The sequence below is a fragment of the Dromiciops gliroides genome, chromosome 3 (genome assembly GCF_019393635.1).
Source record: "Dromiciops gliroides isolate mDroGli1 chromosome 3, mDroGli1.pri, whole genome shotgun sequence".
In the NCBI taxonomy this organism is placed as follows: Eukaryota; Metazoa; Chordata; class Mammalia; order Microbiotheria; family Microbiotheriidae; genus Dromiciops; species Dromiciops gliroides.
In genome coordinates, this window is record NC_057863.1 from 657044104 (window position 1) to 657171045 (window position 126942).

At 58.1% G+C, this 126942-nt stretch overlaps 18 protein-coding genes and 5 non-coding genes across 39 annotated transcripts in view; 6 read left to right on the forward strand and 17 right to left on the reverse strand.

Moving 5' to 3' along the window:
- Positions 1-5447, reverse strand: part of CPT1C (carnitine palmitoyltransferase 1C) — a 9333-nt gene extending 3886 nt beyond the window's left edge. The window contains exons 1-13 of one of the 2 annotated variants that reach the window (XM_043996959.1): positions 5387-5447; positions 4582-4725; positions 4148-4287; positions 3755-3929; positions 3489-3590; positions 2822-2959; positions 2660-2737; positions 1861-1968; positions 1680-1764; positions 1090-1297; positions 820-1008; positions 393-498; positions 68-184 (exon numbers count right to left, since the gene is read on the reverse strand). In XM_043996959.1, coding sequence (XP_043852894.1) covers positions 68-184; positions 393-498; positions 820-1008; positions 1090-1297; positions 1680-1764; positions 1861-1968; positions 2660-2737; positions 2822-2959; positions 3489-3590; positions 3755-3929; positions 4148-4287; positions 4582-4719 — 1584 coding nt within the window. In that variant the 5' untranslated portion in view covers positions 4720-4725; positions 5387-5447. Of the gene's footprint in view, positions 1-67; positions 185-392; positions 499-819; positions 1009-1089; positions 1298-1679; positions 1765-1860; positions 1969-2659; positions 2738-2821; positions 2960-3488; positions 3591-3754; positions 3930-4147; positions 4288-4581; positions 4918-5386 lie in introns of those variants that run through there. The other variant, XM_043996960.1, reaches the window with a different exon arrangement.
- Positions 5448-6709: 1262 nt separating this feature from the next.
- On the reverse strand, positions 6710-12006 carry PRMT1 (protein arginine methyltransferase 1). Of its 2 annotated transcripts, XM_043992955.1 has the most exons (11): positions 11933-12006; positions 10906-10959; positions 9809-9910; positions 9397-9552; positions 9257-9320; positions 9040-9182; positions 8470-8557; positions 8270-8385; positions 7884-8034; positions 7338-7459; positions 6710-7033 (listed from the first exon to the last, which is right to left on the reverse strand). In XM_043992955.1, the coding sequence occupies exons 1-11, from the start codon at positions 11969-11971 to the stop codon at positions 6950-6952; spliced, it is 1119 nt and encodes a 372-aa protein (XP_043848890.1). In that variant the 5' UTR covers positions 11972-12006; the 3' UTR covers positions 6710-6949. The 2 variants fall into 2 exon arrangements, with proteins under 2 accessions (XP_043848890.1, XP_043848891.1); XM_043992956.1 differs by lacking the exons at positions 10906-10959; positions 11933-12006 and adding an exon at positions 10116-10235.
- A 428-nt stretch (positions 12007-12434) lies between these two features.
- On the forward strand, positions 12435-15884 carry IRF3 (interferon regulatory factor 3). 5 transcript variants are annotated; one of them, XM_043992954.1, is made up of 8 exons: positions 12436-13555; positions 13630-13898; positions 14078-14278; positions 14387-14450; positions 14535-14630; positions 14728-15111; positions 15199-15317; positions 15576-15884. In XM_043992954.1, the coding sequence occupies exons 2-8, from the start codon at positions 13686-13688 to the stop codon at positions 15759-15761; spliced, it is 1263 nt and encodes a 420-aa protein (XP_043848889.1). In that variant the 5' UTR covers positions 12436-13555; positions 13630-13685; the 3' UTR covers positions 15762-15884. The 5 variants fall into 5 exon arrangements, with proteins under 5 accessions (XP_043848885.1, XP_043848887.1, XP_043848886.1 ...); XM_043992950.1 differs by having other exon boundaries at positions 12435-13555; positions 14387-14630; XM_043992952.1 differs by having other exon boundaries at positions 12435-13555; positions 13641-13898; positions 14387-14630.
- Positions 15885-16258: 374 nt separating this feature from the next.
- Positions 16259-22466, reverse strand: SCAF1 (SR-related CTD associated factor 1). The gene is given in 11 exon segments (XM_043993160.1): positions 16259-16671; positions 16761-16889; positions 17845-18075; positions 18158-18240; positions 18437-20994; positions 20996-21173; positions 21279-21400; positions 21485-21585; positions 21710-21804; positions 21939-21996; positions 22084-22466. Coding segments are annotated over 11 exon segments (3936 nt in total). The 5' UTR covers positions 22273-22466; the 3' UTR covers positions 16259-16479.
- Positions 22467-25306: 2840 nt separating this feature from the next.
- On the forward strand, positions 25307-27619 carry RRAS (RAS related). The gene is given in 7 exon segments (XM_043993161.1): positions 25307-25375; positions 25378-25581; positions 26186-26273; positions 26387-26489; positions 26733-26841; positions 26934-27052; positions 27251-27619. Coding segments are annotated over 7 exon segments (783 nt in total). The 3' UTR covers positions 27342-27619.
- A 676-nt stretch (positions 27620-28295) lies between these two features.
- On the reverse strand, positions 28296-39618 carry PRR12 (proline rich 12). The gene is made up of 14 exons (XM_043993159.1): positions 39470-39618; positions 37813-37925; positions 37090-37251; positions 33671-36996; positions 32983-33568; positions 32007-32374; positions 31204-31320; positions 30914-31047; positions 30244-30758; positions 29908-30033; positions 29708-29805; positions 29427-29597; positions 29231-29326; positions 28296-29073 (listed from the first exon to the last, which is right to left on the reverse strand). The coding sequence occupies exons 1-14, from the start codon at positions 39553-39555 to the stop codon at positions 28921-28923; spliced, it is 6051 nt and encodes a 2016-aa protein (XP_043849094.1). The 5' UTR covers positions 39556-39618; the 3' UTR covers positions 28296-28920.
- A 1021-nt stretch (positions 39619-40639) lies between these two features.
- On the reverse strand, positions 40640-45541 carry PRRG2 (proline rich and Gla domain 2). The gene is made up of 7 exons (XM_043991036.1): positions 45315-45541; positions 44605-44704; positions 44025-44236; positions 43241-43286; positions 41849-41990; positions 41359-41481; positions 40640-41208 (listed from the first exon to the last, which is right to left on the reverse strand). Exons 1-7 carry the CDS (start codon positions 45519-45521, stop codon positions 41190-41192), a joined length of 849 nt encoding a protein of 282 aa, XP_043846971.1. The 5' UTR covers positions 45522-45541; the 3' UTR covers positions 40640-41189.
- A 369-nt stretch (positions 45542-45910) lies between these two features.
- Positions 45911-52230, forward strand: LOC122745634 (nitric oxide synthase interacting protein). Of its 2 annotated transcripts, none has more exons than XM_043991034.1 (9): positions 45911-46062; positions 49378-49448; positions 49611-49716; positions 50347-50428; positions 50544-50697; positions 50792-50922; positions 51070-51257; positions 51339-51447; positions 51529-52230. In XM_043991034.1, exons 2-9 carry the CDS (start codon positions 49379-49381, stop codon positions 51598-51600), a joined length of 912 nt encoding a protein of 303 aa, XP_043846969.1. In that variant the 5' UTR covers positions 45911-46062; position 49378; the 3' UTR covers positions 51601-52230. The 2 variants fall into 2 exon arrangements, with proteins under 2 accessions (XP_043846969.1, XP_043846970.1); XM_043991035.1 differs by having other exon boundaries at positions 45949-46062; positions 49358-49448.
- An 18-nt stretch (positions 52231-52248) lies between these two features.
- On the reverse strand, positions 52249-57382 carry RCN3 (reticulocalbin 3). 2 transcript variants are annotated; one of them, XM_043991033.1, is made up of 7 exons: positions 56899-57382; positions 54823-55066; positions 54259-54461; positions 53314-53486; positions 52950-53010; positions 52656-52858; positions 52249-52580 (listed from the first exon to the last, which is right to left on the reverse strand). In XM_043991033.1, the coding sequence occupies exons 2-7, from the start codon at positions 55062-55064 to the stop codon at positions 52473-52475; spliced, it is 990 nt and encodes a 329-aa protein (XP_043846968.1). In that variant the 5' UTR covers positions 55065-55066; positions 56899-57382; the 3' UTR covers positions 52249-52472. The 2 variants fall into 2 exon arrangements, with proteins under 2 accessions (XP_043846968.1, XP_043846967.1); XM_043991032.1 differs by lacking the exon at positions 56899-57382 and having other exon boundaries at positions 54823-56892.
- Positions 57383-57515: 133 nt separating this feature from the next.
- FCGRT (Fc fragment of IgG receptor and transporter) lies at positions 57516-62939 on the reverse strand. Of its 5 annotated transcripts, none has more exons than XM_043991031.1 (7): positions 62806-62939; positions 60056-60145; positions 59610-59855; positions 59250-59525; positions 58195-58473; positions 57961-58086; positions 57516-57812 (listed from the first exon to the last, which is right to left on the reverse strand). In XM_043991031.1, exons 2-7 carry the CDS (start codon positions 60135-60137, stop codon positions 57727-57729), a joined length of 1095 nt encoding a protein of 364 aa, XP_043846966.1. In that variant the 5' UTR covers positions 60138-60145; positions 62806-62939; the 3' UTR covers positions 57516-57726. The 5 variants fall into 5 exon arrangements, with proteins under 5 accessions (XP_043846966.1, XP_043846965.1, XP_043846964.1 ...); XM_043991030.1 differs by lacking the exon at positions 62806-62939 and adding an exon at positions 60749-60809; XM_043991029.1 differs by lacking the exon at positions 62806-62939 and adding an exon at positions 60710-60783.
- On the forward strand, positions 59867-61657 carry LOC122745636 (vegetative cell wall protein gp1-like). The gene is made up of 2 exons (XM_043991037.1): positions 59867-61309; positions 61502-61657. The coding sequence occupies exon 1, from the start codon at positions 60312-60314 to the stop codon at positions 60843-60845; it is 534 nt and encodes a 177-aa protein (XP_043846972.1). The 5' UTR covers positions 59867-60311; the 3' UTR covers positions 60846-61309; positions 61502-61657.
- An 8668-nt stretch (positions 62940-71607) lies between the features above and the next one.
- Positions 71608-74049, reverse strand: RPS11 (ribosomal protein S11). The gene is made up of 5 exons (XM_043999207.1): positions 73891-74049; positions 73144-73275; positions 72982-73057; positions 72769-72898; positions 71608-71786 (listed from the first exon to the last, which is right to left on the reverse strand). Exons 1-5 carry the CDS (start codon positions 73903-73905, stop codon positions 71663-71665), a joined length of 477 nt encoding a protein of 158 aa, XP_043855142.1. The 5' UTR covers positions 73906-74049; the 3' UTR covers positions 71608-71662.
- Positions 74050-81462: 7413 nt separating this feature from the next.
- On the reverse strand, positions 81463-83729 carry RPL13A (ribosomal protein L13a). Its single transcript, XM_043998967.1, has 8 exons — positions 83613-83729; positions 83307-83379; positions 83019-83084; positions 82701-82802; positions 82407-82492; positions 82093-82152; positions 81777-81899; positions 81463-81582 (listed from the first exon to the last, which is right to left on the reverse strand). The coding sequence occupies exons 1-8, from the start codon at positions 83625-83627 to the stop codon at positions 81496-81498; spliced, it is 612 nt and encodes a 203-aa protein (XP_043854902.1). The 5' UTR covers positions 83628-83729; the 3' UTR covers positions 81463-81495.
- Positions 81648-81733, reverse strand: LOC122752364. Its single transcript, XR_006356116.1, has one exon. It is a non-coding gene; the product is annotated as a small nucleolar RNA SNORD35 (small nucleolar RNA).
- On the reverse strand, positions 82299-82372 carry LOC122752354. Its single transcript, XR_006356108.1, has one exon. It is a non-coding gene; the product is annotated as a small nucleolar RNA SNORD34 (small nucleolar RNA).
- On the reverse strand, positions 82563-82648 carry LOC122752353. The gene has a single exon (XR_006356107.1). It is a non-coding gene; the product is annotated as a small nucleolar RNA Z195/SNORD33/SNORD32 family (small nucleolar RNA).
- Positions 82888-82978, reverse strand: LOC122752365. Its single transcript, XR_006356117.1, has one exon. It is a non-coding gene; the product is annotated as a small nucleolar RNA SNORD35 (small nucleolar RNA).
- LOC122752352 lies at positions 83164-83246 on the reverse strand. Its single transcript, XR_006356106.1, has one exon. It is a non-coding gene; the product is annotated as a small nucleolar RNA Z195/SNORD33/SNORD32 family (small nucleolar RNA).
- Positions 83730-84603: 874 nt separating the features above from the next.
- On the reverse strand, positions 84604-88049 carry FLT3LG (fms related receptor tyrosine kinase 3 ligand). 3 transcript variants are annotated; one of them, XM_043996142.1, is made up of 8 exons: positions 87496-88049; positions 87033-87093; positions 86400-86522; positions 85966-86019; positions 85693-85836; positions 85314-85452; positions 84995-85203; positions 84604-84896 (listed from the first exon to the last, which is right to left on the reverse strand). In XM_043996142.1, exons 2-8 carry the CDS (start codon positions 87057-87059, stop codon positions 84849-84851), a joined length of 744 nt encoding a protein of 247 aa, XP_043852077.1. In that variant the 5' UTR covers positions 87060-87093; positions 87496-88049; the 3' UTR covers positions 84604-84848. The 3 variants fall into 3 exon arrangements, with proteins under 3 accessions (XP_043852077.1, XP_043852078.1, XP_043852076.1); XM_043996143.1 differs by lacking the exon at positions 87496-88049 and having other exon boundaries at positions 87033-87158; XM_043996141.1 differs by lacking the exons at positions 87033-87093; positions 87496-88049 and having other exon boundaries at positions 86400-87013.
- Positions 88050-90008: 1959 nt separating this feature from the next.
- ALDH16A1 (aldehyde dehydrogenase 16 family member A1) lies at positions 90009-97413 on the reverse strand. Its single transcript, XM_043995993.1, has 17 exons — positions 97266-97413; positions 95919-96021; positions 95607-95733; positions 95222-95400; positions 95048-95125; positions 93298-93479; positions 93038-93190; positions 92692-92877; positions 92486-92581; positions 92208-92344; positions 91811-91916; positions 91588-91721; positions 91297-91464; positions 91010-91214; positions 90732-90917; positions 90506-90628; positions 90009-90274 (listed from the first exon to the last, which is right to left on the reverse strand). The coding sequence occupies exons 4-17, from the start codon at positions 95385-95387 to the stop codon at positions 90110-90112; spliced, it is 2085 nt and encodes a 694-aa protein (XP_043851928.1). The 5' UTR covers positions 95388-95400; positions 95607-95733; positions 95919-96021; positions 97266-97413; the 3' UTR covers positions 90009-90109.
- Positions 97366-100651, forward strand: PIH1D1 (PIH1 domain containing 1). Of its 2 annotated transcripts, none has more exons than XM_043995994.1 (10): positions 97366-97585; positions 98152-98336; positions 98420-98486; positions 98754-98933; positions 99263-99324; positions 99461-99542; positions 99640-99745; positions 100012-100093; positions 100294-100437; positions 100531-100651. In XM_043995994.1, exons 1-10 carry the CDS (start codon positions 97366-97368, stop codon positions 100576-100578), a joined length of 1176 nt encoding a protein of 391 aa, XP_043851929.1. In that variant the 3' UTR covers positions 100579-100651. The 2 variants fall into 2 exon arrangements, with proteins under 2 accessions (XP_043851929.1, XP_043851930.1); XM_043995995.1 differs by having other exon boundaries at positions 97545-97676.
- Positions 100652-114730: 14079 nt separating this feature from the next.
- TULP2 (TUB like protein 2) lies at positions 114731-119810 on the reverse strand. Its single transcript, XM_043997105.1, has 14 exons — positions 119671-119810; positions 119351-119399; positions 119045-119171; positions 118817-118954; positions 118419-118535; positions 118199-118294; positions 117998-118108; positions 117474-117601; positions 116614-116907; positions 116074-116186; positions 115763-115877; positions 115582-115680; positions 115200-115371; positions 114731-114864 (listed from the first exon to the last, which is right to left on the reverse strand). The coding sequence occupies exons 1-14, from the start codon at positions 119703-119705 to the stop codon at positions 114731-114733; spliced, it is 1728 nt and encodes a 575-aa protein (XP_043853040.1). The 5' UTR covers positions 119706-119810.
- A 1199-nt stretch (positions 119811-121009) lies between these two features.
- Positions 121010-124905, forward strand: NUCB1 (nucleobindin 1). 2 transcript variants are annotated; one of them, XM_043999013.1, is made up of 13 exons: positions 121010-121170; positions 121509-121659; positions 122170-122277; positions 122379-122511; positions 122600-122703; positions 122961-123146; positions 123318-123408; positions 123557-123615; positions 123710-123802; positions 123895-123990; positions 124210-124380; positions 124478-124571; positions 124777-124905. In XM_043999013.1, exons 2-13 carry the CDS (start codon positions 121522-121524, stop codon positions 124860-124862), a joined length of 1359 nt encoding a protein of 452 aa, XP_043854948.1. In that variant the 5' UTR covers positions 121010-121170; positions 121509-121521; the 3' UTR covers positions 124863-124905. The 2 variants fall into 2 exon arrangements, with proteins under 2 accessions (XP_043854948.1, XP_043854949.1); XM_043999014.1 differs by having other exon boundaries at positions 121013-121170; positions 121514-121659.
- Positions 124906-126942: the final 2037 nt, after the last annotated feature.

The window sequence follows — 126942 nt, forward strand, 5'->3', positions numbered from 1 at the left end:
GCCAGGCCAGAGACGCAGACCAGCAGAGAGAAGACGCCTGTGGGCGGGGTGCCAGCCTGGCTCTCACCTCCTCGGGCACAGCCCACAGAAGCCGCTCAGGCGGTCCCACCGTGGGGCTGGGGGTCCCCCTGCAGTGCCCATCAGCCGTGTAGCCAAGCTCAAAGCACTCGGCAGCCAATACAGCCTGGGAGGAAGAAGAGAGAAGCTCGTCAGGATCCCAGCTTAGGTCGGCCTTCCCTAGGACCCCGGCCCCTCGCCCCCAGGCTGCCCTCAGGGACTGGCCCCCACAGAGACTGGGCTCCGAGGGGCCTCTCTGGGACGTCTGATGGGGGACAGCCATCTCCAGGAAGCTTCTCGGGGTCTTGGGAGTTTCTGGGGCACAGCAACCATGCCTCCCACAGGTGCGAAGGGACAGGGGTGTCGGCCCAGGCGTGCTCCACGTTCAGCCCCATGCGTCCATTGGCAAAGACCACGAGGTTCAGAGATTTGTCCAACCACCTGTGGGGCGGCAGCAGGAGAGGCCTGGCAGGGAGGTCTTTGCCGAGGCCGGGGAAGTGGTGGGGCTGGGGGCCTGACGCCTGCCGGGAAGGAGGAAGAGGAGGTCCTGGGGGTCTGGGAGGGGTATGAGGCCTGGCAGACAGGAAGTACTAGGAGATGCGGACTGGGGTGGGGGTGGGGGACCCTGGGGGAGGGTAGGAAACCTGGGGCATCTGGGAAGGGGTATGTGGACTGGGATGGGGAGGGAAACCAAGCCTGGATGGGCATGAGGATGAAGGGGATGGACTCAGGCCTGGCCAGGGGCTGGGGCACAGGGCTCACCTGCTGTGGCCAGTTCCCACCAGCAAGGAGCGTGCTAGCTCATCCAGCAGCACCTCAGGGGGTGTATTGGAGGACCCCGGGGTCTCCTCCAGGCACACGAAGAAGGCGGCATTTTCCACCATCTCCAGAGCAGCCCGTGTGCTCCTGTCCCCGGCCTGCAGGGAGGCCCGAGCCTGAGCCCACAGGGCCCTGGCAGGCCAGGGGCTGGGGTCAGGGCGGGGCCAGACCCCCTGACCCTGTGGCCCTCAGCCCTGCGGGAGCCCTGCTCACCTGGGGGCAGCCGTCAGAACGGCCAGATGCTCTTCCAGGGGCCTGGCAGGAGTCGTGTCATCTAGGATGCGCTGAAACTTCTGTTCCAGGACACGGGGGCTCAGCAGGCGGCCCCCAGGCCCCCCATGGGTTCCCAGTCGGAAGAAGCGGCCCTGGTGCAGGACGGCCACATGGCGGCTGCGGCTATCCCTGACATGACACAGCTGGTCTGGGGAGGAGGTCATTGGTGCCCAGGGTCAGAGGGCAACATCAGGGAATTGGACAGTCAAATGCTCCAAAGGATTATGAAAATCAGCATCGACAGGAGACCTTTTACAAGTCACAAAGGGTTTAACCAGCAAATGGGAGCACTGGAATCTCTCATTGCTGATGTTACAGAGAAGGAACCGAGGGTCCTAGAAAGCAGGCCCCTGGCACAAGGCCCAGTAGCCAGCAGGTGCTAAAAAAATGCTTGCTAACTGATTCCCCAGGAGCACACTGCTTGTAAACACCAGGTAGGACTTCCTAACTCCAAACGTAGCACTCTCTCCATTAGGCTAGAAGGGCAGGGGGCACTGGGCTTGGGGACCGGAGGTCACAGTATTCCCTACCTCTGGAGACCCCCGGGACCCGAGTGGTGTTGAACATTTGCCGGTACTGGGCTGAGCACAGGGGGCGCATCCCCAGCACTGTTGCCTAGACCAGAGGAGGGGGGAAGCCGTATGAAAAGGGAGCTCGCCCAGCTTCTGAGTCATTCCTGGGCTGGGCTGGAGCCCCCTCCCAGCCTCTTACAGGCTCAATCTCCCCGCGGCTAAGCTGCTCCCGGAATCTCATCATGGCATACACAGCGTTACCAGCTCGCGCAGCCTGCAGAGGCGTAGGGGCCTTGGAGAGGAAGTCCTGTGGGAGAAGGTGAGGCAGGCTGCAGCAGGCATGCCTAGGACACCCTCTCTCTTCCATGTCCTGGCTTCCTTTAAGACTCAACTAGGGGGGGGCAGCTAGGTGACACAGTGGATAGAGCACCGGCCCTGGAGTCAGGAGGACCTAAGTTCAAATCCAGCCTCAGACACTTAACACTTACTAGCTGTGTGATCCTGGGCAAGTCACTTAACCCCAATTGCTTCACTAAAAAAAAAAAAAGACTCAACTAGGGGCAGCTGGGTGGTGTAGTAGATAGAGCACCGGCCCTGGATTCAGGAAGACCTGAGTTCAAATCCAGCCTGAGACACATCACTTACTAGCTGTGTGACCCTAGGCAAGTCACTTAACCCCAATTGCCCTGCCAAAAAAAAAAAAAAAAAGATTCAACTAGCCCGTCCCTTGTGCAGGAGGATATTCCCAGGCCCCCTTAGCCCAGAGACTCCCTCAGAGACCACCTAGAACTACAGTTGTCTCAACCTCATCTTCTGCGTTAAAACAAAAGTTCTGTGAGGGCAGGGCCCCCATTCTTGCCTTTCTTTGTATCCCCAGAAGCTGGAGTGGAACCTCTTAAAAGATGCTTGCAAACTGACGTAGCAAACAGAACCTGGGCTTGGTCACCAGTCACTTGGCCAGGGATAGGAAAGTCAGCGGCTAGGAGGAGGGGGCTCACCAGGATGTAGAAGTTGCTGTTGCCCAGTAGGGGGCTTCGGGAGCGCAGGTAGATGTACTCTTCCCACCAGTCACTCACCTGGGAAAGGGAAAGCCGGATCAGCCAGTGTCCCGGCCCCCAGAGCCATGGGGACACACGGGGGTACAGAAACACGGCACTCACATAGTTGGCTGAGCACCAGGCCTTGAGGCCCAGAAGAGCTTGCAGCCGGGGGGCCTCCGTGTGTAGGAATGTCTGGGCCTGGCTGCTCAGGTCCCGAAAATCCTTGTCAGACAGCAGTGGCCGCACAGACTCCAGGTACTGGGGTATATATGCCACCCTGGTCATCTGACACTGTGGCTCTAAGGGCCCAAGCCCTTGGGTCCCTGACTCCCTGGGTCCCCAAGTCCCCATGCCCCTGGTTCCCCATAACTGACTCCCTGGGTCCCCAAGTCTGCCTACCCATGGGTCCCCATAACTGACTCCCTGGGTCCCCAAGTCCCCCCACCCATGGGTCCCCATAACTGACTCCCTGGGTCCCCAAGTCCCCCTACCCATGGGTCCCCATAACTGACTCTCTCAGTCCCCAAGTCCTCACATCCCCGGGTCCCCACACCCCTTGTTCCCCATATCTGACTCCCTGGGTCCCCAAGTCCCCACACCCATGGGTCCCCATAACTGACTCTCTCAGTCCCCAAGTCCTCACATCCCCGGGTCCCCACACCCCTTGTTCCCCATATCTGACTCCCTGGGTCCCCAAGTCCCCACACCCATGGGTCCCCATACCCCTGACTCTTAGGGTCTCTGATTCTTGAGTATCGGGGATGGGTCTCAGGTCTGCTCTGCCCACCTTGGCCACAGTACCCTCTGCAGAGGGCAGGGGTAGGCAGGGAAGGGAACGTTGGTATGTGTAGAGTGTCGGGCCACGGCCGGAGAAGATCCTGACCAGAGCCTGGAGGGGGCAGGAAGCACCGGGCCCTGACCCAGACCCTTCCCCCTTCCTTCAGGTCCCCCACCCCCACCAAGACAAAGCAGAGACAGAGACAGAGAAAAACGGACACAAAGACCGACGGGGGTGGCCAGGGTTGGAAAGCCGGGCCCCAAGGCTCTTCATACCAGCCAGGAGCGCGTGGGCAAGGACAGGGTCCCACGAGTCTCACTCAGCCAGCCCTGGTAACGGAGGAGGAGCCGCAGTACCACATGCAGGGTCAGCAGCAAGGCCATCCAGAGGCCCCCGGCGAAGATGGTGGCCGCCAGAGCCCCCTGGAAGCCTGGGAGCCAGCGCACACCCCTGAGGAGAGGGGACCAGGCTGGGGCTCAGCCCCGAGGCCACAGACGCGATGGCCAGGATTCTGAGCTTAGGAGTGGGTAGATCACCCCCACCCCAGCCCGCAGCCTTGCCTGGGCCCTGCCCAGAGGAAGGTCAGTGCTTAGAGCTCTACAGAGAAACTAGGGGTAGGGGGTAGTGAAACCTGGGCCTGGCGGGGCCTGAGCCCTGGGGAGCCTCACCAGTCTGGGAGGCTGGCCTTGATCCAGTCCACCAGCCCCAAAGAGGGGTCCAGCTGCATGAACCGTGAGCCCTGGATAGCGGCGAGGAGGAAGAAGCCACTGGCAAGGCCAGCCGGGCAAGCTCCGCATAGGACGTCGTCCTGCCGGGACAGAAGCCGCGGGCTGGCTCCCCGGGACTCCCGGAGATGGCCAGTGGGGTTTCTCACAAGTGGCTTTGAGGGGGCAACTAGGGGTTCCCCAAAGGGAGCTACGACCCAAGAGACCCCTAAAAAGCCTGGCTGTTGGCCCCTGGAAGAAGGGCGGGCATGGGCAGGCTGGTGCACACGGGTGCTGGGGAGCTGAAGTGCGCAGGTTGGCCGGCAGGATGGTGATGGGGGCGGAGGGGGCGGGGGGGATAGGCAGGACAGCTGGTAGGGCCGCTGCCCTCCCCTTACCCTGCACCGGGCCAGGCTCCGCTTCCAGGAGCGCAGCCCAGCAAGACCGACTTCCTTCAAGGCTGGATTCCACCACTGTCCTGGAGTCCCCTGGCCGAGGTCTAGGCGGAAGGCCGCTGCCTGACGGGCCTCGGCCATGGTGCCCTGGGACCCAGGGAGAGAGACCACGCGTTGGCCCTCATCCCCCACCACAGCCCCTAGGACCTTTGACTACAACTCCCATGAGGCTGTGGGGACCTCAAAAGGCTGCCCGTCACCAGGCTACTGCAGAGCCTGCAGGGAGCTGTAGTTTGGGGCCGCCAAAAGGGGCTGGATCAGCACCCCAAGTGCCTCCCCCCCCCCAGTTCAGGGAATAGAGAAAGGGCAGCCCTGGACCCCACCCCATGCTGATGCCAGTTAACTATTTAGCAGCTTCAGGAAACCAAGGGGTGGGGCTGGGGGGGTCAGCTAGAAAAAGGGTCGCACCCATCTTGATAGCATTGAACTGGTTAAGTGGGGAGGGGGAACAGAAAATAGTGCAGGCTTGTTCACCACGCATACTCAGAAGCCTGAACTGCTGAGAGCCCGTGGAGGAGGGGCAGGCATCCCAGTGATGGAGATCCCCCCGTGTACCGTCCCCCCCCCCAACTAGCACCTACAGATCCAGAACCCCAAACCCGGAACTTTAGGCGCCGCCGATGTCTGCCCCTCCCAAGCCACAGCCCACCTTGGGGTCTCCCCTCCAATTCCCCCTCCACCCCCCAGAACCCGAGCATCCCTTCCTCCAGCTTCTGGTCCCCAGCTACCCTTTCGACTCGCTACTCACTGCGCTTGGAGATCTCCGACAGGAAAGGACCCCCCCCCTCTTGCCGATGGAACCCCGAGCTCTCCCCCCGCCCCCGCCCCCTTTCCTTCTGCGCCTGCGCCCCGATATCCTCTTCCCCCTTCCTCACGTCACGCACAAGGGGATGCGCCTTTCTCCAGCCCCCGTAGACTCCCCGCGCATGTGCGTGCCCTGTCTCTCCCAATCCAGCCCCCCCACCCCCCACCCCAGGTGCATCGTCCTTGCAGTGAGGGATGGAGGCACTGACACGGACACGCTGAATATGGACTTTATTCGCTGCCCATCTCAGGGGTCCGGGGGTCGCGGTCAGTGGGAAGGCTCCCTGAAGGGGGCGCCCCGCCAGTGCACAAGCGCTGCCGGTCGACCAGGTGCCCAGCAGGCAACCACCGATGGGCGCGCGGGGTGGGGGAAGGGGTCCCCCCTCCCCCATCTACATCTCGGGATCCTCCCTGTGCTCCCCCCCACCTTGCAGCTTGGAGTAACCAGGATCTCACCGGGGGTCGCCAGGACCCAGAAGAGAAGGGCGAGACCCTGAGCTGCCTGGGTGGGAGGTTCCATCCACAGGGACGGAGAGGCCTCACAGGTGTTACTCTCCCCGCAGCCGGGAAACCCTGCCCCATCCCCTGAAGAATCCACAGGGGGAGGGCAGGGGAACAGTGAGACAGGAGGAGATAGGCCGCCCATTTGGGGGCAACTGAGGCAGTATTTGGACAGGCCCCCTCTCAACTCCCTACTGAGGCCTGCTAGTCTGTGGCTTAGTAGAGCCCCAGCCCTGGACTGAGGACGATGTGGGTTAAAATGCTGGCCTCAACAGCTGTGTGACCCTGGACAAGTCACCTCACCCCGTTTGCCTCAGTTTCCTCACCTATAAAATGGGGTGAAGGAAACAGCAAACGACTCCAGTATCTGGCAAGAAAACCCCAAATGGAGTCAGTTGGACATAGCTCACAAGAGAAGCCATTTGTGGGGTGGTCTGAGACCCTTTTGTGAACATAAACCTGGGCTGTCACTGGGGGCAGTGAGTGTAGAAGAGCTCCCTTGGGGGAGGGAGGTTGGGGAGACCGCAGGGCTTCTGGACTGATGACAGGCTCTTCCTGGCTGGCTGGGACAAAGCCCCTGAAAGCATGGGGCTGGTCAGCGCGGACTGAGGCCCGTGTCCCCAGATGCCACACAATTGGCACACGCCGGCGAGGATGACCCAGAGGGAAGGAGGTTCTAACCTTGGAGCTCCTGATGGGTGACAAGGAGGACCCCAGAGATGTGGCCCAACCCTCCCCATGCCCGGCCCAAGCTCTGCTGCCCAGGTCCCAGCTGACGGTTTATTGTCATGAATGCAACCATATAAAAACATAAGTTATGAAAAACACAGTCACGATGTCACCCCTGGGCTCCTCACTCACCCATGGGAGGGAGCAGGGCATGGGCGTGGGGGTAGAGGACAGAGTACAGGGAAGGGGCTGGGGCCCCCGGGGTGAGGGCCGGCTCCTGGGGTGGGGTGGGCCGACCAGCTTGGGCAGGGGCCCATGGGAACGGCCTGGGGCCGGCTCAGCGCATCCGGTAGTCAGTGGAGCAGGAGAGCTCACACAATTGCCCTTTGAAGTCCAGGTCGATGGTGAAGTCGAGGTCTCGCTACAGGGGGAACATGGAAGTGTGAAGAAGGGGGAGCCCCCAATCACCAACCCCGCCCCCATCCCAGGAAACGGGGGCTCAGAAGCCTCACACACCTGAGTCAAGAGACCTGAATTCCAATCCTGCCCTGGCCTCCATGGCACATACAGCCCCAGACCGTTCTCCCAACTGCCCCTGGCCTGCTGCCTGTTCATAGAATGGGGGGAGCCAAGTACCCAAACCCAGGACTTTTGTTCCTCCCTTCCAACGTTCCACTGTGGGCTGGCCCCTGCTAGGCTCTAAAACTCTCCCACTCCCTGCTTACATTGTTCTTGGCGTTGGGCCGCATGCCAATGGTGCCAAAGATCTCCTCGCCTGTCTTCACCGTGAGGTAATCCTCCATGTAGAAGACAGTTTGCTTCCAGTGTGTGTAAGGGGACTCAGGACCTGGGCAAGGGGGGACGAAGCAGGAGGTCAGAGAGGCCGTGTTCACCCTCCCACGGGTCCCTAGCCGGCCTAGCCCAGTCATCCATTCCTCCCATAAAGGACGCCGGCTGGCCCAATATGGCCAGTCCTCAAGGTGCCCCTTCCAAAAGGATTCCCAGACTGTCTCTAGCCCCCAATTCTGGGGCCCACAGCTTGGAATTCAGGACACCACCTGCCCAACAGACTTTCCTGGGCCACTGGGTGGGGTCTCAGACCCCAGGCTGTAGCATGTCTGGGTCCTGGAGCTCACCAAGGATAGCAGATACCAATTCTCACTTGAGTGACCTTGAGAAGGCCGGTGCCCTCCTCTCTCGGGGTCTGGCCTCAGTGTCCCCCATCGGGAGGACTGGCTCTGGCTCCCTCCCCCCCCCCCACCCCGGCTCACTTGTGGAGAAGCCCGTGCGCTTGTGGCACCGGGTGAACTCAATGTTGAAGTAGGCGACCAGAGCATGGACATAGTCGTTCCTCTTCACTTGCAGACAGAAAGGAGAGGTGAAGGTAAGGTCGTCCACGCGCACTGTGTAAATGTCCACCTCCTGCCGAGGGACAGAACTTTAGGTCGTGATCTCCCAGCTCCCCCTTGTTCCCAGGCCCAGAGAGACGCCGAGCAGCCCAGATGCCCGCACTAGCCCACAAGGCCCGCACACGGCAGGCCGCTTGAGCTGGGAGATGCTGGAGCCGACTTCAGAGCCTGGCTCACAGCTCACTGACAGCCCCCAGCCCCGGCCGATGCCCGCGCCCCGCCACCCGCCCCCCCCGCCCCCCGCGCACCTTGATGAGGCAGGCGTTGGTCACCAGCTGCTTGGGGTCTACCACGTCCACGAGAGGCTCCTTGATGGCGACGTCCTTGATACATGACATGTCAAAGCCGTAGACATTCTCCCACCCTGAAAGATGCAGAGAGTCGTGCCCGCCCCAGAGCGCCCCCTCCCAGGCCTCCCCCTAGCTCCCCACCCACGCGCCACACTCACAGTGAATCTTGTAGTCCTTGTATTGCCGGTCCTCAATGGCAGTCACGTACAGTGTGGCGCGGTCAGGGAAGATGAGCCCATCAGGGGCCTGTGGGGAGAGGGGTCCAGGTAATGAGGAAGAAGCAGCAGGGTCCCTGGGATGGGGGGGGGGGGCATGAAGGGGGAAGGGGAGTGGGAGGTGGGTCCCCAGGATAGGGGGGATGGGGAGTGGGAGGTGGGTCCTCGGGATGGGGGGGATGGAGGGGGGAAGGAGAGTGGGAGGTGGGTCCCCGGGATGGGGGGGATGGAGGGGGGAAGGAGAGTGGGAGGTGGATCCCCGGGATGGGGGGGGGGAGGGGAGTGGGAGGTGGGTCCCCGGGATGGGGGGGATGGAGGGGGGAAGGAGAGTGGGAGGTGGGTCCCCGGGATGGGGGGGGGGAAGGAGAGTGGGAGGTGGATCCCTGGGATGGGGGGGGGAGGGGAGTGGGAGGTGGGTCCCCGGGATGGGGGGGATGGAGGGGGGAAGGAGAGTGGGAGGTGGGTCCCTGGGATGGGGGGGGGGGGTAGTGGAACAGGGTCAGGGGGCCTCACCAGCCACTTGTCCCGGGCATGGAGGACAGTGTTGAGCATGGACTCGTAGAAGAGGCAGTATCCCATCCACTCGCTGATGATCACGTCTACCTTATCCACAGGAAGCTCCACCTCCTCCACCTTCCCTTTGATGATGGTCACCACTGTGCACAGGGTCAGGGCTCAGCACCTGGGTCAGCCAGGCAGCCCTCCCCGCCCCCCAGGCCCGGCGGCTCACCGTGGTCAAGCTTGTTGGCCTTGACGATCTTGACGGCGTAGTCGGAGATGCTGGAGCACTCGATCTAGTTGGGAAGGGGTGGGGTCAGCGGCGGTCTCAGCCTCCCCACCCCCCGCCTGCCCACTGGCTCCCTGACTCACCCCGATGACCTTCCGGGCCCCGGCCTTGGCAGCAAACATGCAGAGGATGCCGGTGCCCGAGCCCACGTCCAGCACCACCTTGTCCTTGAACAGGTGCCGGTTATGGAACATGGAATTACGGTAAGTGAGCGTCCGTACCTCGTCCTTGAGCATCTCCTGTGAGCGCAAGGGACACAGAGGGAGAAAGGAGATGGAATCTGGGGCTAGCCGGGAGCCTCTCTCCGGGGGGCCTGGGGACCACAGGGACTCCCCCCCACCCAGAGCCCCAACAGTGCCCAGGGCCTGCCTTGAGAGGGCAGCAGAGAGCAGAAGGCTCGCACATGCTCAGAGGCCTCCAGGGTGAGGGAGAGGGGGCTGGGGAGATCCCCACTGCACTTGTACAGGGCCTGCCACACGGGGGAGCCCCCCTCACCTCGTGGATGCCAAAGTGGGCATAGGAGTCGAAATAATAATCCTTGGACGTCATGTCTTCCGCATTGGGCTTCTCACTGCTCTCGGGCTGTGCGCAGGACACCTGGGTTGGGACAAGGGGGTCACTTTTTGGGGGAGGGGTGCCACTATCCCAATATTCATTCTTTCCTACAAGAGTCCTCAAGGGACCCCCCCCCAACACAGCTCCAGGGGCTGTTTCCCTCCCCCATGCCAAGCCTTTGAAAGCTCCCATCTTCATCCCACCCCTACAATCCCTGTCTCAGTTTCCCCCCAGAGGCCCCTGATACCTCATCGGCGCCTACTCTCCAATCTCTAGCTCAGCCCACAGCCGGGGGTTGGGGGGGAACACTGGGTAACACTTGGGGTCTGGGAATGGGGGAGTGGAGCGGATTTGGAAAAAGGGGCTGCTGGAGGCAGAGTTAAGGAAGATTTTTGCCTGGGCTTTGAGAGGAATTATCATAGAGGAAGATGGCATTCCTAAGCAAGAGGGTGAGCCTTCCATCAGACCCTGCTATACCAGGGTGATTAGAGACGTCCTGGCGGCACTGCCCCCCTTTAAAGAGGGCCTGGGTGACAGCAGAACCAAGGGAGTCATGTTCCCAAGGTCACATCAGCCCCACTTGACAAGAGTCAAAGCCGGGCTAAGCCCAGCCTTTATTTAGAGGGGCCGGCCTGAGGCCAGAGTCTGGAGGGGGTAGCCTCAGCTGTGCTGCATCCCCCTCATCTCTCCTGGGAGAAAGACAAGGATCGTTCTCCTAACCGCAGGCCAGGCCCAGCAAGTGGACGGTCACCCAGTCCCTTTGGGGACTAGAGGAAAATCCTCTCAGGGCACTCACAGTTGAGCCTAAAGATGGGATCAGAGCCAATCTTGCACCTGCCTCATTTTAGGGCTCAGAAAGGGGAAGAGCCGGTGACCACACAACCACGGACCTGCCTCACGGACCAGAGAGAACACTTAAAGACTTCATGGTCCAGAGGGGAAACTGAGGCATGGAGAAAAGTGACTTTCCCCAAGGTCACAATGAAAGGGGGAGCAGGGATGGGGAAGGGTGGGGAGGCTCACAAAAGGATATTTACTTCTTCAAGTGGAGGCTGGAGGCTCATCCCATTAGCCAAGGTGGCCACAAAACTCTAGGAGAGAGTAACAGGGAGAGACGGTTAGCTCCCGGGGGGGGGCCAGGCTCAGGGACTCTGGGGGACAAGTGGGGAGGGGTGGGGGGAGAGGGGTCCCCCCCAGCCCCAGCTGCGGCTGCGGAAAACTCGGCCAGAAGCCCTTGAGCAACGCTGACTGCCTGGGGCCTTCCCGCTACTCCATCCCGGCCCCCCGCCCCCCAGCAGACGGACGCAGACAGCTGCGAGGCAGCCCCCCCCCCACCCCCTCGGGCGGGCGCCTGCGCAGACCCGGCCACCAGGAATAGCCTGTCCTGGGGGCCTTGACCTCAACGCGTCCCCCGGCGGCCCCTGGCACCACCCCCTCCCCAAAGCTTCCAGGGCCCGGGCCAGGGCAGACCCAAGGCCTGCGCCTCCCTGCCTGAGGGATGCTCCCCGTTCCGCCCCCCCACCCCATGTAAGACCCTCGGCCCCCCCCCCTTCTCTTCTGCGCTCGGAGATCTCGATTCCCCCGCCCCTCCCTCGAGGCTCCGAGGGGGTCCCGCCGCCCCCCTCCTCTGGGAAGCCCAGCGCTCCTTTGTTCTCCTGGGGCCACGGTTCGAGGCCCCCAGGTCCGCCGACGGGGGCCACGTGGGGCACGGGGGGAAGGAAGTGGCGCTGGGACCGGAAGTGGCGCCCGGTCCCCCCGAGCCCCACGTGGTACCCCCACCCCCACTTCACCCCCCAGGCGCCTAGAGAAATCTCCCCTGTACCCCGATCCTCAACGCGCTTGGAGATCCGCGACTAAGTGCCGACGTTGGGGGGGGGGAGCCCTCAGCGCGCGGGGATTCCATTCCATCCCATCCCATCCCCTCCTGCCGCCGTCGCCGCCGCCTCCACGCCGCCCTCCCGGATTGCCCCAGCAGCCCCCGACGCCGCTCGCGGACGCCTGCGAGGAAGCCGCTAGCTACTGCAGCTGACGCCGCCGCCGCCGCCGCCGCCCGGCCCCACTCACCTCCATGATGCAGTTCGTGGCCTCGGCTGCCGCCGCCATCTTCTCTCCCCCCGACTCGCCCCCCGCCCGCGACTCCCCCGGGGCCTCCTTTTAGCGGGCGCACCGCCCCCTGCCCAGCGCAGATACCACCTCTCGCGCACTCTCATTGGGCGATTAACCCGCCCATCTTTAGGTTTAGCGTTATCATTGGTGGTAAGTAACGCCAGCTCCGCCCCCTCCTCCCCTTCCCGGCGGACCCCGCGCAGTCCGAGCCATCCATCTCACCGTCGCCCCGCCCCACCGCGCTGATGTGCTCATTGGTGGGCCCGCGGCACTGCGCATGCCTTCCCCCGCGCATCCCGGAGTAACCTCTCTGATTGGCCAGAAGCTACTAAAGGCGGCGGGGTGGGAGCGATCCGAAAAACCGAGGCAACCCATTGGTTTCGACTAGACAGTAGGAGGCGGTCGTGCTCCAAGGCCTCTGACCGCCGGGACTCCGCCCAGGACACGCCCCCTGTCAATCAACCCCGGGAGAGTACCCAGTTCACGCACTAGCCCCACCCATTGGCCCCGCCCAGGCCAATCAGAGTCCGGAACGAATTCCCGGGCCGCTGGGTAGTGCTGTTCCCCAGCCGCTCAACTCCGCCTTGGAGAACCGAGATCGGGGCGGGTTTTGGGGGAGACCAGAATAGCTCCGCCACGAGATAGGCCTCAAAGGGGACAGAAACCCCAAGGAGGCTAGAAACGTGAAGAGAGAGAAGGGAAAGAAAAGAGGAACCTGGGGAGGAGGGAACGGTGGCGGTATACAGAGACCCCAGAAGCAGAGACGGAGAGCAGAGACCTGGAGAGAGACAGAAGGGAGCGGGGGAATAGAGATACGGGGACTCAGAGGCCCGGAAAACGGGGGGCGCTCAGAGCCCGGCAGAGACCCCGGCCCGAAGGGGGCTGGAGTAAGCCCGAGGCACAGAAAGACATGGAGAAAAGGGAGGGGAGAGCCGAAGGCCGGAGGGAGATACCAAGACTGTCCAACACCCCCCCCCCCCACTGCTCCCGATTTGGGCCCCAGGACCCCTTCCTCCTGGGCCCGGCTCGGGAAGGCACCTGGAACAGGTTCTCGCGGAAGTACACTACATGAGTATGCTCCCGCTGAATGCCAGCCTCGGGCCCAGACCGTGGACTCCGAAAGCCTAGGTTTTGGAAGGAAGGAATTGGGGGGCGGGGCGTGTCTCCCCGTCTAACGTATCGGACAAAAAACTACAACCCTCACCAAGCACTAGGGCCTCCGCTTCGAGAAGCAAGCTTCCCGGCGTGCAAAGGCCGATGGGAAATGTAGTTTTCCGAGTCCGTTGTTGCCAGGGGCGGAGCCTCTCGGAATTTACCTCTCCATGCACACGTCTCCACCCCAAATTTTCTAACCAAGTTGCTCCCTAGGTTGAGGCCCTAAACCCTAATCCGATGCGCTGTGCCAAGGGCGGGGCAACATTTGCATACCGGCGCTCCCGGCTCGCCTGCGAGTTGGGTGGACTCTTGGGGCAGTGGGGGGGAGTTGTCCTATGGACTCTGCTGACCGCTAGAAGGGTCCAGAGCTACAGCCAAGTGGGAAGGAGGGACCCCAGGTGCCCGAGTACCCCAGCCCGGAATTAGGTAACGCGGAAGAACTGGGACTGAGGGGGAGTCAACCTGTTGTTGGGCGGTGGCTTCAGTTTCCTGACCTACAGAATGGGCCCAGGGATCTCCACTTCCTGCGACTCGCTCACAGTGCCCCTTCCTCCCGATGCCGCGCACCCCAGCTCCCCCGCCCACCACCCAACCACCCAGCCGGGTCATGGCCAAGAGCAAGCCGCTGATCCTGCCCTGGCTGCGGGAGCAGCTGGACTCCGGGCTTCTGGGCGCGCACTGGCTCAATGAGGAGCGCACCCTCTTCTTCATCCCCTGGAAACACGGGCTCCGCGAGGACCTGCAGGAGGAGGATTTCCGCATCTTCCAGGTGCGAGACCCCTGCGGGGTGCAGGGGCGTGGGCCGGCCTCTGCTGGGGGGGGGACCCTGCCTCCCTTGGGGTGGCGGGCGTGGCGCACGCGGGCAGAGTCCCAGGGAGGGAGGGAGGGAGGGAGCCCCAGGAAGCGCTGGACTTTGTCACGGGTGCCATGCCGGCCTGGGCCTGGCAGGCATGGGCGGTGGCCAGCCGCAGCTATCGGCCTGGCATCGATGTGCCCGACCCGGCCACGTGGAAGCGGAATTTTCGGGCAGCCTTGGACCGCAAGAGGAACCTGCGAGTGGTCAGCAACCACAGCCGGGACCGGCACAACCCGCACAAGATCTACGAGTTCTTGCCGGGGGATGGGGAGGGCGGCAGCCCCGAGGACCAGGTGAGGGCCGTCCTTATCCAGCTGCGCTGTGGGGTCGAGGTGGGGGTGGCAGCCCGGGGCCCAGCCGGGGGCTCCCCGTGGTGCCACCTCTGTGCCCCCCCTCCTCAGGAGGACCCTTTCCAGGACCTGATGAAGACCCTGACGCTGCAGCCGCCGCCTGACTTCCAAGAGGGTAGGCCCCAGTGGAGGCCGCAGCCTTGCCCCAGGCATGAAGGCGCTCACCCCATGCCAACCGTCTCCCTTGGTTGTCCTCCAGCATTCAGCCCCAACTCTGTTCTGGAGCAACCTCCGCAGACACCAGAACCAGCCCTGTCCAGCAACCCCCTGATGCCACTTTTTGCCAGCGACCTCCGTGAGTACAGCAGGGAAGCCGGCTCCCTGGGTCCTGGGGCAGGGAGGTGGGGCCTGTGGGGTGCCTGCCGCCTTCACTTCTGCCCATCTGTCCCCAGCATCCGAGTATGAGGTGACAGCCTTCTACCGGGGCCGCCAAGTCTTCCAGAAATGCCTTTCTTGCCTCAGAGGCCTCAGGTTGGTAGGACCGGGCCCTGAGGCCGAGGCCTGCACAGAGCTGGAGGGAACGCCACTGGGCCTGCCTGAGCCCAGCAGTCACCTCTCTGACAGGAGGGTAGCACATTACATCAGCAGGGTGCTGGGCAGCCTGGGGGCTGGGCTAGCCCTGTGGACCTCCCAGACTGAATTGAGGGTACAGCGCCTGGGCCACTGCGGGGCCTATTGGGCTCTGGGTGGGCAGGCATCCCCTGGGGCCACAGGCAGGGAAGTGACCAAGAACAGAGATGGCCAGCAAGTCTTCCACAGTCCACGGTTCATCAACGGTAAGGCAGGGGAGGACAGGGCTGGGGCAGGGCAGGCTGGGCCAGGCCCAGCCGCCCCGTCCTAAACACCCTCTCTCATGTACTCAGACCTTATCGCCTTCCTGGACGGCAGTCACCGCTCACCACAGTACACTCTCTGGTTCTGCCTAGGAGAACCTTGGCCCACAGAGTCACAGCCATGGACCAAGAAGCTTGTCATGGTCAAGGTGCCCCAACAGGCCCAGAGGTGGATGCCCAGGTTCTAGGGATGGCCCTCTTGCCACTAGCTGGCGAAGGCCCAGAGATGGGGAATCTAGCTTTAAACCGGGTCTCTGTTACTTAGTGACATCAAAGACCTTGCTCTGTGCCCAGGCCTTGCCAGCCATGGGGCTGAGCCCTAATGACCCCCCAGAGAAGCTAGTGACCATTTCCTCCCGCTGGGGGGAGGCTGTGGCCTGGGGTCCTAGCCACTCTCTCCTCTCTAGGTGGTGCCTACAGCACTGAGGGCACTCCATGAGATGGCCCAGGCAGGGGGAGCGTCCTCACTGCAGGAGGAGGTGGACCTGCACATCTCGAGCAGCCTCTCTCTCTCGCTGGCCCCCGCCCGCCTGCATGGCTACCTGCAGGAGCTGGCCCACAGCATGCAGTGGGAGTCTGGGGCTCCCTGCTGAGCCAGCCCGGTCTGAGGCCTGGCCACAGGCCTGGCTCCAGTCTCAGGGACCCCAGCACAAACCACCCGCACCTCTTTCTCTGAGCATGTGCCTTCCCTGCAAAATAAAAGATCTGACACCGTGTCTCTTCGGTTGCTGTGTGACCTCAGCCAAGTCTTTAGCCTTCACCTATGCCTGTAGCTCATGCCTCCCTTTCCATTCTGAGCCTCGGGGTGTCCCTCGCCTTTGAGTGGCCACTGAGGGCCGGGAGGAGGGGCACGGAAGGATGCCTGGGTGCCCCTCCAAAAGCTGAGCTTTGTCATCTAACTGGGAGCTGCCTCCGTATCCCCGTGTGCCGTGACCATACACACCCACAGCCCCAGGGGAAAAGAGGGTTTTCTCTCCTCCCTGCACAGGCCCATGTTCTGTGGGGAGCAGGGTTCCTATTGCAGCCCGCAGTACCTCCCCCACTCCCTGTATGACCCCCCCAGAAAAAGAAGAGGCCAGAGGCAAAGGTGGAGGGTGTAACATTTCATGAAATCCTTAACTAGGGCTGGAGAGAAGAGGGCACAAGGAGGGAGGAAAAAGTGGGCCTGGGGAGGGTGGGGGGGGAGGTGAGGAGGAGTCGAGCTGAGCCAGGCGGCTCCCCTCCCCCGTCGTCCCCCAATCCCACAAAGCCGCGGCCATGGGGGGAAAGGAGGAGAGACATAAATATGTCAGGGGCCCAGACGGGCAGGGCTCAGAGCGGGGGCACGGGCAGGACTGGGCCACACTTGTCAGGAGGCGCCGGCTCCTTGGACTGCCGAGAGGGTCCCGACGGGTCACCGGGCTTGCGGCCGTGCTTGCGGAAGTAGCGGTAGCGCTGGACGTAAGCCCGGACCAAGTTGCTCACCTTCACGGGGTTGATTTCCCCACTCTTGCTGTGGCAGATCTGGTAGTGGGGAGATCACAATAAGTGCCGGGTGAGCCCCATGTCCGGTGAGCCAGCCAGCCGCCCCCTCCAGGCCTCCCCAGCCCCACCTTGTGTACAGCCTTCCTCAGGATGTCCTTGTACTCTTCCTTGGTGATGTCCTTCTTCTGGTAGTAGGGCTTAATGGCCAGCTTCACCTCCTCCACTGCCCGCTCCTGCGTGTGCAGCTTCTTTAGGTACTAGGAGACACAGACAGGCCGGGCTTGTGCACTGCCCAGGGCCCAGCCCCTGCCGGCCCATCAGCCTCCTCTCCCTGCTCCTCTGCTGCCTCGGATGCCGTGGGCCCGCTCCTCCTCTGCTTCCCGGCCGGATCCCCCTCCGGGGCACAGCCCCTAACCACCGGTGGCTCTCGGGGCCTGTCCTGGCCCTCTGCTCTTCTCCCTCCCACCCCCTCCTGGGCTCTGCTCAGCTCCCATGGTTCAGCAGAGCTCTGTGCTCTGCCTCAAAGTCTGCTGCTCTCTCTCCAAGGCCAAGTACCCGACTGACTCTCAAACCTCTCAAACAGTCGCCACCGTAGACCCAGTACATCCTCTTCTCCTCAGCCCAGCTCTGCCGGCTGTGGGGGACAGCCACCCCCCAGGACCTCCTGGACTCCTCTCCCTCTCTCGCCCCCACAATATGGTGCCAAGGCCTGTCCATTTCAGCCCCTTTTCTTCTGCCCCCGCGCCCGCCCTGGTGCAGACCCTCCTCACCTCCCTCCTGGCCTATGGCGACAGCTGCTTGGGGGGTGGGGGGTGGGGTGGCTTTCTCAGGCCTCTCCCCAGCCCAGTCCATCCTCCACATCAAGCACAAACCCAACTATGTGCTGCTCCTCCATCACCTGCAGCAGCTCCCTAGTGCTCCAGGATCAAATCCAGAATCCTGCCCCCTCCTCCTCTCTCCAGGCCTCTTCCGCCGCCGCCCCAGGATGCTCCACGTCCAGGATCGGGGCATGCTCTCTGGCCGTGCCCGTGCCTGGATGCTCCCCCTCCACCAATCCAACCACTGCCCCCCCGGGACCCTTTAAGCCCCTGCTTCAAGGCCACCTTCTATAGGAAGACTGCCTGCTGCCCACCCTCCCTGGCAGGACTAAATCTCGCTAAGCGTAGGCCAGAGAGGCCCCACCGGGCTCTCTGGCCTCCCCACGGCACTCACTTTGTCAGTGTCCATCCGCCCATCGGAGCTGCTGCTGCCTTCCCTTCGGTCAGGGCCCCCAGCCAGGCCTCCGGGTGAAGGGGGTGAGGAGCTGCAGCCGCCCAGGGGAAGTCCCATGCTGCCCCCACCGTGAAGCAGGTAGCTGGATGGCCCGGGGGGGAGCCCCAGCACAGTCCCACCTGGGGCCTGAGCCCCACCCAGGGCCGAGGGTGGCTTTGCATGGCCAAGGATCTGTGGGGAGAAGGGACGTGAAGGTAGATGCTCGGCAGCCCCGGGCCCCCCAGCTGCTCTCGGCCCCTGGCGGGTCCCCCACCTGGTTGGTGGCCTGGATCAGCTCCTGGGCTTTGGCGCGGCTGGCCAGGTTGGCCTCCTCCATCTTGAAGAGCAGAGCAGTCACTAGGAAGGCAGGAAGAGCAGGGAGAGGTCAGAGGCAGCCCAGCCCAAGTCCTCTGAGTCTGTGATCAGCCCTTGTCTCCCCCCCAAGTCTGTTCCTACTCTGGCCCAGTCTCTTTTGACTGCAACCCTAGGCCCTTCCCTCCCTGCTGCCCCCCCCAACCCCCCCCCACTCCCCTCCAAATTAGCCCTGACTCACAGGCCAACACACCGCTGGTGGCACAATCTACCCCGGCTGGCAAATTCCAAGGGATGGGGGGAGGCGGGGCGGGGGGCTGGGGGGCTCGGGCCGGAGGCCCATCCTCGGGGGCAGCCTCGGCGGTGCTGACACCCCCTCCCCCTCCCACTCCCGCTCCTGCTCCGCCCCCAGAGGCTGTGGTGGTGCCAGGCTGCTCCTCTTCCTCCTCTTCCTCCTCTTCCTCCTCTTCCTCCCCGTCTTCCCGGTCCCCTCGGCCTCGCCCCCGGCTTCCGGCCCTGGCTGGCTCCTCGGGCAAAAAGGACACATCGGGTGTCTTGCAGCTGCTGTCCACAGTCTGAGAGTCAGGCGTGAGGGCTGGGGGCGGCGGGGCTGCTTTCGGGGTAGGGGGACTGGGGGGCTTGCCCGGGGCCCGTTCTTCCCCTGACCAAGACGTCTCCTCGGCTCCCTTGGGTCCGGCCTGGCTACAGCTGTCTGCCTTGGACTTCTTCAGGGTTGTCCCAGCACTGCTTCCGCCAGCCTTCTTCTTCTTGGTCTTGGTGCCTTTCGTCTTCACCTTTGACCCTTTAACCTTTTTGAGGCCAGCCTTAGTCTTGATTTTGGCCTTCTTGAGCTTGGGGCCTCCCGGGGCCACCCCTTTGCCAGGCTCACCCGACGCCTTCTCCTCAGCCTTCAAGAAGGGAGAGCGGCTCTCCCGGTCTCGGCTAAACTTGACCCCTATGGAGCTGGGGGCTGTTGCCGTGGCCACCTCCTTGGCAGAGGTTGTGCTGCTGACCCCCTCTCGGATCAGGACCGCCACCTTGGACTGAAGCTTGACCTTGCGCCCACTGCCCCCGCTGGCAGTCTTGGGGGCCGCTTCTTTGCCCGAGGATGGCCGGGCCTTCTTGGACCCTTTGTCCCGCTCGCGTTCCGGCCCCTCCGAGGAGGCCGCCTTCTTCCTCCCCTTCTCGCGGGGGGCCAGGGCTGTTGACCGCTTGCGTTCCTTCTCGCTAGACCCCTTCCCTCCCCCACCCCCCCTCTCCTCACAGCTCAGCCCTTCTGAGTCATAGAGAACCTCCCGCTTGGGCAAAGGCGAGGCTGGGGCAGGGCCGCTCCCAGCCACAGAGGCGGAGCGGGACCCGGGCTTCTCGGCCCTCCCCACCGTGATGGTCCGCTTGATGGAAAACAGGTCATGGTCCGTGAGGTCCTGAATGGATGGGGGCACAGCACCCCGTCGCCGGCTCTCCCTCTCCGTCCCAGCCACCGAGACCTTTTCAGGGTCTCCCCCACCCCGTTTCTCGCCCCGAGACCGAGACCGCTTCTTCTTCTTCTTGCTGCTGCCTTCACTACGATGCTTGGTCCGGTGCCGCTCCCGCCTGGAGGATGAGGAAGCTGGAGGGGGCGAAGCAGACGACCTTCGCCTCCGCCTCCTGCGCTTCTCTCGGGACCGGGACCGACGTCCCCCTCTCCTCCTCTCGGAGCTCGGTGACCAGGAGGATCGTGGCCGTGGGGAGCGGGAGCGGGACCGGCGCCGCGAGGACCGAGAGCTGGGCTTGTGGTCCCGTGACCGGTGCTTCTTGGGGTCCCAGGCTACAGGGGCTGGCGGGCTGGGTGGGGCCGGGGGGGCTGGCGTCTCCTTGGCCTCACGCTTGTGATCCCGCTTAGACTTCTTCCTAGGTGGCTGGGGAGGTGCAGCGGGGGCCACGGCCGGGGAGGGAGACCGCTGCCGATAGCGCTCGCGGCGCTGGGTCAGGATCTTGCGCCGGAGATCTAGGCCGGTCCAGCGGGGGTCAGAGGACGTCGCAGGAGGCGCGGCGGGCACAGGGTCACCCAGGTCCACCTGCAGGGCCCCCTCCCCATCAGACTCGGCGTGCAGAGACAGAAAGTCATCACCCTCGGGACCCCGAGCTGGCGGAGGGGGCAGTGGCACGGCCGGGGCCGTGGTGGCAGCACTGGCTGAAGCGGGGGCAGGCCGGGGCGCTCGGCCCCCGGCTCCACGAAATAGGGCCACGGGGGCAAAGCGCAGCTCCTCCTCTGGCTGCACGATCTCTCCTTCCTCGATTTCAGAGTCCAGAGGCGGGGCAGCCGCAGGGAAGGGGGCCCCGGTGGTCACCACCTCCAGGGACACCTTGCCCTCCCCTCTTGAAGCCTCCGCCTCAGCCCCCACTACAAAGACCCGGCGTCGTGGGGGGCCACCCTCCACCCGGGTTGAGTCGGCCTGGGGTGGGGACCCAGAGCCTGTTGGGGGTGGAGGCTCTGGCCCAGGGCTCTCCCCACTGGGGAAATCCTGACTCAGACTGTTATCGTCATAGATGCCGGCCAGAGTCTCAGAAATTCGACTGATACTGTGTGAAAGGCCTTCCTCATCCTCCTCCTCTTCTTCCTCCTCTTCCTCCTCCTCCTCCTCCTCCTCCTCCTCCTCCTCCTCCTCTTCCCCAGGGGATGGTGTGCCCCCTGAGGAGCTTGGGTTGGAACCCGTGGGCTCAAAGGGGTCATATTTCTGCTCGGGCGCAGGCGGTGGAGAATAGGCCTCATCCGTGGGGTGGAAGGGGTCATAGATGTCAAAGCGAGGAGCTGCCGGAGGGGGGGGGCGGGGGTGGGGGTGAGGACGATGAGGACCGTGGGGAAGACGAGGGAGAGGAGGAGGTAGAGGAGGGGGCTGGTGGAGGGGCTGGCCCTCCATCTCCTGTGCCCATGGTCAGCAGCGGGAGGCGGGACGAGGCGCTGGTGGGGCCCAGGAAGCCAGGCTGCATCAGAGACCCTGTGGGAGAGGGAGGGAAGAGGCGCCGTGAGGAAGAAGACAGGCCTCTGTCTCTCCCGAGCAGCCCTGCCCCCCCCTTTGCCCCCGGCTCCCCATCCTGTTTACCTGGCTTGCTGATCCGCCAGGCCCGGCTGCTGTTCAGTGGGTGGGAGATGGGCAGAGAGAGGGGAGCCCCGTCTCCCAGATGGACCTCCGCCACCAGCTCCAGCATCGCAGCGGGCTCCTCCCTGTAGGGCCGGACAGGCATAAGTCAAAGGTCGAGCTCTCCCCTATACCCCCAGCTGCCCCCTTCCCTGCAGTTACACACTCACTCCACAGCTGGGAGGTCCAACCGGCCTGGGATCCAGGAGTCCGGGGGCTCAAGCACCCCCAGGAGCCCAGCCAGGAAGCTGCGGGCTGCAAGGTCCACCACCTGGAAGCAAGCCGTCCAACTCATCAAGGAGCAGCCTCAGGGCTCTGAGCCCCGCAGGGAGACACCCCCATCCCCAGCCCTGAGCACCCCACTAGGGAACCACCCCCCCAGCCTCGAAATTCACCGCAGCTGCATCTGTCCCGCCTGCTCCCCGGAGGCAGATCTCAGCTCTAGGGCTCCGGCAGCGTTTCCTTCGGGGACCCCGAGCTCGAGGAACATCTGGGAGGAAAAGAAGGAGTCAGGGCCAGGAGAATGCAGGAGGGGCCCTCAGAGGGAGCCTGAGAGGCCAGGGCAAGGGCCGGCCTGGGAAGGGACAGGGAGGCACCCGAGCCACACCCCCAAACGCTCCCTACCTTTCTCGCTGGTCAGCTCCCCCTGCAGTGAACCCCCTACTGCCTGCTGCAGGGCCCGCTGGGAAATGGGAGAGAAGAGAGGCACTCAGAAGGCTGGGCCCACACATGCTCTGCCCAGGGCCCCAGCCACCCTTACCCCACTCACCAGGATGATGGCTGAGGGGAAGGGGGCGGGGCTGGGGGCCAGAGCAGGCTCTCTGTCAGGCAGGCCAGGGACCTCCCGCCTCTCCTCACGAGGCTCCTCTGCCGAGGCGCCTCTTGGCTCTTCTTCATCTGCCATGGTCACCTGCAGAAAGGAGGGGCAAGCATGCAGGACAGTCCCCCGGGATAGCATAGCCTTTCCCCTGCCCCCCGTCTCTCCAGCCAGGCCCACCAGGTGAGCCGCCAACACCCGGGGCTCCCTCTGGGCACAAGAGAAGGTCCCTCAGCCCCAAGGTGCCCCTCATGTCTTACTCCTAGCATCCCTTCCCCCTCTTGACATCTGGGCCCCAGAGGGCCTAATAACCTCCAATGACCCAAACAGCTGCCTCCAGCCACCAGCTGCCCCTCCTGATGCCAAAAGCCCACCCCCAGCCCCAGACAGCTTCCAGCCCCCCGTGGCTTTCTTGTGCCTCCTCAAACCTCTGATCTCCACATCCTCAGACTCAAACTCCAGACCACCCCGAACTGCCTCAGAGGCCCCCCTCAATCCCCTCCATCCAACTTCACCCTGCGTCCCCCCTTTCCATTTATAAGTTCTACAATGTAAAAGCCCGACATTCCCCTAGAGGCCCCCCCCCTACAGAAACCCCATCCAGGCCCACCCTGAGCTGCGGTTCTGAGGTGCAACCAGCCCTAATCTGAAGGGTGACTCTGAAACCTCCGGCCTTCGTCTAGCCTTCATTTGCTCCCCTGTCCTTTGGGGCTTGTTGCTGTTGTTGGGGGGGCGGGGGAAGATCTTTCTTAAAAACCCTCTCGGCAATTGCCCTTCTGTCTCTTTCTCCAGCTGGTCAAGGATAGGAAGGACCGCAAGGAGGCTTATTTGGTCCTGCTGCTCCAGCCCCTACCCCAAGGAGATTCGGGCCTTCTCCTCTAGCCCCCTGTGACCAGAGCTCTCCACCCCTCGGCCCCTCACCCTGGGTTCCAGGATCCCCACTCCCCCCTCCTCTGAGGCCTGCAGACATGCTCCTTCTCCCGACATCTGCAGGGCTCCCCGTGCCTGCTGCCATCTTCAGCGTCAGACCCCCTCCTGTGACCCACCCCCTTCCCCACAGATGTGGCAGCCCACGAGCCCCCAGACCTTTGGAAAAGAATGCCTCTGGCCCAACAGATGCTGCTTCGGGATTCTCTTCTCTGGGGCAGGCAGCCCCCCAGCCCCTTCCCCCTACAGCGGCCTGCAGCTACAACCCCAGGCCGCGGGGGTCGCAAATTCGCAAATGCTCCTCTCTGGGACCCTCCCCAAACCCTGCCTGCAGCCCCACCCCCAAGCGCCCCAGGGCCCGGACACCCCAGCGGACCCTGCCCCTGCAGGCGCCCGCCCCGCCTCCAAGTCTGCCTCTGCAGGTCCGCACGGACACGGTGGGGGGGGCTCCCTAGGATCCTGGGGGTCCTCCCAGGCCCCCTTTATTTAGGACGGCAGTGCCAGGGCCGGAGCGCCTCAGGAGCGCCGACGGCTCCGCTTGCAGATGAGGAAGGAGGCTGTCCGCGCACGGTCTGGGGTGACCGCCTGCGATCGCCGGACGCTGCCCAGCCCGGCCCCTGCGCGACCCCTCCCGGGAGACCCCCCCTCCCCGGCCGCGCCCCGGCCGTGTCTACTCCGCCATCCTCTGGCAGCCGGCCCCGAGCCCCCCCCCCCCCCCCCCCGGTCTCCAGCAGGAGGAGGCGGCGGCGCTCCGCTCGGGGGCCTGGGCCGGGCCGGGCCGGGCGGCCATCTTACCCCGGCGGCGGCGGCGGCGGTGGCGGCGGCGGCGGCGGCCTGGGCCTCAGCGCTCCCCTCCCGGCCCCGACCGTCCCTCCGCCCGTCCCTCCGTCCCCCAGTCTGTCCGTCTCTCACCCGCGCGCCGCCGCTCCTCCTCCTCCGCCGCCTCCTCCTCCTCCTCCTCCTCCGCCTCCGCCTCCTCCTAGCTCCGCGGCCTCCTCTCTCTCCTCTCGTCTCGATCTCCTCTCCCTCTCTCCTCCGGCTGCGGCTCAGGGGCCCCGGCGCGGGCGGGGCAAGGCGGGGTGGGGCGGGGTCGGGCGCGCGCCGCCGCGAGGCACGCCGGAAGATGCAGTCCGACGGAAGCGTCGCCCGCCCACGGCAGCCGGCCGGGGAACTGCGCTTCCCGGTGGGCAGCGCGATAGCGCGCGGGTCCCGCCGGGAGGCGTAGTTCTTTGGCGCGCGGAAGCGGGGGAAGGCCGGGCCAAGCTAGAGAGGGAGGAAGAGAGGAAGGAAGGTGGGGCTGACAGTGTTTCAGCCCCGCCACCACCCCCGTCCCAATCAGACCCCACAGTGCTTTGCGCGAGGCCGGAAGGAAAAGGGCTGCACAAAGGCCTTCGGGAGTTGTAGTCGGGCGAGGTGGCGGGGTAGCGGGACCAGAGCGCATCGTCTCACCCAACCTTGGCTCCTACCCTCTCCTCAGGGACCCGTGCACCCCATCCTAGAGGATTTGGGTTTGAATATGGCCCTTATGGTAGATGGCATAAAAGGATGAAAGGAACAAGTATTTACTAGACGGTTTAAAAATATAACATTTGACGCGCTGAACTGGCGACTCTGGGCTAGCCCCTCGCCCTCCCTCTCTGGGCCTCCGTTTCTTATTTATGCAGTAAGATAAGGGAGCTAGGGAAGAATTGGAATATTTGGACGGGGAGAGGCTTGGCCCAGCCCCATACCTCTTGGACCCAGGCGCCCCTTCCTCCAGTCTCTACCCTCCGGGCTCATGAGTTTGGAATGCGATGACTTCATGACCCTGCCTAGAGCAAGCGCCCCTCATTAGCATAAACCCGCCTCCCGGCACCCCGATCTGAACGAAGCCCGGGCTATATTAGTATAGCCCCGTCCCCTGGGCCCGGTCAGTTCCATGAGCCTCTACTTAGCTTGGCCCGGAGGGGCCAGAAGGGAACCGTCATTTGCATGGCCCCGCTCCCACCGGCAGGACACCGCCCCGACCCTGACTAATACAGGTTCCTCGTTAGCACAGCCCCGCCCAAGCCAGGAAATTCCACGAGCTCATTAACATAGCGCTGAGCCTCCTATCTCCCATTGGCGGACGGCATAGGCTTCGCTCCGCCTCCCAGATCCTGGACGTTCCACCTGAAACCTTATTAGCTTAGCCCCGAGCGCCCTCCCGGGTTCATTACCATGGCCCCGCCCCAGTATTAGCTTGGCTCCTCCCCGTGTCCTCATTAGCATGGCCCCGCCCCAGCCGGGCCGGGCCGGGCACCTCCCTGGGCCCCGAGGCGGCGGCGGCGGCGGCGGCGGCGGCGACAGCTGGAGGCACTGGCTAGCGACATGAGCGGGGTGGCAGCAGCGGCAGCGGCCGGAGCAGGAGCCGGGCAGGGGCGCGGGCGAGGCCGTCCAGGGGCAGCCCTCTCGGCCTCGGTCCCAGCCGGGGAGACGCACAAGCTGGTGGTCGTGGGAGGCGGCGGCGTGGGCAAGAGCGCGCTCACTATCCAGTTCATCCAGGTAGCGGAGGGCGCCTCCCGGGGCACCACCCGGGGCGACCAAGGCCCCTGCTCCAGGTCCCCCGGGAGCTCCGCCTCCAGGGCTGTGCTCACCTCCTCCACACGTGCCACACAAACCACTCTCCCTGCCCGGGGTCCCTTCCTCTGCCTTTCTCACTGCCGCCGTCCCTGCCACCATCCAGCCCCGACCCTGCCATCCCCCAGCTCAGGCCCCACAATCATCCCCACCCCAGCCCCGGCCCGTTCCTGGCCTTGGCCTTGGCCCTGGCCTGGGGGGGAGGGGAGGAGGCCCCGGGCAGGAAGGGCGGGAGCTGGAGGTGGGAGGGCTCCCCCTTTCCGGGCAGGGCAGACAGCGGGATCTGGCCGCATCCCAGGCTGGGGAGGGAGGGACCGGACCAGCCAGAGCCTTGTGTAGGAGAGACAGACGGGGCGGACACGGTAGAGGGCGAGAGAGAGCCACACTCCAAGTGGGTCGGGGGCGAGGAGGAGAGGGGATCCCGCGCCGTGCCAGGCCGAGGGGGGAGAGCCTCGAACCCAAGAGGAGAGAATGCTGGGGCAGGCGCCGGGGTCGCCCTGGGTCTGACTCCCCACCCCCTCGCTGGCAGTCCTACTTCGTGTCTGACTATGACCCGACCATCGAAGACTCGTACACCAAGCTGTGCAGTGTGGATGGGACCCCGGCCCGGCTGGACAGTGAGGGGGAGGATTATCGGGGAGGGGGGCGGTGAGGAAGAGGTGCGGCTGGTGGGGTGGGGGAGCTGGAAGGAAGGTAGAGGGCCCCCCAATCCCTTTTTGCCCCTCCCCAGTCCTGGACACCGCCGGGCAAGAGGAGTTTGGGGCCATGAGGGAGCAGTACATGAGAGCCGGCCACGGCTTCCTGCTGGTATACGCTATCAATGACCGGCAGAGGTGAGCTACCTAGCTGCCGCACCCCCAAAGGCCGTGCATGAGACAAATATCCGGGCTAGCCTGGGTGCTTGCAGAGGAGAGGGCCAGCTCTGGAACCTGAAGGAGGGTAGTTCGGGCTAGCCTTGGCACCTGCAGATTGAGAGCTGGTCTTGGTGGTTGGCAGGACCTCTGAAACAGCAGGGGGTGGGCAGGGGGCCCAGCCTAACTCCCCTTCCTGGCTCCCCTGTCTGCCTTCTGCCTCAGCTTTAACGAAGTAGGCAAGCTGCATACTCAGATCCTCCGAGTCAAGGACAGAGATGATTTCCCCATCGTGCTGGTGGGCAACAAGGCCGATCTGGAGACCCAGAGACAGGTCAGACCCCGGAGGGGGCAGGGAAGAGCAGGCCCCTCCCTCCCACTGGCCCAGGAGGCCCCTGCTCAGCCCCCTCCTCCCTACTGGCCCAGGTACCCCGCTCAGAGGCCTCTGCCTTCTGCACCTCCCGCCACATAGCCTATTTCGAAGCATCGGCCAAACTTCGGCTCAACGTGGATGAAGCCTTTGAACAGCTGGTTCGAGCTGTCCGGTGAGAATTGGCCCCAGCACCCCTCCCCCCGCCTAGTGAACAGATAGCAGGGGTCCCCATCTCTTAGCAGCCTAGGCAAGTCTGCCTCTCTGAGCCCCCGGCACCCCTCCCAGTCAAGCTAGAGAACCCCCAACACCCCAGCCCAGCCCCACCTGCAGGCAGTCAGCCTCAGCTCTGGCATTGCTTCCCCCTTTACAGGAAGTACCAGGAGCAGGAGCTGCCCCCCAGCCCCCCCACGCCCCCACGAAAGAAGGCTGGCAGTGGCAACTGCCCTTGTCTTCTGCTCTAACTCTTCTGGCCTGGGAATGGAGCTATACCTCAGGAGATGGCTGGCTCTGCACCCACCCCACTGTCCGGGGCCCTCCCCCAAATGGGGCATGGATGGACCATGGGGTGGGAGCAGTGCACGACCCACCCCACCCTGCCCAGTTACACTACACCAACCAGGTCCCTGGGATGGGGCCACCAGTGCCTTCTTCACAGAGCAACTCCCTCCCCTCTCCCTCAAAATCACAACTGTATAGACCCTGACACCCCATTTCTCAATAAACATCACTGCCAAGACCAGACAGAGCATCGAGTAGTTCCTGGGGAAGGGACCCACCACCAAGTTTAGTACAGGCCCAATGCTGGGGTGCACAACTGGCTGAACTTTCTAGCTCCTATTGCCCTGGGAAGCACCCCCTGAGCCTGGCCCCTACTCTGGGGGAAGCTGGTCACTTCCTGCCCCACTGAGGGGAGGGGGGGGGTGTGGAGGCCTGGGCCACCACCTGCCCACTTTTTTTTTTTAATTTTTTTGGTAGGGCAATGAGGGTTAAGTGACTTGCTCAGGGTCACGCAGCTAGTGTTAAGTGTCTGAGGCCAGATTTAACTCAGGTCCTCCTGAATCCAGGGCAGGTGCTTTATCCACTGCACCACCTAGCTGCCCCCAACCTGCCCACCCTCTCCTTTGCTTAGGGCTTATTGCATTTCATTCCTCCCTGAGAGGAAGGATGGAGCCTGTGGCCTCCTCAGGCTTGCCAGGGGTTCAGGCTAGCCCCAACAAGTGATCACCCATATTCCTTTGGAAGTCTCCTGTGACGGGAAGCTCATTCCCATCAGCCTGAGGACTGCTCCCATTTCTACAGGATCGCAGGAAGTGCGCCCCTCTCCGAAATGTGCTAAGAACTCTTTCCTATGTTGTCCCCCCCACCACCACCACCACCACCGCAGCGCAGTACAGAGGCACACGAGGGCCAACCCATGCAAATAAAGTGGTTGCTGTTTGGGAGCCTGGCTGCTTCTGTGTACACAGTGTATACAAGGTGAATTGTATAGAAGCCCGAGAGAAAGACAGAGCGAGAGACGACAGGGTAGAGGGAGGGGTTGGAAGCGGGGGACAGACGGATAAAAAATAGAACCACATTCAGACGACACTCAGAAACTGGAGCGAGGTGGGCCGGGGTTGGGCCAGGGACCAGACACAAAGCGCTGGACGTAGAAAAGGAGGGGGGACCAGAGCGGAGCCCCCTTCTCTGCCCCCTCTGCTAAGTCCCTCCCCAAAGGTATGTACAATAAATAAGATTAAAAATAATTAACGAGCTGAGATCCCCTGCCCCACCCGCCACAGCCTCGAAGAAAAGGTCTTGGTTGGAAGTGGGAGCACTCCCTGGACCCCCCCCCCATACATAGACTTTTCCTATACATTATGTACATGGGGGGAGGGCAGAGGAGGGGAGGGCAAAGGAGGGAGGGTACTAAATAGACATTTATACATATATATATAAATAATTTCTCTGTACAGTGAAAGGGGGCGGGGGTGGGGAGGGGCTACAACCCAGCAGGGCAAGTCAGTGACCCTGACTCAAGACAGTCACGGGCCCCCAGGGTCACACACAGCGGCCTTGGGCCTGAGCCTGGGCCTGGGCCAAGAGATCACTGAAGGAGTCAAACAGCTGCTCCAGCCAGGGCTGATTTCTCATACACTGCTGAACCACCTCTTCCTGCCCCAGGTCATCGGCACCTCCCTCGATGGCCAGCGTCTGGAGGGGGGGAGAGTAAAGAGGCTGAGCTGGGGGGAGCTCCGGGCAGGGGGTTGCCAGGAGGGAGGGAGGGGGACAGGAGGGGGAAGGCCACAGGGAGCTAAGAGGCGGTGGCCTCAAAGGGAAGGAGTGGGAGAAAGAAGGGCCGGAGAGCTACCTGGTCCCTGCAGCGGAGGAAGGTGTGGTACTTGTAGTGGTGGAGAGCATGATAGAGCGTGTAAAAGCTTGACTTGTCCAGCTCCACCTTGAACTCCTAGGACAGGAAGAGGGCCCAGGGAGCCCAGGTCTGAGTGCCAAAGGAGGCCTGGCTGGCCGCCTTCAGCCCCCTGTACCCAGGGCTCCAGGAGACATACCTGCGCTCGGGCCACGCTCCTCTTCAGCTTGCTCAGGGTCTTCCGGTTATATGGGTCCCCCGCAGGCCGAAGCCGCACAGCACCAGAGCCCGTCCCAGGGGCCCCCTCTGCTCCCCCAGTCCCAGTACTGCCACGTTCCACCTGCAGCTGGGGGAAGGTGTGCAGGGCATCCTAGGAGGAGAGCTGTGTCAGAGGGCACCCTGGGCCACCAGCACCAGGCCTCTGAACCCTGACCCCAATGGGGGGCACCCTGGGCCACCAGCACCACCCCCTTCAGGCACCTGCAGGGCTGGGCTCAGGGAAAGGCGCTTGAGAACTTTTTTCTTGTGCTCATTGAGGATTCCATCAATCTTTCTCATTGGGGGCAGGTACAGCTCATCTGAGGAAAGACAGACATCAGGCCCCCAAGCATCCTGACCCTCGGCCCTTGGGCCTGCGGCCAGGCCCTGTCCCCGGCAGCTATGGGGCCCTGTCCACTCACCATGTGTGTCCTCCAGGGCCTGGATCATGTCGGGGTCCAGGGCTGTGCTCACCAGCATCTCCACGTAGCTGCGGTACATCTCTCTCATGGCCCGGGTCTTCAACAGCCGCCCAGGGGCCGCCCGCTCTGGCAGGAAAGGACAGCTCCTTCTACCGCCTGTCCCCTCCTCTGACCATGCTAACTAAGCTCGCTAACCTCGATGACCCCGACGCCCTCCCCCCATCTCTGGCCAACCCCACTCCTTACTAATTGCTAGGCCACCCCACCACACACACACACCCATGCCGGCCGTGCCAAGGCAGGCCCCTTGCTCAGGGACCTTGGCCTGGCCCTCACCATCCTCACTGGGGGGCCCGGGGGAAGACTCTGACTCGGAGGAGCTGCCTCTGGTCGCTGCCGAACGTTCGGTCGCCTCCTTCAACCACTTCTTCCTCTTTTTCGGGGGAGGCTCGGCCTTCACCTTGGCTGGACGGGCCTTTGGCGGGCGTGGAGGCCTGGCTGGGGCTGCCTCGGCTGCAGGTGGGGCAGGGCGGGGGCCTCGCTCCCCTCGAGTGGCCCGCTCCTTGTCGGGAGGGCCAGCTGCAGGAGATGGTTTCTCTGAGGTTGGCTCTGGGGATTTCTCCGGGGTCTTCTCGGGGGCCTTCTCGGGGGGCTTCTCGGGGGTCTTCTCGGGGGCCTTCTCGGGGGGCTTCTCGGGGGCCTTCTCGGGAGGCTTCTCAGGGGGCTTCTCAGGGGCTTTCTCGGGGGGCTCTGGCTTTGAAGGGGGAGCTAGGGGCTTGGGAAGGGACCCCCCAGCCCCAGGGGCTGCTGTCCCAGAGGGCGCTGGAGCAGCCTTTGGTTGTCCCGGACGCCTGAGCGAAAAGAGAGGCAAAAATCAGATTCCTTCCTCTTTTGACTGGGCCTCAGCTTCCTCATGCTTTAGACCCCTTGGCTGTCTCCTTCCAGGGTCCCGCTGTCCCAATCCCCTCTATCCAAATGCTTCCTCCATGGCCCTGCCCTGGAGTACCTGACAGGCCCTGGGGGCCGATGCCACGGCTTCCGGGCACAGACTCTCACGTAATCCTTCTTGTTCACGTTCTCCAGAAACTTCACATACAGACGCTGGTATCGGTTCTTGGCATCCCCAAAATAACCCAAGTACTGGGGTGGGGGTGGGGGACACAGAAGGAAGAGTTAGGCCCCACTCCAATGTGATTTCCACAGGCCTCTCCCAAGCTCTCTCTAGGGCCCCACACTCCTTGTATGCCACCCCCCCCCCCCGGAAGCTGAGCCCAGCACGCTCCCAAGCAGGTTTACATTGCTAGTAGCGCAGAACTGCCTCTGTCCGTCCTTGATTTCTGGGGTGAACTTCTGGAGGAGGGCCTTCTGAACCCTCCAGATGGGGGGCGGCTCCCGGCCCGTCTGCAGGGCCAGCTGCAAGGAGGGAGGGGCCCATGTCAAACAAGGTGGGCCTCACCCCCTTCCCAGGCTCAGATGAGCTCCCCCTACTTCAGGCTCCTCAGCCTGGTGCCCCAGCGCACCAAGTGAGGCCACTGCACCAGGCTCGGCTCCTCAGGACAGCGGCCCGGGGATCAATCCTCCCCAGAGCTGAGGGCCGGAGCTAGCGGGCACTCCAGGGCCAGGTGCTTTTCAAGTGCCTTAACAGCTTCCTCCTGCCAACGCCTAAGGGCACAGGCCCACCCAGTACATAAAGGGCAGAGGCAACCATGGTCCCAGGGCCACAGCCCCTTCCCCTGTGTGGGCCTCAGTCCTCCTGTGGCCAAAAGGAGAGGGCAAGGCAGCCTCCTCCCAACCTCCTCTGGACACTCCTTCAGGAGCCCAAACGGGGAGGCCCAGCTCCTGCATCTGCTCAGCCATCCCTCTGCTGGGATGAGGCATCCCGGGCCCAGAGCCTGACCTCAGCCTTCCACCCCCAGCGTGGCACCTCAGACACAAAAACCTGGAAGCCGCCCCAGCTCACCAGAGCCAAGGCCTTGCCCCCATCGGACAAGAAACCAAGGCTCCAAAGAAAAGGACGCTGGGCAAGGGCCCAGCAGTGGCCAGTGAGGCCATAAGGCTGAGCTGGGTCTCCTGCTTCTACCACCACTTCCTCCACTCACCTTGAGGGCTGGGATGTCCTCTGCCCGGATGACAAACTCGTCCCTCTCTCGGAAGATGCCCTCGCCTCCACTCTCCCCCGCCTCATCGTCTGTCTCCCCACACACAGCCGCAGTCTCCTGCTTCTTGGCTAAGTGCAAGGGCCGGGCATCGGGGGGCTCGGGCTCCTCGGGGGATGGGGCTGGCACCGGGGCCGGGGCTGGCACCTCTGGTGGAGGGATCATCGCCATTGGCACAGGAGGCATGGCAGGGGGCGGAGGGGGTGGGGAAGAGGTGGGGTCTGGGGGTACCAAGGGTGGGGGGGAAGGGGGGGAGGGAGGAGAAGATGGAGCAGGTGATGGGGGCGGCTTCTCTTCCAGGATGGGGGCCTCTGAGGGAACAAGGACAGATGGTGGCACTGAGTCAACCTAGAGATGCCTCAGAACCTGGGGTTCCAGCCCCACATCCCTGCCCCTCCCCAGCAACCCTGCACACTCAGACTCTAAGCTTTGCTTTTTCCCATGGTCCCCTCCTTTTTATCCCCCCACCCCCACCCCCCATGGAAGGAAGGAAGGAGACAGACATTTATTCAATGAATACTAGGTGCCAGGCACTGGGCTAAGCACTTTACAAACATCACATTTGATCCTCACAACAACCCTGGGAGGTAGGTGCTATCATGATCCCTATTTCACAGTTGAGGAAACTAAGGCAGAAACCTGAGCTCCTGAGCAAGCAGTTAAGGGACTGCCCAGAGTCAGAATGAGGGCAGATTTGAACTCGGGCCCAGTGCTCTATCCTAGCTGCTACTGATGGGCCCAGAGTGCCCTCCAAGTGCCTCAGCTCTGGGCCTTAGAGGCCCCTGAGGACCCCCCCCATCCCCTGCAGCTCCAGGCCCTCCTCCCCTCAAGAGATGGGTCCTCAGCAGCCTGGGCCCTGGCAGGGCTAGCCTCTGGGCCCACTCCGCCCTCCACCGCACTCCCTGATGAGGGGCCTCACCAGGGCTGGAGGCTGCGGCCGGGCCCGCAGCTGGGCCAGAGTCTTTGGGGGCGGGCGGATCGTCCAGGGCCGAGATGGCCGAGGAGATGCTCTCCTGCAGGTCCCGGTTCTTGGCCACCGAGTCCTCCTCGTCGGAGGAGAAGGAGGGCAGGGTCTCCAGGTTCCGCTTCAGCTCCTCGTCCAATCGCTTGCAGGGCGAGGGGCAGCCGAGGCCCAGGCCATCGCTCTCTGCGGCCTCCAGGGCCCCCCCGAGGCCAAAGGCGGGGGCTGGGGGTGGGGGTGGAGGTGGGGGGGCCACTGCAGGGGAAGGCCCCAGAGTCCGGGCAGGGCCAGCCTTGGAAGGGCTTGGGGGCGGCCCAGAGCCTGAGGGCAGCTGCTGCCGCTTGCCGGATTTGAGGAAGTCCAGGAAAGAGGCCATGAAGCCTGACTTCATCTCTGGCTGCTTCTCTTCCACCTCCTTGATCTTTGCCTGGATCTTCTCACGGGTCTGACTGGAGTCCAGGCCACCTTCCACAGGGCCGGCAGAAGCCGGCTCCCCCGCCACAGGGCCACCGGTCTCACCCACTTTGGGCACGGCCAGCTTGATCTGAAAGAGATGCGGAGTTACGGCCAGTCCCCATCTCCCTAGTGGCCCAAGCCACCCCCACCCCAGCCATGCCCCAGGGAGGGAGGCACCAGCCGCCTTCACCTTGAGTGGCTTCAGGGGCTCCAGCCCTTCTGCACCGGGCTCATCCGCCTTCCGGCCCCGGCCCCGGCCCCGGCCCCGTGGCTTCCTGGCTCCATCAGTCTGGGGACCAGGGGCACGGGGACCCAGCGGGGGCCCCGGAGGAGGTTCGGCCAAGGGCCGGATGCGGGGCCTTCCCCGGGGCCGAGGCGGGCCATCCCGTTTGGCTTTCGTGGGCTTCCTTCCCCGGCGCCGGGGCCCCGTGGGGCCAGGGGCCGGCGGGCAGAAGTCAATGTCCCCCAAGGGTGAGAGGGCCGGGCGCGAGCGGCAGCTGGACACCAGGTCCGGCAGCAGGTCGGGGAGGCGGCGGGAGTTGAGGCGGATATCAGCGGGCACGTCGGCCTTGTCCTCATCAGCCTCAAACTCGTACTCCTGGGCATAGAGCTTCTTGGGGGCCTGGAAGGGGGGGTCCCGCCGCCGCAGCAGGTGGAAGGATGAAGTCTTCAGCAGCTTCTTGGGCTTGGAGGAGCAGAAGATGGGGGAGGTGAGGCCGCCCTTGGGCTCTGGTGGGGGCGGGGGCGGGGGCGGGGGTGGCCCAGCCTGGATCAGGCCCAAGGGCTCCGTGTTCACCGTGGATGGCAGCTCGGCGGGGGGCTTGCCAGGGTCCAACCCCAGGCCGGACTCGGGGCCCCCACTCGTTGGCCCGCCAGGGCAGTAGGGGCCATAAGGATCATAAGCTGCAGGGCCTGGGGGGGCGGCTCCCCCGCTGCCGCCCTTGGGGTCGGCCTCGTCCTCAGGGGGCCCAGCCTTGGTATAGTCATCACTGGTCCCTCCACCGAACATCTCCTCCATGGTGGGGAAGAAGCTCCGTTCCTCATCCTGCAGCAGCGAATCAGGGAAGCAGATAGACGTCAAGGGCACAAAGCGGGGCGCCTTGGGCCCCTGTGGGCTGGGGCTCCGGTAGGCTCCGGCCGGGTCCTTGGCCTCCCCCGGCTGAGGGCCGCCCGCCTCGCTGGGGGGCGGAGGCAGGGGCTCCAGCGCACCCAGCAGGTCCTGCATGGCCCCAGGAGCCTCCAGACCCTCGTCTGCACGCAGTCGGGGACTGGGGGAAGCTTCGAGGCCGGGAGGCCCCCGAAGGTGGGCCTCGAGTTGGAGGGGTCCAGTGTCCCTCGGGCTGGGCTCCAGGAGATGCACACCCACCTTGCGGGGTGGGGGGGCAGGGGGCGGAGCTGGGGGGCTGGGTGCATGGCTCAGCACCGAAGGCAGGAGCTGGGGTGGGGGTGGAGGAGGAGGTGGGGGCAGCACGAGAGGGAGCTCAGGGCCCCCCTCCAACAGCAGGTTGTGGTGGGAGGGAGGCGGCGGGGCTGGAGCAGGTGGAGGTGGAGTCTTCTGCAGGTAGGCCCCCAGGTCCTTGGCCCCTGCCCCATAGTGGACAACCGAGGTGGCCAGGGCTTCTGGGGTACCCCCTCCCCGCTCGCTGCTGGCAGACTTCTTCTTGTCCTTCAGCCGCCCCAGCCCTAGCTCCAGCGTGGCCCCGTCATCTAGGCTGGCGCTGGTGCGAATCACACTCTGCAGGTGGTAGCGCTGCTGTTCCTCCTTGGCGAGGTCATAGGCCGCTGCTGTGGCCTTGGGTCCACTCCCGCTGCCAGGCCCCTCACTGCCCCTCTGCTCCTCACACTCACCCACCAGCCCGTCTGGACCTGAGCCCCGGGGTGGGCTGGGAGCCTGCAGCAAGTGCTGGATGAGGAAGTCCTCATCCTCGGTCCGCTGCCCTGCCCCCCCGCTCCCCGGCCCCCCCAGCAGCTCCCCATCTCCCTTGCCCTTATAGCCCCCAGCTCCCCCGGGCCCCGGGTAGCCACCGCCCCCACCAGGGGGACCCAGGAAGGTCGGAGAGGCCAACACTGAACTCAGATACTTTCCTGGGGCCCCAGGGCTGGCCACCCCTGGGGGCCGCCCTCCTCCAGAGGCCGGTGGGGACTGCAAGGGCCGGATGATGTGGGAGGGACTGGCTTCCCCAGCACCACCGCCACCTAAGGAGGCTGGCGTGTGGCCCCAGGCCCCGCCATGGCCCGAGAGGGCTGGGGAATGGCCGGTACTATAACTGAGTGAGGGGCTGGCTGTGGGCAGGCCCTGGGAGTGGGGGGCAGGCCCAGGGTAGCCCTCACTCTGCACTCCATACGGAAGGCTTTGGAGCTGGTCAGGGGAGTAGCTTTGGCAGGTGCTCAGGCTGGGCGGAGGCTGCTGGGGGGGCCCACCAGGCTGGGCCTGCGGAGGCCCTGCTGTATAGGCAGGCCCCTTGCTCAGGTCCTGGGCCTGGCTGGCACCAAAACCCTGACTGTAGGCCTGCTGGGGCCCCAGCAGGCCCTGGGGCTGGCCTGGGGAGTAAGCTTGGCCTCCACCACTGCCTGCCCCACTGGGCTTCCCAGTCCCAGTAGCATATCCCCCGCCCCCCAGGCTCTGGCACTTCGGTGTGGCTGTGGAGCGGGATGGGGGGGGCCGCGCCGTGCCTGCCCCATAACCCCCCTTGGCTGCCTTGTAACCAGGTGACTGAATGATGGGGCGGTAGCCACCCCCCGCTGTGCCAGCCCCCTGGCCCCCGGTCCCTGGCCCAGCTTCTGGGCCTGCCGCCCGGCCCCCAGCCCCTGTGCCCCCCGCACCAGCCCCCTGCCCCCCCTTAGCTGCCTCGCCAGCTCCGGGAGAAGGCTCCCCACCTAAAGGACTACAGGCCAGGCTGGCCCGGTGGCCCATGGCGGGGGGTGGGTAGCTGCTGCCACAGCTCAGGTAGTGCTGGAGAGAGTGGGCGGGCGGGGGTGGGGGAGGCGGGGGTGGGGGCTGGGTACTGGCAGGCCTCTGGTAGTGCTTGATGACGCTGTCCTGTCGGGGCAAGGCCCGCTCAGGCGGGGGCCCTGGGGGAGCAGCCCCTGAGAAGTTGTACAGCTGCGGAGATGACTGCTCTGAGGAGGAGGTCAGGAGGTTAAACTGAGTGGGGAGATGGCGGGGAGGGGGGGGAGGCTCAGGAGGACCAGTGCGGTAGGGAGGCGTCTGAGCAGGACCCAGGCTGGCAGGCCCCAGGACGCCGCCCCCCGCCAGCCTCTCGAAGCCCAAGGAGGAGGGCACGGTTGGGGCCTGGGAGGGCTTCAGGTGCAAGACATCATGAGGCGACAGGAGCCCATTGGCTGGTGGGCTGAAGGGCGGGTCCTGGAGGCTGAGGGAAGATGGCACCGGGAAGGGGCGGCCCCCGAACGAGGCTGGGTGCTGGTAGGCAGACAGCGCCGAGGAGGATGGGAACGTCCCCGAGCCGGGCAGGGCCCCCGAGATGAACAGCTCCGTGGGGCCGGGTGTGTGCATGGCTAGGGAGAGGGGTCACTGGGTTAGGCAGGGAAGCGGGCACCCCCTCGAGCTCAGGCTTGCCATACCCCTGCCACCCTGGAAGGCTGGGCTACCTGTCTGCCAGGATGGACTTCGGAACTGGGACAGGAGAGAGGAAGCGGACGGGCCTGGCTGGGGAGCCCGGGACTCCAGGGCAGAGATCAGATTCATGACTGAGGCATCTGGGCCAGCAGAACCAGCATGGTGGAGGCCTGTATCAAACAAGCCAGAGAGCCCTGGGGAGGCAGAGACAGGAGGGTGAAGAGGGCCTTCAAAGCAAAGCCTGGGACAGAAGACAGCCCAACCTGGCCCCTGCCGCCAAAGGAAGGGGAAGGAGAGGGGGAAGCACGCCCCGGACTGCAGGGGGCGTGGCCTGAGAGCAGGGGGTGTGGCCGGCTAAGGGAGGAAGAGGCAGGAAGGAGGCTGGGGATCTGCACAGGAGGATAAGGAAGAAAGGAACCTGAAGGAGGGAGAGCCTCAGTGAAAGCCCACCAGAGACTGACTTTCTAATGAGAAGATCCAGTGGGAGCCACAGGGAGAGCAGAAGGGAGCAGTAAGGGAGGAGCGCACAATCAGATTCTGGAGGTCAGAGAGACCTTGGGGAGCACACTTTGCAGAGGAAGGAAATCGAGCCCAGAACAGGTCACACAGAGTATCAAAGCCACAACCGAATCTCAGTCCGGGGCTGAGGCTAGCAATCTAGCTTGCTGGTCCCCATCAGAGAGCGCAGGCTTGGGAGAGAGGTCAAGGAAATGCAAGCAGGGGAAACAGGGCTATGGGCAGGGAGAGGGCCCTACCTGCAGGGTGATGATTGGTGGCATACCCCTGAAGCGGGTGAGGGGCTGCATAAGCCTGGCGGTGTAAGATGTCTGTCTCCGGGTGGGAAGTCCGGGAGCCGCCATATACCAAGCTAGGGAGGGGGAAAGAGGCAGGAAGGTTATCCTGGGCATCACAGGCCAGGCCAGCCTGATCCCACCCCCTCAGGGGCCAAGGACTGCTGCCTTCTCTCTCTGGGGGTGGGAAATTCCCAGGTTGGAAACCAGCAGGAGCACGGCAAAGAGGAGGACCCAGGGTCCCGAGCCTCTGCATACACAATGACCCCACTGTCACACAGAGGCGGGAATCAAGGGGCCCCAGAAAGCCCCCAGCAGCCCAGAGCTCAGGCCCCATGGGACCACAAAGACCCTCCCAGGCTGCTCTACAAGCTATGGACACCCAGAGACCCAAGGAAGTGAGAGATCCGAAGGGCACCAAACAGATGGCCCAGCTGGGCCCATCTCTAAGTAAACACACCCGTGCATGCCAGCTCTCCCAGAGAAGCTGAGCTGCTCAGACGAGGCATAGCTATCTCAAGCAGCTAGGCCCCATCCACGGGGAGGGGGGGGGGAGACCTGTAACCGTCACCAAGCACAGCCCCTTGCCAACGCTCGGCCCCAAAGGGGGAACCCCATTCAAACAGTGATCCCAGCAGGCAGCAGGGATAGAATGTGGAAATCCGCTCACAGAGCTCAGGGCTCAGCCCCAGGTAAAGGTCAAGCTGAGGTAGCAGACAGACACAAAGCCCTCCTGCCCAGGGACACATGGAGGGTGGCCAGAGGCAGAGAGCAACATGTGGCCCCCACAGGCCCACTGGGCAAAGCATCTGGGAGAAGCCCCTGAAGGGGCCTCCTGGGCCAGACCAGACAGGAAGATGAGGGGAAGGTGTGCAAAGGCTGGGAGCATGCACACTTGTAAACAGAGTGAGGCTCCTCGCACAAGGAAATGCCAGCTAGGACAGCATGAGTAAACATAGCCCAGGTCCTGGGCCCTGGCAACCCTAAAGCCAACCTGCCAGGGTGTGAATATGTGGGGGTGTTTGGGGGGATGCCTGACCCCCCCATTGTCCAGGCTTTTCAGCTGGGGGGACGGAGGGAAGAATGGGGGTGTGTGTCCAAAGACCTGCCAGCCCACTCTGTGCTCACCCTTCCTGGTCTTCAAGGGGGGGGCTGGGTTGCCCCATCCCACCCGATGGGGATGGGGGTGGGGGGTGCCTCGAGCATTGGCCGAACAATAGGACTGAGGCGAGGGAGCAGGAGGGGGCCCGAGCAGACCTTGGGGTCGGCACTCCCTCTCTTTCACTGAAGGAGGGGGGAGGCCTCCGTCCCCCCTTTTTTTGCATTCCAGCGCGACCCGAAGTGGGGGCACGGAGAGAGGAGGGAAGGGGAGGGGAGGGGGTGGAGTTGCTGCACAGGCAGCAACCAGGCCTCGAAGGGGGGGGGAGGTTGGGGGGCCGCCACAGGGCTCCAGGCGCCCTCCCCCCCCGCACCCCGCCTTCGAGTCCCGGCCCCGACTCCTCCCCTCCCCTCCCCTCCCCAGCCCAGCCCGCCCCGTCCAGGCCGCGCCGGCCCGCCCCGTCCAAGGCCCGCCGTGCCCTGCCCCCGGGCCCCGGGCCCCGGGTGGCCCCAGCCTCCTTACCTAGCTTTCGCTGACCTCTCGTAGCTCCATCCCGCCCCGGCGCCGAGCGGGTCCCCGAAGCCGGCGCTCGGGTAGTTCCTGTCCATGAAGGGGCCGCTGTGGGGGCGGGCGGGTGGGCCGGGGTGGGGGTGGGGAGAAGGGAGGGGGAGGGGGGACTGGGAGGGGGCGCAGCGCGCTCGCAGCCGCCGCCGCCGCCGCCGGAGGCCGGGGCCCGAGGCCGGGGCCTCTCTCTGCTTCAGCCGCCGCGGGGCCCGCGCCTACGGGGCCGGGAGGGGAGGGGGAGGCGGGAGGAGGAGGAGGAGGAGGAGGAGGAAGGGGAGGGGGAGGGGAGGCGGGGGGAGGGGAGGCGGGGGACTGGGGCTCCCCGGGGCTCGGCGCTCTGCGGGGGGCGCCCCGCGGGTCGGGGCTGGCCGGGCGGCCGCGGGGGACTGGGCGCTGCGCTGCGCGGGGCCGCTGCGTGCGCTCTCTGCCGCTCGTCCGGCGCCGCCGCCGCCGCCGCCGCCGCCGCCGCCTCCTCGCTCACCGTGCAGCCATCTTTGCACAAGGCGGCTGGCTGCGGGGAAGGAGGAGGGAGGAGGGAGGAGGGAGGGAGGGGGAGGGGAGAAGAGAGGAGGGAGGGGGGCGGGGGGCGGCGGGCTGTCTGGCTGCGCTCCGCTTCCTCCCACAATCCCGTGCAAATGCAAATGCAAAAAAAAAAAAAAAAAAAAAAGCCCGAGCCGGAGAGCGAAGGCTGGAGCGTGCGTGTGTGTCGGTGTGTGTGTGTATGTGAGAGAGAGAGAGAGAGAGAGAGAGAGAGAGAGAGAGAGGGAGAGAGGGCGGGGGGGGGGAGAGCTGCCCGCGGCGGGCGGAGGGAGGGAGGGAGGGAGGGGGGGAGAGAGAAAGAGAGAGAGAGAGAGAGGGAGAGGGAGAGGGGGAGAGAGAGAGAGAAAGAGAAAGAGAGAGAGAGAGAGAGAGAGAGAGAGAGAGAGAGAGAGAGAGAGAGAGAGAGAGAGAGAGAGAGAGAGAGAGAGAGAGAGAGGGAGGGAGGGAGGGAGGGAGGGAGGGAGGGAGGGAGGGAGGGAGGGGCCGAGGCCGGCTGGGCTGGAGAAAGGAGCCCCCAGCTTGGCCCGCCCCTGCCGCAGCCAGCGCGCAGACGCGGCCGCGCCGCCCGCCCGCCCGCCCGACGTGCCGGAGCGAGGCCGGCCTCTGCCCGAGCCCTTCTCCCACTGGGCCCAGGGCGAGTGCAGCTCAGGCCAGCGGTGGCGGCAGGGGGGGAAGGGGGATGCAGAGGCAGCCCCTCCCCCTCCCCGCTCCGATTGCGTCTGTCCAGAACTGGGCTCCGGAGGGGCAGGGACGCACCAGCTATCCCGGACAAGTTAGCACACACCTAGGGAACCCCCTAGAGAGCCTGGCAGCGGCCCTTACGTGGACGGGGCGGGGGCGCCATTAGAAGCTTGTCCGACTCCGATGTCTGTGTGCACACACCCAGGCCCTTGGAGCGCTGAGGCCAGCACACGTGTGCACATGCCTTTCGTTCCCTAAGAAGCTTGGGACACACGAGGAGCCTGCGTGTGTCCTGAAGGGGGCCAGAGAGGACGGGAGGGCAGGCGGGCGGCTTCCCAGACAAATCCTTTCCAGCCCCGTTCCGGGCTTCCGGATTGGGATAGGGGGGTGGGAGGGCCGGGGGGCAGAGAAGGCGCGGGCTGGCCCGGGGAGGGGGGGGGGGGGGGAGGTCGTCTTCTCAGCGGGACCGCCGAATACTACAGGAGGGGGTGGAGAAAAGGGAGTCAGAAGCGCGCCCGGGAGGGGCTTTCCGCGCCCAAGGCCTCTCTTCCAATCCCAGTTTGTCATCCCGCGGGCCCCACCCCCGGGAGGGATTTCGTTCAGACTCCGCCCCTCAGTTCAGGTACCTCTGGTAGGGTGGGGGGGGGGCGTCATGCACCCCAGAAGCTGCCAATGCCTGCTCGTAAGTGGGGAGGCCGGGGGGAGGCGGCAAGGGGGTCAAGGGGAGGTCCTCAGTCACCAGGAAAGCTCTGTGGGTGGTCAGAGATAGAGTCAGCCCCTGAAGAGGGAGACCCAAAAAAAGGGAGAAGAGATGGGGAGAGTAAGGGGGTATAGCCGGTAAAAAAAAAAAAAGTTGGAGAGAAGTGATGGAGGATAATAACCGGGAAGATTCCTACTGGACAAAACCAGCAGGCAAAACCCGGGGGGGGGGGGGAGCAGGGAGGGTGAGATATGACCAGATGGAGACTTGAGGACCAAAAGCTGATCATCCAGACTGGCCCATCCATCCACAGGGACGAAGGCCTCCTCCATGAACTGGAACCCACCTCCAGCCACAAGGCTTGCCTTTGCTGCTGGCTCCATCATAATACGTGTGAGGAGAGCCCAGCCCCTCACCTTTGGGGAGAGGGCCCAGAGCTTCGGCCCAACTGCCTCCGCCTATGGAGATACCAGAATGTGCCTAGGGCTGCCAGGAGCAAGACCAGTAGGCCAGCCCCTAGCCCAACAGTCAAGGCTGCTACATCCACCCGTCCATGCACTGTTGGAAAGAAAAGGAGGGGGTGGGTAAGGTCTGGGAGCCACTGAGATCTCATCTCACCGGGGTCTGAGCCCTCCCTCAGCCCCATTGCCAGGGCACACACTTCCTTAAGACAAGGCTGCTGGGCCAGGAGAGGGCAGCAGGCCCCCATGGACCCCCAGCCTTACCAGACCCTCAGCCAGGGAATGAACCCCTTAGAATGGCTTCCCACTTCAGTCTGCCCTGTGGTTATTGTCCCTTTAGTAATGGGGGAAGATTTATTCTGTTCGGGTCCTGGGGCTGCAGGCTTTGCCAGCCACATTAGGACTCATACTACAGTTGCTAGGGAGTGCCCATGTCTGGTCTTTTGTATTGGCACTCACCTGGATCTGGAAGGCTCTCCCTCCAGGAATCCCTTGCTCTAGTCCAGGTTCAGCTGCTAAAGCTCTTTCCTGATTCTGACCCCTCTCCCCTTCCCCTGAATTGTCTTTACATATATTTTGTATAGACTTGTCTGTATCAGTAATATCTATCCCACTCTGGCTGGTATTGTTATTTTTTGATCAACAAGCATTTAACTAGGGTGAGATTGGGCTAGGTGCTCAGAGTCAGATGATACAAAGACAAAAAGCCAACAATGGTGTTTGCCCTGGAGAAATGTATCTGTGTAGAAGTGGAAACAAAATAGATATGAAGTATCTATGAGAAGATTCCCAATTATATACAAAGTAAGTGTGAGTGGATACATAGTGTCACCTGCCCCTGGGCCCTAGAGACAGGCATTACACTAGTAAATGTAAATGGATACAAAAGACCAAAGCAAACCACAAAGGGGTGGGGATTTCAAAGGGAGACACCAGCAAGCCCCTTAGAGAACTAAGAGAGGGCTGTCCTATAACCCTAGAAGCAAACTAGGCATCCTACAAAATGAAAGTGAGGAGAAAGTCGGGAGAGGAAAGGAAGTAACCATGAGTAACGTAAGTAAGAAGGCCGGTTTGGCCAGCCTGCAAAGTGCTTGGAAGGCAGTCCAGCCCAAGAAGGACGGGAAGGTGGGCTGGGCTCACGTAGTGAAGGGCCTCGGAATCCCCAGGCCCAGCTGGGCCATTTAAGGCTTGGAGAGAGGGTGAGGGGGCAGGGCCCAGGGCTGGATTGGACCCAGTCGTATCGTCTAATTGGGAAGGAAGGGGCGGGCCCTGGATTCCCAGGACCTCCTCCTGGGGTGTGATTCGTAATAGTGGGATAGGGTCCCCAGGGGTTAACCTAGTACTCACCAGCGCCACCCTTCCCATTGTAGGGGTAGGTCTCCCAGAAACGATCCTGGGGCAGAAGCAGAGGCAATTTAAGCCCTACGCACTGTCCTGACAGGGCCTGCCCCCTTGGCACCACCCCCTCCTGGGCTCCGCCCCTCCCTGAAGGTACCCGGCCCTCTCAGGTCCTCTTCACCCAGAGCTTTGGGTCCGATTGGAGCTAGCTCCCTAGGATCAGGCCCCAGCCCTCCTACCGACCTCGCTGACAGAGTTGGGGGAGCCCACCTACAAGGAACACCCCCCCCCCCCCCGTCCCCAGGAGACTTTTCCTGCTTTCTTCAGGGATCTGAGGCCTTCAGTGCCCACCCACTTTCTGGCAGACCCACCCCCTATTGACCCTGGTCCCAGTTCCCCCTCCCTATCCTCACCATAGTCCCAAACCCTATTTTCCCCATCCCTAACCTGCTCTTCACAGGTCAGTTACAAGCCTAGCCCTCCAACTACCTTCTGATTCACTCACCCTACTTTGAACCTCCGAATTCAAGGAGTCAGTCAATTACCCTGCCCTATCAACTAGATGGCTCTGCCCTTCCCTCCCACTCCTTACTCCAGTCCCAGCCCTACCCTCCATCCCTAACTAAGCTGACTGGCTTCTAAGCCCCAAGTTCCCTGGCCCTAGTCAACCACCACTACCCTCGACCACCCAGGCCCCTAAACATAGCCCACCATGACTGAAACTCTTAAGCCAATTCTACCACTGGCCCTCTGGGGCCACCACTCCTGTGCTGCTCAGGGTCTCCTCACATACCGTCAAGGTCCTGTCTTCAAACACTTCCCGAGCCTCTTCCCAGGAACATCGCTCCTCCCAGCATTCCCGTTCCAAGTTCCCAGGGGTCAGAAGTTCCAAATCCCAATGATTAGCCCGGGGAAAGCGCTGCGGCCCAGGCCCACTCCCCAGGAAACTTTGGGCTTTGGGGGCTCCTAAGAACACAGCCGTGGGGGCCAGACCAGCGTCAGCACCTGAAATCAGGCAAGGTCCCTGGTGAATAGCTGGCCTAAGTCTCTGAGCTGGGGGGTGCTGAAGATACTGGTAGGCTAGATATAGGTGGCCTGGAAGGTAAAGGCAGAGGACAATTACTCAGATGGGGTGGAGGGCAGGGTTAGAGGCACAGATGTCTTCATATGCCCAGAGAGAATGGGGGGGGGGGGGGCATGTATATACTTGCCTGTCCATGATGAGGGCAGAGGCCCAAATACCTGAGAACTATTCAGGGGATCCACTGGGCCTTAGGGTGAGGGCCCAAATACCTGGGTCCCCAGAGGGGAAAGATAGTTTTGTCGGACCCTGTCCACCTTGTCCCTCTTCCCCTGTTCCTTCAGGCACTCACCGTGGTCTTTCCTCAGGCCAGGCTGGGAGGCTTCTGTCAGCCCTAGGTATAGCAGTAGCAGGAAGGGGGAGCCCCTCATAGCGGGGCAGACACAACCAACCTAGGGAGTCCCCCCCAGAAAGGCAGAACAAATCATTCTAGATAGTGTCTTCACTCCCGGACCTGTACACCTGAGTACCATGGGAAGGAAATCCACTCTCCCCACTAGGGGGCCTCAGGGCCAGGGCTGAGGTTGCTGGCAGGCAGGCAAGCAGACAGACCAGGTCCACCCCCTTTCCAACTCACCCTCTCCACCCCCACCTCGGAATTTCCCGGACTTTGCTCGCTGCCCCAGGGACACATATCACATCCCATATTCGAGGCCAAAGATTAAAGAAGAGGCTTAGGTCGGGAAGGGCTGGGGAGAGAGAGGGACAAGCTTGTGTACCAAGAGTCTAGACACCTGCCAGAACTAGGGGTTGTGAGGGGACACCTGAGTTTATGAGGGGGAATAGGGGTTAAGTGAAGGGCTGGACAAATGTGTCCCCCAGAAAGCAAAGCTAAAGGTTCCAGAGTCTGGATCCTTGAAGGGAGTAGGGTAGGAAAGCAGGTGTCTGAACACCTGAGCCCTTAAGGGATGGAACTGTGGGGCCCGGACGCCTGGGCCAGGGAGGGGTGGCCTCTATGGGGCAGGACTAGGGGAAGGCTTTCCTGGCCATCGACTCACTCACCTGCCCAGAGTAGAGACCACCCAGGGCCCCGGCTTTGGGGCTGTGTGGCCTGGAGAGGAGGGAGCAGAACCCGGCTCCCAGTGGCCCTAGGCAGCCAGCCCAGCTGAGAAGGGGCGGAGCCCCAGAGCTCACCTGGGAGGGGAGGGGCCCAGGTAAGGCCCAGGTGTTTAAAGGAGCCAGGTAGAGGATAGACTTGACCCTAACCATGACCCTGAGGATACTGGACAGGGATGGGGGGTGGGGGGGGGCGCTTCTCTTGGCCTATGAAAGGCGAGTTGGCTAGCACGAATGGTTCCTTACCGAACCCCCCACACACACACACACACCCCAGCATGATGGCCAGAGAAGGAAACTGAGATCTGTCTAGGGGGTCTGAGAATACCTAGAGTCACCCAGCCCTTTGGGCCACGGGCCCTGGAGCACAGGGCCAGCCGTGGCCCAGAAGCTCCCAGGTCCCGGGGGTGGGGAAGGGGCTTTTAGCCCCGCCCCACTCCCATCTCCCGGAACTTCTGAGGCGTGGACCGCGGACCCGGGGGGAACTGAGGCAAGGGAGGACACGTGGCGGATGCTCGAGGGCGTTGCGCTTCCGGGAGCGGCGGAAGCGGGCGGCCCGGCCGGAGGGGCGGGGTTTAGTGGCGCCTCCTTCGCCTCACTTCCTGTTCGCCGTTGAAGACGGGACTGTTTCTGTGCTGCTGTAAGAGGAACGTTTTCCGGGGTTTCTCTTCGTGCTTGGAAATCCCGGGCCGAGGTGAGCCGAGCGCCCGAGGCCTCTTTGGTGCTTGGAGATCTCCAGCGGGGCAGGGGCGACGGCCCCTAGCCTTGTCCGGCCTCCGGCCCAGCCCCTGCTACGGTGTCGGGTTTTTTGGGGAGGGTGGAGGGCCCCCCCCCCGGCCCGGCGCATCGCTGCGGGAGCTCCTGGGGCCTGGAGGAGGAAAGCCTTAGGGAGGCCGTGCTGGAGGCTGGGAGCCCCCCTGGAGGGGGGACCAGGGGGCGGGGAGACCCGGGCCAAAACGCTCCTGTGCCCATCAGTAGCAGGGTCAAGCCCACGAGTGGCTCCCGCATTTTTAGTCTGGATGAGATAGGGAAACCCAATGTTTTTTTCTTTTTTTTTTTTAGTGAGGCAATTGGGGTTAAGTGACTTGCCCAGGGTCACACAGCTAGTAAGTGTCAAGTGTCTGAGGCAGGACCCGAACTCAGATCCTCCTGACTCCAGGGCCGGTGCTCTATCCACCGTGCCACCTAGCTGCCCCCCAATGTTTTTTTCTAATAAGCAAATAATTTCTTTTAAATGATGGTGATTCAAGCTGCTTTGGGAAGTAGTATGCCTTCAAGCAAAGCCCCACCCCCTTTTGTTGTTGTTCAGTCCCTGACCTCAGGGAAGGGGGGGGGTGCCATTTCCTTCTCCAGCTCATTTTACACATGAAGAAACCGAGGCCTACAGGGTGAAGTGACTTGCCCAGGGTCACACAGCTAGTAAGTTTCAGAGGGCAGATTAAAATTCAGGAAGAGGAGATCATAAACACTTGTTAATATTTGCTCTGTGCCCAGTGATAGGAGACAACGTTTGCATGAGCTAGGATGCTTTCCCTCTGGCTTCATATTTCAGTGTGTGGCAGACAGCTCCATGCCTGACCCACATCGGGTCCCAGTAAAACCAAGATCCCTGCAAGGCCTGAGGGGCTGGCTGTTACTAGAAGGGAGGCTGCTTTTCCCAGAGCCTCTGTGGTTCTGATTTGGAAAGGGTCCCAGTGGCCATCCAGTGTGGTCCCTGCTACCTCTGTGTTTCTGAGCAATGGCATCCCCCGCTGCTGCCAGCGCCCCCTCTGCAGCCAAAGAAGAGACCACGTGGATGCTTCTACTTGGGAGCCCTGAACTGGGAGGGGGGGGGGTACCTGTGTGGCCATGGACGGTGGAGGCCCCAGACGGCTCTAACTCTATGTCTTGCAGCCCCTTTTCTGCCACTCTCAAGTTCATCAAGGGCTTGGCAGGATACCACCAGGTGCAGAGTTTGTGAGCGTAGGGAACGGGGGAACAAAGCCCTCCAGGAAGAGTCTGGGGTGGGGAGGGAGAGAAGGAAATGAGGGATCAGCCAAGACAGCCGAGTTGGGCGAGACCAGATTTCTGAGAGCTGGCCATGTAGAGAGGACGCCCAACAGTGATCCCTTCAGTAACAGTGCCAGGTGGCAGTCACTCATCCAGCCAGCTGCCTCCCGGGGCTGCCACGAGCTGCTAGGGAACTTGGGCAGTCCTTTCAGTGTCCCCACCCTTCTAGAGCACCACAAGTCTGTGAGGCAGAGCTTAGCATTAGAAGAGCTCCAAGCATACCTCTTCCTTTCACAGATGAGGAAACTGGCACACAGGTGAAGTGACTTGCCCAAGATCACACAGCTAGTAAATGGCAAAGGCCCGTGACTCCCAGTTCAGTGCTCACCTCACATACTGCCTGAGGCCTTGGGAAATGGAAGCTGAGAGAGCCCTCCTTTGCCTGAGACAAAAATCAAACTGACCCTGTCCCTAAGTGTGGTATATGTACTAAATAGAAGGTAGCTGGGGATCAGGAAGGGCTTCACGTGGAGTGGGGCCTTGAGCTGGGGCTTGCTGGAGGCCAGTGGTCCCAGAAGTGAGGAGAAAGAGAGGCCTCAGGGACCAGCAGTGCAAAGGCTGGAAGGCATGGTGTAAGGAGGTACCCAGCCTTAGCTCCTGCCCCTGAGCCTTCTGGGAGCTAAGCTGCTAACTTGGCTTCCTTTGGCGAGGAGGCTTGCCTAGAGTGGAGGCCATACCTGAGCTGGGCCTTGAATGGAAGGGAAAGGGAAGGTGTTTGGCCTAGGGTGTGGAGAACAGATCTGGAGAGAGACATGGTGAGGAAATGAAAGGCTGGCACCAAGGATGCATATTTGGGGGCCAGGGGATAGACAGGCACAGTGGGAGGCCAGACTTATGGCTTCTCTTGGAGGCCATGGGAAACGCCATGGGGCTCCTTAGCAGAGATGGAAGATGGACAGAGCTAGGTGTGAAAGGAGGCTGCGGAGGCAAGAGACTGGGCCAAAGAAGGCAGGACTTTGGTGCCTGTGGTGGGGACTCGTCAGGCTCAGCCCTAGCAATAGATGGGTTGTGGGAGGTGAGGGAGTAATGAGCTATAGTCCAGGGCATTGGGAAAATGGGAAAGATAGGTTGAGTTTGCATCTGACTGACTGAAGGGCTGCTTGGATGTTCAAGCAGAGATGAAGGCCTTGGGGCTCAGACCAGAAAGAGAGTCAGTGGAGAAATGCTGAAGTGCCTGCTGTGTGCCACGTGTTGATTGTCTGCGCAGAAGAGATGGCTGGCTAGTGCAGGAATATAGAGAGAAGGGGGCTGTGGGAGCACCTTGGGTGGGCAGCCATGCTTGGGAGTAGTCCGGGAGGTGGGAGGAGACTCAGGAGCCTCTGAGGTTGGGCTCAGGAGCTCCATGGTAACTGTGAGGGCCGGAGTTGTTGAGAACTGGAGAAAGGAGGCAGTGGGGGAGTCTGGGAAGGTCTGGGAGCAGGGGTGGCATGCAAGAAGAGAACCAGCTGTCAGGATGGGGCAGGTGCACGGGGGCCTGGGCCTTTAGTGCTGCCTGCCAGGCTTGTCTCGTTTGCTTTTCCTTCTCTGCTGGCCTTGTCTCCACTCAAATGATTGATCCTTGAGAGCTGTTTGCTTCCTTCAGCCCCACACAGTAGACACTTAGTACTTCTTGAATTGAATGTTAGAGAAGAAGAGATGTAAGCCCGGCCTGTTACCCCTCCGGATACTAGAAGACATTATGACAAAAAGGTCCCCCAAGCAGAACCCGGAGAAGCAGATTCTTCTCAGGGTAAAGCCACCCATCCTGGCTGTCAGCGGGGTCAGAGTGTGCCTAGCTGTCTCTGCAGAAAGCCCGGTTTCCTCCCTGGAAGCTTGCAAGCGCCTGTCAGCACCATTGTAGGGAAGACTCTTAGGAAGGGAGGGGGATAGATTAGCTAAAATGGCCTTGGAGGCCCCTCCCAAACAGAAGTGACAGAGCCTTCTCTCTCCCTGGCCCTCAGCCTCTTCTCTTTGCTCCCAGGATGACCCGTCATGGGAAGAACTGCACTGCAGGCGCCGTGTACACGTATCACGAGAAGAAAAAAGACACTGGTAATGGCAGAGGGGCTGGGGCTGCCGGGGTGGTGGCCTCCCTCAGGTGGACCTTCCAAGGCCTTCTCTGAGTTCGACCTCTTCTCTGCCTCTGGGGGATCGGGTCTAGGTTTCTGTGTGTGTGTTTGACCCATGGCCCCAACCCACCATCTCCCCTTGCAGCGGCCTCAGGCTACGGAACTCAGAACGTCCGCCTGAGTCGGGATGCCGTCAAGGATTTTGACTGTTGCTGCCTCTCGCTGCAGCCCTGCCATGACCCTGTCGTCACGTGAGCTGGGGAAGGGTTGGGTCCCTGGTCCTTGTCTCAGTCTCCACGGCTGCCCGGGAGCCCAGCATGGAGTCCCACCCGGCAGGCACTCAGCACAAGCCTGTTCGCTTGTGTCCCCTTCCTTCGCCCCTCCTCCTCTGCCCAGGCTGTCCTCCATGCCTAGAATCTACTCCCTCCTTGGCCTGGCCCTGCACTCCAAGTGCTTACACTCTGCTGGGGCATGCTAAAGAAATCCGGAGGCCCTCTTGGAGGGGGTGGCCTTAAGTTTAGCCTTGTGAGAAGGGAGCCATGCGGAGGTGCTTGAGTCCAGGTAGATGGGAAGCCACGAGGGGCCGCAGAGCCTTCTCTGGCGCCCAAATCATGCGGATGTTGTCCCTGCCTGTGCTCGCAGGACATGGTACCTGGGCCTTCTCTGCTCCTTCCTATCGTAGTCGTCTGTGCGTGCTTCTCTTCTGTGTGTTAGACCGCAAGCTCATTGAGGCACTGCCTGTGTTGTGTCTTGTGGGAGTCCCCCGCACACGGTCTAACAGACTCAGTCAGTGTTGGCGGGATGGCGGGGTGCACACACATAAGCACTTGAGCAGCTCCTGCCATTTCTGGGGTGACACTGCCTGTCCATGTGCCTTGCAGCCCCGACGGCTTCCTGTACGAGCGGGAAGCCATCCTGGAGTATATTCTGCACCAGAAGCGGGAGATTGCCCGGCAGAGGAAGGTAAAGGACCCTGAAGGAGGGAAGGACGGGGAATCCTGAGGGGCCCAGAGGGGGAGAAGCCCCGAAGAACAAGAGGACTGATCTCCTGCTCCCTGTCCCCCCCCCCCCCCAACAGGCATACGAAAAACAGCGAGGGGCCCAGCAGGAGGAGCAGCGGGAGCTAAGCCGGGCGGCCGCCCAGGACCAACTGCGGGGCTTCCTGGAGAAGGAGGCGGCCATTGTCAGCCGGCCCCTCAACCCTTTCACTCCTCGACCAGGGGCCAGCCCAGGTGAGGAGAGGGCCGGGGGCCGCCCACCTGGTCCCTGCCCAGCACAGCCGAGGAGCTCTGAACCCCACTAAATTGTCTTGTCTGCCCATGCCAGGAGACGCTCAGCCAGGACCCAACTCAGCCCCTGAGGCCGGGGACAAGGACAAGGACAAAGCCAAGGAGTTACCCAGTTTCTGGATCCCATCCCTGACCCCTGAAGCGAAGGCCACCAAGCTGGAGAAGCCGGTGAGAGAAGACTTCCCCTGTCCCAGCCCGATCCCCGTAAATTCCTCCTCTGAGCCCACCTCTCCTGCCTCTGTGCACCTCTGAGCCCACCTCTCCTGCCTCTGTGCACCTCTGAGCCCACCTCTCCTGTCTCTGTGGTGGGAGCAGTCGCGCATCGTGACGTGCCCGATGTCTGGGAAACCCTTGCGCCTGTCGCACCTCATATCTGTCCACTTCACACCCGTGGATGGCTCCGTGGACCGGGTGGGGCTGATCACTCGGAGCGAGCGCTATGTCTGCGCAGTGACACGGGACAGCCTAAGCAACTCCACCCCCTGTGCCGTCCTGCGGCCTTCGTGAGTCAGGGGTCATCGGTCATCAGGGTTGGGGAGGGCAGGGCCCTGGTGAGCCCCGCCTGACCGGCCTCTTTTTCCCAGGGGGGCTGTGGTGACCGTGGAGTGTGTGGAGCGTCTCATCCGCAAGGACATGGTGGACCCCATCAGTGGGACTCCATTGACAGACAAGGACATCATCCTGCTACAGAGGGTGAGACATGCCCGGTCTCCAGCCTCCCTTCCCCTTGCCCCTGTCTGTCCCCCTGACCACCCATTACTGTCTTCTCCCTAGGGCGGCACTGGCTTTGCAGGTTCTGGGGTCCGGCTGGAGGCCAAGAAGTCTCGTCCTGTGATGCAGGCCTAAAGGGGCCCCCGGGCTGGGGGGGGGGCGGGATGGAGCAAGTGGATAATGGATGTGCTGCCTCTGGCTCCTTGGCACCTGTGTGAGGCATGAGGTCCCCAGCATCGTGCTGCCTCCCAGCTCTGGGAAGCCCCAGACAGGTCAGACACCGAGAAGGTGAGGCCTCAGCTTTTATTGCAGCCCCTCCCTCCTACGCATTCTCCTGGTCCCCACTGAGCTCTGAGGCCCAGAGGGAGGGATGAGGAGAAGTGGTCCTTGCTGCAGGTTTGGGTCTCCACTTTCTACTCTTGCATTTGGGGGCCGGACCTGCAGGGGCTCTGGGTTGTGACCCAGGAAGGCCTGGGGGAGCTGGGCCCCCACATATGTCCAGAAAGGGTCCAGAGAGGAAATGTGTCCAGGGGATCCATGGGACATGCTCAGAGCTCACAGTCATGACCCCCCAACTCTAGGATTCTGAAGACAGGGCCCCAGCTCTCTGCCAGGAACCCTGGGGCTCCCTGGATTGGCTGGCTAGGAATGGGACAGGCGGGTCCCCAGGGCACCAGCAGGGTTGTGGCTGGGAGGCCCGTGGGCCCTTTGTATCACCAAGTGCTTGGCACGCAGTGACTGTTTAATAAACGAAGGCTTGTTGACTGTCCGTGTGACGGGTATTGCTTTCCTTCTCAGTGGATGGAGGGAAGGCAAGAATGTGGAACTGCAAATACTGTTTTTAAAGAGGGGGTGGGAGTATTTATGAGGGCTGCTGGGAGTGCTGCTTGGATCTGGGAGGCCTGGGTTTGGGGCTTGGGACCAGGGAACCCTGGGCAGGCAGCAGGCCGGCCCTGCCTGTGGTGGCTGTGTCCTCAAGGCTTGGGGTGCCCAGCAGAGCAGGGTGCTCAGAGCTCATCATGGTGCCGTGTCAGGTCCTCGCCGTAGTTGGTGGCCTGACTGCCCACAAACATGTTCCAGTTGCCCAGGATCTCCTGTTTGCTCAGGCGTCCATCCTGTAGGAGGTTTGGGTAGGTGTCAGGCCCCCATGCCCAGAGGCACTGCCAGACCCCACCCTGGCAGCTCCCTACCTTGTCAGTGTCGCTCTCCTGCAGCAGGTGATTGGCCTCCACCAGAGGCTGGTCCTGGGCTGGGGGCAGCACCCAGTGCCCGACCTCACGCCCATCCAGGTGCCCATCCCCATTCAGGTCCCGGAAGTCTTGGAACTGCTGCCGCTCCGTCTGCACCCAGGCGGGCTCCTCGCCTCCCTCTGGCTCTGGGGAATACAGGTCCGCTGGGAGCAGGAAGAGGAGGTCAGTGTGCCTCTGAGGCAGGGGCAGTAATCCCTGCCTGCCACTTACTCCCCAAGGTGGCAGCCCCCTCACCTATGTACTCATCCACTTGAACGTAACCATCTCCATTCTTGTCTAAATCCTCCAGGGTCTCCTGAAGGAGAGAAGGAGACAGGCTCAGGGCGCTGGGGGTCCCACCTGGAAGCCCCCGAGGCTCTTAAAGGTGAGGGGTCAGGCCCCATTGCTGTTCCCTGTGAACATCCCCCCTCTGAGGGCCAACGTGACACTCCCCAGGGTCACAGGGTCATAGATGTGGACGTGGAAGCCCCCGAGGCTCTTAAAGGTGAGGGGTCAGGCCCCATTGCCATTCCCCATGAACATCCCCCCTCTGAGGACCAATCCGGCATTCTCCAGGCAGCCTCTGGGACCAGGAGGGAGAATGAGGTGGGGTCCTCACAGCAATCACAGTGTCCCGCATGTGGGGAAACTCCTCCGGATGCAGGAAGGCTGTGAACTCCTCCCTGGTGGCCTGCAGGTCCCCATCTCGGTCAGCTGCCCGGAACCGCCTCTCATCTCTCGCCAGGAGCTTCTTATAGGTCTCTGCGTCCTCCACATCAGAGAACTCCTCTCCTGGCAGGAAACTGAGTCAGGACTCCCAGGCTCCCCTCCCTGGGCAAGGCCGGAGAAGCCTCGAATAACAGACTCCAAAGGCCCAGGGGATCTCGGCCTCAGGGGGACGCCCATGGAGGTGACTTTGAGGATGCTTATGCAGATTGAATGGGAGCTGGGAGCACAGTGGGGGGCAAGGGAGGAGTGGGGGCGGGGTCGGAAAAGAGACCACTTGGGAGAGAAATGACAGCAGGCAGCAGTGGCCAGAAGCCCTGGCCCCTTAGATGGGGGCGGGGGGACTCAGAAGGAGAGCTCGTGGAAGACCATCTGGCTCAGCCCGGTGGCAGATAGGAGATCTGGAGACCTTGAGTGAATCTTAGCGCCTCCTAGTGGCCAAGTGGAGCCGGTAAAAGAGTGGCTAGATGTAGTCGGTCAAGGAAAGGCTCCGAAGTCGCCTCACCTGACCGTCTGGCTGCCTCAGGAGGGGTCACTCAAGAGACTGGGCACTCCTTGAGCTCCCTTCAGGGAGCCCATGCTGTGAGCCTCAAGTGCGCTCAAAACCAGCCAGAAGGGAGGCAGTGACCCACACCCTGGTCACACAACAACTGCCCTAGGGGTAAGGGAGCTTCCGGAAGACGAGGTAGGGAGGCCCATCTCTTCAGCTTAGACCAGAGGACAGGGCAGCGGGCAAGCACAATTAGGCTGAGACAGAACCCTGGGACAATGAGTCTGGCGCCAGCACAGGGTCAGAGATCATGCTAGAGGTATGAAGGGGTCAGAGCTCCTGGCTTACCCGGCTGGTAGTGACCGTAGGTGATGTTGCGAAGCTCACCCCAGCCCACTCGGCCATCCCGGTCAGTATCATAGGTGTCCCACGCTGCTGTAACGGAGTCCCGGATGTGGCGCTGCTGCGTATGAGCGATCCAGGCCCGGAGTTCTTCTAGTGACACCCAGCCATCCCCGTCCCCGTCTCGGTCCATTCGGTCCACAATCCGCCTGCGGCAGGTGTGATAGGGGAACAGGAAGCTGGGCACTGCCCTTAGTCCCCCTAATCAACAACAGTCTCCCAACTGACAAGGAGGGACTTGAGCACCAGCCCCCTGGCTCCTTCCCTAGTGGAAGGCCAATTCCCTGAGGTCAAGGTCAACCCTTCTTCCCACAAAACCAGCCTTGCAGATTCTTGAGGCTGCCCTGCCCCCCCCCCACCCCGCATTCCCCAGCCTTCTCCAGAGTAAACAGCTGGAGTCTCTAATACAGGCGATGACTCCCCCCCCCCCTGCCCCCCACACCCCCATCCATCCCATCCACGAGTTTGGGATCGGAGGAACAACACAGGCCAGCACGCATGCGGGCATACCCCAGCCGGGCTTTGCTCTCTTCTGGGCTGAGCTGGTCAAACTCCCTCGCTGCCTCCCGACCCAGGAAGGCCTCATGGTCAAACTGAAAGTCTCCGTGGGCATCGTCATGCTTGGCCTCACTCAGCGGGGCCTGCTGGTGCACCCGGCTGGAGTGAGGGACCCCGGCATCTGGGGGGGGCTTGCCCCATGCCCCTTTGCCCAGGCCCAGTCCCAGTAGCAGCAGCGACCACAGCCACATCATCCCTGGAAGGGAGAAGTCAAGAAAGCCTGAGCACAGAGCCCCAGGACAGACAGGGTGATGAGTGGCAAGGAAGGGGTGCAACAAGGTCCAGAGAAAGCAAATGAGGAGGGGCTGGGACTAAAGGAGGAGGTGATGTAGAAGTGGGAAAGGGTCAGGTGGGACACCACAATGGGGAGTGGTACAGAGAGGGGATTGGGAGGCAAAGACAGATGGGAGCTGGAGGGGGGGGCAGAGGGTCAAAAAAAATAGAGGATGGGGTAGAGCACAGAGAAGAGATGCATAGAGGGTGGAGGCCCAGGGAGTGATGGGGGTGACTTGAGGGTACACAAGAATGGTGCAGTCCTAGAAGGGCAAAGAAGAAAATGGGTGTAGCCTGATCAAAGATAGAAGGGAGCTGTTGGCTTGAGATGGGTTAAAGATGGAGGGACAGGGGGCAGTTAGGTGGCGAAGTGGATAAAGCACCAGCCCTGGCGTTAGGAGGACCTGAGTTCAAATCCAGCCCCAGACATTTGACACTTACTAGCTGTGTGACCCTGGGCAAGTCACTTAACCCCCATTGCCCTGCCAAAAAAAAAAAAAAAAAAGATGGAGGGACAGGGGGAAAAGGAGATAAAGGGAGAAAGTTAAGACTTGGGGTAAGAGATGAGAAGACAGATAAGGGTTTAGGGACAGATGACGAGATTGGTGTTGGTGGAAGGATGGAGAAGGAAATACTGGGAAGGGAGGACAGCGGTCAGAAGGGAGAGCTGGAAGAACTGGGGAGGGAGTGATATGGTGATAAGGGAAAGAAAGATGGGGAAGGAGATGGTTTGGGTACAGAATGGGGCTGGGGTGAGCAGAGGGATGGGAAGATTGGGACAGGGAGCATTGGAGAGGGGCTGGAGGACAGTGGGGAGGGGGGCAAAGGGGCCGGATGACTGGAGGGCAGAGGGGTGGAGGGTAGGCAGATAGGAAGGAGCTGGGATACAGAGTGCACTTGGGGGGTCTGTAGAGTGGTTGGAAGAGGGGAGTGGGAACAGAGAAGAGCTGAGGGGTTCACCAGGAAATACAAAAGGGCTGGAGGATGGAGCTAAGGGGTGGCAGGCTGGCAAACAGGTCAAGAATCCACAGAGAGGCTAGAAGATGGGGCAGGAGCACCTTGTGGGAGCTGGGGGGGGGGTCTGGGTCTGGGGATGGGTCTGAAGACACGGAGAAAGGTTAGGGGAATGGGGTGGCACAGTTGGGGGAAGGGAAATTCGGGTGGCACGGAGAGGAGCTAGAGGATTGGGGTGGCACAGTGAGGGTCTGGGCCATAGTGTCACAGAGAGGAGATTGGGCACAGATAGGAACTGGAGGATGAGTTGAGGGGATCACAGGATCAGGTGGGGCACAGAGAAAGAACGGATAGTAGGTAGAGGCACAGAGAGATGGGGGTTGGCACAGAAAGGGAACGTAGAGGGCCTGAAGGCCCGTTGGAGGGGATGGGACAAGGGGCAAAGTTGCAGGGATCACAAAGAAAGGAACTGGAGGATGTTGGGGAACAGAGAGAGACTGGGGGTGGGGTGGCAGAGTAGAGCTGGAGACTGGAGAACAGAGGGGGTGGAAATTGGGGCACAGAGGATGGAGGATGGGTTGGGAACCAAGAGAGAGACTGGGGGATGGAAACACAGAAAGAGGATAAGGATTGGGGGCACAGAAAAGGGTTGGAGGAAGAGTCGGGGGCAGGAGAGGTTGGAGGATGGATGGGGGCCCAGAGAGGGGCTAGAGGGTTGGAGATGTAAAGCGGGTCTGCCTAGAGGAGGACCGGACTGGGGTAGGAGGGGGTTTAGGGGCCCGCGCTTTAGTTGGTCCTCACCACCCCGTCCCGTCCCGTCCAGTCCCTCGGCGCTGGCTCAGAGGCAGCCCGGCTCCCCGATCCCTCCCTTCATCCCCCCGCCCGTATCTCAGGCTTCTCATGGCCCCACCCCCCAGCCAATCCAGAAGCTCAGGCCCCAGGATGGGGCGGGGCCTTCCCTTTCTCAGGCTCTCATTGGGTTCCCGGCGCCACGTCCGCAGGGCGGGAGGCGAGGGCGGGGGCCGCGCGCGGGCCCCCTCCCCACCCCAAGCCCCCCATCTCCGCTGCCCGTCGTTTCACAATGCTTGCGGAACGTTCAGGAAACTACAACTCCCAGCAGCCCGGGGGCCCGGGGCGCAGCAGGGTCTTCGGAGCTGAGGCCAGTGGGCGGGGCAGACAGAGAACTTGGGCGGGGGGAACCCTCGGAGCCCCGCCCCACTCTAGTTAATCTCAGCAGCTGCAGCAGCCGCAACCACAGCAGTTGCCGCAGTAGGAACAGCAGCAGCAGCCGCCGCAGCAAAGAGCCGCAGGTTAGACTCCAGGAGAAGGGGAAGAACGCTCCTTCAAGGACCCCGCCCCCCAATACGGTGACTCCCCCTTGCACCCCCAAACGGTCTGGAAGAAAAGGAGTCAGAGCAGACGTGGACCCAATATCTTGTTTTGTGTTTGGGAGAGAGGAACAGATCAACATTTCTGTACTGTCAGAGGTGAAATCCAGGAGGGCTGCCTGGAAGGGGATGGGAAGGGGGAGGGAGACAGGACTCCATCCGGAGGTCACATTCCCAGCAAAGTAGCAAGGGTACAGAAAGCCGGAGGTGGTCGGCAGCAGACAGGCAGGACTCCCAGATCTTAGGGGCTGGGGTCCTGGGCAGAGCCTGGGGCTGAGAGCAGGGCCCCCACGTCGTCCCCTGCACGACGCCGGAAAATCCAGGGAGCTAGAATGGGGAAGAGAGAGAAAAGAAGGAACCAGGATGGGGGGGGGGGGGTGTGGGGAGGTTCTGAGGCTCTCCCTGTCTCTGCCAGTCTTTCCTTGATCTCTTTTTGTTTCTCTTGGCTCCACCTGAGTTCTGGGCCACGGCTTACCTGGGCGTTCCCCTCTCCTCCTACACATCACCACGAAAGTCACCACGCCTGCCAGGGATACCAAGAAGAGCAAGGAGCCTACTACCAGGCTGAGTCTGATGGGCAAGGGTAGTCCGCCAGATGCCTCTGCAGGTGGGGAAAGGCTGGGATCAGTGGGCATAGAAGTGCTTAAGAAATGCTGGTTGATGGATAGGGGACAAGGAGTCCATGGCCCTAGAAGACCCCTGCTCTTACCGAAGTTCACAGTGATGGAGCTGGCTAGTGCAGGGTGTTGGACCATGCAGCTGTATTGGCTCTCATCCCCAAAGGGGACCCGAAGAATGACCTGGGAATGAAAGGCTCCTTCCCCATTGGGCCACTGCTCCACACCCCTCATGGAGTAGGGCTCTGGCTTCCCCTCTCGAAGGAAGGTGAACTCCAATTCCGGTGGAAAGTAGGAGAAGGCCTGGCAAGTGAGGGTGGACCAGGCGGACCCTGGCTCGACATGGCTTCTGGCTCGCACCTCAGGGGCCTCTAAGGGAAAATGGGCACTCATAAGACCAGCTCCCAAGTCACCTTGGCATTGTCCAGGGTTGTGAAGGGTTTGGAATTCATGCTCTCTAAAGGCTCCAGAGGACCGCTAGGTGGTGCCATAGCACATAGAGTGCCTGGGTCTGGAGTCGGGAAGACTAATCTTCCTGAATTCAAATCTGTCCTCAGCTGTGTGACCTTGGGCAAGTCACTTACCCCTGCTGGCCTCAGTTTCCTCAGCTGTAAAATGAGCTGGAGAAGGAAACGGCAAACCACTCCAGTATCTTTGCCAAGAAAACCCCAAATGAGCAGCTAGGTGGTACAGTGGATAAAGCACCAGCCCTGGATTCAGGAGGACCTGAGTTCAAATCCTGCCTCAGATATTTAACACTTACTAGCTGTGTGACCCTGGGCAAGTCACTTAACCCTCATTGCCCCAGAAAAAAAAACAAACATAAATGAGGTCACAAAGAGGGGACATGACTGAACAACAAAGGTCTCTTCCAGCTCTGTGATGCATCCCCCAGGTTCTAGGACCTCCCCGAAGTGAGCCTAACCCTGGTCCACCTTTTTTTTTGCCTACACAAGGGGCGCTTTAGACTCCATCCCTGATCCCCTCCTGGTACTGGGCATCAGTATCTCTCTGACCACCTCCTTTCTTCTTCTCTGGAGGCTCCCCATCCTGGCCTGCATGGGAGATGAAGCCGTGGCGCCCACTGACTCGGGCGACTTCTGCCAACTCTCTGGCCTCCTGGTTCTCTTGCCAGCTGCCCACATACCTTTCCACCGGAAGTTGCCCTGACCCTTCTGCAGGTGACTTTTCAGCTTCTGGGGACAGGTGGTGAGCAGGAACTCAGACTCCTTCTCAGCCCGCTGGCTCTCATTGGCCCAGCTTTTCTTCACAATCTGGGCCTCCAGAGAGTCTCCCAACCAAACTCTGTGCACAGGGTCAAAGGTCAAGAGTTCGGCCCCATCCAGGGCATATCGAGCAGTATGTTGAGATGAGTTGTCGGCCTCCAGTTGGCAGCCCACCAGGCCCTGAAAAGTGTGAGCCCCTGGGAGAGGCCCCAGATGAGAATGTGAGAGGGAGCCCCCTCTTTCCTGGAGTCACCTCCAGCCCGGCATCCATCCAACCTCACCCTGATTCTTAGAAAGCCTCAAGGCTTCCCGCAGCAATCGTTCCTGGGTCTTCAGATACCATGTCTCCTTCTCCCAAAACCAGGACTCCTGAGATTCCCAGCGCCAGGCCCCCCAGGGCTCAGCATTGCCCCCAGAGCTATAGGTCAGGAAGAGCTGGGGACCCAGCCATCCTGAGGCCCAGAACCTGGGGGTCCCCTGAGGTGCAACTGACACTGCAGTGAGCTGGTACAACAAAGATGGTGCCCCTGCAGGTCCAAGTCCAGGCAGCCAGCCAAGGCCATCGCCATCGTGGGGCGGGACAGAGGGAGAGAAAACACGCAGGGTCAGCCAATAGAAACAGCAAAAGGGGGAGGGGCACTGTGAGCATTCAGCCTTCCATGTCCACCAGCCCTGCCACCCAAATCCGCCAACCCAAGGCTCCAGGTGCCCTCCCTTCCTCCCTCACCTGCGCTCAGCACTTTCAGCACCGAGAGGAACAGCAACAACAGGAAGGGGAGAGCCGGGGGGTTAGGAGAGGGACTACCCATTCTGAGACCTGAAGAGAGAAACTGAGTCACAGACACCACAGGGCCCCAGGTACTGGGCTACCCTACTCGAACCAGTGCGGGAATGACCTTTCCCACCATCCCAGGACCCCCTCCATCGAAGGCACTTTCACCCCGAAGCTACGAATGGACTAACAATGAAGCCCTTGAGCCCTCATGGAGGGCCCACGGGTGTCTCGGTCCTCCACACTCCCCCAATCCTACTGCCTAAGAGAACGCTATGTTCTTTCTAACCCGCACCCTCCCTTTCCACTTCCCCCAAGAGGATCCAGAAGCCCCAACCACGCCCCCGCGAGGACCGAACTTTTCAGGCTCTCGGCCCCCCAGTTCCTGAAAGCCCCAGGCTTGTCCCTCCCGCTAGGGGCCCCCTGCCTCCCCGCATCCTCGGGACACTACAATGTCCGTCTCCAGCCCCGGGGCCCTCCCAGGCTCCCAGGCTCTCCGGCCTGGCCGGGCCCGGCCCAGCCCGCCCCGCTCACGCTGGCCTGGGACTCCCGTGACCGACCTCGGTCAGTTCCTCTACTGCATCCTGCCTTTCCCCACGCCCAGCCCACCCTGGCTGAAGCTTCGGCCTCCCCTCGCTTCCGTTCTACCCCAGCTCCATCTGCGCCGTGCACCCCCGCCCCCGCCTGCGTTCCGGGAATGCCCCCTGGTCCACTTCCCCTCCAGGAGTGGGCGGAGACAAGGTGAAAAGTCCCCAACTTGGCCCAGGCAACCGCCCTGCCCCCTCTAATGTCCCGTCCAACGCAGGGACCAACTATTTGCCTAAGCTCAGCCAGCCAACCTAGCCTAACGGGATGTCAGCCCTGGGGCCTCCTCTGCACCCGCCCCCCCCCCGCCTGTCCCTCGGTAGGTCTCTGGGACCAAGCCCTCAGTGGCCCCGGGGAGGGGGGGCGGGGGGTCCGAACTCACAAAAACATCAGGGTGGGGCCAAGAGGTCTGGCTATTCCAGAAGTAAACAATGGACCTTTGGGGGAGGGGCCGCAGCAGGGACTGCGGAAACACCTGCCGGGAGGAGCTTCGGGAGCTCCCAGGATATTCCTCTCCCACTGTGGTTTCCGATAGTGCTGAGGACGGGCGAGATTCGTGGGAAGAAGAGACCTCCACCGGACATAGGAAGGCTCCCCCTGAGAGTTCCTGGGCACCCTTTATTGGTAATCCCATTAGAGGGTGGGCTCCTTCGGGGCAGAAACTGTCCATTGCCTTGTTCTGTAGGCCCAGCGCTTAACCCAGCGCCTGGCATATAGTAGGCGCTTAATATGTTTTATCGAATGACGGACTAATCACGTCACAGACGTTTAATTTTCATTTCTATATAAGAACCCCCCATCCCCCTCCATGTCCAGTCCTACTTTCTCCTAAGCTCCAGTCCCACGTCATCAATTGCCCTTTGGACATTTTGAATTTGGTGTCTGCCCTGTGAGCCTGAGGTGCCATACACACCAGCCACACTCCCAAGTGCATCCCAAACGGAAGAAAACGTAACAACAACAATGAGAATACATTAGAACATAGATAATGTGAAATGTGTGGTTTTCTAAGTCAATAAGTAGGGCAGAGGTCCTTTTCTGCGGTTCATTGGCCCCCTTTCCGTCTTCATCTTCCCCATCACCTAGCTTCAAAACCTTGGTGTCACCCTCTACTCCTCACTCGCTTAGCCACTTAGCCAATCTTTTGCCAAATCCTGCCATTTTTACCTCCACTTCTCTGGCACCCCCTCCCCTTCTCTCCACTCATACAACCACCAAGCTCAGCCTCTGGTTACCCTCTCCTATGAGGCAGCTACATTGGGCAGTGTATAGAATGCTGGACTTGGGGAGAAGCTAGGTGGCACAGTGGATAGAGCACCGGCCCTGGAGTCAGGAGGACCTGAGTTCAAATCCGGCCTCAGACACTTAACACTTACTAGCTGTGTGACCCTGGGCAAGTCACTTAACCCCCATTGCCTCACTAAAATTAAAAAAAAAAAAAATTAGAATGCTGGACTTGGATTCAGAAAGACCTAAGTTCAAATCCAGTCTCAGACACTCACCATCTGTGTGACTTGGGGGCAAGTCACTTAACTTCTGCCTCAACTATAAAAAGAAGATAACAGCACCTACCTCCCATGGTTGTTGTGGGGATCAAATGAGATAGTTCTAAAGTGCTTAGCACAGAGTCTGGCACATAGTAGGTGCTTAATAAATGTCTGTTTCCTTCCCTTCCTATTCCTCTTCTAATTGGGCTCCTTCAATCAAATGTCTCTTTTCACCCATCTTTTTCCTAAAACACAAATCGAACTTCCAGTGGTTCCTCTTCCCTCTAGGGTCCAGTAGAAGCCCCCTAGTTGCCATTTAAAGTCTTTCACAGGGGCAGCTGGGTGGCGCAGTGGATAAAGCACCAGCCCTGGATTCGGGAGGACCTGAGTTTAAATCTGGCCTCAGACACTTGACACTTACTAGCTGTGTGACCTTGGGCAAGTCACTTAACCCTCATTGCCCCGCAAAAACCACCACCAACAAAAACAAAAATAAAGTCTTTCACAACCTGGCTCAAATCTACCTTTCAAATCTTCATTCCCTCCAGTCTAGCCATACAGATCCCGCCTCCCCCACAACCCTCCACCTCTCTCTCCATTCTCCCCCATGGCTGGAATGCACTCCCTCCTCACCTCTGCCACTCAGAATCCTTGGCTTCCTTCAGGACTCAGAGTGAGCTTCACCTTCTGCAGGGGATCTTGGGGGCTCCTGGTCTAACTCAATTCTCCACAATCTTGTCTGCAGCCCTCCCTCCAAAGAATCGACCAGCCTTTCTTAGCTCCCCAATGAGAGGAAACTCACTACCTTTGCAGACAACCCATCTCACTTGGGGACAGGCTGCAATCATCAGGAATTTCTCCCCCCCCCCTTTTTTTGCTTACATCAGTAGTAAGGCTCAAATCCGCTTCCTTGCAACTTCTACCCATTGCCCCATTGTTCTTCCCCATGGGACAAACTGAACAAGTCTGACACTTTTCTCTGTAACAGCCCTTCCTAAAGTTGAAGTCAGCAATTGTTCAAACAGCTACTTGGTCCCACCCTTAGGCTTCTCTTCTTTAAGGAAAACATACCCAGTTGCTTTAACCGTTCCTTATATTGCCCAGACCAGGCTGGGAGAAAAGAATGTTACAGTGGAAAGGCTCTTCAATGTCCTTCTCAAGCCACACCTACCAGAACTAAGTACAAACACTCTACATGAAGTCTAATCAGGGGAGGGTACAGTGGTACCATCAACTCCTTTGATATGGGTACTGTGCCTTTCCGAAGCCCCAAATCACATTCCCGTTCTTAACTGTCTCACTGTTGAATTATATGGAGCCTGCAGTCCACTAAAAACTGCAGATCTTTTTTTCTTATGAACTGCTGTCTAGCCTCTCTGATCTTGTACTGATTTTTTTAAATCAAGGGTAAGGAGGGCAGCTAGGTGGCGCAGTGGATAAAGCACCGACCCTGGATTCAGGAGGACCTGAGACACTTGACACATACTAGCTGTGTGACCCTGGGCAAGTCACTTAACCCTCATTGCCCTGCAAAAAAAAAAAAAAAACCCAGAAAGATAATAAATCAAGGGTAAGATTTAATGTTGACTTTGTTGATTTGATAAATCGATAATCCCAGTAAAGTGGGTGCTCCCTCCAAAGGGAGCACAATGGGCATCCCTGTTTCACCCCTGATCTTATTGGGAATGCCTCTAATTTATCCCCGTTACATATAATGTTTGTTGATGGTTTTAGGTAGATATTGCTTATTATATTAAGGAAAGCTCCACCTATTCCTATGCTCTCTAGTGTTTTTTGTTAACATATGTGGTTTTTTTTTTGGTGGGGCTATGGGGGGTTAAGTGACTTGCCCAGGGTCACACAGCTACTAAGTGTTAAGTGTCTGAGGCCAGATTTGAACTCAGGTACTCCTGAATCCAGGGCTGATGCTCTATCCACTGCACCACCTAGCTGCCCTTCTCTAGTGTTTTTTGTTTTTTGTTTTTAAGTGAGGCAATTGGGGTCAAGTGACTTGCCCAGGGTCACACAGCTAGTCAGTGTCAAGTGTCTGAGGCCCGATTTGAACCCAGGTCCTCCTGACTCCAGGGCTGGTGCTCTATCCACTGCGCCACCAGCTGCCCTTCTCTAGTGTTTTGGTGTTTTTTTGTTTTTTTTTTTTTGCAGGGCAGTGGGGGTTAAGTGACTTGCCCACGGTCACACAGCTAGTTGTGTCAAGTGTCTGAGGCCGGATTTGAACTCAGGAACTCCTGAATCCAGGGCCGGTGCTTTATCCACTGCGCCACCTAGCCGCCCCCCTTCTCTAGTGTTTTTAATAGGAATGCGTGCTGTATTTTGTCAAATGCTTTCTCTGCATCTATTGAGATAATCGTATGATTTGGGTTAGTTTTCTTATTGCTGTGGTTGATGATGTTGAACCAGCCCTGCATTCCTGGTATAAATCCCACCAGGTCACAGTGTACACAATAACAGCAACATGGTGTGATGAACAATGGGGATAGACTTGGCTCCTCTCAGCAGTGCAACGATCCAAAACAACTTCAAAGAACTCAGGATAGAAAATGTTCTCAACATTCAGAAAAAAGAACTGTGGGTTATGAATGCAGATCGAACCATACTCTTTCTACTTTTGGCCATTTTTTCCCTTCTTTCTTTTCTGAAGGTTTTCCCTTGTGCTCTGATTCTTTGTTCACAATATGTTTAATGTAATTGTACATATATAAACTATATCAGATTGCTTTTCATCTCGGGGAGGAGGGAGGGAAGGGAGGGTGGAAGAAAAATTTGGAACTAAAAATCCTATAAAAACAAATGGTGGGGCAGCTAGGTGGTTCAGTGGATAAAGCACCATCCCTGGATTCAGGAGGACCTGAATTCAAATCTGGCCTCAGAAACTTGACACTTACCAGTTGTGTGACCCTGGGCAAATCACTTAACTCTCATTGCCCCAGAAAAAAAATGGTGAAAACTTTCCTTACATGTAACTGGAAAAATAATAAAATACTTTTATTTAAAAAAAAAAAAGAGGGGGCAGCTAGGTGGCACAGTGGATAGAGCACTGGCCCTGGAGTCAAGAATACCTGAGTTCAAATCCAGCCTCAGACACTTAACACTTACTAGCTGTGTGACCCTGGGCAAGTCACTTAACCCCAATTGCCTCACTAAAAAAAAATAAAAAGAAAGAAAGAAACCCACACATGCCTTCTGATTCTCTGTATCTTGTACCTATGCCTTTCAAGAAGGTTCCACCCAATACTCTGCAGGTCTTCCTCTATTTCTCTCTTTTTCTTTTTGTTTTCTTTTTGTTTTTTCAGGGCAATGAGGGTTAAGTGACTTGCCCAGGGTCATATATCTAGTAAGTGTTAAATGTCTGAGGCCAGATTTGAACTCAGGACCTCCTGAATCCAGGGCCGGTTCTCCATCCACTGTGACACCTAGCTGCCCCTCCTCTATTTCTCTTAGAGATGCTTTGACACCAGTGAAAAAGCTGAGCTCACCATAAGTTATCAGTCATGTAGGCATGACTGGCCTACATCCTTTTCCAGTCACATACACCCTGGCGACACATATTAATATGCTCTTTTTCTGTATAATTTCTCCTTAGGGATTTGTTTCCCCATACTCACACCTACCATGTACTATAATTACTGAAAAAAAATCATAGGTTACCCATCCTCTAATTCCTATAATTATAGGTTACCCATCCACACAGGAAAAACCATGTGGATGAAGAATGCCTACTGTCCAAAGTAGGATATGTTGCTGATAGACAGTACATAGCACTCATCTATATGGCAGAACATAAGTTATGACAGACACCTCAGATGGACAATAAACTGGGCCCAAAATTGAACAGCAGGGAAAGAGTGCCTTTGAATTGCCTCTGGGAAATTAGTGTTTCTTAAGACAAAATAGGATTCGTCTAGCATTGAGCCTTTGAATTTTTAAATTTTTGTTGATGACATTTGCCCCTGTGGCTCCCTTGCCCCATTGATGAGTTCTTCCCACAACCTCCATCTTGAGGAGGGGCTCAGATTAGCCATATTTCATTCTTTGGACTCCACTGTCATTCTCTTCCCCCAGTATCTCTCCTTCTACCCCTTTTTGGTTTTTGTTTTTTTGGGGGGTTTTTGTGAGGCAATTGGGGTTAAGTGACTTGCCCAAGGTCACACAGCTAGTAAGTGTTAAGTGTCTGAGGCTGGATCTGAACTTGGGTACTCCTGACTCCAGGGCCAGTGCTCTATCCACTGTGCCACCTAGTCGCCCCCTCCTTCTACCCCTTTTAACTTCCTTGCCCCATTAGAATGAAAACTCCTTCAGAAGGTCAGAGATTGTCTTTCATTTTGTTTGTATTTAAATCCCCAACACGTCATACTATGCCTAAAACACAGCAAGTGCTTAATAAATGCTTCTTCATTTGATTTTGGGGTTTTACACCACAGTCATTTATTGGTCTCTCTCTCCTCAGTGGACACTCTCTTCCCCTTGTAACAAAGGAAAACTGTTCAGCAGAACTGACACAGAGAGAATGAATCTGATAGTGTATGCAACATTCAGCACCCATACACCCCAACCACCCTAAAGAGTAGAAGACAGGGGGCAGCTAGATAGCCCAGTGGATAAGGCACTGGCCTTGGATTCAGGAGGACCTGAGTTCAAATCCGGCCTCAGACATGTGACACTTACTAGCTGTGTGATCCTGGCCAAGTCACTTAACCCCCATTGCCCCGCAAAAAAACAAAACCAAAACAAAACAAGAGTAGAAGACATCCTCTGTTGTCTGCAAATCAATCATCAATTCTGCTTTTAGAGTTATGATTTGCTGCTGTGGTTTAGTCATGTCTGACTCTTCATGACTCCATTTGGGGTTTTTTTTACAATGATAGTAGAGGGAGTTACCATCTGCTTTTCCAACTCATTTTACAGATGAGAAAACGAGGCAAACAGGATTAAGTGACTTGCCCAGTTTCACACAACTAGTAATTGTCTGAAACCAGATTTGTTGTTGTTTGGGGTTTGTTTGTTTGTTTGTTTGTGGGGCAATGAGGGTTAAGTGACTTGCCCAGGGTCACACAGCTAGTAAGCGTCAAGTGCCTAAGGCTAGATTTGAACTCAGGTCCAGTGCTTTATCCACTGTGTCACGTAGCTGCCCCCTAAAATTAGATTTGAACTCAAGAAGATGGTCTTCCCAACTTCAGGCCGGGCACTCTATCCCTTCTACCACCTAGCTGTTCCTATATAGCTAGTTATATTGCTTTCATTTACACTAATAAAATTGTGGGGTAGAGTGTGAGCTAGGTATATACTTGGTGTTATTGCAGAAACGATAGCAGCCCACACTTGAATGCTTTCTCCAACCTACTGAAAGGGGGTAACTAATTATCCAGAGAGAGAGAATATTATATCATTTTCCCACCAGGTGGCGCTACACTCCAGCCACGAACCTGGGGGTTTCATAAAGCGTCCTATGGGTTTGTATGGACTTGGCCAAAGACTACATTGCTTGATAGGCTGCTTACTCCACTTTCTTACTGCCTTGGGTTCGTGGGGTGACCTGACTGGATTCAAAATCTAATGTAGTCGGGGGGGGGGGGGGGGGGGAGGAGCAGCTAGGTGGCGAAGTGGATAAAGCACCAGCCCTGGGATCAGGAGGACCTGAGTTCAAATCTGTTCTCAGACACTTGACTAGCTGTGTGATCCTGGGCAAGTCACTTAACCCTCATTGCCCCACAAAAAAAAAAATCTAATGTAGTGGAAAGGAAATGGAATATTTCACACTGAAACATGGTAATATGAACATCAATATAACTCTCAGTAACTCTGCCCTCAATGTTTAAGAGAGCTCTTGTGCCCCCAATCAATGAATGTTATGGTAGGAAAAGCATTGATTCTCTAGTCAAAAGATGTGGGTTCAAATCCTGACTGGCACTTAATAGCAGTATGACTGTGCTGAAGTGCTAGGTATACAAATACATACAAAACAACAACAAAAAGTCCCCTCCCTCAAGGGGGAAAACAACACACAGTCGCCCAACCCAAAAGTGCTATGGAAAATATGGCAAAAGCCAGAATTAAATTGGAAAGGAAACAGATGTCGGGAAATGGACACTAATCTATTCCCCTCCGCACACTTCCCACCCTCTGCCCCTAACCAACTTTCAGGGGCATTATGAAGCATCAGCTCTGCCATCGTTTGACGCCTCATTCTCCTGGTCCTATTTTCTCTGCTCTGCACCAGTTCTAACACATCTCCTACTTCTCTGAATTCCTCACCTTCATCAGTGATCTCAGAGAAGGAGAGAGCCAGCCTGCCGGGGGCTGGGTGACTCGGGCACATCATGGAACCTCTCAGAGCCCTAGACGTTGGTCTGAGATCAGAATCACTGACCCACAGTGTAGGGAATCACAGGGCAGTCCAAAGGAAAAAGAATCTCAAAATCACCAGAGATTTCTCCTCTCCTAACCTCTTCCTTCCTCCAAATATCCACAACCCTGAACTTGTCCTGGACTCCTCCTGCCTTCTGCCTAGATCCAATTAATTACCAAATTCCTACACATTTCTCTACTCACATGGCATTTCAAGAATATCCTAATTTTTCTTTTTCCTTAAAAAAATATTTTTGATGTGCTTGTTTTCACATCACCTTTATTTCTGAAGCTCACTGTTCTCCCACTCCACCCTAAACACTGAGCTATCCCTTGCAACAAACAAAAATGAAAAGAGGAAAACATAAAAAGGCAGTTGAGCAAAACCAACCAACCTCCAAGTGTGACACCCACCCACACCCTTGGTCCACACCCACAGTCCCCCACTTCTGCATGCTCTTCCTTCTTCTTTAGGACCAAACTTGGGTGTTATTTTTATGCACCATTCATCATCTGGTTTTCTTGGGTACTTTCCACCCAATGTTGCTGTAGGCAATGTGGATTTTCTTTTTCTGGCTCACCTTCCTTCTCTTTATCCAGCATAATAAGTTTCCCCAGGCTCCTCTGAATTTTTCATGGTCATTGTCTCTTACGGGGCAGGAATATTCTGTCACCTTCATACATCTAGATGCCTTCTGGCAGTTCCCAGTGGCTGACCATCTCCTTGGTTTTAATTTCTTTGCGACCACAAACTGCTGCTAGGAATATATCTGGGCAGTCAATAGGACCTCTCTGCCCTTAGCCTGTTTGGGGGATATGCCTAGTAATAGGATCTCTAGGGGCAAGTATCTGGGAAATTTAGTTATTTTTAACATATCTGAAGGCAGTTAAGTTGCAAAGTGGACAGAGCCCCAGGCCTGGAATCAGGAAGACCTGAGTTCAAATCCAGCCATAGACACCCTGGGTAAATCACTTCACCTGTCTGCTTGAGTTTCCTCATCAGTAAAATGGGAATAACAGCACCTACCTCAAAAGGTTGTTGTGAGGATCAAATGAGATAATCGTCAAGTTCTTAGCATAGTGCATGGCACATAGTAAACGCTGTATGTTAGGTAGTGGTGGTGGTGGTGGTTGTAGAAGCAGCATAGTAGTAGTCGTAAAGCCCCCATTACTCTCCCCCCACCCCCTTCTCATCCCTCTTCAGATTATCTGGGGCAGGTTATGCTCCTCCTACTGATTTAGAAGTGAAAGGGACAGAGGCTATTTCAGCCAGCCCGCTCCCTTAAAATGAGGAAACTGAGGGGCAGTATGGTTCAATGACCTGCCCGTGCTCACACAGCCAGTGGGAGAAGTGACGTTTGCCCCCAGCTCTTCCCGACCTCATGGGATCAAAGGTCAGAGTGCAAGGCACTGGATGGAGAGATCAGCCTCAGGTGGTGGGAAGAGAGCCTGGCCAGCCACAAGGGCCAGCTCAGGAAATTGAAGCATGTCCCTAGTCCCCGCCCCTGGATCCTCTGGCCACTTTGCCTGCCTGGCATCTTCTATGGATTCCACTTCCCTACCTTTCCACACTCTGGCCCCTCATCTAGCTGACACTGGGGACACATCTCGGGCCCAGGGGAAGCAGGAAGGACATTGAGGTTGTCACCACTGACCGGTGGGTGGATGTGAAGAGACGCTTGGATTCATCTGCGCGAGAACAGGCCCAGCTCCCCACGTAGGCCTCAGGGGTCACCCTGGGGGCCACAGCAGGCCAGCCAGTTTCCCAGGTCAGCCTGACCTCTCCAGGACCCAACCCAGAGCTGTCCCTCTCTGTGTAGCCTGCTGGTGGAGCCCCAAGTCAGAGGAAGCTCTCATAGGCAGTGACAACAGCTACCATGTATATAACGGCAACCATCGTGGGTACCCTCAAGGGGGGGAGGTGCTATTATCACACCCATTTTATAGATGAAGTTGAGGCTGACAACTTGGCCAGTCACACGGCCAAGGGCGCCGTCCCCCTGCACCACCTTGACTCCGGAGGATATCAGGGTACAGAATCATCCAGCTTCCCCAAGGGCACATTCCACCCCTGTGCAGGTACTTTCTGCAACCCCATGAAGGCCCGCTGGGGATCCACCTTGAAGGGACAGAGGACACTAAGAGGAAGGGGGTCCCACTTTCAGCACTGACTGGGAAGAGCCCTTTGGGGACAGAGGAGAATCATGGACAAGTGCAGGGAACCGAAGGCCGTGCTCTGGCCTTGCAGGCCAGCCAGGTCCACTTCCCCTGGGCCTCCTCAGGTGCCCTTCACTTGAGCCCCGTGGCCAGGATGGAGCAGAAGGGTGGGGTCTTCCCCAGCCTGGGACCCTGGGCCGTTTGGGGGAGGTGGCGTAGGAGGGTGGGGTGTGGGCCGGGAGCACTTCCTGTTGCTCCTGGGGCTTTGATGTGGCCCCCGTTTCCTCTCACAGGAACCTGCCACACCCCCACCCTGGGCGGGGGTGGCAGCGGATTGGTGGGGGGCTGCTTTAAAGGTCTTTGGAGCCAGCTGCAGCAGCAGCCCTGCCCGACTCTGCTGGGCCTGGGGCCCCTTCTCCCAACCCTCGTACCAGTGTCCATCCGAGACCCGGTACGGGCTGTGGGGGATGGGGACTCGGGCGTGAGCGGCCTGACCCAGGACGACGACTCCCCAGGGCCCAAGTCAAGGCTGTTGCTTCTTCCCAAGATGTCCATCCTGCCTGTTGTGAGAAGGTGGGCTTTGGCTGGGCCCCAGCCAGGGTTCTGCCATCCCACAGGCCCAGCCTAGCTCTCCTCAGAGACGTTGAAGGACCAAGGAAAGGGAAGCGGGCCAGACCTTGGTGGTGTCTCTCAGGGCTTCTGGTCACTGGCCCCAGAATCAGGCTGTCGTTCACCCTGGAGGGATGACCAGACCCCAGGGCCTGAGGAAGCCGGTACCTTCCATGCCCCCCCCCAAACCACTGCAGCCTGGGAGCCTCCCAGGGCTCCAGGGGTTAGTGAGGAGGGGCCCCAGTGAGGGGGGGTGCTGCCACCCAGGGGTCTAGGAGGGTCACACACTGCACAGCACGCAAAGAGTATAGAGAAGATGCCTTTATTAGCAAAGCTGCTGGCCACCACTGGGGAGGGGGGCTCAGAACTTCTGGAACTGCTTCTTGGTGCCGGCGGCCTTGGTGACCTTCAGCACGTTGAACCTCACGGTCTTGCTGAGGGGCCTGCACTCACCCACAGTCACAATGTCTCCAATCTGGACGTCCCTGGAGACACAGATCACGGGTGGTCAGCTGGGGGCCCCCCCTCACCACCACCCCTGAGCCCCTCCATCACAACCAAAGAGGCTGAACTAGATAAAGGGGGCTCAAAGACTAAGAGGAGAGACCTGACTGAGGGTGGAGTCCAGACTCCCTTCCTAGAACACACACAGGGCAAATCAAGGTCCAGGAAAGAACTGGCTCCGAACCTGGAACACACAGCTGGTGGTCACTGTTAGTCAGGAAGGCCCAGGTACTGGCTGGCTGGCTGTCTCCTTCAAGGCCTGCCTGCTGCCTCAGACAGTAAGGGCATTTGCCAAGTGCTTCCCACAGGGCACAGAGTCAAACGCTTCCTTCCTTCCCAGGTGCCCGTGTGACCCTGGACTAGAGGTCCCTTTTCTCTCTGGACTTTCATTCCAGTCAAAGTGCCCTTCCTGCCCCCAGTACACAAAGCTGGGCATCTCCAGCTTGGCACGCTCTCCCCTCTAAGAATTCCTGGTTTGTTCCAGGTATCAATGCAAAGTGCACCTTCCTATAGAGGCCTCCCCCCAATATGTGTGAAGTCAAGGAGGCAGACTCTGGTTCATGGGGCCCTCAGTACAGGGCCATGCACAAAGCAGGAGGAGGGGACTCCCCAGGTCCCACCTGAGTCTCACCCAGGCTTCTCCCTACCTTGTTGTGGGGGAAATAGGTCCCATTTGGACTCTCTAAAGTTGGGAAGGTTTCACAGATAGTGTCCCTGTAGCCCCCTCTTTTTTTTTGTGGGGCAATGAAAGTTAAGTGACTTGCCCAGAGTCACACAGCTAGTAAGTGTCAAGCGTCTGAGGCCAGATTTGAACTCGGGTCCTCCTGAATGCAGAGCTGGTGCTTTATCCACCGTGCCACCCAGCTGCCCCCCTGTTGCCTTTTAACAGCCTGAGCTCCCTGGATTCAGGACAGGGGGGGGGGGGGGTGTCACATCCCTGTCCCTACAAGCCCAGGGTCTCACCGGAAGCAGGGTGAAAGGTGCACAGACATGTTCTTGTGACGTTTCTCGAATCGGTTGTATTTGCGGATGTAATGCAGGTAGTCCCGGCGGATGACGATGGTTCTCTGCATCTTCATCTTGGTCACCACACCTGAGGGCAGCAAGGCAAGAGGTGAGGGAGGGTCCCCAGCCGGGCTGGGCTCTGGGGGCTCCTCCCACTGACCACAGACTCACCAGACAAGATCCTGCCTCTGATGGAGACATTGCCAGTGAAGGGACACTTCTTGTCAATGTAGGTGCCCTCGATGGCCTGGAGGGGAAGAGAGGCAAGGTGAGGGGCAGGCGGGCAGGGGGGGGGGGGGGGGGGGGGGGGGGCGGGGTGGGGACCGAGCTCACCTCCTTGGGGGTCTTGAAGCCCAGCCCTATGTTCTTGTAGTATCTGGGAAGCTTCTCTTTGGCGGTGTCCCCTAGCAGCACCCGCTTCTTGTTCTGGAAGATGGTCGGCTGCTTCTGGTAGGCGCGCTCTGTCTGCGGGGGGAGAGGCACATTGGGGGGGGGGGGGACTCAGCCACGGGGCTGGGGGAGGCACACAGGCCGGCTGGCCCTCGCTCCAGGGGGACCCCCAGAGCCAGTACAGAGACAGAGACTGTATAGAGACCCCCAGAGACAGGGGGGGGCGGGCACACAGAGATGGCAGGGGGACCCCAGAGACAGAGAGATGGGGCGGGCACCCCGGGATGGCAGGGGCACCCCCAGAGACAGAGAGAGGCGGGCACACAGAAATGGCAGGGGGACCCCCAGAGCCAGTACAGAGACAGAGACTGTATAGAGACCCCCTAGAGACAGAGAGATGGGGCGGGCACCCCGGGGTGGCAGGGGGACCCCAGAGACACAGAGATGGGGCGGGCACCCCGGGATGGCAGGGGGACCCCCGGAGACAGAGCGCGGAGACCTCGGAGGAGGCCGGGGCGACCCCCTAGAACAAGCGCTAGTGAGGACCCTCAGACCCACGGTCCAGAGACCCAGAGAGATGCATATAACGCAGAGACCCTGGGGTCCCGCAGCCACGTGGGGGGCGGGGGGGTCCGGCTCAGCCCGGGGTTCCTCCCTCCGCACCGGGCCCGCGCCCGCGCATGCGCGTACCTGGATGTCCGCCATGCCGCCGCTTCGCTCGTCTCTCGCTCCTCTTCTCTAGGACGAACGGACGGAAAGAGGCCGAAGAGCGGCCGCCGGGGTCTCCTTAAACACGAGGCAAGGGCCGCGCAGGAAGTGACGCAACACGCCAGAGCGGGCAGGCGGGACCAGGAGCGGAGCCGAGCGAGTGTGGGCAGGACTTCCGGGAAGCGAAGAAGGAACACGTGGTGTCCCGCTTGGGAGCGGAGAAGGGAAAAGCCTCACGTGGGTGTGGGCGGTGCCGTCCTGTGGGGCGGAACTTCCTGTGGACGCCGGGGAACGCCGTGCACCCCCCTCTTCTTTTTCCCTCTGCCAATCAATCCCGCTGCTTCTGGTAAAGATTCGCTGGCTCGTGGGGTACCCAGATTTAGGGGAGGGTCTTACCTTCCTGCCCCCTCACCCCCTTTGCAGAAGTTGGCGGGGCATGCAGTCTGACTCGATCTTCCTCTTTATTTTATTCTTTATTTTAAGGCATTCGTCTCTGGGAAAAGTTGGGAAATATACTAATTGTTATAACATAAAGAGCCTACTATGTGCCAGTGTGCTCAAACACTTGAGGTAGGGCTATTATTATCCCCATGATACAAGTGAGGAAACTGAGGCAATCAGGCGTTAAGTGACTTGCCCCGGATCACACAGCCAGTAAGTGTCTTGAGTCGGGATTTGAATTCGGGTCTTCCTGACTCAGGGGCCGGAGATGGGGGGGCCGAACCAGGGGCTACTGCAGTAGTTGAGGAGGGTGGTCATGAGCCTGTGAGTGAGAGGAGGGGATGCTGGGAAAGGGAAATTTGGATCCGTGCAGTGAAGGGGTGGGGAGACCCCTTAGGTTTCATGCCTTTGTGCCTGGGAAGGATGGTGGTGACCTCCAGAGAGATGCAGAAGGAATTTCAGAAGAGGGGAGGGCTTGGGAGGAAAGAAAAGAAGTTCAGTTTCCTTCTTTATATTCGGCAGTTAGTCTGCTGAGCCTGGAGTCTGGAAGAGCCGAGTTCAAATTTGGCTTCACACACTTAGTAGTAAGTGACCCTGGACAAGCCTGTCTGTTTCCTTCTAAAATAGGGCTAATGACAACACCCACCTCCCGGGGTGGTTTGAGGATCAAATGAGATAGCGGGTTTTTTTGAAGAATAATAAACACTTTTATTTATAGTTTTGAGTTCCAAATTTCATCCCTCCTTCCCTCCCCCCTCCCTGAGGGGTAAGAAATCAGATATGGGTTATACATGTGTAATCATGTAAAACATTACCATATTAGTAGTTTTTTTTACAAGAAAATTTGAATAAAATGAAAAATGAAAGTGAAAAATAGCATGCTTCAGTCTGTTGTATCAATATCGGTTCTTTGGAGATGGATAGTATGTTTCATCCATAGTCCTTTGAGATTGTCTTGGATCATTGTATTGATGAGAGCAGTTAAGTCTTTCACAGTTCTTCATCAAACAGTATTGCTGTCTCTGTGCACAATGTTCTCTTGGTTCTGTTAACTTTAGAATATATCATTTCATACATGTCTTTCCAGGCCTTTCTGAAAGCATCCTGCTTGTCATTTCTTTTTTTCTTTTTTCTTTTTTTAGGGCAATGAGGGTTAAGTGACTTGCCCAGGGTCACATAGCCAGTAAATGTCTAGTGTCTGAGGCCGAATCCGAACACAGGTCCTCCTGACTCCAGGGCCAGTGCTTTGTCCATTGTGCCACCTAGCTGCCCCCCCTGCTTGTCATTTCTTATAGCACAATAATATTCCATCACCATCATATACCACAGCTTGTTTAGCCATTCCCAATGGATGGGCATTCCTTTGATGTCCAATTCTTAGCCACCCCAAAAAGAGCTGCTATAAATATTTTTGTACAAACAGGTCTTTTTCTCTTTTGGGGGATGTCTTTGTGATGTAAACCTAGCAGTGGTATTGTTGTATCAAAGGGGATGCACAGTTCTATAGCTCTTTGGTCATAGTTCCAAATTGCTCTCAAGAATGGTTGTATCAGTTCACAACTCCACCAATATTGTCTTAGCCTCCCAACTTTCCCACATCCCCGCCAACATCCAATATTTTTGGATTTTGTTGTATTTGTTCTGATAGGTGTGAGGCGGTACCTCAGAGTTGTTTTCATTTGCATTTCCAAATGAGATATTCTTTTTTTTTTAATTAAAAATTTTTTTTATTTTTTAATTTAATAAAGTATTTTATTTTTTCCCCTGTTACACGTAAAGATAGTTCTCAACTTTTGTTTGTACAAGCTTTCCAATTTCAGATTTCTCTCCCTCCCTCGCCCCTCCCCTAGACAGCCGGTAATCTGATAGAGGTTTTATATATATATATACACACACAATAACATTAAACATATTTCTGCATTAGTCATGTTATAAGAGAAAAATCAGAGCAATGACGAAAAACCTCAAAACAGAAAAACATCAGCACCAAAAACAAAAGTAGTATGGTTCATTCAGCATCTATACTCCACAGTTGGGTTTTGGTTTTTTTTTCCTGGATTTGGAGATCCTCTTCTATCATGAGTTCCCTGGAACTCTTCTGTACCATTGCTTTGGTGAGAAGAATATAGTCCATCACAGTAGATCAACACTCAATGTTGATGATACTGTGTACAATGTTCTTCTGGTTCTGCTCATCTCACTCATCATCAGCCCACCCAAGACCCTCCAGTTTTCTCTGAACTCCTCCTGCTCATCGTTTCTTACAGCACAATAGTATTCCACTGTATTCATATACCACAACTTGTCCAGCCAGTTGATGGGCACCCCTTCAACTTCCAATTCCTTGCCACCACATAAAGAGCAGCTATAAATATTTTTGTCCATGTGGGTCCTTTAAAGCCTATAGCACAGTGACTGACGCATAGTAGATACTTAATACATCCTTGTTACATTCTAAGTGAGAATGTGGAGAGATAATAAAGTATTTGTTGTTCAGATGTGTCTGACCCCATTTGAGTTTGTTTGTTTTGGCTTTTTTTTGGCAAAGTACTGGAATGGTTTGCCATTTCCTTCTCTAGGTCATATTACAGATAAGGAAACTATGGCAAACTGGGTTAAGTGACTTGTCCAGAGTGTCTGAGGCCAGATTTGAACTCAGGAAGAGTCTTCCTGACTCCAGGTGCAGCACTCTATCCCTTGTACCATCTAGCTGCCCCTAAGAACAGAGGTCCCTACGTGGCACCATGGGGCACTTGGAGAAAGGAAAGGCTTGGGTTCAAATACAGCCTCGGATAGTTTTTGGCTCTGTAACCCTGGACAAATCATGTAACCTGTCACCCTCAGTATCCTAGTCTGCAAAAGGGGGATAATAGCATCTGCCTTGCAGGGGTTGTTAGGACCAAATGAAATTATTTGTAAAGCTATAGAAATGGTGACTACAGACTTAAGAGAAGAGGGCTGAGGGGGATGGAGGGAGAGACAGGGAGAGGTCGTTATTCGCTCCTCCCAGTCTTACAGTCCAGGAGTTATCCTGGACTCCTCATTCTCTCACCCCCATATTTAAGCCACAGCCAAGGCCTATAGACTTCAGCATCTCCCTGATACATCCCCAGGCCCGGTGGGTTGGCCTGCCTCGTGTTTCTCTCCACTCGTCCATCCTTCATATTGTCTGCCCCATCCTCCCAATCAGCCAAGACCCGTGAGGCTCCCTATGGGCTCCAGGGTCAAATACAAAATTCTATTTTCCACTCAAAGCCCCTCCAAACCCAGCCCTCCCCTAGCTTGCCATCAGCAGACCTGGCTACTCCGTCTCTCAGGCCAGATCATTTTCTCTGGCTGCCCCCCCCCATACCCCAAACACTCTCCCTTAATCTCTGCCCCAGGCACACCTGGTTTCCTTTGAGTCCCAGATAAATTCAGCTTTCTCCAGGAAGCCATTCCCAATGCCTTTTTTTTTTTTTTGCGGGGCAATGAGGGTCAAGTGACTTGCCCAGGGTCACAGCTACTGTCAAGTGTCTAAGGTCGGATTTGAACTCAGGTCCTTCTGAATCCAGGGCCGGTGCTTTATCCACTGAGCCACCTAGCTGCCCCCCTACCAATGCCTCTTAATGCCAATGTCTTCCCTAAGCAGATGATTTACCCTGTCCGTGGCTGGTTTGCTTGTGTCGTCTCCCGTTAGACTGGGAGCACCTCAAGGGAAGGGAATGCCTTTTATAGCTTTTTCTTTTTTTAGTTGATGAGTTGTGCCTTCCTCAGGGTCACACAGCTAGACTCTTGAGATCAGATTTGTTTGGTTTTTTTAGTGAAGCACTTGGGGTTAAGTGACTTGCCCAGGGTCACACAGCTAGTAAGTGTTAAGTGTCTGAGGCCAGATTTGAACTCAGGTACTCCTGACTCCAGAGCCGGTGCTCTATCCACTGCACCACCTAGCTGCCCCGAGATCAGATTTGAACTCAGGTCCTCCTCCCTCCAGGCATTCTTATGCACTGCACCAACCAGCTTAAATGCTTGATTGACCAGAGGAGATGGTGGGGAGAGTCCAATGCTGCAGGGCCATCCCCAAGGATGAGGGTAGAAGGAAAAAGGTCACTGGACCTGGTGATTTTGGAGAGCAGTGAATGAGGCCAGAAGCCAGATTGCAGAGGCCTAGGAAATGAGAGTAGGTGGCGGCAAAGAGAATGCACTGCTTTCTCATCAAGGTTGGGGGACATGGGGTGGTGCCTCTCCCTCCCCCTCACCGAGCTCAGGGCCCGGGCTCCCGCCCCCTCTCCTGCTTTCCTCAAACTCTCCGGTTGCCCCATTTCAGTCTTCTTGGATCCCATGAAATACTGTTCACACCTCCCCTCACCCAGGGACCCTCCTAACCTGGCTCTCACAATGACATCCTTCCACTTCTTACTAGGAATCCTCTGCTCTGGATGAGACCTGCGATGGGGCAGCTAGGTGGCGCTGTGGGCCTGGAGTCTGGGGCTTCCAGAGTGCGAAACTGGCCTGACACTGACTGGCTGAGAGCCTGGACAAGTCAAATGAGCTGGAGACAGTTCTCAGCTTCAGCGTGAGTCACCCCAATATCTCCTAGTCCTCTCAGGTGGCAAAGACCGCCAACCCCCAAAGTCGAAATCATGATGGACATCTTACAACATTGCTTTGATCGCGTTAGCGAGTGCTGCTGGGTTTGGAGCAGCCTACTCGTCTGTTTATTCCCTTTTCAAATCTGATGTGATCGTTAACATGAGGAACAATCCAAAACCATGGGATAATGGGAATCCTTCCCAGCCTCAAAAGCCTGTCACAATTGACCGAAAGTGGGAACCCGCGGAAGGGCTGCAGGCTGTCCAAAAGTTGACCAAATGAAGAGTCCTTCACTAGCACTCACAATATCCATCTAGCAGAAACAGCTCTGCACAAACTAGGCTCCTGAAACCAGTGTGCGGAAGGGTTTCTGCTATATTTGGGGGCAAGCTGCACGCTGAAAAAATAAAAACTTCCTATTTGCAAAAAAAAAAAAAAAAAGCCAGAGAAGGAATTGGCAAACCACTCTGGAAGCTTCTTCCTTTCCACCTTCAATAAATAGCCAGAGGGGCAGCTAGGTGGTGCAATGGATAGAGCCCTGGCTCTGGATTCAGGAGAACCTGAGTTCAAATCCAGCTTCAGACCCCTGACACTAGCTGTGTGACCCTGGGCAAGTCACTTAACCCAAATTGCCTCAAAAAAAAAAAAATAGCTAGCCCTTGATGTAATCCACTCACCTCCACTTTCGTTCATTAATGCCCTCTAGTAGCCGGTTCCAAATTGCTCAGAAATTACTAATGAAAACTCAGCAAGGAGTACTGTAGTGCTTAGTGTGGGTTCCCTTTCCTTCACATTGTTCCACTCAAGTGCTGAAGACTCCCAAATCAGTACATGAAACGGTCAGCCATTTCCATTTCCATACCAACAGGGCCGAGTTGCCTAAGGTCATATAGGCTGGATTTGAACTTTGAGATCCTCTCACACCACCAACCGCCAAGTTGTTTTTTTAGTGAGGCAATTGGGGTTGAGTGACTTGCCCAGGGTCACACAGCTAGTGTTAAGTGTCTGAGGCCAGATTTGAACTCAGTTACTCCTGACTCCAGGGCTAGTGCTCTACCCACTGTGCCACCTAACTGCCCCCAAGTTATTTCAAATTCAGCAAGTTCAAAACATCTCTTCCAAGTGGTGTAAATTTTAATGGAAGGCGGGACCCCAACTTCTCATACTAAATCCCACATTCAGGGTTTCACTTTTCACCCAGGTCAGTTTCCCAGGTGTCTTGGCCCATCCTCCACAATGCTGACAATGACGGTGGAGTAGTAGAAACCCCAGTGGCTTCCATTGCCAGCCAGCCCCAATGTTATCTCCACTCAGTCCACTTCCCTGCCCACCCAGGGTAACCTTTGACCTGTAGAACTTGTGGCTTAATCCAAAAAGGAACACACAGTGGGGCACTTCTTTCCCAATTCCCCCCCTCCCAAACTACCTTCCAATTCCTCCCCCTTTAAATGCAGAGTTGCAAACTTTTCATACCCTACATCTGGGGGGCAATCTAAAGATGGGATGCAGGGACCAACAACACCTAGAGGTATTGACCTTTGCTTAACAGGCTAGATTCTCAGAACCCAGAATACAGAGTATTTTCATAATCAAGAGGTTTGGGGATATAGGAGTTGGAGAGTTGATGGCCATGGGCTGTTTCTAATGAATTAAGGGGTGCCTGAGGAAAAGGAGAAATGATGTGGGAGACCTGTGAACAGTGTTTGTGAAGAACACACAAGGAAAGGACGTAATGTTGTAGGGAAAGCTGTTCATATCCTGTTTTTTAGAGTGAGGGTTTCTTGGCTGCTTGGTAAAGGATAGGGGTCAGCAGGGTAGTAAAGTGGACCCAAACTTAAGAAGGACTCCAGAGTACCCAACTATACTACTTGAAAATAGAATTCAAAGAAATACAAGTCCAAACACACACAGGTCAGCTTCCTGGAAGTTAAAGTAGGACCAGAGTAGGTGAAGGGAAAGACTCTAGAAGAGGCTTGTCTGTTGTCTTTAGATGAGGTTGGGGGCAGGGACAAGGATTCCAGGTTAGGAAGCAGACAAAGATCAGGGATACCGAGGCAAACGTATGGTGAAATAACTAGGGCTTGCTAAGACCCGTCAGTGAAAAGGCAAAAATCTTAATGTGGGCAACAATGGGCCCTAAATGGCTTTTAACCAAAATATGCTTTTAAAGATTCAACGTTTTATTTATTAAGCACCCAGGCCGTGGGTACAATGCAGTATAGAGACTAAGCTCTGTCCTTGAAGATATTCGAGCACCACAGGACCTCCCCCTCCCACCCCCTTTCCAAGGTGGGATGGAGCCACAGCTCTAATCTAGGCCCTAAGTTCCCATGGTCCACTTAACCCCAAGGAGGGGAAACCATTCTTCCTAGAGGCAGGCAGACATCCCACCTTAGGACAGTCATCCTTCCTTCCTCAGTTAAGGACATGCCTAAAAGCACTGAATGTCCTTCCAAGCCCTGCTTGCTGTGGGGGTGCCCCAGAGGGCTCTCTCCCCCGATGGAAGCCCTGGCACGAGGGAACAGAAGGAGGAGCCAGAAGTCCAGTTGCCGTAGAGGATAGACTTTATTGGACTCACACCAGCAGCCCGTGTTTCTTCAGCACCTTTGTATATTTGTGTATTTTGCCTTCCACGTTCTTCTCAGCTTGCTTGCGCAGTTTCTGTGGGAGAAAACACAAACTGTGATTGTGGGTCCAGGAACCAGGCAACTGAGACCCTCCTTCGCCCTGTGGCATCAGCTGAGCCATGTGGCTTTGTCGGCAGGACCCTGGAGGTATCCGAAGACCATCGTGAGAATAAACATCATCTGCCAGGTGTTCCCTCCCCCACTCCTTTCCCAGAACCTAGAGCTCACCGTGAGCTTCTTTTTCTTTCTATAATGGATCTTCGCTTTCTCCTTCCTCTTCTCTTCCAAAGTAGCAGTCACTGCCTGATACTTCCAGCCGACCTCGTGGGCCAGGCGCCCCAGATAAGCAAACTGGTGTGGGGAATAGATTAAAAAGTTAAATCAAGGACCCCCTTTCTTTCCTTCCACCAAAAACCAAGAAACAGGGTGCCGGTAATACTTCAGCATCCCTGGTTCTGAGATGAGCTCCAAGAAGTTAAGTTTCTTCCTGGACTTGAACACTTGACACTATATCCCCGACCCCAACTCCCTTATTTGCACTCACCTTTCTAGTTGGCTTCAGTCTGACAACTTTGAGAGCAGCTGGGACAACCATTCGTTTCCGCTGCAAGGAGGAAGGAACCAATCAGTGGGTGTTGGCAGAACACAAGGAATGCTGGGAGAGATGAGACATGGAATGCCAGTGCTCTATTGAGGGCACAAGAGCAACGTGGAGAAGCCCACCTCCCACCTTAGAGCCAGTCTGGCAAATGGCGTCTCAGATAACAATGCTTTTCTCAGGGAAATATCAAACAATGTAGGTAAAACAGACATCACTGACGCCAAAGCCAGGACTCCTTCCCTTCGGGATGAGCTCACCTTGTCATAGGGTGGGGGAATGCCATCAAACACCTTAAGGCGTTCCAAGGCAGCCTGACCACGCTTGGTCTTGTGGGGAAGCATCCCTAGGAACAAACAAACAGTTTATGGTGAGAAGCTGAGCCTAGAAATCCCATCCTCAGAACAGGCCCCCCTCAGAGCTCAGATGGAGGTGCATGGATCTTTTCATCTCATGGTCGCAAAACTCGAAATGGGATAAACTTCGGCATCATCACAGTCTCAGCGTGCCCGGCCCCAATCCCACCGGCGGCAGGTTCGGAGACTGGTCCTCACCTCTAACGGTCCTCCAGAAAATGCGGCTGGGGGCTCTGAAGTGGTAAGGGCCTCTCGAAGGGTTTGTGTTCATTCGCTTCCGGAGGAAAGCCAGGTATTTCACTGGGGGAGGGAGGAAAAGCCTTTTCCAAAAATCCATCTCCACTTTCTGGGGAGTCTTCTTTCCCCACCCCCACCCCCACGCGAACCTCTGGCATCAGCTGAGCCTTGAAGGCAGAATCAACACTGACCCCATGGGGGGCCTCTGCAGACCATCGTGAGAAAGGACATCACCTGCCAGGAGCCGCCCCGACCCCCCCACCGCGCCCCCCGACTCACGCTTGTTCCGGTAGAAGTTTCCCGAGATGTTGATGCCTTCGCAGCGAACCACGACCACCTTCCGCCCTGCGCGTGGGAGAAGGGGCTGGGTCAGTGGCACAGGGGCTGGGGGAGGGTCCCCCGCGGGGAGGGGGAGGGCCGGGGCCAGGCCTCAGAGCGGTGCATGGTTTGGTCTCATGGTCGCGAGACTCGAACGAAAGATGGTGAATGTTCCTCATCCCCGGCCTCGCCGCGCCCGGGCCCCCTGCCTCCCATCCCGGGCCCACGCGGGGCGCCGCCCGCACTTACCCAGGAGGACTTGTTTGGCCACGATGGCCGCCAAGCGGCCCAGGAGATGACCCCGCCCGTCGATCACCAGGACCTGGCGGGGCAGAAAAAGACGCGGGGGTCAAGGCTGGCCCAGAACCCCGCGCCCACGTGACCCTTCCCCGGCCGGAGCCTCGGCCTGGCCGGGGCGAGCCGGTCCCTTAGGAGCGCGGAACCCACAGCTCAACCCCTCCGTGCCCCCCCACCCCCCATGGCTGGGCGGCCCGGATGCCGCTCGCCGAGGCTTCTCGGGGAGTCTGGGCCCAACGCTGAAGTCAGAGCACTCACCTGCCCGTCCGCCATGGCCGACGCCGTCCGGAAAAAGAAGGAGCGCTTCCACCCCGGGGCCTCCTTATCCACCTCGCAGGGGCGCCGGAAGTGACGCGCAGCCGCCGCGGCTCCCTATAGGTCGAGGAGCGCCTCCCTCCTCCCCCAGGGATGGAGAAGGGCTGCGGCGCAGGCGCGGCTGCCCGATGAGGTCGCACGCTGGCCTCTGAAGTTCGGCGCAGGCGTAAAGGCGGACGCTTCCTGGTGAAGCTGAGATCGTGCGTCTCGGGAGGGAGGCGGGGCTCCTGAATTATTCACGTGGTCCTGCTGCAGGAGCCTTGCCGGCCTCCATGTCTGTGCGGGGCTCCTTGCGAGCGTGCTGCTGCCATCTTTGTGAGGGGCGATCCGCCCCATGTGCACGCCCTCGCCGGGCCGCCTGTGAGAGGCTGCAGGGCCACGGGGCGCCCGCCGATGGCGTTCAGACCCGGCCTTCCCGCCCCAGCCCCTCAGCCCGGCGTCCAAAGCCGCCTACCGGTTGACCCAGGCGGAACAGGCTCCGGTTGCTTAGTTACTAGCCGTGGACCGTGAGCGTGGCCTCAGTTCCCCCTCCCCCCCCTGCCAGGGATGGTTGGCTCTCTAGACTCTCTTCCAGGCCTTTCGTGGGGACCTGGTCACGCAGCGTCTGCCAGAGACCCACAGAGACGGGGAGCTCACTACCTGCCCTTGCAGGCCGCCCATTTCACCCGTGGACGAAGCCCAGGGACGCTGCAGGGGGGAGGGGGGGTCGCTGGGGAGCCCTTTTCTCTGGCCCTGGCAAGCCTTCATCTCCTCAGAGAGCGGGAAGCCCCGGCCTTCTCTGCCCCCCACCCAACACCCCCAACCAACCCCCCCCCAGCTCTTCCTGTGTGATCAGGGCCCAGGCCGGTAACCCTGAGGCCAGCCAGGGCACCTCTTCCTTTGACCCGGCTCTGTCCACAGATTCCACCGACAAAAGCTATTAGAAAATGTTTTATGTACATCTTTGGAGCTTTGTACAGGGTGGGGGGCCGGCAGGGGACCCCTTTCAGGAGAGAGAAGGGGCAGCGCCCCTCTTGGAGAGGACACCTCAGGCCCCTGCAAGAGAGTGGTCACTCGGGCTTGTTGAAGAGGGGAAAGAGGGCGGTCTTAAGCTGGGCTGCTTGTGGGAGGCTTCCTGCAGGAAGTGGCCCCAGCTCCTGGGCTTGGCCTTCAAGGCTCTCCAGACATCCTCCTCTTCTTTCAAAGCACCATCAACTGCATATCCTGGGGGACAGAGTCTGGGGGGCCCTAGCCACGACCCCCAGGCATGGAGTAAGCTGCTGTTTGTGTACATAGGAGAGGGGGGCACGCACCATCCCACCGGAATTGAGCTAAGCCAAGCTCACCTGGGGCATTAGGGACTTGGGGGATCCTGCTGGCCTCAGCCGCCTCCTCCTTTGCTTCCACCTCCAGGAAGCCACCAGGATCAGTAGCAGCAGGACTGGCAGCATCCCCAGGGATGGCAGAAGGAAGTTGGAGGGCTTGGGTGGCCTCGGGGTGTTTCCCAGTGCCCCTACACTGCCAGGTGAGGGGAGTGTGGAGACAGGGGAGGGCTCTGTGGGAAGGAAGATGGGGATGCTGGTGAGAAGCTACTGCTACTGGCTGTGCAGTCCGAAGTCCCGCCCTCCCCATTTAAAAGGAGAGGGTTCCCCCTGGGCACTTCACCTGGCTGGCAGCGATACTGTTGGCAGGACTGAAAGCTCTGACGAGTGATGAGGGTCTGCAGGGCCCCCAGGTGACTGGAGACACCCAGGAGGAGGTGAGAGATGTTGGCTTTCCGGAAACGGAGACAGCTGGGATAGGACTGGGGAGCCAAGGAAGGGCTAGGCTGTCACACGCCATATGAAGCCACCCTTCTCGGCCCCATGGCCTCTGGAAGAACCAGCCCTGGCTGCAGCTTGGGACAGCCCGATGACGGGCCTCTCTCTCCCTTTGAAGCTCCCCAGGCCTGACACCACCACATCCCTTCATGAAGGGCCCAAAGACGCTGCGGAGGCAGGAGGCACCTAGGATCTTTTGAGGGGACAAAGAGCAAGGGACTGACCTGGTTGATGCATTGACTGACGAAGTTGACCTCGGTGTACACAGCTTCTAGGGGGTCCTGCAGCTTACTGCCGGCCACCAGCTTCAGGCGACCCAAGGTTTCCTTCGCCAAGGCCAAGTGCCACAGGGGCCAGCACTTTTCATCCTAGTGAGAGATGGCCAGATGCCTTGGTCCTTGGGGGAGTGAGGGTTAGGGACACCTGGGTCCTCCCTGTGGGGGGAGGCTTTGGAAGAGTGTCTCTGCCCCCCAACCCCATGTTCCCACCAGACTCACCACCTGAAGATTATCTGGGACATCCACTGGGTAATCCCTGAGCATGTAGTCAGACTGTAGGGAGAGAAGCTTGTTAGAGGCTCACCTGGGGAGCCTCTGGAATTAGGTGAGACAGAGACAGACCGGGAAAGAAACAGACACTCATCTATATTCCCAGGCTGAGAGAAACAGGTTTAAACTCTGCCACAAAGGCATAAACGCAGAGACTGATCATTCAGAGACAGATCCAGAGAGACAGAGTCTTGGAGAGCCCCAGAAATAGGTATTAAGAGTAGGAGGCTTAGAGATCTGTAGTCTGTGGGATACATTGAGAAATAAATTCAGAGGCTCAGAGAGAGAGAGAAAGAGGAACGTGAGGCACTCAAGACCAAAAAGTATAGACAGGGTGAGTAGTCACAGGGAGCAGGAGCAAGGCCGTGAGTGCTGACTCTCACCAAAGAGCTGATGACCTGCAGGAAGGTGGAGCTGATGGGGTTGTACAGGAAGGTGCAGCTGTCAGTGCTGGTGGCCTCCGAATCCAGGGGGAGCAGGAACAGCAGGAGCAGCAGCCTGGAGGCCTGGGATGTTGAGGAGACACAGCTGGAGAGAGACCCACGGGCCCTTACCCTGGGGCTGCACCTCTTCCATCCTGGTTCTGGCCGGATGTCTGCTCCCCCTGCTTGTCTCCTCAGTTCTGATGGTAGCCATCTCTGCCTCTCTTGCCCCACCCCTGTCACTCTCTCTCCGGCCTCCCCTCCGTTGGCTCTGAGTTTTCCCATCCCTATCTCTGTTTCCATCTCCTAAATCTCCCTCCTCCTCTCTAATGCCTGTCTTTCCTGTCTGAGCCCTGGCTGGCTCTGGCTCTTTCTTCCCTGTCTCTGCCTCCCCTTCTCCCCCTCACTGTCTGTCTGTCCCCATTTCCATCTCCTAACACTGTCCATCTCCATTCCCCTTTATTACATCCCTGTCTCTGTCCCTCTTGGTTGCCCATCTCTGTCTGTCTTCCTCCTTGATACTGATGCTTCTCCTCCCATCCTAATCTCGGTCTCTTCCCCTTATCCCTGTCTCCATCTGTTGGGAATACGCACAGTGAGGGGCCGGGCTGGGGCGGTCATCTTGAGTTGGGGCCCCTCATGCCGCTGCCGGGCCCTGGGGGGGACAGAGCCGGCTCAGCCAGGGACCCAAGCGTCCGGGTGCCCTCCCCCAGCCCCTTCATGTGGCTAAGTTTCCTCCCCCACCCTGCTTCCTGCCCCCGCCTCAATACTGTGAATCATGCCCAATCTTCCAGGAAGGCATCCCATGCCTCAGTTCCCTTGGCAACCCAGGCACCCCCTTTCTCAAACCCCTTGGAGACCCAGGCATCCCCTCCCCGACCCTGCCTCCTCAGGTAGCCAAGCATCTCCCCCAGCCCTAATGGAGATCTATGCAAGTCCTCCCTATCTTAGCCCCATCAAAAACCCAGACACTCCCCCTCTCTCAGACCCCTTGGGGACCCAGACGGCCCCTCCCCCAGCCCTTCTGGGATCCAGGCATGCTATCCCAGCCCCGCACCAGGGTCCCTGTCCAGGCCGGGAAGGCCCAGGGCAGGTCTGGGTCCAAACATCAGAGATCGAAAGTGAAAGGTATTTTGGGGAAAAGTTTGGGAATCCATGGGGGAGGAGCCCTCTGGTGGCTTTGAGTTGAGCTGCAGGAGGCAGGGGACGCCTGGGTCCTACTTCAGGTCTGAATCAGCTGGGAGTTGGGAGATCTGCTTTCTAGCCCTCTGTTGTAGCCCCTGTAGAGTTCCTGTTCTCGGTTTTATCCAGGGCTCCGTCCTCTTCTGAGGAAGGAGGGGGGTGGACTGGAAAATCTCTAAAACCCTTAGAGCTCTGAGGTTTTGAGTCCAGAGGGACAGTACCCAAACAGGCAGAAGGTGTCTGTTGTCAGAGACAGCTGGTGGAAGAGAAGAGATGCCAGAGAGGACAAGCAGAGATATCAGCATGGAGAGACAGAGAGATTCACTAAAAAAAAGTTGGTGGAGGGAGTGAAAAAGTCTGAAAATACATACAATGTAACACCAGTGGGCCCACCACTCTGCCAATGGGGGTGGGGACGGGGGCTGGACATCATCTACAGACTGACCATGTATTGCCCCTCAGAAGACTGAGTGCTTCTCTATTGTCTTTTTCATAGATGAAAATACACGCTGCTGTTTACCGATTCAAACACTTCACGCTACACTGGTGCATTGTTGGTGACACTGTTGAAGGGTTCAACCATTTTATGAAAGCAGTTTGGAATCATGCAAACAAAGTGACTAAAATGTTCAGACCCTTTGACCTAGAGAGTACATTACTAGGCTTATGTTCCAAGGAAGACATTGATATGCACCAAAATATTGGTAACAGCACTATTTGTATTGGCAAAGTATTGGAAACAGTAAGTGCCCATTGGTTGGGAATGGCCAAATACACTGTAGTTCATGAATGTAATAGACCATTGCAGTGTGAATTGGGGATGAATACAGAGAAGCTTGGGAGGATCTCAGTGAACTGATGCTGAATGAAGTGAGCAGAACTGAAAAATAGATCCAGTAACTGCAGTGATATAGATGGACAGGATTACCACCCCCAAAAAAAATCAGAAGAGAATGTAACAAAAATGTAACAAAGAACAAGCTAGGCTGGAAGGAACTGGCAGGTGACGTCTCACCCCCACCCGCCGTTGGCAGAGGGGTGGGCCCACAGGTGTTACATTGTATGTATTTTCAGACTTTTTCACTGCATTGATCAGTTATGATTTTCCCCTTTTTCTCATTTTTAAAATAATGCTATTATATGAGATGACTCTCTGGGAAGGTAAGGGGGATACAGGAGGAAATTAGTGTCAAATTTTTTAAAAGATCAACAAAGTTGGGGGCAGCTAGGTGGTGCAGTGGATAGAGCGCCGGCCCCGGATTCAGGAGGACCCAAGTTCAAATCCGAGCTCAGACACTTGACATTTACTAGCTGTGTGACCCTGGGCAAGTCACTTAACCCTCACTGCCCCACTAAAAAAAAAAATCAACAAAATCATGGAAAACCCCTGCCCCTTCACAGCCTGAGTCCAGCTTGCCTTTCTAGGCCTATCCTCCTTCCTCCCCTTTACGCACTCTGTCTCAGCCCAACAGGCCTGGCTCTTCTCCAACATCCAGTCTCCCACCTCCATGCCTTTGCACAGGTTATTTCCTGTCTCCAGGCCAGGAATGTTCTCCATTTCCACCTCTGCTGCTAGAAACTGTAGCTCCCTCTGAGCTCGGCTCAAACACTGCCTTCTTCCAGTCCTCTCATTAGGCACTGGTGCTTCCCTCTCAAAGTCCCTTGTCACCAAATAAGTCACCTGTCACCCCTTCCTTTCCCACCTAGAATGTCAGCTGCTAGGGAGTTGGGGTGGCTTCCTTTTTGACGTCCCCAGGGCCAGCACTTAATACCATGATTGTGAACAAAGACTGATGGATATTGGTAGAACGTGAGGGGATGGAGTCAGAGAGATTAGGGGGATGCCAGAAATGAGCAATGATGACAGTTGGTACAGCTTGAAACTGAGGAATTGAAGGCTTAAGAGCCCAAAGGAAAAGGGATTTCTATGCTGAGCCTCCTGGCTCAATCCCAGACATCAAGAGGGCTTTTTCTCATCACGCTGCCAGGCCACACCCTGTCTGCATCGGCCTGCATGGGCCAGTTTGGAAAGGGCCCTGCGCAGCTAAGGTGTCCAAGGCAGGGCAGGGGCCGTACAGAGATGAAGGATTTGGAAATGCTTGGCCTCCCAGAGAGAAGTCCGACTTGATGAAGCTGGAGAGTGGGTTGGCTTTGCTCGGCACCAGAGGGGGCACTGAGGAGCCTGGGTGGTCCAGGGGGCAGCAGCAGAAGCGAAGCTTCCTCCCACCTGCAAGGATTCCACAGGGCCAGGCTGCCCCTCCAGGGAGCGAGTGCCCCTCCTGGCAGTCTCTGAACATGGGCTGGAGGGCCCCAGTCTGAGATGCTGCCAGGGAAGGAGGCCCGTGAGGCCCGAGTCTCCCTGGCCCCCACCTAGAAGCACACACGATGTCCATAAGATCATTTATTCAAGGTAGGGAGCACGATGAGGGACAAGTCTGGGCTCCCTCCAGGTGCCCGGCAGCAGTGGGTCACAGGACTGAAGTGGGGGCTTAGATGTCTCCCAAAGACAGCCAGAGAGCCTTTGTACGGGCTGCCCGGAGGCACAGCTCGGGGCCGGCTCCCTCCGCCTCTTGATCCCAGGATCGCTTCTGACCCCAGCTCACCCATGTTGCCTTTAGGTTCCCAGCTGAGGCCCATCTCACAAACGAGGAGCCCTGGGAAGAGAAGCTGAGGTCACAAAGGGCCAGGACTGGGACCGGGGCCCAAGCTAGCAATCTCAGAGCTGGACAGGGCTTTGTAGGGTGCTGGATCCAACCATGCCCAGCTGGCCGTCACTTCAACAAGAGGCCCGTGGAAAAGGGGCTGGGGCTGGGGCTGAGGCGGGAGCCATGAGCTAGAGGCACGGGGATAGGCATACTAGGGGCACAGGCACAAACGGGGAGTACCTGGACAGAGCCAAAATACCACAGGGCAGGGACATCCTGATGAAGGGCCAGACAGCGGGTAAGGTGGTCCCTGTCCCCTGTCACCACGTTCACCAGCCCAGGGGGAAGCAGAGAGGCTACATCCTGGCAGGCAGAAATAAGAAGGCACACAGTTCTATCATGGGTGATGGATGACAGGGTGTGGGGCAGGAAAGCCTGGTGGGGGTCTGGGGTTGGGGCCCAGTACCTGGCAGAGCTGGAGGGCTGGCAGCGGACAGATCCCGCTTGGCACAATGATGACAGCACTGCCATAGGCCAAGGCTGGGGCCAGGAGAGACACAAAGGCGAGCAGGGGCCACTCCTCTGGGCAGACGATGCCCAGCACTCCCAGGGCCTCTCGGACTCGCAGAAAAGGCCCGTGGTGGCCAGCACTCTGTAGGGAGGAAGGTTCCAGGGTCAGGGGGGCTTCCAGAGGGGACAGGATGGGGGAACAAGGAATGGGGCAAGAATGGACAAGAGGCTCACGTGTAGGCCGACTCCTTGGGTGTGGACCTGTGCTCCCCAGTCCTGCAGCCGGGCAATGCTCAGGCCTACTTCAGTCCTAGCACCCGCAAGGTCAACGCCCGTCACCTCCATCAGCTGTTCCACCAGTGCCTGGCCCCTCTGGGACAATGCATCAGCCAATGCCCATAGCGCTGATGCCCGGCTCCCTGGCACTCGATTAGCCCAGCTGGAAGACAGAGGAGAGAGGCAGGGTGAGGGTGGCTCTGGGGGCTGGGGCCAGCCCCCCTGCCTCCAGAGGCTCCACTCACGGGGCTGCCGCCTGGTGTGCCGCTTCCACAGCCACTCGAATGTCCTTGGCACCACCCTCCGCCACGTGGGCATAGACGTTCCCGCTGGAGCCCATGATGGGCCTTGAGCTACGGCTGGAAGGATTCTGGAAGCGGCCAGCCAAAAAGATCCCATATGGGGCAGCCTTGCTGAAGGGAGAGGCTGTGGTGAGGGCCTGAGCCTCCTTTTCTGGGGTCCCACTCCAACCCCATTCTCCACGGGATCGCCCTCCAAGGCCTGAGGAGCAAGGTTTGGGGGAGTGAGGAACTGACCTGGGGGAGGAGGTGTCAGGGCCGGAGGGCAGCACAGGTGGCACTGACAGGCCAAACTTGTCATAGTCCACGAGCTCCATGTGTATCGCAGACCAGGGTGGGCAGCCCACAGGCTTTAGGTATTCATAGAGGCCCTGTGGGAGCCAGGGGAGTTAGGGGAGCAGGCAAGCCCACAGGTGTGGGGAGGGTGGCTGGGGGTGAAGAGGGTGGGAGGGTCACTCACATCAGGGCCCCCATGCCAGGATGATCCATTCTCCTTGCAGCCACCCACTGGGGCAGCAGCATCCTTGAGTCCGTGGGCATTGATCCAAACCGTGCCCATTCGGAGCCTGGCAGGAGTCACAGGAACAGAAACAGAGAGATGGACTGGGGAGGGAGCTGATCTGGGGAGCCCTAGATGGCATGTGAGGGGTCAGAGGGTACTGAGGCTGGGAGTCTGAGGGGCCAGTGATCAGGGCAGGAGAAGGGGGGCCCTGCAGGACGATGAGCACCAAGACTGCCCTCCCGGGCTCCTCACAGCCACCCTGGGAAGCAGGTGCTACTGTGAGCCCCATGTCACAGGGGAAGCGCCCCAGGCAGGAAGGGGGAAGGGACCTGCCCACAGCCCAGGGCCTCCTTACTTATATGCCAGGTCCAGGGCCAAGGTGAGCCGCTCGCTCCACACACTGGCACTGCCCCCTCGAGGGGTGCCGTTGACCATAGCCAGTGCCTCTTTTGCTGTGCGAAAGGGAGACAGCACAACCACAGGCCACGGAACCTACAGCCACCATGGGAAGAGGGGTCAGGGCACTGTAGGAGCCCAGGCTCCAAGGGGACCCATATGTCCCAGCGGGCCCCGGCCCCTCTGCCAGCCATGGGGGCCACACCTGGGACGCCCCCCACTGAGCAGCTCACTCACCTCTGCCTGGGCACACGGGCTTGCTGGGGCCAGACCCAGGATCAGCGTCGGGGGGAAGAATGGGCTGTCTGGGGGGATGTTTCCAGCTTGGAATATCTGCATGGAAAGAGGAGGCAGGAGCCTCCATCTTATCCAGAGGCACCCCCCACCCAGGCATCTCCCCCACCCCATCACTCCCACATCCCAGCCCACTCGGGGCTCCTCACCTGGGCCCCTTGCTTCTGCGCTTCCTGAACGTATTTCTGGGCCTTTTCCCAGGCAGAGGCCCCAGGCGTGCCCATGTCCACGGCCCAGTCCAAGCTCCGGCCTTGACGCAGCCTACACATGCGGGCCTTGAGTTTCTCCAGGACCCGTTCCCACTCAGCCGCCTGAACCAGCAGCCGCAGCCCCCCCTGAGGCCCCAACACCCAGGTCAGCTGGGCTGTCTGGGAAGACCTCTTCCCAAAGCCCACCCTGGCCTGCACCACCCCCACCCCACCCCCTACCAAGCTCACCAGATGAAAGGGGGAAGCCGATGGGACACACACAGCTGTCGCCCCAGAAGCCACTCACCGGGCTGCGGTCCGACCAGGCTGCGTCCACCACCCCTTCCACCGCCGAGTCCAGGTCTGCGGTATCTGTGATCACCAGCAGAGACTCTGTGCCCAAGCTCAGGGAGAGGTCGGCACCGCTACTGGCTAGCGCCCTACGCAGGGCCTTGCCTTCCTGTGCGGGGAGGTGGCCCAGCCACTCAGTGCCTTACTAGGCCCTGGCAGGGCACCCCCAGTCGGGGCACCAGGCCCCTCCCAAACCCTGAGTCCCTGCCCCCGTACCTCCACAGTCCCACAGAAGGTGATCTTGGCAATGTTGGGCAGGTTGGGGAGCATGGTCTCTAGGGAGGTGGTCCCCATGACCACATTCAAGACACCGGGAGGCAGCCCAGCCTCCTTACTCAGCTGGGCCACAAGTAGTGAGGTCAGAGAGGTTGGGCCTCCAAGGACCACCACAGTACAGCCTGGCATAGAGACCAGAAATCAGTGAGTGAGCCAATCAACAAGCCTTCACAGAAGAAGAAGCCAGGCCTGCCCCTCACAAGCTCCTGGAGCCTGGAGGAGCCCACCCTAATGCGTCCAAGGCGGCTTGGGGAGGCAGGCGAGGGACTGAACAAAGGAAAGGAAGGACACCTCTGGGCTGCCACGGCACAAAGACTGAGAGAGGAGAGGGAAGAGGCCAGCCCGCCCTCCGGAGAGCGAGCAGACGCTGATGGGGAGTGCAGCTGGACCGGCGGGCAGAGGCCACACTGGCAGGGGCTCCGGACACCAAGTGGATGTGTTCAGATGTGCTCCTGGAAGCCACAGGGAGCCACTGGACTTTACTGAGGAGGGGAGCGATGTGGCTGGGCAGGCACTTTTAGGGAAATCTCTTTGGTGACTGAACGGAATACAGACTGGAGTGGGGAGAGACACAAGGCAGCCCCCCCTCCAGCAGCATAAGGTGACCAACCGGGACAGGGAGGGCGGTGTCAAAAGAGGCAGATTCAAGAGAGGGTGGAAAGGGGAAATCATAGGCATTGGCAATAGCGTGCATATGGGACATGAGTGAGGAATCCCAGATGATCGCAAGGTTGTGAGCCTGAGGGACTAGGAGCCAAGTATCAAAGTGGATAGAGTGCTGGGCCTAGAGTCAGGAAGATTGGGGTTCAAATCCAACATCAGACACTTAAAAACCGTGTGACCCTGGACAAGTCACCTAACCTCCATTTGCCTTAGTGTCCCTCCCTGTAAAACGGGGCTAATAATAGTACCTACCTCCCAGGGTTGTAGAGATACGTGAGGTAATTGTGGTTAAGTGCTGTGTAAATATTAGCAATCGTTATCATTATCACTGTTATTAGTGATTATTACTGGGACAATCTTGGTGCCCTAGATTGTAATAGGAAGGTTACAATGTTGGGGGAAAGATAATTTGGTCTTTTTGGATATACTGAGTTTGAGGTACCTAGGGGACATCCATTTGGGAAGACAGACCAGGGATGGCAGATTGGGGTGGCACTGAATCCACAGTAATTGATGAGGTCACAGGGGACATGGTGTCAAGAGAGGAGGAGGGCCCAGAACAGGCTGGTTTAGAGGAGGATGCAGCAAGGGAGACAGAGAAGAACAGTCAGAGAGGGGTGAAGGAGATCTGGGGGTGGGGGGGTGCCCCAAAAACCTGGAGAGGAGAAAGCAGGCAGGAGAAGAGGGGGTCACCAGAGTGTCCCAGGCTCGGGGCAGGGGGGAGAAGGATGCAGAAAGAGGCTGTCATTGGGCTTCCAAGAGGCCACTGGTTAAGGCTGAGGAGAGCCACAGGAGCAGGGAGGAAGCCAGCCTGGGCAAGGCTTAGCAAAGAATGCAAGGAGGAGGGGAGAAGGGAGAGGAAGCAGAAGGGCCCAGAAGGAAAGGGGGTGGGGCCCCGGCCCAACTGGTCTTTCCTGGGGCTGGTACCACCCAACCCAGAGAAGGGGGGACGGGGCTTCTTGTCAGTCCAGAGTCCAGGGCAAGGGGACCCCAGGCCCCACGGCTTTATCAACTGAGCCCAACTCACCCACAGCCAGGGCTGGGCAGACTCTCCACATCATCTCAATGAAGGAGAATGTGGGCGGGAGAATGACTGCGACCACTCCTGTGGGAAGGAAGGGCAGGGCTGGCAGCCAGCACGCTGGGGGGGGGGGGGGGCTGGCCCAGGGGCTGGAATGAGGGAGGGCCTGGGGTCTCTCACCCATGGGCGCCCATCCTGAAAGGGCCTGCTCCTGAGTCTGGGCCCAGCACGCATGGTACTGCAGCAGCTGGTGGGCCAGAGGAATGTCCCCATCCCGGACCTCGCGCACCACCCGGCCCGATGCCAGCGCCTCAAGAATCCACAGAAGCTTCTGATGCTTATGCATTGTCTCTGCCAGCCTGGGGGAAGCAGGGGATGATGGGTGAGGTCCCCCTGGCCCCCAGAGGCTCATGGGAGAGGTTATAGGGATTTTTGTGCTTAGTAGGTCCAGGGAAGAGCTTCCCCTCTGGCCATCCCAAAGAGGGCAGACTGTTTTTGTCTGGCCCTTTCTGCTTTCTGATCCCTGCAGGGCCAGGCAGGGGAGGCGCCTTGGGGGCCCCCTCACCTGATCAGGTGCTGGGCCCGAGTGGGCCCGGGGAGCCGGCTCCATCCTTCAAAAGCCTGCTGAGCCACATCCACGGCCAAAACCACATCTTCAGTGTCGGCCTGGAAGCAGTTGGCCAGGAACTCACCTAGCCACAGAGCCCTTAAAATCTGCAGGATGTAATAAGCCCCCCACCTTGCCCCCCAAACAGGGCACCCCCGAGGACCAGAGAGGGAGAGTCACCCAGTCACCCAGTGACGAGCAGGGAGCCCGGCCTATGACCCCAGGACTCCTGGAGAGAAGGGGATCACTGGGGCCCAGGGTCCCTGGTACCTGAGGACTGGTCCCTACAGCTGATGGTGCCTTGGCCCTCGGGTTTCAGCCACTTTCCATTCACAAAGTGGCCCAGGTTTGAGCCCTGGGTGTCCTAGCCAGCCTGAATGAGATGGGGCAGGGGCAGGATTGAGGCCTCTCACATACTGCCCTCCAGAAGGTCTCAAGTGACCAGTGCCAAGACACCAAGGCATTTAGCACCTGGAGGGGAATCAGAGCCCAGAATGTCCAGGCCTGTGGGTGTGGGATGGGGGAGAGGAAGGTTCTAAAAGTTCCAGAGGGACTTGGCTAGGGTCAAAGTCTAGTGGCCTCAGGGCTATGACACCCAAATGCTGAGACCAGGGCAGGAAGTCTGGGCCTCTAGGTCTCTGAACCAGGACGCATGCAGGTGCCCTGGCAGGAGCACAGTCTGCTCCTAATAGGCCAGGGCAGAGCCTGGAGGGCAGGGTTTAGGAAGGCCTCCCATGCCCTGGCGCCCAGCGTATTATATGATACATGGAAGGGGGTGCCCAGGCAGGGGTACACAGGGCCCAGGATAGACAAAGTACCAGAGCTATGTAGACAGGGCACAGGGACTGGCATCTGCTAAGCCTGGGGCAGGAGACTGGGGTGCCCAGGGTAGGAAAAGGGAACAGTGAGGAATAGATAAAGGTTCCAGAGGGCAGCCCCAGAATCCTGGCCCAAATGACAGAAAGCAAGGCTTATGATCCACAGTGCAATAAGGGAAAGCAGGGCTGCAGCCTGGGGAGCACGGTGGCAAGTGGCTTGGGATGAGGGCACATTGGCACAAGTGAGGCTTGGGTTCAGGGGCACACAGGTGCAAGCAGGGATCAGAGTCTCGTTGGATGGGGTCTAGGGTACCCAAGTAGAGGGAGGCTGGTGTAACCGTAGTGTAACTGGCTCCACAGACTGAGGTGCGGGGAGACAAGCCAGGTGGGCTGGGCTGGGGTGTACACGTGCAGTGGGTACAGGTGGACAAGCAAGGCTAGGACGGGGTGTCAGGGGAACAGTGGGTGGGTGAGAGACAGGCAGGGCTGGGCAGGGGTGCGGGGGTGCATTGGGTGAGGGGGCCTGGCAAGGCTGGAGGGAGTGAGCAAGGGTGCAGGGGGTGCACTGGGTGAGGGGGCGCGGGGCAGGGGACAGGTAGGGCTGGAGGGGGTGAGCAGGGGTGCAGGGGGTGCACTGGGTGAGGGGGCAGGCAGGGCTGGGCAGGGGTGCAGGCGGTGCGGGGGGCGGCGGGGCAGGGGGGCACGCGGCGCTGGACCGGGACTCGGCATCCGCTCGCCGGATCCCGGGGAGCAGGCGCACGAGCGGTTCGGCCAGGGTTGCGGGGGCAGGCGGGCTCACCAGTGCCAACGAGGGCTCTCGGGCGCAGGCCCGTAGTCCAGGGAAGAGAAGATGTCCTTGGCGCTGACGCCCCCACACGACGTCGCCTTTGGCCGCCGCCATGCCCGTGCGCCCGCACTCCAGCAGCAGCTCGCTCAGACCCAGCACCCGGCTCCTGCCCCGGACTCTGTGGGGAATCCACCGGGCACCGCCCCTCCCACCGCATGCCCCGCCTCCCTTTTCCCGCCGCAGCCTTCCATTGGCTCGAGGAGACAGACCGGAAGTGTGGCGCCTTCCGCCGGATGAGAGGGGGCTGAGTAACGGGAAGTGTGGCTTCCCAGGTAACGGCAAGACCTGCAGTCCACCGGAAGTGGGCTGGGGGGCGTCTGGGAGGATCTTTGGTCCCAAGGCTGGGGTCTGAGCAGTTTGTCTGTGAGTCCCCGCTCCCATCACTAGTGCCGGCCTCTGTGCCAGGAAGGGTTGTGATCTCAAGCGTTCTTTAGACGCGGGTAGCCCGGGGGGGGGGGTCTCCCCTAATTCCCACAGCCCCCAGGGGTCCCATCCTGCCTGAGTAGGGCAGAGGATCCCTAAGCAGGCTTTAGGTCTGGGCCCAGGAAAGGAGGAAGGGAAGGGCCCTGCATCCCCAGCCCCCTGGAGGGTCCCAGGACTGCCCCCAGGGCAGACCCCTCCGACCACCGGGGACCTCTAAGCGTCCTTTGGGTGCGGGACCCGCAGCGGCCCCCTCCCAGCCTCTCCAGGTCCCCAGGAGCGAGCCTGGCCGGGGACCTCTGAGCATCCTTTGGAGGAGGTGGTGGTCCCTTGGGACCCCTGGCAGGGGGCAGGTTGGATTCCTGGGGCGCTCAGCCCCTGGCCCAAGAGCCCTGACCCCTCGCGGTGTGTCCCGCAGCTTGGTCCAGCTCCGGGATCTCTAAGTGTCCTTCCATCACTCCTGGTCACCCCTCACCCAAGGCCATGGCTTCGGCCTCAGGCCCAGGCCGGGACAGCTCCTTGCTGGCGGCTGAGCTGAGGGAGGAGGCGAGAGCTGAGGCAGAGGAGGAGAGCAGGGGTCTGTGTGAGCAGATGCTGCTGCAGGTGGGCAGGGGTCCCAGGGGGACTGGTGGGGTCTGGGGAGGTGGAGGTTCAGGGGGGTGATTCTGGCATCCATGTCTCTGTAGGCCATGCAGAAGATCCTGGATGCCCAGTCACCCATGCCCGACTCCAGGCAGATCCAGCCCAAGCCTGGTAAGGGGGCACAGTGGGGGGCAGAGACGGGAGAAAGAGAGGAGACAAAGCATGGTGGTACCGAGGGGAGGAGCTGGAGGCAGATGAAGACGGAGGTGGTTGGAGAGAAGGAGAAGAGACCCGGAGGCACGTCTGTGACTCCCCATCTCTTCGTGCCTGCTGGCGTCTCCATCTGAACCGATTCTGGGGTGGGGGCCCTCCACATCCCTGTCTTTTCCTCGATCTGGCCACCTGCCTTGGTTGCCCCATGACCTCACCCCCCTCCAGGTTTCTGCGTCAAGACTCGCTCCGCAGAGGGGAAGGTTTTCATCAACGTGTGTCAATCGGATGCCATCCCGGCCCCTGCAGATCTCAGTGAGCAGGAGCTGCTGTGTGTGCTCGAGGGGGATCAGGCTGCCTTCCGCATCCCCATGAGCCTGGGGGAGCCCCATGCTGAGCTGGACCGAGGTGGGCCGCACCCTGATCCTCAGCCCTGCCCCGACTCCCTCCCTTCCCAGCCTGGAGCCAGCCACTCCCTGCTGGGCTATCTCTGTTTCCCATCTGTCTGTCTCTGGTCTGAGTGGTTCCCTCCTTTCATCTCTTCCTCTGCCTTCATCCTCTTATCTTTGTCTGTTTTATTGCTGCTGTAACTTTGCCTCCCTGGCCCAGCCCTGGGCTCCCTTGGTGTCCCACGCCCTTCCCTCTGGGTTCCCCTTCCTCCCTCTGGGTCCTCTGGCCAGGGCTGGTGGGAGGTTGGGGAGCAACCAGTGCTCAGTCTCTGTCCTCATCCTTGCCAGGAGGGAATGGCTGCACGGCCTATGATGTCGCCATCAACAGTGACTTCTACAAGAAGCTTCGGGTATGGGCACTGGGGGTGTGGAGCCAGGGGAGGAGCTGCAGGAACCTGGGGCCTGGAGAGCAGGGCAGGGGGAGGGGCGCTGCGGGCAGAGCTCTGGGGGCTTCAGCCGCTGAGGGCCTTCTCCCCCGCTCCCCAGAGCAACGACTTCTTCTTGGAGTTTTTTGTCACGGTGGCTATGGAGGGTCTAGAGGACAAATATGGGACCCAGCTCAGCCGAGGTGAGGCCTTCCTCAAGGGTCTGGGGCCCCGGTGCGTGGCCAGGGTCTGGGAAGCAAAGCGGGCCCACTGATGCCCATTGCATCTCACTGCCTGCAGAGTGGCGCCTGCTGAAACACCGGCCCTTCCTGGGCTCCATCTCCCAGCAGAACATCCGGACACAGAGCCAGCCACGACCTCCAACCATCCAGGAGCTTGGAGACAGGTGAGCGGGGCTGCGGTGCTGCGCCCTGCTCTGCGCTGCCCACAGCCCTTAGCCCTACCTGGTTCTTTTTGCAATCTGTGCCTGGCCCATGGCTAATCTTGGAGTGCTGGGCTTCCCCATCCATGTTTGCCTCAGAAACTTTGTTTGTCTTGCTTCAGCATGAGGTGGGAGGGAGAGAAGGCAGGTCTTTGCTTTGCAGACTAGTACCTGCGTACAGTAGACACTTAATGAATGCTTGTCCATTGACTGTTGCCATCTCTCCCCAGCCCCAGCACTGAGGATCCCCCTCTGAGGCTCTGGCTAGAGGCCCCAGACCTGCTCCTGGCTGAGGTGGTCTTGCCCAAAGTGGTAAGTGCCCCAAGCAGGTGGGCCCCCGGGCAAAGGAGAGCACCCAGTTGGAGCAGGGAGAGGGGGAGCCTGAGATTTTCCCATCAGGCCAGAGGGCTGGGGAGTCTAGTGTGAAGAAAAAGTGAGCCAGAGTTCAGGCCCTGGGCTGGGCTCCAGCCCCTATCTCACCCTATCTCATTCTGTCTCTCCGTCTGTTCCAGGCCTCAGCCCGGGAGCTCTCGCTGCAGCTTGGGGGGGACCGACTAGTCCTGGGGGCACCGGGAACCCCCTACCATGTAGATGTCTTTGTCCCCCACGACATCAACCAAGAACAGTGCAGGGCTGCCTTCAACCAGAAGAGCAAGGTGGGCCCAAAGGCTCCTGGGCTGGAGCGGGGCTGGGTGGGCCTGGGCCAGCAGGGCAGCCTGGGTCTTCAGTGCCTTCTGTTTCTCCTCCAGACCCTGATGATCTCCCTGCCCCTGAGCAGCAGGACCCAGGCTCTGTAGGTGGAGGCCCGGCCTGAACGGACGTCCTTGTTTTCCCTGACTCCCTTTTAAATAAAAACTTTTTACATAGAAGAGCTCTTGTCTGCTTGGGGACTGAGGCCTGGCTCCGTGATTGCAAGGCTCCTGTGGGCAGCCCCCCGCAGTGTGGAGGCAGAGTTCAGGGGCTAGCTGCTGGGTGAGGCCTGGGAGCTCTCTGCCCTGCTCTCAGACAACTTTCATCTTACTGAGGGGAGACCACTGGGACCACAACTCAGTGAAGGGCAGGTTTTTGAGGAGAGAAGGCACTGATAGGGTTGGCTGAGGAAGGTGGTACCTGAGCTGAGGCTGGAAGGTCATAAGAACAAGGGACTTGTGCCAGATGTGAAGGACGGCAGCAGGAGGGTGGGAGGGCAGGAGGCAGGAATGTCCCAGGGAGAAGCTGCAGGGGCAGGGGCTGGAGCTGGAAGCCAGAGGAAACAGGGAGCTACGGATGGTGGTTGAGCAGGGGTACCATGATCACACCTCCCTCTGATTGGGCCGTGGAGAGGAGGAGAGGTTGGAGTTGGGAGGCCAATGAGGAGACAAATTTAAGAATCCGGGAATGAGATGACAGGCTGAATGTGGGTGGGGGGCATATGAGTTCAGAGAGAAATCAGAGATGGGTGTAGAGAGGGAGGGTTGAGGGTGAGCCCCCCGGAAGGCTGGAGAGGTAGGAGAAGGGACAGGTCTGGGGGGGGTGGCCAGAGCGGGCTGCTTCCCTCCTCTCTGGGACAGGCTGAGTTTGATGCAAGCGTGTGCTGGAGATGTGGGACTGGAGCTGGCGAGGAAGACCCTCTGGGTCCGTAGCTGCAGGAGATGGTCATTAGATCCCTGGGGACTAGGGAGGCCACCACAAAGAACAGTAAATGGAGAGAAGAGAAGAGGGCTCAGGACGGAGCTTTGGACCCCCCCCAAGCATGATACAGATGGTGGCCCCGGAGGGCGCAGGAAGGAGGTGGGGGAGGGGAAGGCCTGTGGACGTTGTGTCATTAAATGATGACGGGGAGGAGGCCAAGGCTGCAGAGGTCAGGAAGGGTGAGTGGGAGAGGCCCCTGAGAACCGCTAGAGCAGGGCTAGCCGCTGCTCGGAGCTGGGGTGAGGAGGGGTCCACAGGGGCACCCTGCAGGCTTCCCAAGGCCCAGAGAAGAGGGCCTGCAGCCCTTCTTTCTCCAGCCCTGCTGAGGTTAGGGGGAGTCCTGGGGGGAAGCCAGATGTGAAAATATTCATTCGCTTCTCTGCCCCTTCTGCCCCAGCTTCCCTGGCTGTGGCCCCTGGCTCTGGACATGGGCAGCCCACAGTCCCTCCCTGTGGGCCGTGCAGAGCAACCCTTGGGCCTCTGGGCCCCCAGCTGTCCTCAAGATAGGAAGGCGCCACACAGGGACTCAAGGGATGGGTGCCTCGCCCAGCCATGGGACAGAACTCCATCCACCCGACCCTCAGGCCTGAGCCCTGGCCAGACCCGAGCCCCAGCCTGGGCTGGCCGGCCCTGGGCCTCTCTCCCTCTGCTGCCACGTCTGCCTCTTCTCCTTTGTTCTCCATCCCTTGCATCCCTGGGTAACCTCAGCTGTTGGTCTCTGTCTTTCTCTGCTCTTCTCCCTCAGCTGATGTGATAATAGCAGCCGGCCTCCCCCGGCCTCCTCCACAGAATGGAAGCTCCCTGCAGGTCAGAGTTTGGTTTTGTCCACTTAATAAAGGCTGAATGCCACCTCTTTCTCCTCCCTTTAAGACTTTTCTTTTCTTTCTTTTTTTTTTATTTGAGGCAGTTAGGGTTAAGTAACTTGCCCAAGGTCACACAGCTTTATCCACTGCACCACCTAGCTGCCCCCTCCCTTTAAGACTTAGCTTAGGGGCAGCTAGGTGGTGCAGTGGATAGAGCACTGGCCCTGGATTCAGGAGGACCTGAGTTCAAATTCAGCCTCAGATGCTTGACACTACCTGTGTGACCCTGGGCAAGTCACTTAACCCTCATTGCCCCACCAAAAAAAATAAACAAATAAAAAATAAGTATTAGCAAAAAAAAAAAAAAAAGACGTGGCTTAGACTCCCAGGCCTCGAAGGTCTGTACTGGGGGTAGTGGTGGAGGGAGTTCCCCTTGGGGGAGTCTTGGATTCACCAGGAAAGGCTTGGCCAAAAGATCTCTAAGCCCACAATCCATCAGCATCCTGTTCTCTTGGGCTCTGCCTATCTGAGGCATCCTGCTTCTCCTCTCCCTCCGATTCTCCCAATGTGGTCAGGATTTGTCCACAAGCAAGCCCTGCCTCAGTCTCTCTCCGGATCTCCAGCTGCCTATTGGACATCTCAAATTAGATGTCACAGAGACATCTTAACCTCAATATGTCCCAAACTGACCTCATCCCCCACAATCAAGGCAGCGAGGTGACACAGTGGGAAAAATGCTGTACCTGGCATCAGGAGGACCTGAGTTCAAATCCAGCCTCACACACTTAACTAGCCGTGTGACCCTGGGCACTTCATTTCACCTGTTTGCCTCAGTTTCCCCATCTGCAAAATGAGAATAATCAGAGCACCTGGCTCCCAAGGTTAAGGATTGGGGATAGTATTAGTACAGCACTTAACAAATGCTTGTTTATCGATTATTGATCGACTGATTAACCACTTCAGTGTAGACCAATAGAAAGAGCCATGGCTCTGAAACCCCAGGACCTGGGCATCCCTCCTGTGCAGAGCTGGGGGCACCCTGGCAGTTCTCACAAATAAATACATTGGTCCAGGCAGCCAAGTTTCCCCTTTGTCTCCTCTTTGCCCATGGGTGGGGAGGTCACTCACACTGGCACTCACTGCCAGTCATGCGACTCAGCACATTCCCCATTCTGCTGATCTGTCTTCACCCCCTAGCCCCGCCCCTGATCTCACCCCTAACTGCCCCTTGCCCTCCATCCTGTCTACACTGATAGAGCTAGAGTAGTCATTGGGTCGGACCCTATCACCATACAGATGGGGAAACTGAGGCTCAAGAAGGAAAAGTGATCGTTCAAGGTCACACAATTAGTAAATAACAAAGTTGGGATTTGAACTCAGGATTTGGGACTAGACCCTGCAGGGCTGAAACTCAGAAGAGACTTTACAAAAGTTAGAGACAGGGGCCCTGACTCTCCACTTGCGCAGGAGTGTAGTGAGGCAGCCCCTCACTTCAGCAAAGTCTGACGGCACAGTACTATCCTACTGTACTACATACAGCAGGCACTTCATAAATGCTTTGCTGACTCCCATTTCATTCAGGTACTCTCACTGGGTCAGCCCTCTTGGGCCATGGGCACCCATGAGACTTCCAGTTCTTTGCTCTGGCCAAATTCTGCTGTAAAGAAGTGTGGACATGGGAGGCCTTTCATCTGCTTGGGGTATGTAGCCAGTAGTGGCCTCACCAGGGCAAAGCACCTTCATTTTAGCACCCTGCTTTGGTTGAATTCCCAACATTTAACAGATGCTCTGAGCTACGTCACAGCCCCACCAGCAGGGCATTCCTGTGCCTGTCTCATCACTGCCCCTCAAACAACTGTGATTTTCTCTGTGTCAGCTTTGTCAATGCAATGGACACAGTTCTTAAAATTTACATTGCTCTTTGTATTAGAGCTTTGGTGGTTGTTGGCAGCTTGCATTCCCTCTTTCAAAAACTGCCCATTGTAATTCCTTTTTTTTTTTTTTAGTGAGGCAATTGGGGTTAAGTGACTTGCCCAGGGTCACACAGCTAGCCCATTGTAATTCTTGATCCCTTATCCAAGAATTTGAGGGGACTTTAGCATCTGCCAATGACCAACCCATACGTCAATGGGATCCTCACCATAGCAGATCTGAGAAATGGTCCTCCATCCTCTGTTTGAAGACCCCCAAGGATAGAGAAACCCAGCACTCCCACAGGCAGCGCCATCCCACACAGCATGGTGCCCAGAACAGTCTGCCAAGACCAATGGGGCTATCACATCCCTCCTCTTGGAAGCTTTGCCCTCCTAATACATCCTGCACTCACGATCACGTTGGCAGTCACACGGCACTGTGAACTCATATTCACCTTGCAGTCCACTGAAATCCCCAGAGGATTTTCAGAGCAACTGCTGCCTAACTAGACTTCCTAGAACTTGTCCTGGGGAAGTTCACTATTTGTCCCATTGTGCAAGACCTTACATTTCTGCTTACTGAGTTTCCTATTATTAGCATCAGTCCATCAAGATCTGACTCTGTCTTCTAGTATGTAAACTCTCCCACCCAGCTTAGGAGCGTCTGCCAATCTGATGAGCATACCCTCAATACCTTTATCAGTGTCACTGATAAAAATGTTCAACAGTCCAGGACCTGCATGGATGCAGGGGACAAGGGCACTCCATTACAGAACTCCTGCCATATTGCCACTCTACCATTAATGACTACTCTAACAACTGCTGCCTAACTTGTTCTGAATTGATATTCCTTCCTTCCTTCCTTCCTTCCTTCCTTCCTTCCTTCCTTCCTTCCTTCCTTCCTTCCTTCCTTCCTTTCTTTCTTTCCTTTTCAGGGCAATGAGGGTTACGTGACTTGTCCAGGGTCACACAGCTAGTAAGTGTCAAGTGTCTGAGGCTGGATTTGAACTCAGGTCCTCCTGGATCCAGGGCAGGTGCTTTATCCACTGCACCACCTAGCTGCCCCTGATATGATTTCATTATCATCTGGTCCATCTTCTCCATAAGAATACTAGGAGACATTTCATCAAAAGCTTTGATTGGCAAAGTGTATCCACTGCATTTTCTCAGTTTAGTAATACTACTAAAAATGGAAATGAGGTTGGTCTGGTATAACCCATGCTTGCAGAAGCCAGGTTGGCTCTTCAGAGCCACTGCTTCCCTCTCTAGATGTCTGACAACTATCTCTTTAATGATCCCTTCCCGAACTTTCCTAGGAATCCCAGTCAAGCTCATTGGCTAATCATAGCTTGCAGATTTATTGTGTTCTCTTCTCTTCTGCAAAGAGGGGCAACCTGTGCCCTTCTGCAATCTTATGCCATCTCTCCCATTTTCCAAAATCTTTCAAATGGCCCTGACAGTGACTCAGCAATTATGCCTGTCAGTTCATTTAGGACCCAAAGATGGAATGCATCTGGGCAAACTCCCCCAAAACAATGAGGGCTTTCCTTACTATCTTCTAACATATCTTGGAAAACAACTCCCTGTGAGTCGTTTTTGTTTTGTCATTTCGAGTGCAAAGATCATTCTTCTTGGCAGAGGAAACAGAAACAAAACAGGAAGTAAGTAGCTCTATCTTTTCTCCATTAGCAGTTATTACTTTCCTGTCCATTCCAAGCAAACTCCCTGTCCCTTCTTCGATCATTCCCCACTTCCCTCTGCCCTTTTCCCCAAGGGATACACGCGATGGCATAGTATATAGAGTGCTGGACTTGAAGTCAAGGGAGACCTGAGTTCAAATCCTTAGATACTAATTGGGAGTGTCTCACTCTCTTATTTGCTCTCAGCCTCCGGTACCTCACCTGTAAGAGGAAGATGATAATCCCTCCCTTATAGCATTGTTATTGTTGTTCTGGTTGAGTTGTGTCTTGCTTTTTGTGACCCCAGTTGGGGTTTTCTTAGCAAAGATACTGGAGTGGTTTGCCATTTCCTTCTCCAGCTCATTTTACAGATGAAGAAACTGAGGCAAACATGGTGAAGTGACTTGCCCAGGGTCACACAACTTGTAAGTATCTGAGGCTGCATTTAAATTCAGGTCTTCCTGACTCCAGGCATGGTATTCTATCCATTGAGCCACCTAGCTGTGACATTATATAATAAAGCAATGTATAAATGCTAACTGTTATTAATATGTAACTTTTTTTTTAAAGCCTACCCCTTTTTGTTCCTTGGCTGACCTCCTGAGACTGAGCTCATTCTGACATTTGACCTTCCTAATACTCTATAGGAATTTGCCACACTCTTATTTTTTTTTCTTTTTTTTTTAGTGAGGCAATTGGGGTTAAGTGACTTGCCCAGGGTCACACAGCTAGTAAGTGTTAAGTGTCTGAGGCCGGATTTGAACTCAGGTACTCCTGACTCCAGGGCCAGTGCTCTATCCGCTGCGCCACCTAGCTGCCCCTACACTCTTATTTTCATTCTCTCTCTTTTTTTTTGTGAGGCAATTGGGATTAAGTGACTTGCCCAGGGTCACACAGCTAGTAAGTGTTAAGTGTCTGAGGCCGGATTTGAACTCAGGTACTCCTAACTCCAGGGCCGGTGCTCTATCCACTGCTCCACCTAGCTGTCCCCTTTCATTCTCTCTTACTGGGCCTTGTTCTGCCCATTTCTTTTTTTTTTTAAGTAATAAATATTTTTATAGTTTTGGGTTGCAATATTTATCCTTCCTTCCCTCCCTCCTCTCCCTCAGGCAGCAAGCAGTCAGATATGGGTAATACTTCTATGATTTTGCAAAACCATACCACATTAGTCATTTTGTACAACAAAACTTGAATAAAAGAAAAAAAATGAAAGAAAGTGAAAAATAGCATGCTTCGTCTGTTCCATCAATATCAGTTCTTTCTTTGGATGTGGATAATATGTTTCAATAGTCCTCAGGGATTGATTGTCTTAGATTGTTGTACTGTTGAGAATAGTTAAGTCTTTTGCAGTTCATCATACAATGTTACTGTCTCTGTGCACAATGTTCTCTTGGTTCAGCTCACTTCACTATACATCAATTCATACAAGTCTTTCCAGGCCTTTCTGAAATCATCCTGCTTATCATTTTTTATAGCACAATAATATTCCATCACCATCATATACCACAGTTTGTTTAGCCATTCCCCGATGGATGGGAATTCCTTTGTTTTCCAATTCTTAGCCACCACAAAAGGAGCTGCTATATTTTTCTACAAATAGGTCTTTTTTCCATTGGGGAATGGTCAAATAAAGAGGGATAAAAATTAGAACCCAAAACTATAAATGAAAATGTTTATTACTTAAAAAAACCAAATTGGTCTTTTTCTCTTTTGGGGATGTCTTTGGGATATAACCCTAGCAGTGGTATTGCTGGGTCAAAGGGGATGCACAGTTCTCTAGCCCTTTGGGCATAGTTCCAAATTGCTCTCCAGAATGGTTGGATCTTTTCACAACTTTCCCACATTCCTTCTGACATCCAATATTTTTCATTTTGTTATATTTGCCACTCTGATAGTTGTGAGGTGATACCTCGGAGTTGTTTTAATTTGCATTTCTTTGATCAATAGTGATCTAGAGCTTTTTTTCATATGATTATAGATAGCTTTGATTTTGAAAACTGCCTGTTCATATCCTTTTGTTTGTTTGTTTGTTTTGCTTTGTTTTGGTGAGGCAATTGGGGTTAAGTGACTTGCCCAGGGTCACACAGCTAGTAAGTGTAAAGTGTCTGAGGCCAGATTTGAACTCAGGTCTTCCTGAATCCAGGGCCAGTGCTCTATCCACTGTGCCACCTAGCTGCCCCTGTTCATATCCTTTTTGACCATTTATCAATTGGAGAATGACTTGTATTTTTATAAATTTGACTCAGTTATCTATATATTTGAGAAATGAGGCCTTTATCAGAAATATTTGTTTCAAAAATTATTTCCCAGTTTTCTGCTTCTCATTGTAATCTTGGTTACATTAGTTTTGTTTGTGCCAAAGCTTTTTCTTTTTTTTTTAGTGAGGCAATTGGGGTTAAGTGACTTGCCCAGGGTCACACAGCTAGTAAGTGTTAAGTGTCTGAGGCTGCATTTGAACTCAGGTACTCCTGAATCCAGGGCCGATGCTCTATCCACTTCGCCATCTAGCTGCCCCTGTGCCAAAGCTTTTTAATTTTATATAATCAAAATGATCTATTTTACATTTTGTTTTACTTTTTATATCTTCTTTGGTCCTAAATTCTTCCTCTGTCCATAAATCTGACAGACAAATGAGTCCATACTCTCTCTTTATTTAAAAAAAAAATTTTTTTTTAGTGAGGCAATTGGGGTTAAGTGACTTGCCAAGGGTCACACAGCTAATAAGTGTTAAGTGTCTGAGGCCAGATTTGAACTCAGGTACTCCTGACTCCAGGGCTGGTGCTCTATCCACTGTGCCATCTAGCTGCCCCCCTCCATACTCTCTTAATTTGTTTATGGTATCATCCTTTGTGTAAATCATGTACCCATTTTGAACTTATTTTAGGGTATGGTGTGAGATGTTGGTCTATATCTAGTTTCTACCATGCTGTTTTCCAATTTTCTAAACAGTTTTTGTCAAATAATGAGTTTTTGTTTCAAAAGCTTGGATCTTTACGTTTGTCATATACTAGATTGTCTATTTCTTTTTAAAAAATCAGTTTGTGGGTGAATTCTCTGTTCATCCACATTCATCTCTTCAGACAGATCCCAGTTCCCCTTATCACTGGAATTGTTTCCCTTTGTATCTTCTGTCTTTAATTCTTGAGTATCCCTTATCCTTCCTTCCTAATACTTTTCCATATCTTTTTTTTTTTTTTTGGCGGGGCAATGAGGGTTAGGTGACTTGCCCAGGGTCACACAGCTAGTAAGTGTCAAGTGTCTGAGGATAAAGCACTGGCCTTGAATTCAGGAGAACCTGAGTTCAAATCCAGCCTCAGACGCTTGACGCTAGCTGTGTGATCCTGGGCAAGTCACTTAACCCACATTGCCCCACCAAAAAAAAATATATTGAAGCAGAAAAGGAAGCTGAGACTGTGCACTAACTCCCCTGAGTGGTCCAGGACTGGTCGCTGCATGGGTCAAGGTGTCACACCTGGCCGCAAGTCTGAGTCCCCTGGCGCCTCCTAGAGGGTCCAAGAAAGCACCAAGTGAAATCTATCTTGTCAGTACCCCTGTGGTAAGGCCCAGGGGACCACATGGGCTTTGTCACATTAGACTAAAACAACAATTCCTCTCAGGGCCAGTCACCACGTGCCCAGAAGCAGTCAGGATATTTGTTGTCTCTGAGGCCATCCCATTCCTCATATTCCTCCATGCAGCCAAGACCTTCTGACCAACTCTTCCAAATAGCCTCTCTCTCTTGTTCTGCCCAAGACAGAACAGCTAAGACTGTGGAGACTTGTCTCAATAATGATCTCATCCTTCAACAGGTAGAAGAACCTGCAAGTAGAAACTGTATTCTAACTAACAGAGGAATTGACTGCTGGGTCGTAAAGCTTACGGGAACTATGTGAACAAATGCTGATTTCCTCCTATAGTTTGTATTAGGGAAGGAGAGGGAAGCTGGGACACACTCTCTAGCTGTTGGGAAAGCAGATTTCAAAGTGTTAATGGCAAGATGCATAGAATCCCATGGACTAAAAGATATGGGAGAGGCAGCTAGGTGGTGCAGTGGATAAAGCACCAGCTCTGGATTCAGGAGGACCTGAGTTCAAATCTGGACTCAGACACTTGACACTTACTAGCTGTGTGACCCTGGGCAAGTCACTTAAGCTCAATTGCCTCACCAAAACCCAAACAAAAACAAAAAAACAAAAACAAAAACAACCCTTGCCTCACAGGGTTGTTGTGAAGATCAAATGAGAAAATATTTGAAAAGCACTTAACATAGTGCACGGCATATAGTAGGTGCTTAATAAATGCTTACTTCCTTTCCCTTTCCTCCCTACTGACAAGAAGAGGATTGGCCCACCCCAGGCCATTTTGCCAACAGAAATGTACCAGTCCTTGTTTGAAACAGTGCAGAGGCCAGGTGAAAGCTTATGCCTAATCAGCCCAAGCTGCCAGGGTAACAGAGGTGTGAGATGCCCTGGTTTCCATGAGGGATTTTTTTTTTCTTTTTTTCTTTAGTGAGGCAATTGGGGTTAAGTGACTTGCCCAGGGTCACACAGCTAGTAAGTGTTAAGCGTCTGAGGCTGGATTTGAACTCAGGTTCTCCTGACTCCAGGGTCAGTGCTCTATCCACTGCACCACCTAGCTGCCCCTCCACGAGGGATTTTATAGAGCATGTACAGAGAGCCCCTTCTTGGTTCTAGTCTACCAGGTGGAATTCTAAGGGTGTTTCTTCTGGCCATTTGTGCTTTTATTATCCCCATTTTCTAACTGAAGAAACTGAGGCAGACAGAGGTGCATTGACTTGCCCAGGGGTCAGTCACACAGCTATTAAGTAAGTGTCCGAGGCTGGGTTTGCACTCAGGGCTTCCTGACTCCAGGTTCACTGTGCCCCCCCCCAGCGGCCACTGTAATTGGCACCTGAGCCAGAACTCAGTACATAGACAAAGATGACCCATCCATGCTTTTGTCTCTTTCTTTGGCATCCAGTGAGGCAAGGTTGGTATGAGTTGCCTCCTGGGAGTCTGGTGGAAGCAGGAAAGCTGGCCTCAGCCCCCTGCCCAGAAACGGCTGCCTGCCTTGAGCCCATGGCAGCCCCTGTGTCTCTGTGTTGGGTCTCCTGATTATCATCCACGGAGGATCCCACAGTGAGAATGGACAAGTCACCCTGGGAGTCATTAAAGGTCCATATGCAATCTGGGAGGCCTGGGAGGAGGCAAGTACTGGGTTCCTGGTGCTGCAGTGCCTGAGGGTGTGGGGGAGGCACCTGTATCTAGAGCAGAGAAGAGATATACTAAGGACAGAGAGATGTGATGCAATGGTCACCCAACGAAAGACAACTTCAGGAAGCGTGACCCGTCTGTGGCAGAGTGTGATGCTGGCTGTGGGCTCAATAAAGGTGGAGGTCTCTGGAAGCCCCTGAGCAGGCCACGCCCTGTGGAGGAGCATCGAGGGTCCAGGGGAGCTGTTTGAGGGAAGAAGGGATTTCCAGTGTCGGAAGTCCTGAAGTACCCCTCTCCGTGGGGGCCTCCCCACCATGATCCTATAGGTTTGAATCACTTTCCCCAGGGGGGCTGGGTCTAGTTATGGAAGAATGGGGCCCCTGTTCTGTATGTTTTGTAACAACTTTCTTACTCTGCTCTCTTAGTAAATAAATGCCTTCCTGGAGACTGATTATCTAGCGGTGGATTGTGGATGGGGAACACACAAGTTAGGGCTCAGAAGGTAACCTCCAGGATGACCCCTAGAATTCTGAGAGCAACAGTGCTCATGCCCCTGAGGACACAACCTTTGGCTGTGAGAGCAAGCAGATGGGGTGGGATAGTGCCTGCAGCGATAGATGATGTTTTTGTCAAATGTACAGTTAGTAAACACTTATTAAGCACCTACTATGTGCTGGGCACTGTGCTCTCGTGAGTATTCTTGTGTTGGGAGGTAATAAATATTGTCCGTGGAATGTCTTTTTAACTCCCCTTCTTGGGGAAACCCTACAAACAACTTAAACCTAAACTTTACATGCTTCCCCAGGGTGCCAAGGTTGGAATTTAACAAGCTAAAGATTATGAGTAAAGGTTGCCTAGCTCCTCTTGTTAGAGGATAGAGTTCCCTGACTTGGCCTTGGTCCAGGCGACATGCCTAGGTGGAACGTGTGGGGGCCTCTTATCCTGTATTGTGCCCCAATTCCTGTGGGTCCAGTGGAAACTAAATATTTCTAACCACAATCTTAGATTATAAGTTCCCTGAGGGCAGGGCATAGCTTTTGCCTCTTTTTGTATCCTCAGCACACTGCCTGCTATATAGTGGGCTCTTCATAAATGCTGCTTGATTCATCTTGATTCCCTCTCCCAGTCCAAACAATGCTCTGCATCCAGAGAATTCAGGCTCATCATTCCCCACAACCACATAGAACCAGAGCTTAGGAGAGCTGCAAAACAATATCTCTCTGCAGCCATCTGGTGCCATCCATATGGGATGAGTTCCCACTATGTCACACTCAACAAGGGATGACTTAGCCCATGCTTGAAGACCTTTAGTGAGGGGGAAGCCACTACCTCCCAAAGGGACCCTTTGTGCTCCCCATATACATGGAGAGCATGCCCCACGCCTGGAAGGAATGGTTCACACCAACTATTTTTTGCTATCTCATTAATGCCTGCCTTTGCAAGACTGGATTCTGGTGGGATTGGGCAACTATGTGCCAGGCACTGTACTGTCCAGCTAGAGAAAAAGTCAAGTTTGTCCTCAAGAAGCTTACATTCCAGGGCAGCTAGGTGGCACAGTGGATAAAGCACCAGCCCTGGAGTCAGGAGGACCTGAGTTCAAATCCGACCTCAGACACTTGACATTTACTAGCTGTGTGGCCCTGGGCAAGTCACTTAACCCTCATTGCCCTGCCCCTCCCCCCAAAAAGCTTACATTCCACTGGAAAAGACAAAATGTATAAATGCAAGAATAAACACAAGCTAATTTGTGGGGGACACTACTAGTTGGGGGGCAGGGGTGGAGGATCAGGAAAGGTGTCAGTTGTTCTGAGTTTTGAGGGAAATGAAATTCCAAGAAGTGTAGGGGAGGTAGGACAGCACCCCAGGCATGGGGCATGGCCAGCGCAAAGGCATTGTGGTGGGAAACGGATTGGCCCCAGTGAGAATGGTAAAGGACTGGCCCATGCAGCGTGTTCAGGAGAGGAGTCTGGAAAGGTCCGTTGGAACCGGGTTGTAGAACATTTTAAGTGTTGAGTTTATAGCTGGTTTTGGAGGGTAGAGTGAGTCTGTGGAAGTTCCTAAGCAGGGCTGTCCATGAGAGTTATCACTTTGGCAGTCATGGAGAGGATTGGAGAGGGGAGATTGGAGGCAGAAGGATCAGTTAGGTGGCCACTGCATTGGGCTAATAGATGAGGTCTGGAACTAGCGTGGTGGTCTCACAGCAGAGGAGGAGGAATCGGCAAAAATTGGCAAGTGATTGGGTCTACAGGGAAAGGGAGGAGGAGAAATGGAAGGTGGCAAAGAGGTCAAGTATGTGGAGATGGGCATGAAGATGGCAGTGCCCTCCACAATAATTGGGAGACTGGGGGAATAGGGGATTTAGGGGGTCAGAGAAGCTCAGGGAGTGCCATTTGGGGCGTATTGGAGATGTTTCTGGAAGACTGAGCACGGGACCAACCCCTTCCTCGATCCTTTTCCTCCAAATCTCTCTCTCTTTTTTTTTTTTTTGGTGGGGCATTGGGGGTTAAATGACTTGCCCAGGGTCACACAGTAAGTGCCAAGAGTCTGAGGCCAGATTTGAACTCAGGTCCTCCTAAATCCAGGGCCGGTGCTTTGTCCACTGTGCCACCTAGCTGCCCCCTTTTCCTCCAAATCTCAAAGCGCCCTCTCCCACCCTTGGTGCTGGGCTCAGCTTCTTTGGTGATTCCTCCATTTGTGATCACATCCAGCTAAGTGGGATGAGTTTCCTCAGCATTCACACCGATCTCTTCAATTTGTCTCCAAGACAAATCCCCTTCTTTCCTCCTTATTGCAATCTTCCTTGTACCATCAGGATTTTATCTTTGAGCATCTCCCATCCTTCTCAGTTGAAACCCCCTAAGTAGTTTAGTCTGTGGAGTACCACCTAGCTTTCCTTCTGAACTTTTTAGCATCTGCTTGCCTAAAATCTCGGACACATGGAAGACTCTTTCTAGTTTTCCCCTCCTCTCTCATAAGCTCTAGGACCTTGCTCACCCCCTCCCAGGGTTCCTATTATTCCCACCCCGCCCAGCAGCCAGTCCCTCCCAGTTAGTGAGAATCAGAATCAGAGCAGAATTTCCCCTTGTTGGATTCTCCACTATGGAAGAATGAAATGGTCACTAAGGCAAGTCAAGAATTAAGTTCCACTCTTGTCTGAGAGCACCGGCAGATGTCGGCCCCTTGTGCCATCTGCCGGTGACTTTGCTCCCTTTGTTTTCTGGATCTTGAGGTGCCAAAGGGAGATGAAAGAAGGGAGTTCGAGTTGCTACAGGAGGCATGAGACATAAAGGGGACAGTTGTCAGAGGTGACACTCTGATAGGACGTCATAGGGAATTCTCACTCTCACTTCTTGGAATGGATTGACTTCCCATCAGGAGGCAGAAACTGCTGGGCATGGGTCTGAGGGCTTGCCCAAGGCAGCCTGCCAAGGGAACCAACCACTGGTGTGAACTGTAACTGGAAAGAACATTCCTGAGAACTGAAGTCAATCCTAGCTCGGTGGTGGAAGGCGACTGAGAGCTGATTGGGAGGGGGAGAGGGCGGACCCCAGGCTGGTGGGAATAACCAAAGAATGGAGAGTTGGGGCCAGGAAGAACAGGCAGGAACCACGTGGGGGGAGGGTATAGCTTTATTGGGGGCCAGCCCCACGTGGGCCGCAGGTGAGGGGCCTCACTCACACGCCAGCTTCCCATCGAAGCTGGACAGGCAGATGGCGAAAGCTTGGAGGGGACAGAGGGGAAATCGAAAATCCATAGTGAACGTGTCCGGGGCCACGCGGCCGAACTGAAGCACCAGGTAGTCAGCTGTAGGAGAGGAGAGGCAGTTGCGGAAACCCGAGGTACCATTCCCGCCACAGGGACTACAACACCCAGCAGCCATCGGGGCTGCCTCGGCGGCCAGAAAAGGGAGGGGGCGCTCCACCACAAGGGCTGCTGGGAGCTGTAGTCCCAGTTCCCAACCGTGCCCAGTGACAGCGGGGAAGGCGGTTCCTAGACCTGCGGGGTTGGGGACGGGGAATGGTGCCCCTGCGACCCCCGCTGGAAGCTGTGCTCCTGGGCCCATCTCTGGTCGGAATGATAACCTGGCTCCCTTCCCGCCCCTCCCCGCCCGCGCCTGGAGCCCCGCCCCCGGGGCTCACGGTCGTCGGGGTACACAATCTGGAAGTTTTTGACAGAGGCCCTAGTGACCCGCCCGTGGAAGTTGAGGACGTAGGCGCCACTCTCGTCGCTCCAGAATGGGGCTTTGTTCTGCAGAAGCACCAGGCCTTTACTGGTCCCTCGTTGCAGGCGGCTCAGAAGCGATTCCTGCTCCTGGCGATAGACAAGGACCGACCCATGGGCTGGCTGGCTTTGAGGACCTCGGTGTAACCGCCTAGTCGGCTACGTCCCCAGCATCCAGTCTCGCTCTTGAGACCCATGCCTTGGTGTCTACCACCTACGGCCTTGGGGCGTCACTCTCAGGAACCCAGGATTTTCCTCCCCCTTTCCAAACCCCACGTCCAGCCTCCGAGCTTCACTCACATTCTGGGGCTGGACTTTGAGCCTTTGGTTCTGGGGATCAATGTCTGGGATGATGATTGTCATCTTTCGGGGCCCCCGGAAGCCCAGCACGTTGGTCTCCTGCAAGAGAGGGCAAGGGTTTGTCCATCACCAATTCTCCCCCTCTTCTTCCCGCCCCCTCCCTGGCCAAACCAGTTCTCACATAGCACACGGCCCCCAGCTCTTCTCGGATCTGGGCAGACTCTGGCATGAAGTATTTCTTCTCTGGATTCACCCCGTTGTCGTAGATGGTGAACTTAGTACCCAGGACATTAGACCTGCCAGTCAGATAATAGCTCCGGGAGTCCGGATAGGTCTCTTGGAACCTCATCCGATCCCCCCGGCCACCATCTGACACCTCTGCTGACCCAGGTATCCTTTTCCTCCAGCCCCCACCCCCACCCCCTTAGAGACCCAAGGATCCCGTCTCTCCAGCCACTATAAGGACTCAAGGTTTTCATCCTTCAGCCCCACCTGACTTTGCCCACAAAGTTTTCCCCATCTCGAGACAGGTCAGTGGGGTCCAGTGAAATGAGGTAGTTTGAAGTCTTGCTCCTCTTCCTCTTGCGCCCAGCCAGGAGGAAATGCTAGGAGTGGAGGGTGGGTGGAGGTCCCCGGTTAAATATCTTAGGGTCTCCCTCCCACTCTCCACAGGCAGGTGTGAAGCTCCATCCTGACCTCTGAGTCTTTGAAGGCTCACGGTGGGGTCGTGGGGTGGGGATTGGTCGTGGAGAGGCCAATAATCTGGGAGGGCTGGGCTGGGATCCAAAGGCCAGGAGCAACACAGGTTAGCTTCAAAGGCCCCAGAGTTCTAGAGAACCATGGTGGAAAGCCTGGGTCAGGTGAGGGAAAGGCACAGAGGGGTGCTGGCTATCGGGGAGGTTCCTAGGCTAGGGGGAGCCTGGGATTTTGGATCCCAGGGATAGGAATTCCAGGGTATGGGAGTTTGCCTCAGACTTCTGGGCATAGGGCTTGGAGAACTGCAGTCCTAGAGCGCAGGCTGCTGAGGCACACCTTCTTGCCGTCGGGCGTCTCCAGGTAGAGGTAGTAGAAGGGGAAGATACCCTTGTCCACGCCCCGCTTGTCTCGAGTGATCCTGCACTGCACGGTCCGGCCGCGAGGAGCCGGTCTCAGCACGTAGGCTTCCATGTCCTCGTCAGGCTGCGGGCCAGGCGCACGAGGAGGGGAGCTCTGCTCTTTCTCGTTGTCTCCTGCCCCAGCCCCGGCCCCACTGCTGCTGTCCTCGGAAGACTCCAGCGCCACGGTCGCCGCATCGTCCTCCACCTCCTCTTCATCCTCTTCCTCATCCTGCGCGGCGGTCCAGGCGTGAGCTCCGGCCGGAGCGGAGCGCCCTCCCATTGGTCGCTGGGGAGGCTCGCTCTCGCGGACCGCCCTCCCATTGGCCGCCAGGGATTTGCCGCTCTCCCATTAGCTACTGACAATTCCTAGACTCGATAAATGCTCTCTCTCCCTCTCGGCGTCTTTACCGTTGTAACGGATAAAGGACCCGAGGCTCTGAGACGTGCGTTTCCTAACGTAACACAGGCAATTCGTGCCAGAACAGGGCCTCGAATCCAGGTCTGTGTATTCCTTGGCTGGCCTACCCTTCCTCCTTCCATCTCCCCGCCCCGTCCTATTGCTCCCCTGGCTCTTTGGACCCCAGGAATGCCACTCCCTACACCTGCCGAGACACACCCGCTGTGCAAACGAGCGCTCGGCATCCCGATTCAGGCCAGGAGTGCGAACGCCCCGCCTGACCTGCCAGTTCCACGCCCCAATTGGCGCTTCCTTCCGCCCAGGCCCGCCCCGTCGAGCACGTTCCGAGCTCTGATTGGCCCTTTCGTCCACCGGCCCCTCTTCAGCTCGGAGCTGACCTTGCTGGACACCGAGTCGCCGTGGTCCTGGCCTTTCTGCGAGCCGAGTCCAGAGTCCGAAGCCTCGTAACTCCTGTTCTCCTCACCGTCCACCACCTCCGCCTCCTCTTCCTCTTCCTCGTCTTGCTCTGGGGGAGGCGGAGGCGGTGTTGGTCCTGGCCGGCGGGGAGAGCTCTGGGGGCCGGGACAGCTGGAATTCCCGGGGGGCTAGGGCCTTCCAACTCCAGGGTCCAGATGAGGCAGGCGGAGGGGAGGGGGGCAGGAGGGGACGGGAGGGGCGCTATGGGCCGGTACTCCTGGATCTTTGCAAAGTAAGAGGACCCTAGGACCTGGTTGTCCACGGAGTAGAGTGCTGAAATTCCCGAGGCTGGAATTCTGGGGGATCAGTATTTCTGCAAGGTCCTTCTATATGGGGCTGGCAAACTAGAAATGCGACCTCTCTGGAGGCCTGGATTTCTGCGGTAGGGGTGGTGGGTTTCAGGAGCTGATGCCGGGTGGGCTCGGCCACCTGGATTCCCGCTCACCTGGCCCCCTACTCTCCTCTCCCAGGTCGTTCGGGGATCCTTGGCTCTCGGCCAAGCTGGGCTCTCCCAGTTCCTTCTCAGCGGCCGGGGGCTCTGTAGGGCTTTCTAGCTCTGCACAGTGAGAGAGAGGTCCCGTCGGGCCCGAGCGGGGAGGGGACCTTATCGCTCCTTCTGAGAGGGCCCCCGCCGGGGCTTCCTCACCTTCCCGCATCTCCTCTGCCGTCGCCGCAACCTCTTCCTCTGCTGTTTGCACTGGGGTTTTCGAGGGGCTGGGCTCCCGCAGACCCTCCACTCTCCCTGAGGAGGGGTCGGTGAAGAAGTGGGGTTGAGGGGTAACCGGCTGATGGTGGCCCCTGTCCTGACCCCGGTCCGGGTCTTGGGCCGAGTCTCCCCTCCCTCCCTCCGGGAAGCCCCTTTTCACCTGCTCGCTGGCGAGCCGGCCATCCCCGGCGCCGGGTCCCAGGCAGCTCCTTGCAGGGAGGTGGGGAGACTGGGGTATCTTCCACCGAGACCTCCTCCAGTTCTGGGTCCGAACTGTCTGTAAGCACAGAGCGAAAGCTGAGGGCTGGCCGTGGAGACGCCGGAATATTTGGCTGATGGGGACCAAAGGAGGGGGAGACCTGAGGCCTGAGAGGAAAGGAGCCCGGGACAGGGGGCTCTGGGCCCCACGGAGGCAGCAGTGCAGCCCGGGAAAAGGGTCAACAGGGCTCCTCAGGGGGCGAAGAACTGGCTGAGGGCGGACGGAGGAGCCTGGGACCCGGGAGTCAGGGGCAGGTGTAGGGGTCCCGAGGAGGCGATGTTTGGGAGGGCGGAGTTTACCGGCCCCTCCTAAGCCCTGTCGAGGCGTGCGTTCGCTGCCACAGTCACCGCCACAGTTAACGCTGCCCTGGATGCTGTGGGAGCCGCCTCGCAGGTGCGCCTCCGGTACGTTCTCCAGGAGAAAAGGGTTTCCGGGACCTGGAGGGCGACGGTGGGTTTGCCACAGGCCACGGACCGAAGCGCCCTGCCCAGCAGGCCGCCCTCCAGTCTCCCAGAGACAGCTCTCACCGCTCTCCCCAGGGCCTCGCTCCTCTCGCCGTCGGGGCCGCCGGGGCCGCAGGGAAGCGTCAGGATTGGCCTGGACCATCAACGGCTCCTGGCGCTTGCGCCGCTGCTTCTTCTCAAACAGGCGCCGCTGGGGGAGGCCCTCGGGGTGCTTAGAGATCCTCTATCCCCAAGGCTCCCGCCCTGTCCCTCCCGTTTTACAGAGGGGAAGACTGAGGCCCAGAGGAGCCTAGTGGCCACTCCGAGGCCACCCAGAGGGCAGGGGCACAGCTTTGGTGGGAGCAGGGATAAGGGGAAGGGATCCAGTACCTGCTGTTCGAGCTTCTGCTGTCTCACAGCTGCCAGCTCATCGCCCAGACTCCTGAGGAGAGAGATGCATGGGCCTGAGGCTGGGCTCCCCCAATCTGAGGGCAGCACCCCTCCTGAAGCAGACCTTCTGTGAGGTTACAAGGAGGAGAATTCTGGCCACTGTCCTCTAAGGACCCAGGAGTCCTCTTACCTTAGGGATCCAGGTGTCCCCTCCCCCAGGCTTGCCTCTCTCTAGCCTACTACTTAGCTTCCTGCCGTCCCCAAATGTACAGGGTCTCCAGACTCCACCCCCTCTCCCAGTAGAAAAAGTCAGAACTCACGAATCCTTCCTCCACAGGTCACTGTCCTGAGACATCCTGGTGATACAGGGATCAGGCCTCAGGATTTAAGACCCTGTTCCTGGGTTTTAACCTCCCTCAGAGACCCAGGAATGTGGCCCTCCAGTCTCAACCCCACCCCCCTCAGGAGTGTGGCATCAGGCCCTCTCAGAAATCAAGGAGCCAGGGAGGCTCCCGGCCCGCCCCCCTCCCCCATCTGCTCCCAATGGATCCCCTGGATAATCTATTCCTAGGTTGGAGGGCAGTGATTAGGGATCGAGAACAGGCAGACAAATCTTGCCCTCTGCCTCTGCAGTGGGATGAGAAAGCTTTGGCTTTCAGCCTCAGGACCTCCACCAGTCTCACAGCATTGGCCCCTTCCTGGGGCTCTGGCTCCCAGTCCCTCATTCCACCCTCTTTCTCTAGTTGTCCTGTAAACAATATGCCTCCCACCTCGGCACATCGGCAGCTTTCTCTCCTGACCTGGAAGGGGAAGGGGTGCTCTGTGAGACAAGAGAGGCTGGGGAGCTGTTCTGGGGGCAAACTCATAGCTCCCTCCATGAACCGGGGCTCTAGGGCTGGGATTTCGGAGGTCTAGAACTCTGACCCAAACTTTGGAGTGTGTAAAGGGGCATAGGGCCATGTAAGCGGATCGAAGAGGCAATGAGGACTTGGGGTCTCAGACTTCTGGGTCCTAAAAGCCCAGAAAGCCTTTGAGCTTGGGAAACAGTCCCGCTGAGAGTGGGGACGGAGGAGAAAGGGACACGCAGTATGGTTAGCTTCCCGTCTGTCCTTCCTTCCCCATACCTGGCTTGCTCTCTCTCCCAAGGCCGGGCAGCTCTCTGGGTGGGGGGCTAGGTACTAGCTCGCTTTCCTGATGCTCTGAGCTCCAGTGGGGGAAATCCCCCCCCAGGACTGCCCCGCTCCCCACTCTCTGGGGCCTACTTCTCCTCCTCCTCCTCTTGTCCCCCACTACCGGGCTCCCTGGCAGCTACTGAGCCCCCTCCCCTATTCGCTGCCCAGCAACTGGCTCAACGTTCCAGCTTGGAATTGGGACGCCTAGGTTCCTTAAAGGGCCCCAATGTCCACCCTGTATCCCCTTTGGGAAGGTAAAACCAAAGGTACTACAACTCCCAGAAAGGCTTGCGGCAGAACAACAGATGGAAGAGCCACTAACTCCATCGTGCAGCCAGCTGGGGGTTGTAGTTGCATGACTATCTCTTTACCCAACTGGCTTTCCGGCGGGACTGAAACTGGGAGAGTAGGAGAAGGCAGGCTCACTCTACGATGGGCGGAGCCTGCCCATGTGACACAGCGACATAGCGCCCTTTCGATTGGCTAGTTTGGAGGCGGAGGCGGGACGAATCGAAAGTCTGGGAGCCAACGAAGAAGCGGGAGGCTGACCTTAGGCAGCTGCTGGGCTCGGAAACATCCTACCCTGTTCCGCGTTTCGGAAGTGTCTAGGACCTCCCCCCCAAACCCCCGGCTCGTGCGGACAGAGACGTAAGCAGCTGGGGGGGGGGGGAGGGGCAGGGGCGCCGAGGTCCCTGTGGGAGGGAGGGCTAGAGGAGAGCGAGAGAGGCCGAGGCGTTCTCTCGGGCGGTTTGCGGGTGGGACAGGACTACATCTCCCAGCAAGGACCGGGATACTCTGGCTGGGCTCTGCTGTGTCTCCACCCCGAGGCCTCATGGGACTTGTGGTTTCTGCACCTCCCTTTACCTTGGGTCCGCGGGCTTTGTGGGGCACGTGGGGCCCGGAGGTGCTGAGGTCGAAGCCAGAGGGAAGGAGAAGGGAGCTTTGACCTCGAGCCCAGCCTCCCTTGACTCTGTCCACTTGTCTAGGGCAGCCCTCAGCATGCTGCCCCGGGGACTCTTGGCTGCCTTGCTGCTGCTGCTGCTGCTGCTGCTGCCGCCCACGCCTGTGCAGCCAGTTCCTCTGGACCGGCCTGAGCCCAAGAAGGATGAAGTGCCCCCTTCGCCTCCAGAGACCCCGGTGAGACCCCTTCCAACTTCATTTCTGGGAAAGGTTGGAACTCCAACTCCCAGCAACCTTTGTGAAGCCCGCAGGCTTCCCGGGTGCCTTGTTCTCGAAGAGTCTTCTGGGAGTTGGAGTCGTTGGGTGGGTGGGTGGGAAGGGAGGAAAGCCAGGGCCCGAATCATCTGTCCATGGGTTCCCCACCTACGGGCTTAGATCGTGGCCCGGGCAGCACCTCAGCCCCCTTCCTGCTGGGGGCAGAGTCCAGCCTGGAAACTTCACGTAACTTCTTGTCCCTTGGCACCTCTTGTAGCCCAGGGTCTTGACTCGCAGGTGGCTGGCCAGACTTTGTCCTCCGTCCTGGGGGCTCCATCCTCCTGCCCGAAGCAGCCTTTCCCCTCCTAAGACCCCCTAGCTCCTTCGGCTCAGGCCAAGGGTCCCTCCTCCCAGAACCCTCTCTGATAAATAGGTGTCCTCCGAAGGTTCCAGGTCAGCCATGGGCTTGAGGAATCTGGCCTGTTTTCTTAGGACACAGGACTGTATTACCATCGCTACCTACAAGAGGTGATCCAGGTCCTGGAGACAGATGGCCATTTCCGAGAGAAACTACAGGCTGCCAACGCAGAAGACATCAAGGTGGGTCGGAGCCCTGGGGAGGGAGCCCTTCTCTCTGCCCTTCCCTCCTGCTGGCTCCCTGTTGTGCTAACTCAGCCTTTCTGTGTCTCCCTGGGGTCCAGAGTGGGAAACTGAGTCAGGAGCTCGACTTTGTCAGCCACCACATCCGCACCAAACTAGATGAGCTCAAACGGCAGGAAGTGTCCCGCCTTCGGATGCTGCTCAAGGCCAAGATGGATGCCGCCCAGGAGCCTGGTGAGGCCTGGTGCCTTGGGGTAAGGGACACCGCACCAGAGTTCTTTGTTGGCTCAGCCCAAGCACGTCCCTCTCTCCTTGGCCCCAGAGGTACAGGTGGACCACCTGAGCCTTCTGAAGCAGTTTGAACACCTGGACCCTCAGAACCAGCACACGTTTGAGGCCCGAGACCTGGAGCTGCTGATCCAGACGGTGAGGTTCATCTTGGAGCCTGGCTTCCTGGCTGCCCTGCTCAGCCCCTGCCTGGCCTTCTGACAGGCCAAGGCACCGATTGGGACATGGGGCTGGACTCAGTCTGAGGATCTTGGGCAGGTGGGCCAGGTGTGGGGTAGTCAGACCCCAGGACCCTTGGCTCTTAGCCTTCTTTCTCAGACCTGAAGTCACAAAGAATGGGGTGAGAAGAAGAGGAGGTGGCAGAGCCCCCTTGACCTTCTGGGATGGGTCCCCAGGCCACCAGGGACCTGGCACAGTATGACGCAGCCCACCACGAGGAGTTCAAACGGTATGAGATGCTGAAGGAACACGAGCGGAGGCGTTACCTGGACTCCCTGGGAGAGGAGCAGCGACTGGCCGAGGAGCAGCGGCTTCGGGAGCAGAAACAGAGGCACCAGCAGCACCCGAGGCTCAATGTGCCGGTCAGGGCCCGGCCCTGGGGGTGGGAGGTGTCAACCCTCCATGCCCTCCACATGTGTCACTGGGGGGGGGGAGGGGTGTCTGGGCTTGCCCTCAGCCTGTCCTGGTCCTGTCCTGGGGCCCCAGACAAAGGCCTTGGGTCCCCAGCCCTCCCCCTCCCCCGGCCCCTACAGGGCAGCCAGGCCCAGCTGAAGGAGGTTTGGAAGGAGACCGACGGGCTGGATCCCACTGAGTTCAACCCAAAGACCTTCTTCAGGCTCCATGGTGAGTCCCTGGCTGGGCCCCACAGTGTTGGCTTCCCCAGCTTTCCTGCTGACAGACCAGAGAACTCGCCCTAGGCTGCGAGGGCTGTGGAGGGGGCCCTGTGCCCCAGCCCAGCACCCAGCTGCCCTGCCCCCACTGCCTTCCCCAGACACGAACAGCGACGGCGTCCTGGATGAGCAGGAACTGGAGGCCCTCTTTACCAAGGAGGTGAGTGCTTCCTGCCGCCCGGGCCACGGGGCCTGGCAGGGTGTAGCCATGTTGATTGACAGGCTCTGAGCTTCCTCCCCCCCTCCCCCCCCAGCTGGAGAAGGTCTATGACCCCAAGAACGAGGATGACGACATGCGGGAGATGGAGGAAGAAAGGCTGAGAATGCGGGAGCATGTGATGAAGACAGTGAGGCCCCCTGCGGCGGCGGGGGGGGGGGGGGGGGGGGGGGTATCCCTGAGGAGCCCCCGCCCCAGCTCATGTCTAGCCTCGACCATCAGGTGGACACAAACCAGGACCGCCTGGTGACCCTCGAGGAATTCCTTCTGGCCACGCAGAGGAAGGAGTTTGAAGAGGCTGCCCCGAAGGGCTGGGAGGTGAGGGGGGGAGGGGGCTGGGAGCTGACCGGAGGGGCTGGGGCAGCACGGTGCTTGGCCACTTCCCTGATCCCTGACCCTTGGGGCACTCACTTAGGGCCTCGCTAGCCCTCTGCGGTGGGGCCTCTGTCCCCTCTCTGCTCCTGGACTCCCCCACAGGAGGGCCAGGTTGGGGGATCCAAGGGAGGGCCTGCTCTGCCTGACTCTGCCTGCCCCCAGACGCTGGAGGAGCACCCAGCTTACACTGAAGAGGAGCTAAGACGCTTTGAGGCAGAGTTGGCGGCCCGAGAGACTGAGCTGGCCGCCCAGGCCCAGCGGTTGAGCCAGGAGAGCCAGGCCCTGGACCGCTCCCAGGGGCTGCTGGAAGCCCAGAAGAAGGAGTTTCAGCAGGTGCCTGCTCCACAGCCCTGGAGGTGCCTCGGGGGAGGGCGGGGGTAGCAGGGCCCCTGGGCCCCTCACCCCCCACTCCCATCTCTGTGCCCTCCAGGCTGTTCTTCACATGGAGCAGAGGAAGCAGCAGGGGCCCCCAGACCCGCCTGCTCCAAGCCCTGAGGGTCGCCTCCTTTTCCAGCCTCATCCAGGTAGCTCTGGCCCTGGCTGGCCCCTTCCTGTCCCTCATGCCTGGCTGGGCGGGTTTATGAAAGAGAGCGGGAGCTGCAGGGGAGTGAGAAACTAGTCTTCAGCTGCTCTGCCCCACAGCCTGATGGGAATTGTGGTTTTGAGAGGGCAGAGGCTGGGAACCAAGAGGTCTGGGTCCTTATTTTCTCTCTGCCCTTGTATTTGTAGAGACAGAAGCTCGAGCAGAGCCAACCGTGGAAAAGGAGGGGCCAGCCCCAGGCCCGGATTCCCCTGTGCCTGATGCCCAGCACTAGTGATCCCTAAGGCCCCCCAATAAAGACTTTCTGGGTACCACGACTACACCTCATTTGTGTGTTGCAGCTTGTGGGGGGACTATGGTTCTGGAGGTGGGCTCGGCTCTGTCTTGATGTACTTTTCCCTCCAGGTCCCCTTTCCCGCCTTGCCCTTGTTAAATATGCCCTTTGTCTCTCTCTGGCCAGTTAGCTCTCTCTGTCTCTGTCTCTGTCTCTGGCTGACTCTTTCTATCTCTTTCTGGCTGGCTGGCTCTTTGTGTCTCTCTGGCTGACTAGCTCCCTGTCTCTTTCTGGCTGGTTGGCTTCCTGTCTCTCGGTTTTTCTCTGGCTGGCTGGCTCTTTGCCTCTCTCTGGCTCTCTCTGCATGGCATTTCTCTTGTCTTTCTGGCTTCCTGTCTCTGTTTTTCTCTGGCTGGCTGGCTCTCTGTCTCCTCTGGCTGACTAGCTCTCTCTGTCTCTCTCTGGCTGGCTAGCTCTTTCTGGCTCTCTCTGCATGGCTGACTCTTGTCTTTCTGGCTTCCTGTCTCTGTTTTTCTCTGGCTGGCTGTCTCTCTGTCTCTCTCTGGCTGGCTGGCTCTCTGTCTCTCTCTGGCTGGCTGGCTCTCTGGCTCTCTCTGGCTGACTAGCTCTCTCTGGCTCTCTCTGCATGGCTGACTCTTGTCTTTCTGGCTTCCTGTCTCTGTTTTTCTCTGGCTGGCTGGCTCTCTGTCTCTCTCTGGCTGGCTAGCTCTCTCTGGCTCTCTCTGCATGGCTGACTCTTGTCTTTCTGGCTTCCTGTCTCTGTTTTTCTCTGGCTGGCTGACTCTCTGTCTCTCTCTGGCTGGCTGGCTCTCTGGCTCTCTCTGGCTGGCTGGCTGACTCTCTGTCTCTCTCTGGCTGGCTGGCTCTCTGTCTCTCTCTGGCTGGCTGGCTCTCTGGCTCTCTCTGGCTGGCTGGCTCTCTGGCTCTCTCTGGCTGGCTAGCTCTCTCTGGCTCTCTCTGCATGGCTGACTCTTGTCTTTCTGGCTTCCTGTCTCTGTTTTTCTCTGGCTGACTGGCTCTCTGTCTCTCTCTGGCTGGCTAGCTCTCTCTGTCTCTCTCTGGCTGGCTAGCTCTCTCTGTATCTCTCTGGCTGACTAGCTCCCTGTCTCTTTCTGGCTGGTTGGCTTCCTGTCTCTTGGTTTTTCTCTGGCTGGCTCTTTGCCTCTCTCTGGCTGGCTAGCTCTCTGTCTCTCTGGCTGCCTCTCTGGCTGCCTTTCTGGCTCTCTCTGCATGGCTGACTCTTGTCTTTCTGGCTGGCTGGCTTCCTGTCTCTGTTTTTCTCTGGCTGACTGGCTCTTTGTCTCTCTCTGGCTGGCTATCTCTCTGTCTCTCTGGCTGCTTCTCTGGCTCTTTCTGGCTGGCTGGCTAGTTTTCTCTGACCCTCTCTGGCTAGCTCTCTCTATCTCTGTCTCTGTCTCTCTCTGAAGGGAGCTGTTGGTTATAGTTTGGAGGCTTTCCTGCATTCGGGACACATGGCCTTTGGCCATTTCCGGCTTGGAGAAATCCAGAAAAGGGGACAACTTGGGGCAATGAAGGCTGGGCCTCAAGGCCCAGGAAGTGTTTGTGGGCTTGGCTGCTCACCAGTTTCTGGGCTTCTCCCTGACTCTTGGGTTTCTGCCATCTTTGGAGCTTGGCTTATTAGAGACCTTGAGAACATACAGAGAGCCTGAAGCTGGGCCCCCAGGATAGGAAAGCCCCGAGGATCCTTCTGTAGGCCCCAGGCCGACTTAGGGGACAAGATCTTCCAAAGTGGAAGGCTGGGCAGGTAGAGGAGGCTTCTTGGTTTCGATTTGGTCCAAAATGACCAGACCAGAGGCTGCCACAAAGGCTCTCCCTGAATGGGAAGGACTGCCTGGGGACATGGTGAGTCCCTGATGAACTGAGCAGGGCTAGAAGAAGAACAGGTTTGGGGGAGGGGGCCTGAGCAGCCCTTCAGACCTCACTGGGGCATCCATCCAGCAGGCAGAGCAGAGGGGCAGCACAGGCTGAAGGGAGGGCTTTGGGAGTCCTTCATGTGGAAGTGAGAGGGGCTACTGCCACCTCTCTCCTTAGAAAGTGC

What these genes read in the sequence shown, in the direction of transcription:
- PIH1D1 (XM_043995994.1), top strand. Translation starts at nt 97,366, where the DNA reads ATGCCCGTGCGCCCGCACTCCAGCAGCAGCTCGCTCAGACCCAGCACC. An exon ending in CCATGCTGAGCTGGACCGAG is followed by an intron (nt 98,934 to 99,262) that starts GTGGGCCGCACC and finishes CATCCTTGCCAG; the next exon opens with GAGGGAATGGCTGCACGGCC. An exon ending in CCTTCAACCAGAAGAGCAAG is followed by an intron (nt 100,438 to 100,530) that starts GTGGGCCCAAAG and finishes TTTCTCCTCCAG; the next exon opens with ACCCTGATGATCTCCCTGCC.
- NUCB1 (XM_043999013.1), top strand. Translation starts at nt 121,522, where the DNA reads ATGCTGCCCCGGGGACTCTTGGCTGCCTTGCTGCTGCTGCTGCTGCTG. An exon ending in CCAACGCAGAAGACATCAAG is followed by an intron (nt 122,278 to 122,378) that starts GTGGGTCGGAGC and finishes CCTGGGGTCCAG; the next exon opens with AGTGGGAAACTGAGTCAGGA. An exon ending in AGAAGAAGGAGTTTCAGCAG is followed by an intron (nt 124,381 to 124,477) that starts GTGCCTGCTCCA and finishes TGTGCCCTCCAG; the next exon opens with GCTGTTCTTCACATGGAGCA.
- IRF3 (XM_043992950.1), top strand. Translation starts at nt 13,686, where the DNA reads ATGCCGCGCACCCCAGCTCCCCCGCCCACCACCCAACCACCCAGCCGG. An exon ending in AGGATTTCCGCATCTTCCAG is followed by an intron (nt 13,899 to 14,077) that starts GTGCGAGACCCC and finishes TGGGCCTGGCAG; the next exon opens with GCATGGGCGGTGGCCAGCCG. An exon ending in ACTTTTTGCCAGCGACCTCC is followed by an intron (nt 14,631 to 14,727) that starts GTGAGTACAGCA and finishes ATCTGTCCCCAG; the next exon opens with CATCCGAGTATGAGGTGACA.
- LOC122745636 (XM_043991037.1), top strand. Translation starts at nt 60,312, where the DNA reads ATGGAGGGCCCACGGGTGTCTCGGTCCTCCACACTCCCCCAATCCTAC.
- LOC122745634 (XM_043991034.1), top strand. Translation starts at nt 49,379, where the DNA reads ATGACCCGTCATGGGAAGAACTGCACTGCAGGCGCCGTGTACACGTAT. An exon ending in TGCCATGACCCTGTCGTCAC is followed by an intron (nt 49,717 to 50,346) that starts GTGAGCTGGGGA and finishes TGTGCCTTGCAG; the next exon opens with CCCCGACGGCTTCCTGTACG. An exon ending in AGATTGCCCGGCAGAGGAAG is followed by an intron (nt 50,429 to 50,543) that starts GTAAAGGACCCT and finishes CCCCCCCAACAG; the next exon opens with GCATACGAAAAACAGCGAGG.
- RCN3 (XM_043991033.1), bottom strand. Translation starts at nt 55,064, where the DNA reads ATGATGTGGCTGTGGTCGCTGCTGCTACTGGGACTGGGCCTGGGCAAA. An exon ending in TCAAGTGGATGAGTACATAG is followed by an intron (nt 52,859 to 52,949) that starts GTGAGGGGGCTG and finishes TCCTGCTCCCAG; the next exon opens with CGGACCTGTATTCCCCAGAG. An exon ending in AGGAGAGCGACACTGACAAG is followed by an intron (nt 52,581 to 52,655) that starts GTAGGGAGCTGC and finishes AACCTCCTACAG; the next exon opens with GATGGACGCCTGAGCAAACA.
- FLT3LG (XM_043996141.1), bottom strand. Translation starts at nt 86,741, where the DNA reads ATGGAAACAGAGATAGGGATGGGAAAACTCAGAGCCAACGGAGGGGAG. An exon ending in TGCAGGTCATCAGCTCTTTG is followed by an intron (nt 86,020 to 86,399) that starts GTGAGAGTCAGC and finishes CTCTCCCTACAG; the next exon opens with TCTGACTACATGCTCAGGGA. An exon ending in TCCCAGATAATCTTCAGGTG is followed by an intron (nt 85,837 to 85,965) that starts GTGAGTCTGGTG and finishes ATCTCTCACTAG; the next exon opens with GATGAAAAGTGCTGGCCCCT.
- RPS11 (XM_043999207.1), bottom strand. An exon ending in GCTTCAAGACCCCCAAGGAG is followed by an intron (nt 73,058 to 73,143) that starts GTGAGCTCGGTC and finishes CTTCCCCTCCAG; the next exon opens with GCCATCGAGGGCACCTACAT. An exon ending in CACCTTTCACCCTGCTTCCG is followed by an intron (nt 71,787 to 72,768) that starts GTGAGACCCTGG and finishes CTGTGTCTCCAG; the next exon opens with GGACGTCCAGATTGGAGACA.
- RPL13A (XM_043998967.1), bottom strand. An exon ending in GACTGAAGCCAACTAGAAAG is followed by an intron (nt 81,900 to 82,092) that starts GTGAGTGCAAAT and finishes TCCCCACACCAG; the next exon opens with TTTGCTTATCTGGGGCGCCT. An exon ending in GAAAGAAAAAGAAGCTCACG is followed by an intron (nt 81,583 to 81,776) that starts GTGAGCTCTAGG and finishes TTTCTCCCACAG; the next exon opens with AAACTGCGCAAGCAAGCTGA.
- TULP2 (XM_043997105.1), bottom strand. Translation starts at nt 119,705, where the DNA reads ATGTCTCAGGACAGTGACCTGTGGAGGAAGGATTC. An exon ending in AGACGCCCGACGGCAAGAAG is followed by an intron (nt 116,187 to 116,613) that starts GTGTGCCTCAGC and finishes CTCCACTCCTAG; the next exon opens with CATTTCCTCCTGGCTGGGCG. An exon ending in AGCTGGGGGCCGTGTGCTAT is followed by an intron (nt 115,681 to 115,762) that starts GTGAGAACTGGT and finishes CCTCTCTTGCAG; the next exon opens with GAGACCAACGTGCTGGGCTT.
- PRRG2 (XM_043991036.1), bottom strand. Translation starts at nt 45,521, where the DNA reads ATGGTTAGGGTCAAGTCTATCCTCTACCTGGCTCCTTTAAACACCTGG. An exon ending in TGGCCTGAGGAAAGACCACG is followed by an intron (nt 44,237 to 44,604) that starts GTGAGTGCCTGA and finishes GCCTGATTTCAG; the next exon opens with GTGCTGACGCTGGTCTGGCC. An exon ending in CAATGGGAAGGGTGGCGCTG is followed by an intron (nt 41,991 to 43,240) that starts GTGAGTACTAGG and finishes TCTTTCCAACAG; the next exon opens with TGCATGGACGGGTGGATGTA.
- PRMT1 (XM_043992955.1), bottom strand. Translation starts at nt 11,971, where the DNA reads ATGGCGGCGGCAGCCGAGGCCACGAACTGCATCATGGAG. An exon ending in CCACGAACTGCATCATGGAG is followed by an intron (nt 10,960 to 11,932) that starts GTGAGTGGGGCC and finishes ACTCTCTCCTAG; the next exon opens with AGTTTTGTGGCCACCTTGGC. An exon ending in ATGCCCGGGACAAGTGGCTG is followed by an intron (nt 8,558 to 9,039) that starts GTGAGGCCCCCT and finishes CTCTCCCCACAG; the next exon opens with GCCCCTGATGGGCTCATCTT.
- FCGRT (XM_043991031.1), bottom strand. Translation starts at nt 60,137, where the DNA reads ATGGGTAGTCCCTCTCCTAACCCCCCGGCTCTCCCCTTCCTGTTGTTG. An exon ending in GCTGAAAGTGCTGAGCGCAG is followed by an intron (nt 59,856 to 60,055) that starts GTGAGGGAGGAA and finishes TTGGACCTGCAG; the next exon opens with GGGCACCATCTTTGTTGTAC. An exon ending in GGGCAACTTCCGGTGGAAAG is followed by an intron (nt 58,474 to 59,249) that starts GTATGTGGGCAG and finishes ATTTTCCCTTAG; the next exon opens with AGGCCCCTGAGGTGCGAGCC.
- PRR12 (XM_043993159.1), bottom strand. Translation starts at nt 39,555, where the DNA reads ATGGACAGGAACTACCCGAGCGCCGGCTTCGGGGACCCGCTCGGCGCC. An exon ending in AGTTCTGCGCTACTAGCAAT is followed by an intron (nt 31,048 to 31,203) that starts GTAAACCTGCTT and finishes CCCCCACCCCAG; the next exon opens with TACTTGGGTTATTTTGGGGA. An exon ending in GGCCCTGGAGGACACACATG is followed by an intron (nt 29,806 to 29,907) that starts GTGAGTGGACAG and finishes GTCTTTCCTCAG; the next exon opens with ATGAGCTGTACCTGCCCCCA.
- ALDH16A1 (XM_043995993.1), bottom strand. Translation starts at nt 95,387, where the DNA reads ATGCATAAGCATCAGAAGCTTCTGTGGATTCTTGAGGCGCTGGCATCG. An exon ending in CGCAGAAGCAAGGGGCCCAG is followed by an intron (nt 92,582 to 92,691) that starts GTGAGGAGCCCC and finishes CTTTCCATGCAG; the next exon opens with ATATTCCAAGCTGGAAACAT. An exon ending in CAGCCCTCCAGCTCTGCCAG is followed by an intron (nt 90,629 to 90,731) that starts GTACTGGGCCCC and finishes TCTGCCTGCCAG; the next exon opens with GATGTAGCCTCTCTGCTTCC.